The following is a 144,179-nucleotide window of genomic DNA, read 5'->3' on the forward strand; positions in this document are numbered from 1 at the left end:
TATTCATTTAAATAACTGAAGCATAGCATTTTCTAACATAAAATTCTAAAATTGTGATTTTTTATGGTATATGGATATATATATAGTATATATATATATATATATGAATATTCTGGTGTATATACATATATACACATGTACATATATATATATATATGTTGAACACCTGCATAACACTTCCTGTGTACTTACTAAATCTTTGGGAGAAGACACTTGATTGATGGGTTTCATAGCTTTTGTCAGAACAAAACTGTCATCAAAACTGTTGTTCTAATATTAAGGAAGCTCTAAAGGCTTACTGTCTTCAGTATGAAATTAATAAGCTCCAACGTATGACATTTAAGTATATTCCTTTTAGGAATATTTCCTAAAAAGGGAGGCTTTCCTGAACTGAGGCCTTAGAATAGCATCAAAGTTCTTTAAATTTAATTGTATATTAAATGTTAATATACCTAATGTATAGTAACATACTTTTTTTTTTTTTTAATCATCACTTAGCAAAACCTGTTAAGAGACTCAGAATAGAACAAGTATGAAGTTCTGAACATTCATTCTTCCTAGTTGTCCTTCATCACTCACTCTTAATCCTTCTGGAGCGCAATGTCTAATTACACTTTTTTTTTTTTTTCCTTTAAACTTTGCAGATATGCAAAGCTCAAAACACTGGTTTGGCAGAATATAAAACTATCTTTCCTTTTGGAGAATCCAAGGAGCAACAGGGCAGTGTTATGCTGTTGCTTGTTGTACCATTACACAACCTGTCAAATGCCATCAGTACAGGAGCAGCAGGCATGTGATTCCTAGTGCTGGGCAGCACATTTGTTAGTGAGCCTTCTAATTGCTTTTCCTATTTACATCTCTGGGTATATGTGTTCTTGGTTTGCATATTTTTGATAGCAGAACATGCTATTTTCTGGATGTCTCCCAGGGTCTGCCTTCTTGGAGGATCAGAAAATCTAATTTACACATTTGTTGTATTCTTGACAGAAGGGATATCCTACTTCAATCCAGGGTGTGGACTGCCTAAAGAAAAGGCAGTTTTAACTTCCCTTTAACTGTCTGTGAACAGGGAAGATGAGTTTGAAGCATATTCAACACCGTTAACACTTCATAAGCATTTTTTTTTTCATTTTCAAAACTCTGAACAGTATTTTGGAAGAAACACAACGTGAGCTATATTTCCATAAAGATTTCCAAATTGCCATCCACTTGGTTGCTTAACTTGGAGTTACACCTACATCTTTATCTAGGTATGTAACTAAAAATTCTGCGGGCAAAACTCTACATGTAGGTAACATTTTTATGAAGACACTTGGCATAGTTGGAGGAAAAACAAAACAAAACAAAACAAATAAATGGGCCATCAAGATCTTCTTCAACTCCTAAACAAAAGCTTAAATATCAAACTAAATGTCTCCTGTTCTTGCTTTATTATGTTTAAAATGGCTGAACAAATCAAAAGAAGGCTGTAGGAGCAGAAGGGGACAATTGCCAGGGACAAGGTGACAATGTATGAGCACCTGTAAGCCACAGAAGAAACGCCTGGAAAAATTTTGCCTGTGGAAAACTGAAGGGCTACCTTGGATGGAAACTATGAAGTTTCCATGATGGCCTTCACCTAGCCAATAACCTTTGGTATCAAGCAGAGTTATGTATTCCATTTCTCAGATTTCTCTGCCATGAGGGTCAGGATCAGAAGAAAATAAGAGTGACAGTTTGCTTCCCCTCTGGACTGCTTCCAAACCTTTTAATTTCAACCCTACTAATATACACACAGGTCTGGCCTCAGTTTTTGCACACTTGACTGTGGGATCTATCTGGGATGCACAGGAGTCTAGATCGGTGTTGTGAAGAGAACCAGTATGGGCTGTTGGCGAGGTGCGGTACCACCTTAACCCAGCCTTGTGCCTTTTTGTACCGTCTTGCCAGATTGTTTTGACTGAGTGGTAAATGCAGCAATGTGTTCTCTCTTGAGATATTAACATTTCTGGACTCGTGGCATGATTTGACAGGATCCAGGTGCCAAATATGTATTTTTTCCAGTGCCATTGCCTTCAGGCATATCAGGCTCCAGATTTTTAAGGTGTAGCAGGGAAGCTAAGTAACGTTCTCTGTCGAGCCAAAATTTGGAAACTGGAGTTTGGGAAGCTGGGGAAAAAATGACTGGCAAGATCTGGAAGGATTCAGGATTCGAAGCCAGATTTTCAGAACATCCTGGTGTTGTTTCTTACGGTCACAACTGACAGATCCACGCTGGTTCTTTATCCAGGCGTTGTGCTTCAGGTGCCTGACATCAAAAAGTTACTCAGGCTCTAAATGCCTGCACTGCTCTCGCCTGCACGAGCGGAAGGAAGAGTTGGGTAGCGTTTTGAACACCTACTTCTCTTTTTTTACAAACCTATATGCGGACAAGAAAAACACCTAAGCCGCAGCCCAGCCACCCCTCACCATCGCGGCTCCTGGCTGCCTGCCGCAGGGCACTCCCAGGCCACCGGCACGGCTGCCGCGGGGCTGCGGAGACACCTGGGGGGGGGGAGCTCACCGCGGCCCCCGCCGCCCTCGCAGCCCCGGGGCCCCCCGCCGAGGCGCCCCGCGGAAGCGCGGCCGTGCCGGGGCTGTGCCGGGGCTGCGCCGGGGGCTTTCCCGCGAGCATCCCCCGAGCATCCCCGCGGCCGGCGGGCGGGCGGGCGGCGGGGCCGTGCCGAGCCGTGCCGAGCCGTGCCGTGCCGTTCCGTGACTCACCCGCCGGGGCCAAGCGGGGAAACTCCCGCTTCGGTGGCAGAGCGCATGTGCCGAGGCTCCCAGCCTCCGCTCCTCGCACCCTCCCCTCGCTGCCTCCCTGCCTCCCGCCCTTCCTCCCTGCTCTGCCTCCTTCCCTCCTTCCCTCCCCGCCCGCCTGCCCGCCGCCGTCTCCTCTCCCTGCCGGCTGGGTGCTGAAGTTGGGCGGATGGCAGCAGCCCAGCTCCGCTAGGACGAGCCGCCGCAGCCCTTCCCGGGATCGCTCAGCGCCAACCGCACGCAGCCGGGCGGGGGTGGGTAAGGCGCTCCGCTGGGGTTTCAGCCTGAACCGTGCGGAACGGCAGCAAAATGTCTGCTTCGGACCGATGCGCGGGGTGGGGGGAGTGGGGAGGGGGGGAGAAAAAATGAAAAAAAAAATAAAAGAAAGGGGAGGGGGGGAGGAAGAGAGGAGGGAGGTGAGAGGGAGGATGGATGGAGGGCGGTGGAGTGAGGCTGAAAATGGGGGGACCGGCTGTGTGTGTGTCAGTGTGTGTGTGTTACAACGGGCGGCTGCGGCGCCGAGGCTGCAAGGTGGTGTTTCTGTGTGTGTGTGTGTGTGTGTGTGTGTGTATGCGCGCGTGTGTGTGTGTGTATGTGTGCGCGCGGCTCCGTGCCCGCGATGCACAAAGGGGTGGAGAGAGGTGCCGCCGGGCTCTGCCCGCGCCCTCCCCCGCCGCCCCCCCGGTTCGTGCCCGGGGTGCCGTCGGGCATCCGCCGAGCCGGGCGATGCTGCCCAGCCCGGGGCGGGGACGTGGAAAAGGGGGGGACACGGGAAGTGGGGGGGGACCGTGCCGCCCCCGGGGAAGCCGGGGGCATGGGCTGGCGGTGTGACAGCCGCCGGCTCGCAGCTGAGGCAGCGCTCCTCCTGCCTCCCTTCCCTCCTGACCTTCCCCCGCGTATCGCGGCTCTGCTTGGCGGGCGGCGGGCAGCAATTAGCATTATTATCGCTACTACCGTTTTCATCCGAGGAGCCGGCGTAAGGTGCGGGCGAACACCCGAGTCGTTGCTCCGAAGCCGAGAGTTGCTTCCCGCTCCCCCGTTCCCCTACCCCAAGCCCCCGTCTCGGCCGCCCCCAGCGGGCCGGGGAGCCCCCGGGGGCCGCCCCCGCCGTGCTGCCCTGCGGCACCGCCAGCCTCCTGCCCCGGCCTCCATCCCGGTATATGCCGGCGGCGGCAGCACGGCGGCGGGGGGAGCGGGTGGCGGGACTGGGGCTGCTCCCGGTGCGACCCCCGGCCCCGGTCCCCGCACGGCGGCGTGGCCCCGGGCGGCGCGGGGCTTCCCCGAGCCCGGGGAAACCCCGGCTGCTGCCGCTGCCGGTGCGGCGGGGGGATGCTGCAATCCCCGGCAGCCTCCCAAAGCCGCCGTGCGCTGCGGTTCCTCACCTCTCCCCGGGATGAACCCGCCCGCGGTTTTAAGCAGGCTGAGGTCGTCTCTCTTGCTCGGCTGTCAAGCCCGCGTTGCACAATTTATAGCTGATTCTTGTTGATTCATCAGGGGACCTTACCCGCGCCGTCAGGCTTAGCATCGGCAGGGGTAAAATTTAGGATTTTCGGCATTCGGTTTCCTCATTTCCGTATGTGGATTTTCACCGATATGTGTCTCAGGTTTGCAGCCAGATGCTTTCGCAAAATGGATGAAATCTCAAATACCCTGCTAGGTAAATGTAAGTTACATATTGTCTGGCAATAGTATTATGGGTAACAGGTGATAAATAGCTTTCAACAAATGTAATATACACACGCTGCAAATTTGGGGAGTTGTATCAAGGAAGTTAATCCTTATTCAAATCAGTGGATGGTAGTGGCATCATCCTTACGTAAATCACTAGGGAATTTTCCCGTGGCCCAAGTCGTTTAGGCAAACAAATTATTTCACCGTTATAAAGACACAGTGTTACACGCTGTTATCACTGTTATCAAATATGTATTTTCATTTGATTCCGTACTCAGAATAAGCAAAGTCCTAACAAAAGATGTGTGTGCCCCACCCCAGTAAGTTTACTGCCTCAGAACTGCAGGCCATGATAGATGCAAGTATTTACCTCCCTAAAATACGTGAGAGTCAGACATTGAAATGCCTTTCTCAATCAGGGCCTTAGATCCTTCTAAGTAGCCGAAATGGGAACATAATTTGATTAAAAGCATACGATCAAAAGAATTGCTATAGTGAGTTGGACATCTAGTCCAATATCCTGGCTCTGACTGTAGTCATTAGCAGATGCTGAAGGGAGAAAAATGTAAGAAACAGGACTGGTATACAGTGTTTTTTTCCTGGCATATCCTTTCAAGTTCAAGCAAACCGTAGTACAGGGATTTCTTAACCTGGAGTTTGCTTCCAGGCCATCATGTGTAATAAGCCCCTGACTTTCTGTGCTCCTTTTTTTTAATCCATTTATACTTTGGTCTCAACCACATTCTGTGGCAATGAGCGCCACAATTTAATTATGATTTGTGTGAAAAAGTACTTCCTTTTGTTTGCTATGAACCTGCTGCCTGATAATTTCATTTAGTGTGTGACAAAGAGCGCACACTGTGCCTGCACAAGTTGCTAGCAGTGTCCTCTCACTCCAGAGCAGGTACAGCACTGGCAGTACAAGTCCCGTCATTTCATCTAACACTGAGTTAGGAGGTCTGCCTAGGAGTGTAAAGCCATATTAAGCTCTCAGTCTTCCTGTTGAAATCTACAGATAAGAATAGTCGTTCTTTTTCTTGTTATTCAACATGGGTACTTGTGCACAAAAAATTGCCGTGAACCCATGAACTCATTTCAAAAAGGCTACTGAAAAGCTGTCTGCTGAAAATTAACTCTCTGCACTATTGATTTGAATCAAAGTCTGACTGACAGCTTGGTGAAAAAAAAAATCCTGTTCTAATCTGGTTTTCTACTTATCCTAAGCAGAAGATAAAATGTTTTATTTTCAAACTGCATTTTTTTTTTCAAGAAGTATACTAAATGCAAAATGGAATCTACATACATCTATGAACTCGGCACATTTGTGTAACTTCTCTGCTAATTAATTCATCTGTGTAAAGCTTATTATAAGGAATGTGCATATTGAACGATGCACACGGTTTCATCAGTAAAGTTTAAATGTCCCATAAAATCTAAGTGATTTGGAAGGACTTGTGACACGAGGTCTTCTCCCCACGAGTGCTACTGAGTTTGAATCATCCTTAAGAAGCAGAATCCTTGGTCAGATTAACATGGCAGAAAGCTTCCCTGATCTCACTGTTAGGCCCTCTTTGAGTTCGTCACAAGAGTAATAAAAGAATAAGAGCCCAGAGAGCTACAAAAGCACCACATGGACCCAAAGATCCAGAAGTTCCTACTGTTTGAAATCAGGTGCAGACACAACTTAGAACAACACAATCCACAGCAAATTGTGGGCCCATGGAGAACCGTAGGAGCTCATGTAAGCTGAGAAATCCTTCACAAAAGATAAAATATTGGCAACCTCAGATGCTGTAATCCTCACCTCCCAACAGACTAAAAGAAGAGACCAAGTGGTATGATTATGAAGACAGGATATAAGGGATGTCAGTCAGTCTCAGACATAAGCCAGTCTCAAACTAGTATGTATAGGTATACATATATGTGGCAAACATACGAATATAAGCTTTCCATCATCAAAAATGCATGTGTGAAAAAAATATAATCCTACTATCTTTTAAATAAGATTAAACTTTTTTTCTGCTTCTATAATGAGCAAATGAAACAACATTCTTACTTGTATGCTTCACATGCATGCCTTTAAATATAAAACAGGGGGAGATTTCTATGAGTACTCAAGAAGTGTACTAAATGAAACAGTGTTAGCTCTTACAGAGATGTTGGTCGCAGTTCCATTAGCTCCCTTCTTATAACATCTCAATGATTTCACGTATGGATTTATTTTGCACTTGTACCCAATGTCTCAACTTCAGCATTTTTGATGAAAAATATATCCTCACCATACTTGTAGTGCTTGTTCTGGGAATGTGTAATGAGTTTTCTAAGAACATAAAATTAATGTGCTAATTAGCGTCAGTTAAAATTAGTTAAATTGAAATCATTCAAGAAATTTAGCATTTCTATTGACCTCTTGTTTGTCCTAAGTAGTCTTTGTAATGAAATAATGCAATCAAACTTTCCATATTGTTAATTAAAAGCTTGTGCATAGGGTATAAAAACAAATGAATAGAATAAGTTGTAATTAAGTTTACCTATTCCTGGCTATAGCTAATGGCTATAACCATACAGGCTGTAAGTAGGCTTGTGTGAGTAGCTTTGCTGGCTCTTGGGGGGCTACTGCACCCCCTGAAGGAACGGAGCCTTTCAGCTCAGCACCCTGGCAGGTCCTGGCTACAGCAGGACTGAGGCAGGGGGGATTCATGCCTGTGTCACGCGGTCCCACTAGGAAGTTTGCTGCTTCAGAGACCTCCTGTCTGAAAAAAAATAATAATTGTGCCTCTACCCGAAGCTGGGTGTCTGCTCTCAGAAGGTTTCCCTTGGCACAGCTGCTGCCTCTAACGTGCACAAAGGAAGCAGCCATGCAGTGTAACTATGGCAGGAACCTGTGGGAACACTTAAAGCACACAAACCAATGAACTCAGGGTCTGCACTGCTGCTCCTGCCCAGCCACCATGCAACCTGGGCCATGGCTAAATGTGGGTCCTCCAAAGTAGGGGCTGGGTTCACATGCTTCAGCAGTTCTGCACTGCTCTGGTGATGCAAAATAGATGTAAACTCAATTTAAATGACTGCTGTGCTTTGAATGATTTGTGCTGTTCTGGTATATTAATGAATCTGGGCTTAAATTAAAAAAAAAGAATAAAGCAAAGTAATGCAAACTGATTTAATACTGAATCTATCATATCTTAATGTTTTGAGTGATAGCTTTGTCTTTGGGTTCCTTGTTTATAAAATATGAACGAAATGTTTCTTACCTTTCATACAATCACAATTTTCATAAATTATTTATTGTGTAATCAAATGGCATTAAGTTCTTAGAAATTGGTAGATTTCTAGCCAAAAATCTTAAATCTTAAAGCCAAGCATTACATATTGCACTTAAAGACACTTAGACATCTTCAACACTACAACTGCTCTGCATAATCCTTCTCCATACAAAAATACAAAATAACTAGCCTAGTTTCATCAGTGAGAAAGGGAGTAAATTAGTGAGTGATGCATTAACATAGCTATGCAGCTTCTGCTACCAAAGCAGCTTCATTTAAAGCATCTTGGCTCTTCTTCCAGTGATGCCAGCTCTGTGCTTGCTGAAATATGAGAGAGAGATCACAAGCTGGATGACTCTATATAGACCTAACTCTATATGTGCTGCCCATCAGAGAGTATAACTGAGAAAATGCTGCCTTTAAAGGGAGTCACTCTATCATGGCTTCCTGCTGTAAAAGTCAATTGAATATGTCACTTTGGTCTGTAATTTTGGTTCAGTGCAAGTCCAAGCAAGACTTGCTGGTAGTCTGTTTTAGGAAGGTTGAATATGGTTTGGGCTGTTTTGCTGTGTTATGTTTTGCTATGTTATATTTTGCTGTGCTGTGGTGTGCTGTAACAATGTCTTCATTTATCAGCGACTCGTGACAGCTGCAGTAAAATAACCCCATGTGTTCAAAGATAAAGCAATTAGACCACAGGAATCATGGATGAAGGCTGTCAGGGCATCCTTAGCACAACACTTTTATGCCTATTGCAGTTCAGACAGCTTTCAGATGAGAGGGCTCAAAATGCAGGGCACTCCAAGAGGCAAGTGTTCAACCAGCCCTAGACACGCTGCAGCTAAGGGAAGGAGCTTAAGGAAGTCCTTACATTTCTCACGCTACCAACTAGTGTCACCGTATACACGCTGATCTCCTAAAAGCCTAAATAAGAGGAAAACACGCAGTACATGTTTAATAGTGTGGTTACTATTTATCCTTTATGCAATGAGAGTGACTTTGTGAAATTAGGAGTTTCTTAGTCAATCCACCTTATTAGGGTGCTCTTACCCAGCCCTGCAGGCAGCACCCAGTCTCCAGCATTCATATTGCACCACACCTTTGGGTGGTGTAGATGTGGCTTTCTCAATTGTTTGCATCAAATGAAAAACAAGAGCAGTGAGTAATAACTTCCTTTACAAGGGCTTCACAAGGAGCCCGGGTTTAATGAATGTAGGTGGGAAGTGTGGTCCTAATTACTTTGTGTCCAAAAGGTAGTTTTACTTCCAAGTCTTAATATCTTCAGAAATGAAAAATCTCTAAAATATTAATCAGAAAATTTTCACAGCTTTCAAGATGAGTTTGGGAAGAGAGGATTGAGATGTGTAACCTGTTTTTATTGTTCGTTTACAATGGTTCAAAAGTACACCCAAAAATTATTTTCACGCTTAACTCTGAACTAGTTTGTTGGAATGCAGTTGTCATATAATGATCTGATAATCTAACTCATTCAGCTTGATATATCTCATAATCTTGTAACAAAAGTTTAGTTTGTCCTGTTTTTTTTCACTGTTATATTTATTATGTATTCAAAGGTCTCTACAAACACTTTTTGACCCAGACAATGTGGAAAAATAAAAAAAAAAAAGATAATAGTAATCAGAGTCTTAGCTGCATGGTAAGCATCATGCTGACCAGAATAGACAAGGATATTTTCAAATTCAATATCTGATTATTTCATATGTAAAACCAAGTCATAGAGCTACTGAAAAAAGTCAAGACAGTACTCGTGTGGTGAGGACATAGAAAAGCAGAGAGGGAACACCTCTACCCAGTAAATGCAGCAACTTCATAAATTATGAAGTCATGAAAATGGCATCTTTGAATGGTACAGTCATGTACAACTGGGCATTGGTCAGCGACTGAGTATACAAAGATTCACTATAGAGAAATATGACTGTTTATGGGGTTTGTCCTGAGTTCTGTTTGCAGAAGAACCATCCCATATCAAATATCTGTCTCAAAGAGCATGTCTTAACTGCAAATTGCAATGTATGGTAGAGAGACCTGACATAAGTTGAACACTGGAAAAAATCTAGTTAAAGCAGCACTGTACCCTGTGGAAGAAAATGACCTTATTTTACCTCTACTATCTGTATGCCATCTTGCACCCTGCAATATAGGCTACTCAGAAACTGAGAAATCCACTCCTGATTTTTTTCTGTTTTTTAAACTAAATGTCTTCTGAGGGCATTTACCATGAAATATGTTCCATACTCCTTCAGCTGATGTCTTAGCCGTTCTTAAACCTGCTTCAATTGATCAATATCCCTCTTCATCTACGGACTTCCCAACTGTATTTCAATAGCAGTCAGTGAAAAATACAGAATTAACACAGCTTTCACATGGCTGTGTTTTCAGTTTTATGTAGCTAAGGGAGGACAGCTCTTCTAGGTGCAGTATTGCACTGAGCACTTCTTTTACTTGCTGTGACTCAGTTCCTGTTAGATTCCCAGGTTATGTCCTGTAAAACAACAGAAGCCTGAGCTTGTGCACCAGAACCTGACCATCTGCATATAGCATTGTTAGAGTGGTCCCAGCCCTGGCTAGAAAACTAGCGCAGTCCAGGGAGAATTCCCAATAAAATGCCTGCATGAAGCAGTCCTGTTATTCAGAGCAGGGCAGTCTAATTATAGGAATATAACTAAATTGGCCGTTTGGCCTCAGAGCCAGAGAAGAAGTCCTGGAATTGCTTAGCTTTCTAATATAGATATGTCACATCTTTTCAGGATGGAGCTTCCAGCCTCTGGCTTTGGCCTGCATCTTTTCTCCTTTGCTATGTGATGTTAGATTCAACCAAAGTAAATCCCTGTTTGCTGTGACTTAGTTACCGATGGATCCAGATCACCTTAAGTCAGTGATTTGCCCTTGTTAGCCTATGTTGTTCCCTCAGTATTCGCCTACTACAAACATTAGCATTAGCAATTTTTATGGTTCCTTCTGTTTCGTTCATAGTAGAGGGAAGGTTGTCAAGCTGAATAAAATAACATATTCCTGAAAGACCCAATTAGAAACACACCTGCTTAAAAGTTATTCCCTATTTTTAATTTCAGACCAAGATTTATCAGGTTTTAATACATTTAATGTTTACCAAGTTCATTTTTATCATATTTATTTTACAATCACAATGTTATATGTACTAACAGAAGTCAACGTATTTACATTGGCAATATAGCCACCAAATTCAGCCATCAAATTGATAACCTTATGTAAAATATATAGCCATATAGTTTTAATTTTTTATTTACCATAACTCATATGGAATGCCTTTAATTATTATTAAGTTCACTCAAGTCTTTCATATGATTATTACTAATAATATTCTATCAAATCTGTTGGATGTGGTGGTGGTGTTTTTATGTTTAATATTCATTTCTTTCACACATAACAGCATAGAGGAGAATTATTCAAACATTTAGCAAGAAAGTGTAAAGTTTAGAAAAGGGGTGTGGCTCATATCTGTATGTGCATGATATAATAGGAAAATTATATACCTTGTGTGACTTGACTTCTACTGAGCATTTTTCTTGGCCAGGCATATAATGCTGTGACAAACACCGTGACCTGGTTTCATACAGGGTGTAAAAGCTGGTGACATTTCAGGAACTTTTAAGAAAACAGAGAGTCCAGAAAGCTCCAAACTGTAAAAGAGGAGGGTACGATTTTTCATATTATAACAATCTTGAGAATCTAGACAATTTAGTAAGCACTGAGAATGAATACAGAGCACATTATGAAAAGGCTGTCCTTATTAATACTGTTTTTCCAGATTTCTGGGTTTCAGACCTAGGAAGTCTTTTAAGATAATTGTCCCATCATGCCATTTTTGCTACAAGCTCATTTTTCAAAGAATCACATCACCTCTGTGTTCTAGGACATAGTAAACAGCACTGCTATTTCATGGAAAAGAAATACAGATACCCATTAATTAAGTGATTTCCCAGGATCACACAGTAAAGTACTGGCAGATGCATAAATTGAATATAAAGGGCAGGAATCAAATTTCTTGTTGAAAAGACGTTCAAGAGTCAGAATTTAACATCAAGAATCTTGACTCACACTCAACTTAACAGCTTTCTTTTTTACCAAAGTAATGATCAGATGTAAAATATCAGTGAGAGCTTAAGATACAGGACAAAAATGGGAATTTGCATTTGACTCAGAAGTCAGTCTTTCTGTTCAAATGTTCTTAGCCATTCTAAAAATGACCAGAGCAAAGCCCACATGTTTTCATCCAATATAATTACACTGATGCCTTGAATATGTAACCTGAATATCAATATTAAAAGTATTAGTTATGGCCCTGTTAGAAAAATATCCCTCAATAGGAAGAAAGAAACTTCGAAAACATGGTAGCTTTGGATAATCGAGCAATGTAACCATAAATTTTGTAAACTGGAAGAAGAGAATGGAAACATAGTTGGTGGCATGATACCTTCTGCATATATCTACTGATATTTGGCTCATCAGTTCTTTAAAAAAATCTGTTGGGTTTGTTTAGTTTAGTTTTTTTTGTTGTTTGTTTTTGTGTGTGTGTGTTAGTGTGTGTGTGTTTTCTTTCTTGTATGTGTGTGCATGATTCATTAAACCATTACCTATAGATCTGTCTATACAATTCCCAATACAGTAAAGTCAGTCGGATAACACTTGTTCTAGCTTTACTAAATTAAAAATACAATACAATACAATACAATACAATAATTTTCTGCATATGTTTTGTTTATCTTTCTTTTTTTGTGTGTGTGACAAAAGATCCTATGAGATCACAGCTATAACACAATTTTTTATTTTTTTTTTTACTGCTAGCAACAGGAGGACTAAGAGTGGACTAACAAGTCAACACGTCTAATTCTGCTAATGAGTACACAATGCATTTTCTAACCCCAAATTACTCTGAATGATAACAACACTATACATTCTTTGGCTTAATCAGAGCTTGGCCTAGGGGAAGTGTTTTCATCAGCCTACATCAGCATATACTTTATATATGCATATTATATGGATATTTATTTTTAATGCAGTCTAAGATATTTTGAATAAATTGCCTTGTGTGTAGCACGGTGACAGAATACATCCACGGGCTGCAGCATAAGTTACTCCCAGTCAACTTCTCCAGTATATTTGCCCTGAAGTACACTGATGGCCCAAGTAAATGTAATGTAGGTTTTTTCTTAGTGAAAAGAAGTCACTCCATGTCCCTTTAAAGATAGGGGGAAAGGTCTCTTTGAATTCAGGTAAATATGGTTTAAAAGAACTTTAATGTAAGAAGACTAAATTTGTCTGAAAGTGTAAGTTATTGCAGACTGAGTTGTAGCTGGAATTCAGATGGTTTAAGGTTCACAGGGGTTTTAACTGTCCAAATAATTCAATTGCTATTAACGTATAAGGCATTTTTCCATTAACTTCAACGGACTTCTATGGCAGAAACTATTCTTACATGCAATGCCACCAGTCATATTTCAAACATGTGATTGTGAGAGCTCTATTTAGGCTGTTAAATAGAAACTATTCTGCTGGACAGTGAGATCATATGCAGCAAAGGGACTGAATGCCAGAGACACCCTGACTTGGACTGCACCCTGTGCAGTGAGATACTAATGGGAACCACCTAAAGACAGTATTTTTTGTTTTAAGCTGAACAATATTCATGCAGCAGATTTATTTATTTATTTATTTATTTTTCAGTCTGTAACAAACCTCAATCCACATAGGTGAGAGACTACTTTAAATTGTGCTAGTCTTATCCTCAGAGGTACAGAGTGTATGCAGCAGGGTGCCAAGCAAATCAACTGCTATCGAACCAGGCTGGCAGCATGTACTCAGCAGCTCTCTGGATTAGGCTGCTTTTTATTAGTATGGCCAATTCCAGCAGGTGGCTCAGGAGTAGTTTTAGGAACACTGGAAAATAAGAACATAGACTGGAGGGAACACCCTGGCTAATTGCATCCAAATCCCCAGCTGTTTCCAACCATCAGTTCTTACTTTTCCTTCCTATTCTGGATCGATTTAATATTAGAAGCAGGAAGGGTCTTACATCTATTCTTATTCAAAGGGTGTTCCAGAGCTCCTGCTGAAAACCTTTTTTTTCTCATTTCCATATGCATTTATTGAAAACTAGCTTATTCTCCATTTGTTCCTATGCAATAATCCATATTAAATTGTTTTCCCTTCCTTTTATTTGTCCATCTGACATATTCATCTCGCTCCCGTTTAAATATTTGTCCCCATATTGCTCCTTAGATCAAACAGACCTCAGAAGATGGAGGGAATCCTCAGAATGCAAAATCTCCATATCTTGGGAGGAAAGAAGGCTCAAATGCCATGGCAACAGCACTCCTTCCATTCATGAAAAACCTCCTCCAGCCCTTTCTCTTCATAACTTGATCTGTGGAGTTCACTGTAGTAGGAATGCAATAGGCTGCATGACTACTACACAGTCATCCTCTCACTCCCATTTATTTAAAGGTGATTCCATGCTAAGATGCACCTAACACCTTAAGAAAGCATAGAGTTGTGTTGCTTGAGTTTCAGTGCTGTGACACAGAGCCTTCCTTGCTGTAAATAATGTCATCAAAACTCTTAAAGTCGTCTGTGTAAGAAAAGACTCAGTTACATAAACTTCTACAATCTGGACCTAACTGAAAGATGTATCTTGATACTCATTTCTGATGAAGCTGCAACCTGTGAGGCCTGCTGATAATGATTCACCACTGGTGAGGTGAACAAGTGACTGGTTGTCAGAAGGAAAGGTGATAGCTGACCCATAGCCACTTCTATTCTAATTTATACAATGTGAAAGAAAAAGAAAAAACATTTCAGGTGAAATAGTAGTTAGTAAAAAAAATAAATAAATTACATGAACTCCTGCATGCATTTTCCCTACCTTAAATTTAATATTTGTATCTATCTTTCTATCTATATGTATTAGAATGAAAATAAACAAGAAACAAGACGAGAGAAAAAAAATAGGAAGATATATCAATATATCTCAGGAAAAAAAAATTAATTAGTATATTAGTATTAAAGATATATTTAACTTCAGAAAGCTTTTCTGACTTCATGTAACTTTAATGGATGTAATTTCTTTAAAAGTTGATAAAGTTGCTTTTGGAATTATTTCAAACCTAATAAATAAAGGAAGAAACAAAACAAGGTCTTGCTAACTTAATAGCCAAAAAATCTGGTATAATAGAATTCTCATTCACTCTCCCAAAAGAAACCAAATTTATTCTTGTTTACTACTAGGTTTAGAGGTGCCTGAAAGTTGTTTGTTTTTGTTTGTTTGTTTTTCTTGTTCTTGTTGTTTGTTTGTTTGTTTTTCTATCACCAAATTACCTTTCCACATTGATCTGGATACGGGAAAGCTTAAGCATTAATATACTTTCTCTTGTCAGACAAAATTGCTTTTTCAGGAAATTTCTGTAGTTACTTATAAGTGCTTCTCAATTTTGGCATCTTGTAGAACTAGATAAACTAACAAAATATGAACATAGATACTAAGATGTTAGTCTAGAAGAACAGTGTTCCAACAATGACAACTGTCTGATGCAATTGCTTTGGTTCCCCCATATGATATTTCACAGGACAAAAAAAGAATGTCATCCACTTTGATTTGTTGCTTCTTGTTCAGAAGAAAAGTCAAATCACAGGATAAATTAATCATTTGTCAAGGTAATGAAGAATCTGGGCCATTTGAATGAATTGGCTCATGATTATTCTTAAAGTTGAATTGTGTTATGAACTAGGTAATGTTGACCCACTTGCAGACTTGAATGGAAACAGACCATGTGGATTTATAAAGTTTTCACTCTCACGTCTCAAAAGTTGTCTTTACACCCAAGCAAAGGTTTGAACTGACAGTAAGCATGACATATATTTTATTCCCCTTGCTATCCTAGCTGTTAACATGCAATAAGGAAAATACTCAACCCTATATCAGGGCAGGGACCTAACTGGGAAATGAAATTTGGCCAAGCCCAAACTTACGATAGCTGAATGATGTCCAAATGTCTGATGTGATTAACAGGCAGCAATGCCCCCGGAAAATGCAATTATAACACGACTTCAGTTTATTCTTTAATAGTAAAAAAAAAAATGTATTGTTCAAACAAACATTAAAGCCTTTCAGAAACCATCTAAATTTGGCTTCAGACTGTTTCAGACTTTGAATGCTTTTCACTGTTTCTGAGTGATGTGCGAGGTTGGTGCAATTAGCACATTGAAAACACATCTCCTTCTTAAGATGTTGCATGGGTGCCATACCAGAGGCCAACATGTGTCATGAGTATTATCTACATGTGTCAGAGGAGAGTCCCCTAATCAAAAAAGCAGCTACCTTGAGGTTGTAGATATGCACATGCTATTTGTTAAAGGACATTCTGGAGCTCAGGTACCCAAAAAAAAATATGTGGAGACAGTACTGAGTTGGTCTCTGTGCCCAAGCAATGAACACTTACCTTTTGGGCGTCCAGTGGCTGTTTACTCCATGAAGCACTCCACATCCCACCAACATCCCAGTGTCTGAGCCTGTCTCATTCTCTTATCATACTTCCACACACAGACACAAGAAATCTTGTCTTGTTCACAAGACAGCGATGTAGATGGGGCATGGGAACCTCCCACACATCCAGCTGGCTAGAACATACGATTTTGGTCCCCCTGTAAGCAAAGCTTCTTAAAGTAGATAGAAAGTATACACAACACGTGTTTATTATGGCTAGGACTCTGAACTAATCTGCAACTCCACAAAATCAGAATTTCAGATGTGGACTTACACAGAACACTGTTAGCAAGCATATCTAATCTTTGTCAGTCTCCAGAAGTCATCAGTCATAGCAAAATTACAACGATGATGTCGTAAATTAGGATAAAGCCAAAGAAACTAAATTCAAGAAGTTTTCTGATTGTCTTTGAGAAGTGCCCAAAGTAGTAGTAATGGGAATGGGAAGGTTAGAAGTTGATCTTTAGTGGTATAGATGGTTAGTGGCCAGGGGTGACTTCTGACAATAAGAGCGGAAATATACTTTCTTAGGGTGCTCCTGCATCCTAAAGGATGAAATCAAAAATATTCTCCATGAAAGTATCATAGTACTTGCCCACAAGTCAATGCCAGTGAGAAAACATGTCAGTTCAAATCAAGAACTGCAATGCAAAACTACCAACGTTTCCACACATGGAATGATGAACACGAATACAGGCCTCCACCCTACCAGAAAAATCTGCTTAATCTTACTTTATGACAAAACATGCAGACAGCTCAATTTCACTCTGACTAGTTCTTTCCACAAAACTACAAAAATTTCCTTGCCTGAGCAGGAAGTGCTTGAGTCAGCTCCACAGAACAGAAGTCTATCCATTCATTAAGTGGGATGAATCTTCTATTGAGATGCTAAATATTGTTTCATTGCCTGGCATACAGCCCTTCTATATGATCTGAAGAACTTTTTATTCCACAGTCATATATTCAGTGTGAGCCTTTTGCCCCTGGCTCTCCACCTGCTTTTCTGCTTACATTCTGAGGCAAGAACTGCTGAACTTGGGGAGCAGGAAAACTGAATTATTGACAGAGACAGTCTACAGAAAGATTTAGATTATGTGTACATCTCAGAACTGTTTATCCAGATCTTTCAGGAAAAGAAACAATTCTGCAAGAGCAGAAGTAATAACCAGCAAAGACTGAGGCATCAAGGAGATGTTAATGGGGCATTCAAAATGTAGGAATGCAAGATACAGGCATATCAGGCATTGAGACTGTAATGGTAGACAGTAATGATGGGTACTGAAGTGAGAACATGAGCCTGGATATTAGTGAAGAAAAGAGGAATTTAGTGATGGCTACAGTGATACAAACCTGGAAGTATGAAATAGGAGGGTAAAGTAGTAAAAGTAAAAAGAGTAAAGCTGAAAAATAAATGTGAGAGGGAGGAAGGAGGCTTTTTGCTGTGGAGATGGGAAGGAGAGAGGGATTTTAGAGCTCAGAAAAATGAATGACAGTATTTCAACAGATGAGATGATAAATGAGAGAGGAGTCAATGGTGACTGAAGTTTAAAAGGTTGGGAACAAAGTGGTTTGAAAGATTTTTGGTGCAGAACAGAGTGGAATATGTAGAGAGGTAAGAAAGACTGTTTCTCTTTCTATCCAATGAATTTAACTTGCCAGTGCAACATCAAGAAGAAGAAAGCCATTCGCTAGTTGATAAGAGGCTGAACAGAGCAAGATCTCACCAACAGTAAGCTGACTACACAGATAACAGTTTAGACATAAGGCAGTAGAGGAACATGTTGCAGGAAAAAGAAAACTAATGTTAAAGTACTAGAAAAAAAGCAGTAAATGCTGAAGAGTTTTATAGTGAGGACTGAGGGGAATGGAAGAAATGTACTATAATCACTTTTCAACATAACAGCTGATTATTTCTAATATATTTTGATTATTAGAAGATGTTTGTAACATTTGAGGAATCCAGTCCTTATAACAAGATGTTTGTTCAGCCTGAACATTAGCTAAGATTTTATTCAAGTCCTGCTTTAAAAAGTAGTTTAAAACTTAAAGAGTTAATTTAACTGCATTAAAATATGACACATGGACAACACCAGAACCAACCAAAGAAACAAAAATGTTAAATTTTCCCTAAACTAAAATTTCTTCCTGAGGCACTCAAAACTATGTACCATTCAACTAGGTCAGAACTAACAAACAGATAACAATTTTATATTCTCTCTTTTTTTCTGATCCTATCCTACACTCAACTTAAGACACCTTTGAATAAGTAAGAGCAAATGTATTCTTCTTGAATGGAAAGATTAACTTTTCCAAAGCTGTGCTTCCTTTGCAACTGGAGATCCATGAAGAGAAAGAATGCAGACAACTTTTGATGGCAGTAAATATTCATACCATTCCTAAATTTGCTTTATGTGGGGATTCTACTGGAGACCAACTGCAAGTCTCCCAAAGATTTTATTGCTGGGTTTATTTGTTTCTTTAGAGATAATTCAAAATTTCATTGTATCCTATTCAATACTCTTAACATTTCAAAATAGATGTTGTTTCATTGTTCTACAAAACAAAACCAAAACCAAAAACAAACAAACAAACAAAAACCACTTTCCACCATCCAAAATTTCCACAATATTTTTTCTCATCAAATCTGTTTATGGAAGATGCATAAATATTATGTTATAATATAGCTATTGGTGACATTGTTTTCCAACATACCAGTGCTTTGGTAAATAGAAAGGGGGGAGACAGGCATGACTAACTGTCTTTTTATGAAAAAAAATATATATATTAAGCAATCTCATGTAATTGAAATGTTTCCTAGACCACCATTTGCATTCAGCCTTCCTCGTAGGATGAGGTATATGTGCACAGGTTGAATTGGCATAGCATAGAAATAGGCAAGGAAGAGTTTATCTTTATTTAATCTGCGATGGCAGTATCTGCTGCATGTACCTTGGCCTCAGTCTTCCATAGACATTAGGAATCCAAACTAGGATTTATTTAATTGGCTTTCAGTCCTCTGTATCCAAGAATTCTCAACATCCCATTCCTCCCACAACGTCAGGTACCCAAATTTCCCAAGTCAACTACCTTGAGTGCCTATTACTCTCCTAACAGTTATGCCTGAAACTTCTTCCAGCTAAGTAAGCCACAACCAGCTCTTATCAGGACAAGTTTTCAGCCTGAGATCCCAGAGGAGGCTGGTCCAAGGGACACACTGAGAGTGTACTTCTCATTTTCTAAAACAGCTGAGCTCATCACAAAACACAGGTCACAAATCAACTGTCATTCTAAAACACAGCCAGAGATGAAGCCTGGCCAGAAGTAGTTTTTGTGGTTGTTTAACAGCCCCCCCACCCTCATAAAAACTGTTAAAATTTATTTCATTTTTTTTTTTTTTCATAAAACTATGCAAGATGGACAGCTCCAGCCGGGATGTGAGTTCCACAGGATGCCTCAGTTCCACATCATGTGAATCTCAGGAGTTCAGACCTCCCCTTTGCAATCAAAAGAAGCCTGCCTTAATCACCAGTATTGTGTCCTGAAGATATTTAAAGTCCCTTTCCACTATTTCTGTTGACACTATATTGTTTTTCAAAACCAAACCCAAAACAAACAAACAAAAAACTAAAACCCGTCAAACAATTAAACAGTCCTTAGCCAGAGAGGCAGCAGAGTACCCACCTCTACAGTGTTCACCTGGGAGCAGGAACACCTTGATTTTTGCCCTAAGTGCCAAAGAGAGTATTGGAGCTACATTCTTTAATCTTCATGATATTGAATAAAAGCAAGAAAGCACATCTATCATTTCCTTTTTTCAAAGCATAACCTGCCCCTTAATGCGTTTTTAAAACAGATGACTCAGAGTCCTAAATCTAGGACAGGTCCTTGGCCAAAAATCTCAGTCATTCTGCAATTCAGGCGGGGTTTCTCAGTTCCAGGAAGGGACAGGTTAAAGTACTCTCTTGGTCACCTATCTTCCACTCATGGTTGTGCCCCAGCTTAATCCAGTCCAGACCAGAACTGCTGCTTCTGTCTCCCTGCCACATGTGAATCAGTGTAGAGAACCATTCCAGCTGATGACTGTAGAGTTAGTTTCTTGCCACAACAGCTACTTGATTTGGCTTACCACATGGTAGAAACACATTAGCAGAAATCAGGAGTTTGAGGACTGGCAGCTCAGACTTCAGCCAGCCAAAGATGCCACAGAGGCTTCTGCTTGGTGTGCTGCCTTCGGCAATTCAATCTGAAATGTCTAACCCTGTCAATGTATTGCAGATGCCCAGTATTTCACATAAGGAGGCAAAAACACCTCCAAAAGCTAGGTGCTAGTTGTGTTTTTGCAGCCAGAGTTCTCTGGTCTGGTATTTTCAAGCCAGATGAGCAGATCAGCTCTGGGGGACCCAGTATTGCCACAGTGCTCTAGAAGCAGAGGGAGGCATTCGTTTGGTTTTATCATTTCCTTATCTTGGTAAAAATGCCAATATGCACTGTGTGATTTTTTAATTATTATTTTATTTATTTATTTATTCATTTATTTATTTTCTGCTTGCATTGTAGTTCTAATGGGCCCCAGTTTTAACTTTTGAAATTAAGTTTGTTTGATTTTTTTTTTAACTCATTGTATAGCTAAAAAAAGTTGTTTAAATTGTATCTCAAAAACAAACAAAAACAAACCAAAAAAAAACATTAAAAGTAACAAAATCTGTGTACCTGCCTGGGACAAAGACTAAACCTACAGTAAATGTTGCATGCAGCAAATACCCTGACAAGTTCTCTTCAAATACCTGCAGTTATTATTAAGTGGATGTTCACCCTGACCAGACACCGTAAAAGATATTTATCTGTACATAGATGTTCTGCACATATGTGGTTATCCTAAACCCTTAAATAGAAAATTAATTTCTTCCTCTAAATACAAGTTTCTTCCTTTTTCTTTTCTATTTATACTATAATCAAGTCTTGTGATAGTTCGTCTGGGTGAAGATATTCACCAAACATGGATGGGGAATGCACTGAATGCCTTTTCTAAGAATTTTTGCAGATATACCATTTGTTGTAGATGAGGAGATGAACTCTTCTGGGAGTTGTATCAGACAATTTTGAGATTGTTTCTTTCTGAAAAGAGAACACTTTTTTTTTTTTTTAACCTTTCATGTATGTTCCCCTACTCTGTGAAATTATTAGTTTGACAGGAGTCATATACGGGAGCTCAAAACTGAGATCTTGTGATCGTAAGACTGACACAATAATGTACAACACCATTTGTAATTCCAGCCAGGACTTAAATGAAGACAGGTCCACTATTATGGCCTCACACAATAGCTTATTTAAACACTAATCACAAATTTGTGTAAGTTAAAGTTTTTCTTGGGTGTTTTGTTTTAGCCCTAGAAGGCAGCTCAGCACCACTACTAAGTGAGCCACTCACTCACTCTCCCCAGCTGGGATGGAGGAGGGAGAATCAGAAAGGTAAAGTGCAAGAACTAGGGGGTTGAGATACAGACAGTTTACCTGGTTAAAAAAAAAAAAAAAAAAAGCCATGCACACAAGAAAGGCAAAACAAGGAATCCATTTGCTGCTTCCCATCGGTAGGCATGTGTTTTGTCAATCCCAGGACAGCAGGGCTCATCATGCATAATGGTTTCTTGGAAAGACAAACACCATCACTCCCAACATTCTCCGCCCCCCCCCCCCTTCTTCTTTCCCTTCCATTTTTACTGCTGAACATGACACCACATGGTATGGGATATCTCTTTGGTTATTCTGAGTTGGGTGTCCTGGCCATGTCCCCTGCCAGCTCCTGGTGCACCCCCAGCCTCCTCACTGGCACGGCAGCACGAGGAACCAAAGAGTCCATGGCTCTGTGAGAGCACGGCTCTGCAGCAACTAAACATTGGTGTGTTGTCAGCATTATTCTCATCAAAAATCCAAAACACAGCACTGTGTGAGCCTCTACAAAGAAGATTAACTCTATCCCAGCCAAAACCATGACATCTGGTTGTCTGCACATCTTATGTCATTCTTATGTCTCTCGTTGTCCAAGTCAGAATCTCAAAACAGTGTCTGGAGTCTGAGCTAGACTATTTGGTCAAAAAGAAACGACTCCTTTCTGCTCACCCAATAGTCAATCACATGTTCTTACACCTGTATGTAGAAAGCAAGGTTTAAGGCCAAGCTGAGCTGAAAAGGGAATTACATCTGCATCTCTTGCATCCTCTAGCTATATAACTGCAAACAGTTACATACACTTCAATGAGATCAGCACAAAAGTAAGAAGTCTGGAGTCATTTGATTCAAAACTGGAAAGATTTTAAAATCACAGATTTGTTTCATAAAGTCAAAATATATATATATATTTTATACAGGAAGAACTGCAATACATCATTTCACAACCTACAGTCGCCAACTCCTATTGAAAGAAATAACTTGATAGAATTTGGACAGTAAGCAACAAATTTAGCCAGGCTTCTAAATTTTAGGATAGTCCTCACCTACTGGCTTGTGCTTTCTCTCCAGTTTATTGGCTGTTTCTGATCAGTTGGGTATGGTGGCTGACTTGGACACAAGTGGAACCTCCATTAGTAATCATGTATTAAAGCTGTGGTGAATGGCTGTTGTAGAAAGTTTAAAGGTTATGTTCTTTTATGGAATCTGAACACTTTTAAAATCCCTTGGGCTCCTCTACTGACACACTGCCAGATGTGAATCACAGCAGGATTGCGTGCTGCCTTCTGTGTAAAGTTGGACACACTGAACAGATTTTCTAACTAGTCAATATAAACATAAATCCTGTATGGCTGTTTTTTCCTGAAAGGAATTTTTTGCTCATACACTGTCAGATTTTAGGATATGAGAGAGCAGAGAACATGAACACTGGATGAGAAATCAAATTAAGAATCTGTGTGGTCTGTGAGAGCAATACAATGGCTTACTGTAAAGGACCACTGTAAAAACCAAAATGCAATAAGAGATAGGTTTTCATGATTAATTATACTTCAATTATCTGGATTGCACCTGGAGCACAGAACTCATTTCTTCAGTTCAAAAACATGCAAATGTCTTTGTGTGAGACTAGCAGACTGACCACCTTCTTTAAGCCTCCCATGAAAGCGACACAAATGCACAAAACTAAGAGTAAATGAATAAATGGGGAAGCAACATTCCTATCCATTGCTTCAGTAACTTAGATGAAAAAAGACACACCATTAAAAGAGAAAGGGCGATAAAAGCGTATCACTAGACCACTAAGTTTGCCTTGTACTTTGCTGTAAAAGCTAGGAATCATCAAGCTGAGTGTTCTGAAAGCTTCTCCATTCAGCAGGATACAAAAAAAACAATTCCTACATTTTGTTATGAGTCAAGCCAGCAAGACGTTTTTAATGGGCTTTCAGGCTTGATTTTGGAAATATCATAGTGTCACTTATGGTAAAACTAGAACAAATAATAGCATCTGTCTTGAATATAGCCATCTCAACCCCATTACACCATAGCAATGCCATTAGAAGCAAACTGGCTTTCCTGTACTCTCTCTCTATTAAGTTATCTTCCAAAGTGATAGCATTCTTACCATAAAAATTTGCCAAGCATGTCTTGAATGATTACCTGTTTATATATAATTTCAATTTTTCCATCTAGTACAGTTTCTGATTTTTTGTTTGGGGGGGGTATCACATCAACTTATTGGCCCCATTTGATAGAAAAAAAAATCCTGCTTATCTGAAGGAGGAATATCTTCAGTCTGTATCCAGGTTAGTATAATGGCCATTTTTAGTTGGAAGATCATATATTGGCTACCCAGAACAGGAAAAAAAAAAAAAAAAAAAAAAAAACCAAACCAGTTTTTCAAAAAGCTGTGGTATGTGAGGCTTGGTGTTGGTTTGAGGTTTGGATTTTTCTGGGGTGTGTGAGGAGTTTGAAAACATTGTCTTGCTACCTTTTCTAAAGCAAGCGTGCCAAAGCAATCCATGTAAACTGCAAGTGTGCTCACAGGATGACTAATGTCAGCTGTCACTGAAGAAAATGTGCTAGGGAGTAACAGTGTACACCATTTAGCATGGAACAGAAAAAAATGAGTCTCTTTTATATCATTTAGGTGATAGAATCTGACTTGGTGCTGAAGACCAAGGTATTACTCTCTTGGCTGCAGCTTAGTTTCCGTAAAGTCACTTGAGCTAGTAGACTTTCAGAGCTAAGCTACTAGAAAGGCATGGCTACAGCAGGAAGCCAGACTGAGATAATTCTTGAAATCTGAGGTGGTCAGTCTGTTAAAACTGCACTGCTTTTCAATGACTCGAATTGCAGTTTCCTGGCATGATGATAAAGCATAACCCATCTTTCTTTTTGCCAAGTGGCTACGAACTGCCAATAGAGTGCTAGAGTAGACATCTCTGTGGCTGAAGCATAAGCACCTACTGATTTGCAATGAAACAGCATAAGGAAGGATGGAGCATAGAGAAAGGGAGCAAAAAGTGCTGAGACAGCTGACAGAACCACCTCTGAAAAGGAAAACAAGGTGAACACCTGCAAACTCCTCCATCATGTCATATGCCATCCTCTTGAGGAAGCAGTAGGACACAAACTGTACTCTGCATTTGCTCAGGAGTAATCCTGACTCCTTTAGGAAGCACAGTGTATCCAAGCTTGAGTTTTTATAGAAATAATCACTTTAACAGTTTGACATCTCAGTACTGAGTTTCCTGACTATCAGGTGAATAAGGTATGTCTGCATTCTATTCTATTCCCTTATCCTTCATAGGAGTAAATAAATAAATAAATAAATAAATAAATAAATACATTTTCACATTATCTAGAATCAAATGTATGTAATCCTAACTGGAGAAATTTGAGCAATTCAAGAATCTTGTGCTCTACATCCTTACTGAGTACTTTTATGTATACTCAAAAAAAAAAAATACACTGAAAAAACACCTTCTATGCTTGCTTTTTACATTTGGTCAGGTATAGGAAACCAAAACTCATCTTGCTTTTAGGGTTATTTGGAAACCTGGTTAATATCTTGGCCCAGGGAGGTTAATGAAAGTTCTGTGCAAGTGCAAAGTGATGATGTGTAGTGAAGAAAGCTGTTTTCTCACCTAAAAAATGGTGGCTTTATAATACCTGGAGTTAACTCAGAAATAGACCTAGGCATCTTTATCGTTTCACTGGTCAAAATGATTACCCTTTGATGTACACTATAGCTGCTTTTTAAATTGCACTTCTTCTCCAACAGCTCATGTAAAGTTTACAGCTCATTAGTCATTTTTCATTTTATAACACCAGTTTATACAGTTTTTCTGGTATAAGAGTAAAGGGATGTTGAATAGTGATTAGTAATTCCTAGATATATTTATTCAACGCCCCTAGAAAAAATGTACACAAATAATAGATACCTGTCTCATGAAATAAGTTTTTGGGAAATTTCTCAATCTTTGAAACAGCACTTTTCAGGCAGCAGTCATTGTATATCACTCAATTTTGCAACCCTGACCCATTCAGTTATCTAGAAAGGACTCCTTCCAGACAATTCATGTGCTGAGATGTAATCAGGACTAAATAACTAATTATAATATTCAGTAAACTTGACTGTGGTTACTCTTCTGTAGCCATGGACAGGAGTAATTATATGGCAATTTATGGTTCTCATGTAGAAGATTTCTTCAGTCAGAGGGTATTGAGGCACTGGCACAGGTTGCCTAGAGATGTCCCATCCCTGGAGGTGTTCAAGGCCAGGTTGGATGATGCCCTAAGCAACATGATCTAGTGGGAGGTGTCCCTGCCCATGGCAGGGGGGTTGGAACTAAGTGGTCTTTAAGGTCCCTTCCAACCCAAAGCATTCTATGGTTCTATAAGATTGTTTTTTTTTGCACAGGTTTACCTGAAACTTCGGACAAGTAAATACCTGAAGAATTTTAAAAGAAAAAAAAAAAAAGACAAACCAATAAAAAGTGAAATCTTATAGATGATTGGCCAAAATCACTGGAAAATGACTCTCAGCATAGTCTTGACATTAAAGCAGAGCTAGGTATAACAAATTGTATCAGTTTTGGAGTTAACATTACTGTCTCTGACATACAGGCATATATGCCTAATATATGCTGATACTAACTGCTGACTTGCTGTTAGTCAGTAAATCTCATATCTTGTGGCCTCCCTTACTTCTAGGCATTAAGTGCATATCCTAAGCAAGTCTGATCTCATACAAAGCCAATAGCAATATGATAGTCAAATGTATTTCCTGTTAATATCTGATTTATTCATCATTTTCTTCGTAAAAATTAAAATTGAAATCAGCAGTAACTGCTATACCTGCCAGTTCATTTTGTATGGTAGTTCCTCTAGACAGCTACAGAATTTCATGCCTGACCACGGGCAAAAACAAACAGTGATCTGCCTTCCTCCAGATTTTCTAGGACACCTTTTTGACCTGGAAGACTCTTTCAAATGCAAACTCAAGACTGTCATTGCCATATTTGCCACTTTGAGCTCTGCCTAGGTGAATGAAACAGTCATGAAAGGAGAACAGAAAGCATATTTTAATAAGTAGGGTGCATATTATCCATTCTCTTCATGGGAGGTAAAGACAGAAGAAAAGTTATAACATCCTCTGTCATGCTGCTCCTCTCCCACAAGATAATGGCACTTCAGTAGCATTATAATTCTCTGTATACTCCTTGATTATTTGACAATGCTTGACTGTGCAAAGCTCTGGCCTTTCATCCCCATTTTTCCCAGAGAATCCCATTTCTTCAGTTCAATCATACTTGCCTGCTGGTGTACTCAAAGGGGGATGAGCTAATCCAGAGAGGTAGTCTAGACGACTGTAACAGCAGACATTAGATGTTTGAATATCTAAATATTCTTTTTCTTCTTATTATTGTGAGATACATAGAATAACTAAGTTGCTTCCTAGCTAATATGTATTTTCTGTAGAGGAAAGAATAAACCCAGTGCCTTTGTGACTACTGTTTGCCATTCAATTTATTAAGTGGAAAAGCTTTGGTAAGCTAAAAAGCTTTCTTTAACATTTATTTTAAGTTACATTCATAACTTTCCATGAGGGAACACTGTTTTCTGCTCTAAAATAATGAGGTATACACCACTGAATAAGTAATAATCTGTTAATTAGAGCTGAATTTAAGGTATTTGTTCACATTGTTAAAAAATAAAAATAAAAATGATTTGGGTACAAGAAGCACTCTAAATTTATTCTCTAAATATTAGTTTGTTGTTTGTTTGTTTGTTTTTCCCCAACTACTTACAAATTCTATAACTTGAGCTCTGATTTCTCTGCTCAATTGTTTTCCCATTTTTAATCATGCCAGCAGTTTTCTCTATTCATGTGGAAGCACTCAGGGTTTTTTCAGCACAACTGCTTGAAAACAAGACAAATTGGAATCCAGAGGATCATACAACTTTTAAATCTAGAAAATTAGTGGTTTAGAGGCAATTTGGAAATCGATATTATCATAAAAGGATTGTATTCCACTTCTAACTCTCCAGAGTCTGTAGGAACTAGTTGACACAAAGTCCTGAACAGCTCCAGTCTAGAGGCGAAGACAGGAGCATTTTTTTCATACGTTGAGAATCTTTAACATTTTCCAAAATATTTCTGTCCTAAATAGCGAAAAAACTGTCTCAGATATAATAACCCTTCCTAAGTAGAAAATGTGGAAATTAATTTGGATTAATGAAAACATTGATTTTTTAGAATACTTTTATTTCAATTTCCAACATAAATTGATTAATTTCAAAGCAAAAGTTTCCCTTTGAAAAGCTGGCCTTAATTTAGGGGAAAAAAAAAAAAAGTAGAAGAAAAAAAACAACAGTAAAACAAAGCAAAACAAAAAACATTTCAGTGAGATACTTTGGCAACTTCCAAACTTTCTTTCAAATAAATGTTTTTTTAAGAGGACATCTGTCATAAACAGTTGCTTCAGCAGTCAGTTTTGGTTTTGCCAAACATGGTCTTTTCTAATTTATACTTAATTGAAAAATTCCTGACCAGGCCTATTCCAGATTGACATGGGAATTGACTGGCAGTTGGACACTATGCAAAAGAAATGATATTTACATGGCAAGCTAAGGACCGCGGGCATAAAATTAAGGTGATGTTATATAAGGCAGCTCCTTTCCCAGAGAAATCTCATAGGGAGCATAAAGCGGTACTGATTTTGTTTGCTGTGACAGCATGGGGAACTAGCATAGCCAAACTGGGATTGCTTCATGCCCTGACTATGGAAAGCATCTGCTCTTATTAATATGTCCTCTGCAGGACATAGCAGTAGTATATCTACATCCACAATGCCAGTGGCTAAAAAGTTGAAATTTTACAAGAAAAATCAGTCATCAGTATCTCATTCTCATGAATATATATATGAATATATATATATATAAATAATGTAGAAACCTTTAGTAAAGGGAAACCTTTACTCCATTGAATAGCCTTAGTGATGGTGATGACCATTGAACAGCTTATGTTCTGCTAATTGCAGGGCTACAGAAAACTACGTAAGTGCACAGTCACAGATCTTCCTGTTCCTCTTGTAATATTTTACCAGAATAATTACTTTGCCAATTACAAATTAACCTTGCTTATGAAGCATCTCCACATTTTTAGGCTAAATTTTCACGAAAATATCAGGGTGCTCTTTGCTGCTGCTGTACCTCCCACCACCTTTGTTGCTGCTGCTGCTACCACAGCTGCTTTGCTAGCAGAAAAGGTGGAAATGTGCACAGAGACAACAGCAGTACTTGCAGCAGGAGCTCTACCTGTGGAGGTGAAGAAGGTACAGTGATAAGAACAGTAACAAAAGGGTCTGGTACATATAGGATGAATGGGAATTTCTGCATTCTTAGGGGGAGAAAATGTCATGCTGGAGAGATTTCAAAACCTTTTTATACCTCCAAACCAAATTCCTTTTATTATTTTTATTTTTATTTTATTTATTTATTTATTTTTCTCCTAATGTGCAAGAGGACAATAGTGATTTCAGTCTCCCTGTGCAATTCCAGCTTTCCAGCCACAAACGTTTTTAGGGCAGATATAATTAATTTTTTCCTTGTGCACTTGAGATTGCATTGGGATTCTCTCCAAGTCTCATCTTCAGCAGACACCTTTGCTCCCTGGGGGGGGATTTATTCACTGCTACAAATCACTCACTTTGAACACCCAAATCAATATGTTTCAAGAGAGTTTGAATAAATTATGTTTGGAAGCTGTCGTGAATATTTCTTTATTTAACAGAAATCAAACTATCCTTGAGAGGGAATCCGCCGTGTATAATTCTGAAGCAGAACTGACAAAATGGACAGAGCTCCCCTAGATATTTAACTCATTAAAGCAGACCAATCTCTGGAGGGAATTTTAAGGACCAGTAAAACAAAAACATAGTAGATGCTCAGGTTTTTATCATGTCGGAAGTTTTTCTTTCAGCTGTAACAGTAATAGTTTATTTTGCTTGGGTGTCACTGACATTAAAGCTCTAGACTTACCAAGAGGACAATAGATCACTGTCACAGACTCAAAAGGTAAATGAGAATACTTTTCTGACTTGAGGGCAGAAAGAGGACATGAATGCCACTGCTACAGGAATCCCTTGTAACTCCCATAAATTGATTATAATAATTCTTTGCTTCATCTTGTTTGTACATGTGCCAGTAGGAATGGGGAGGGGAAGAGAAGGAAAAGGAAGAACATGGAGACAGTAGTGGCTATAAATGACTTGACACAGCTCCAGCATGATTCACTGAAGCCTTCCAAAAGGCTGAGTGAAACAGAGACTGCAGCCTTAAACAGATGAACAAAGTAGGCACTGAGGAAGGTTCTTTAGAAGTGCACAGGTGCCTGTACAGAGTGGCTGACCTTCTTAATTTGTGGAGGAAAACCTAGGCCCACTGACACTGCTGCAGAGGAAGAACACCTGCAAGAGAGTCAACAGAGTGGTTGTGTTTACCACTGAACAGGGAGCTCTGAATTTGGCCTGTTGTTACTAAAATGGCAATTGAGGAATACAAAAAAAAAAAAGTTTGAATACAGGAAATTAAAATAATAAGTAATGTGAGTAGAAAAGGACCCACTCCAGCAAAATTACTCTTCTGGATTAATTTGAATTTGAAAAGACCACACAGCTGATAGAAGTGCCAATGAAATTTTTCAGCCCCTCTTCTGGCTCTAAAACAGATTAACTTGGGCAAAAAATGAGACTACACATCCAATGCAGAACTGCCTTACTTAAATAATTCTGTCTTGAATGCCTGAAGTAGCCACAAAACTTCTGAACTTGGATTTCGGAATAACAAGGCATCATTTGAACATCTCTGGCCAAAGTATTTCAGGCATTAGTTGCAGAATGGCACCTTTCTATCGCATCAAGATCTTCTCTACCCACTGTTTCCCATATGATGCACTTGCAGTATTGAGACTGCAGTGACACAGTATGTGATTTAGGCAGCAAGGGGAAAACGGTTCATGATGGGAGATAAATCTAGCAAATGCTCCCAACATTTGGGAAACTGATGAATCATGGCATCAGTGGCAGCAACAGCCTAATGTTGAACTGAACAAGTCTGAAAGGGGGGAGGGTTCCCCCATCCAGAAATTTAGAGCATAACTAGCAAAATCTTTCCACCACCACCACACCCCCTAGGAACCTGTAATGTTGCAAAAATGCCATTTTCCAACAGTCACAGGGAAATTCTGATTAGTCCTTGGCAGAATCAGATTAAATGTTGTTCAGTAACTTACAGCAAGACACAACTCATTGTTTCTGCAGCATTTTTTGCATTTTCTAAACTATGGAACTTGAAAATACCCGTGAAGAGATTTGTCTACTATCTGCTATCATCATCAGCATTTAATTTGTGTCTATTTTTCTGGGGAAAAAAAATGCAAACACAGTTGTGAATATTATCAAGTCATTCACAAACATTTTAGGCTAGTGCAGGTTATTTGGAAGTTTTGTTTACGGATAAGCCTGTAGGATACCTGATGACTTCATGCAAGACAGAATGACAATGGCCAGCTATATCACCTACATAATTTTTCATGTCATTTATTTTTGTACATCTGAATTAGCTTTTGTGTTGGAGCAAATAGTATCAAAGGAGTACTCAACTTCTGAGTTCTCGTCACTTTCATTAGCTGCATTCAGATTATCTGTAATGATTAATCAACTTGAATAAATTGCCTGGAAACATTCCTTTAACCACTTCCTGTTTGTGTCTCATTAAAAACACTGTCTTTACATGGTAGGGAAGGGTGGCAGATGTATTTACATGCAAATAGAAAAAACAAATCTCCCTCGTGTTGCCATGTGCCTCCTGCAGTAAGAATTGCTTATGGAGTTATCTCAGCCCTTGCAGGGGAAGCTTATTCCCAACGGTTTCACTGGAGGCCCCTCGCACGTTCAGCTCTAGTGGGAGTTCATGCAGTGGCTTTATGGGGGATGTTGATTGCATCCAGATGCTGGTTCAGAGCAGCCAAAGTAGCAATGGAAACAATGACCCCAGCTTCAGAGGAAGAAAGGGGCAGATCATCCTCCACTGGGAACTGAAACACTGGAAATGGGGAAGGCTGATGAAGAAGTTTCAGACATGCCTTCATTTTGGCAGGAACCGGAGCTATCAGAAAAAGAAGTCAAGCAGAAGCATTCATATTTCTGAAAGTAGACGATACTCAAGAATGTCACATTTTTCATTATTTTTGCTTACTCAAGTAGAGATGGTTAAACATAAGACTGTTCAAAGTATGGAAAATACACAGAAAAGAGCCTCAGAAACAATGTGTTTTTGAGCAAGACATTACATATGCAAGTGAAATGGAGCTATTGACTGGTTTAATTTTTAAAGGTAATTTTGGGAAAGTTTCTGATGCAAAAGCAAACTAGGACTGCAATTTGAGGCAAGGTGCTCGGCCTGATGAAAGATCCAGAATTAACTTAGCAATATGATTATTAATGGATAAATGAAGTGCCCCTGCCTGAAATTTTGAATGTAAAGCAGAAATTTGATAGAGTGAACAGCGAGGAAAATTATAAAATACATTTTAAAAACAGGCTTGAAGTACAACAACATTCAGAACTAATATACAGCAGCCTGCAAACAACACAAGTGTGGTTGTCCAGCATGGAAATAATGAAGGAGCTGAGCTGGAATATGCCATTAGGAAGACTGTGCAAACTTCAGGAAAAGCTGATGAACATAAATTGATGATCTGACCAAATGCACAGAAGAATGCTTCCTAGCAGTTCTAGACAGCACTGGAATAGAAAAATGACCAGATTATTAGTTGCAAATATGTGGAATCTCAGCTGTTAGTTGCATGCTCGTGCACAAGTCAGTTGAAAAGAAGAGAAAGGCAACAGATAGTAATACGCAAACTGAACTTTCCTCCATTAAAGAACAGCTAAACAACAAATGGAAAAGATAACACCCACAATATCACTGAGGGGAGTGTTCCTGTAAGGGCTAATATCTGTTATATCTTTTCTTTTTTATCAGCTGTCCACCCTTCAGAATAGATACGTCCAGAGACCTCTGCCTCCACTGCTCTGAGGGTGCTGCCCATGCCGGCCACATCATGTGGCCTCATTTGTTTCCACATCTGTGAGCTCCTCTGGGCACCACTTCTCCTCTGGGCAATGTTTCTCCACAAGTTGTCTCCAAACATAGCTGAGTAACTTTGTTGGGATTTTCCATTCTTGTCTATAATGTGGAATAAAGCCACTTCAAGAGATGTTTATTAGAACATGCAAGGACTAGCGAACTGGCATTAGGCCTGCTGACATGTGTCAAGTGTGTTGGGAAGAAATGCTGAGTTTTGCTTTTCCAGTTGTGCATTTACTGAATATGCCAAAACTTTGCAAGAGGCATGAGTCAAATATAAAACATAACATGAAAGCATCATTTAGTCTGAGAGTTCTTGAAACAAAACAGTGGTCTTTTTTATTGAGAAATACTGTGCTCAATGTCTCTCTGGGAAGCCTCTGTTCTTAGTTATTACTGCATTTAATTGCGCACCTCCTAACAAGTAGAGATCTGAGGATGCACAGCTGTGTTAAATGATCATCTTTTGCCTCAAAGAATTGTCTTATTTATTTATCTGGACTAAACTAAATATATATATATATTTTCTTAGTGAAAGAGTTACAATATCAGAGGAATCTAATTCACATCATGCAGCCTTAGAAAACATCCTCCTGAAGCAGCAACTTTGTCTAATACTTAAAACACAGATAGTTTTCCAGTAAATAAAATTAATTGCAGAGCTCTTGCACATATCTTTTAAATAATGAAAATGGTACCTTGTCCTCTAATTGTTGTAAATATAATTTTCTAAAATTGAGCCAGAAAACTACTTAAGCATATTTCACTGTCTAGAGGGAACAGTTCTTTATGCAAAGATTTTTGCTCTTTTTTTTTTAACAATATGTAATACTGGAAAAAAGGGTGCTGATGAACTTCTGTCATGGAACCTATAACCTCTGTGGCAGTAAACATGAGAGGACATCAAACACACTACACTGCCAGCGAGGAGGATTTTGATAGGGAGAGAGGTGATATAGCAGGCATTCACATCAAGCTCTGTTCAGAGATCTGTGAAGACAGGGTTCCAAGAAGTCTCGCCTGCTGATAGATCTTTGGGGATCTATTTATCTAAATTAAATCGTTTCACTCTATCCCATTGCATACTCAAGCAGAAGAGCTACTTGAAAGCCTTGCTGCACAGTAATACAGCTGATAATTGTAAATCTGTTCTAATGCCCAGCATAAGATTAGAGAGATTGTAAATATACAGATCTGGCTAGACATGACACTTTCATACCAAAAATTGCGTGTTCCCAGAAATTTCAAAGGTTTCAAGTTTCCATAGCATGTTTTCTGTCCCTTGTGTTAGATTTTTTTAATACCAGTACAATGAGTAGACTTGGATTATGATAAATCGTGGAAGTTATACCACGGCAGAGTAGTTTCAAGTTCCAGCCTTTAAACTTTATAAAAATAAGGCATTAAAAATAAACATTTTATGTAACCTGTTTTTGTAATTCCCTTATAAGAGGTTTTCAAAAGGTTTTCCTGCCTTTGGATGTATTTTGCTCTTTTCTGGGCAGCAATTGATTTGCAATTCTTTCTCTCTTTTTAAGCTTTGAAACAAATTCACTAGCACTACAGCCTTCCCTGAGCACACACTGCTTCAAGAACAACATCATACAAAGAAAGAGGAGAAAAAATAACTTATGGAGCATTACTTACTCTTGGTGCATGTTTCCCAAGTTCAAATATTCTTTTCCCAAGAAGAAAAATTATAATTTTTTTTTAGAAAAAAAAAAAGATTGTATTTAGCATTGTATTTGTGCAAAAGCTAAAAGAGTTTTTATTGCAATGATTTATCAAGAATGTATTTCTTAAGAGTAAATTAGTGACATGTTTCATAGGTTAAAAAAAAAAAAGGAAGAAAAACTTCTATATCATTTTTTTTGTTTGTTTGTTTCCATTCTGAAGGAATATGCAAGTCTTCCATAGTTCAATAGCTATCAGATCCTGCAGGAAGACATAATTTATTCTTTTCTGTTGGCGAATATGAAAGAACACATGGGCGGCTTACTACAAAACTTTGTTTACTGGAATGGTTGTGAATCTGTATTTTTAAAACTGACATTAAAAGAATGACCATGGGAAGATAAAGGAGGGAAGAAATCATACTTGCTTTTGTTTCCATTCTCTGTACATCCTCATATCCCTCCCAACACACAGCATGTTAACTCGCTTTAGGGACTTCCCATACTCACTTCAGAATGTCTCAAACTCCCTGCCTCAGTCTGGCATTTGGAGAATCTCTATGAACCTAGAGAAACCTGTATGATTGTTAGCCCCTCTCTGTATGATTTGGACATTTATGCTGTATCCTTGCATCATATCTACGTGTTTAGGGAGAGAGATTGTGCTAAAAGTGTCCACCACCTGATGTTATAAAGTACCAGCAGCCACATCAGTTTGTGGCGGTAGAAAAGTGTAGCTCCTGAAAAGCCTTCCAAGCAAGATAATAAGCCTGAAGCTACTGAGGATTCAGTCAGCTGAGGCAGATACTCAAGTGATGAGGCACGCAAAGGAGCTTGCCGCTTTACACATGGGAATCCTTCCAGCAAGGGAAGGGATAAAACAAGGGCAAGGGAGAGGAAAGAAAGCCTGCTTATTCTCACAAAAAAGGTAGTGAATAAGTTCTAGACAGCTCTTGTAATAGCGAGGGGCTTCACCTGGAAGTATGCTTTCTCTTTTTTTCCCACAAATCTCTTTCTGTCTCCTGTGCTGACTAGTGGCCTTGACAGATGAGCCGCAGTGAGTTTTGCTGCAGCAGAACCTGCCTGGTGTTGCTCTGTAGGCTGTCGGTGGCACAGCAGAGCTCAGAAGTGCCTCAGCAGGCTTGGGATTGGGAGGGAAGGAAGCCTTGGGAAGGGAGCTGAGCTGCCAGTCAGCAGCCAGTCCCATGAGGCTCCTTCCCTTGGCCATGCCATGAGGTTCTTTCCCTTCGTCATCGGCTGTGGGCGGCCCATGCCACCACACTGGTTTGCTGCAGGTGGATGCGGATCAAAGCTTGGAGAGCTCCACGACTGTGCAAAATGAAGTCTTGCTCTTTTCTGCTGGCAGCAAGTCTTAGAAAGGAACAACTTCAGGACCTAGACCAGTGGTTCTCACTGCCCCGAGATGTGTCAGACGTGGGGTGTGCCTCAGTTTTCCATGAGAAGTACACAGAATTTTTATGTTTCTGACCAAAGTAAATGTTGTTGGTGAAATGTTTTTTTTTGTTGATATAGATATATATATCAAGGCACCCAGAAGCTGAAAGCTCTGCGTATTTTTATATCTGCATGCAAATGCCAAAAAAGTCTCTCATTAAAATGTTGAAGCTTTACGAGACACATAGCCTGCCTGATACCCACTCCATTCCTTGCTCCAAAATGGTTCTAACCCAAGATTTAGTCAGGTAAATCCACAAATTCTCTCTTCTAGATTTTTTTTTTCATTCTCTTTCCATTTCCCTACTGCTGTCAGCTCCCCTTTTTACTTCAGGCCATCTTTTATCTTTTTTTTTTATTATTTTATTTTTTTTACTTTTTTTCTGGTGAACAAGCTGCTTGCTCATCAAAAGCAGAAAGACAGAAAAGAGCTCCTCCAAATGACTGTCCTGTGGCTGTGATAAGCAGCTCCTGCATCCCCTTGCAACAGTGAGGTCCCAACCAGCAACCAGGGACATGCAGCCTGGGGTGGAGAGGGTGAGTGCACCAGTTACAGCGATCTGGTGAAACCGTGAGGAAGCCTGGGGCCACAGTGTTCCCTGCAGCTTTGGCACCTCCACAAACTGTGCTGTTGATAAGGAAAAGGGACGCTTTCTTTTTATAAGTGGGGAATCCCCTCATGTGACCTGCATGTAAGACATGAAACTTGGAAGCAGCAGATGGTAAAGTGAGAGTCACTACGAGGGATGTGTGACTAACAGGAAAGCAGCATCCAACACAAAGCAAGCAAGTACCGGGAGACAGCGAAACTAGTGGAAATGAAGGCATTCAGACTACAAGCATTCTCCAAGCGTGGAAGCAGTAGCTGCTTCTGCAGAAAGGGATGAGGAAATGAGGGCAAAGCTTTGCTGTATTATGTGTGGGGAGGAGAAAGGGGAGATGGAAAAAGTCTGAGACATCCTTGTCAGAAATAGTGCCTGAAACACAGAAACGGCTGATACTGAGTAACAGGGGAAAAAAAAAAAAAAAAAGAGGGTTTTGGTTTTGTTTGTTTGCTTGTCTGTTTGTTTTACCTAGCATCTAGGAACACAGAGAGAACAGACATATTATAAGACAAGAAGATAATTGGCATGAGAACTTATAAGAACCATGGCAATTTTTGAAATTATGCAAGATTCCCTAATTTTAAAAACACAAAATTGGAGGAACATTTGATTACAATTTATTGCAAAGATTTGGGTAATGATGGTAGATTTCATCCTAAAGCTACAGTCTAAAAAAGTCAAGGCAGCAGAGCCATTCAGGTAAAAATCAATATATCTTCCTAAACTGAAAAATAATTACCTGTATAGCCCTGATAAAAGCATAGCAATTAAATAAGAAGAAGTGCTAAGTAAGTCGCAGCCAAGCCTGGAAGGATTCAAGAACATACCTGTATGTCTTTAATTATATGAATTACTGTTAGTTCATATCCCAAAAATGAGTTAGCAGTCTGGAAGATACACAGTCAAAACTGTGATTAGAATTTGTTCCTTGCAAAGTACTCAATGCTTTGTCCTCTTACCTCATGCAATGATACTATCGCACCCATGGCATAGCACCAGTCCTAGCATCAGTCAGCACAAATCATCTTGACCTAGACAGTCACAAAACCACAAAAAGATCTTGTCAGCAGTAAAGATAACCAAGAGATTGACAGATGATAAAGAATGGATGGGAAGGATCCCTCCTGTGTCATGCTAAATTATCCTGTGTACCTTATTGGATGCTAATTGTAGCCCTGCACAAACTGATATGCTAAGATCTGCCTATGAGAGTCAAACGTAATGAAGAGCTTGACGTGGCAGAGATTTAACTGTAGGAATGATGAGAAATAGAACTGCCACAAATCTGAATCTGTTATGCAGGTGAGCAAATGGTTACCCACACCAAGGGCTAGAGAGCAAAAGCCCAACTTACCATGGACTGTAGGTCACTTAAAGTAGTTACAGACACGGGGTGGGAGTGGAGGAGAAGGAAACAAAGGTAACTGTGGAGTGGTAATAGAAATATTACTAATAGAATAGCCTCACACAGATCCTGCAGAAACTCTTGAAATGGGGTTAACAGCTAAGGATGAAGTCAGAAAAGGCAACATAAATTTGTTGTCTGGAGGTGGTAGGAAGGTAAATGAATGAAAAACAAGCAAGGTGGAAGCAAGAACCATGCGAATAGCACTGTGCAGTAGAAAGAGTCAAGGCTTTAACTGCTATGGATCCAAATGCCAGCATGGTGGGAAAGAGCGTGTCCTCTGGCCGAGCTGCCGAGCCGCTTTCCATCATTTATCGGCAGTCCTGGCTATCGGGGGAGGTCCCAGTTGACTGGCGGCTAGCCAACGTGACGCCCATCTATAAGAAGGGCCGGAGGGCAGACCCGGGTAACTATAGGCCTGTCAGTTTGACCTCAGTGCCAGGAAAGCTCATGGAGCAGATTATCTTGAGGGTCATCACGCGGCACTTGCAGGGCGAGCAGGCGATCAGGCCCAGTCAGCATGGGTTTATGAAAGGCAGGTCCTGCTTGACGAACCTGATCTCCTTCTATGACAAAGTGACGCGCTTGGTGGATGAGGGAAGGGCTGTGGATGTGGTTTACCTTGACCTCAGTAAGGCTTTTGACACCGTTCCCCACAACATTCTCCTCAAGAAACTGGCTGCTCGGGGCTTGGACTGGCGTACGCTTCGCTGGGTTAGAAACTGGCTGGATAGCCGGGCCCAGAGAGTTGTGGTGAATGGAGTCAAATCTGGTTGGAGGCTGGTCACAAGTGGTGTCCCCCAGGGCTCGGTACTGGGGCCGGTCCTCTTTAATATCTTTATCGATGATCTGGATGAGGGCGTCCAGTGCACCCTCAGTAAGTTTGCAGATGACACCAAGCTAAGTGCGTGTGTCGATCTGCTCGAGGGCAGGAAGGCTCTGCAGGAGGATCTGGATAGGCTGGAGCGATGGGCTGAGGTCAACTGTATGAAGTTCAACAAGGCCAAGTGCCGGGTCCTGCACCTGGGGCGCAACAACCCCAAGCAGAGCTACAGGCTGGGAGATGAGTGGTTGGAAAGCTGCCTGGCCAAGAAGGACCTGGGAGTATTGGTTGATAGTCGGCTGAATATGAGCCAGCAGTGTGCTCAGGTGGCCAAGAAGGCCAACAGCATCCTGGCCTGTATAAGAAGCAGTGTGGCCAGCAGGTCTAGGGAGGTGATTGTCCCCCTGTACTCGGCTCTGGTGAGGCCGCACCTTGAGTACTGTGTTCAGTTTTGGGCCCCTCGCTACAGGAAGGACATGGACGTGCTTGAGCGAGTCCAGAGAAGGGCGACCAAGCTGGTGAGGGGTCTGGAGAACAAGTCTTACGAGGAGCGGCTGAGGGAGCTGGGCTTGTTCAGCCTGGAGAAGAGGAGGCTCAGGGGCGACCTTATCGCTCTCTACAGTTACCTTAAAGGAAGCTGTAGTGAGGTGGGGGTTGGTCTGTTCTCCCACGTGCCTGGTGACAGGACGAGGGGGAATGGGCGAAAGTTGCGACAGGGGAGTTTTAGGTTGGATGTTAGGAAGTACTTCTTTACCGAAAGGGTTATTAAGCATTGGAACGGGCTGCCCAGGGAGGTGGTGGAGTCGCCATCCCTGGAGGTCTTTAAAAGACGTTTAGATGTAGAGCTTAGTGATATGGTTTAGTGAAGTACTTAGTGTTAGGTCGGAGGTTGGACTCGATGATCTTGAGGTCTCTTCCAACCTAGAAATCTGTGTCTGTGTCTGTGTCTGTGTCTCTGCACCAAGTAGAAGCTAGTCTCCTCTCTCTTCCTCAAGTTAGCAAACATTAGCACCAACTGGAGGACCAGACATACCAGGAGCTTGCTACAAGTTCAACAGAAGTAGCATAGATTGGAGGGAAGTGGGGATGCTAACTGCACCAGAAAGAGGCACAGGAGCTGAAGTGTATGCACACAGCCTGAGCACTACCTGTCGAGGGTAAATATGTCCTTAGTTCTGTGGTCGTGAAGTTCACGGGTACTATGATGTATGGAGAGCATGAGGATAATCTGCCCCTGCCTCTTACTGGCAGCTACTTGCTGCAGCTGGCTCCCATCAAGCCTATCCATAGGGTGTGCTTGTATTAACCTTCTCCCACTATTCCAAGCCATCCAGCACAATGCTACATGCCTAAACTTGTTTCTCCCTCATGCCACCTTCTGTTCCTTTCCCTCTATTTTATTTTTATTTCTTTGCTATGTTAACCAAATACCTTCTCCCTGTCACACTTATCTCTCATTTATTTATTTATTTATTTTTGTTATTTTGAGGGTGTCTGAGGGAAGGAGGGCTGAAGCACACAAAGATCCTGTCAGAGAAGTCAGTCAGTGAACCTAAAGTCAGCATAATGAGCAAATCTCATTATTTCAAAAGACCTATGCTACAGAAGTCTTTTGGAGGCTACTTCTGTCTAAAGCTGCAACTTCCATTTCTGAAGATAATTTAAAATAATAATAATAATAATAATAAAGGTGATTAAGAAGTAGAGAGCACAAGTGTTCATTCTACAGTGAAGAATGTACAATTTTTTCACCTCAGAGACTAGGACCATGTCCAAAGTTATTTCATGAAATCTGTTTTCACCCTAAAACCATTTTCCTAATGCCTTCTTTGTTTTTCAGCCTGTATTAGCACATGCACCCTAAATGAAAGTTTTGTGCATTTATTTGATTAAATGCCATAGTCATTTATGCAAAGTTGCTGCCATTTCTGCCTATGGAAATCTAGAAAAAGACCAGAATGGTCTTATGTGCAGAAAATGTAGTCAACCAACATTAAAGCTTGTTGGATACTTGCCTTGCACATGCAAATATTTTTCCCCTACATTTGGTACAAAGGCTTGTACTGGTCCTATGATTTTTCTTAAATTTCTGCTGAAGATTGTAGAGAATCTATGCAGTTCACATATCCCCAAAAATTACTTCTGTTTTTTCACACAGAAAACTGGCTTTAAGCATAGATAAACTTATTTGGAAATTACAACCGTAATGCTTGCAGTAAAGCTGTATGTGTTCTCAAGTGTCTTCTTAGTGTCCCCTTTATGGGGAATGTCATGGACTTCAACAGAACACTTCTTTAATTATTTAGCTGTATGTCAAGATCTGTATTTCCTTCCTGTGAGGAGAATATCTTTTCAGTTTTCAGAAGTGTAGTGGCTTGATGTGTCCAAATCAGCAGCAACCATGATAGCCACAAACAATAGGTATATATATATAGCATAAAATGAGATTCTCAGATGTTTCTCAAACACACATAAATAAAAGCAATATGCTTAAAAAAGATAAAAGGTTTCCTGGTGAGTGTTACATTTTGCTTTTTATAAAAATGTTCCTGAAGGCTGTAGAGTGCTCTTGATCATAATTTTAGAACAGTTCCTTAAAAACCACATGCAGGCATCTCAAACTTTTCAATAATGCATTACTGTCAGGCTTAATGTTTTGTTTCTTAGCAGTAACCTCTGATTCAAAAGTACAAATGCATATCTACTTGATGAGATTGTAGAGATTTAAGCTGGGCTTCCTAAGGATACTAAGTTCACCATAAAATAATAAAAAGAAATCTCAGACATCCTTTATGAGCACACAAGCTGTCTGGAAAAGTCATAAAAAGAATATTACTGTACACAAGGCAAAGATTTTATAATGTTCAGCCAAATTGCACAGTTTCCGGTTAAATGAACACTCACAGAGCAGTGTTGTATTCTAATAAAACACATAATGTCCGAACATTTTCTGCCAAGTGTTCACACAATTTCTTTTTCTTCTCCTTCCATCATTGGACAGAATGTCCAGTTTGTGATCTTCTAAAAGACTTTAGAAAGAGTCAAACATTGCCAGAGCAGGAGAAAGATAACTGCACAGAAAAAAGGTACAGGTCTCGAAGCTTCTTGTTAAGTTGCAGTAACTGATAGAAGAGCAAGATATTTTGCTGTAGGCACTTGGGTCTTCAATTCTCCTCCCCTTGGTTTGATCTTTCCTTCCAAAAAATTAGCATTCTTAACAATACAAGCATTTCAAACTTTCCATACTGCTGGAATTAATTGGCATTTTCCATGTATGCTATATTCAAAGAAATTAAAGTTCCATTTTTACCAATAACTTCTAATTGTCCTTTAATAGACTACAAATACATTGAAATAAGTAAATGGAGCCCACGGTAATTCAATTACACTTCTCCTTCTGGTAAGCTTATCCTTCTCTATTACTTTACATTCATTTATTTGTGAAATATTGAGTGGTTATCATGACCCAGTAGCAAAATAGAGAATGTATTCATGTCAAGGTTTCTCTTGGGTAGAGTATGATTGCCATTGCTCTACAAAGATTGTTTATGTGGTGAGGAGCACTTCAAAGGATGCCCATGTCTCTTATGTCTTGACTTCACTATTCATCCAATATTGCCAAGGGTGTACGGAAAACCTTATAGTTCACAGACACTCAATAAAATCTTCCAGTTTATCTTCATTTAGCTTGTGGCACCCTGAAGACACTCTAGAATGAAGACAGCACAAATAAAAGGCTGTTGCTGTATGGTGGCTGTCCTTGCATCTCAGGAACAGCACAAGCATCTGTGAGCATCAGTAGAGTTGCATCTGGGGCTAGTATAAACTGATATAAAGTTTAAATTTATGCAAGCTATGCAGCTGAGGTTTTGGTGCTTTATTGTCAAAGTTAAAAGAAGCAAAGCAATGCAGAAGAGTTGATGTGCTAGATCACCCAAATAAAGTATTTTAATGGCTAGGTTTCTTGCCTGCAGAGTAAATCACCTTCAATATCCTTAAGTCTGCTTCTTTCTGATGAAACATGATTTTTTTCTCTTCCATTGCAGAAGTTTGACAAAAGACAGATTGCTCTAACTGATTCTGCTCCAATTCTGTCCTGAAAGCTAAGTCATTATGTGTCCTACCTGCAACAAAAGACATAATACCACTTGCCTGCTGTAGAAAATGATGGTGTGTGTTTATCTGCACCCTTATATGATATCTCTTTTTCCAAACAGACATTAGGGAATGGCTCAAGAAGATATGATCAAAAATTATCTGTCCCTAATGGAGTTTCAAGATGCTTCTATGACTTCCCAGCATCTGAACTGCTCCATGGTATGCCCTCTCAATCCTGAGAGTAGAAGTGCTTACAGGAGGGTCATATGCAGGGGAAAGCTACAACACAAGCAGAGAAGGCTGGTCTTGTCAGTGCCAAAAGTAAAGTTCAGATAATTTTCAGGGTACTAATGTCAGGCTTTTGAGGTCAGAGAAGAAAAAAAAAAAAGAAAAAAAAAGTTCTTGTTTCATCAGAAAATAGACCACTACAGCTACTGAAATGATGTAGCTTGTGTTCTGTGCTGTGTTGAACACCTTGGGACTTTCTGGGGAAACCATTCTAAAAGCTTAGCACAAGTTCTACAGAAGATGGAGGAATAGGGTGGTTGAAACATTCAGAAATTGCCTTCTTTTCATCTTCAAGAAGCACTGTGTGGAGTTTGAAATTACTGCAGTCAGTATTCAATAGAACTGCCCAGGTATAAATGTAATAAACCAAATGTTCTGTCAGCTAATCCTTTTTGAGCTCTCTTCCCAAGATACTCTTCTGTGCACAAGGGAATATGTCGAATAATTACTCCCGAGTACCCAGTGGAATAAGTAGTAATTACACCATATGAACAGAAATAGATCCTTGTGCCAACGGTTCCACAACTCACAGGAAGCCTTACTCCAAACTTAAAATTTCTAAGGGTTTTTAGTTTTCATATTCCTCTTGCACCGCAGCATTGATGATGTTCACAGGGCTGTAGAAATGTTCTTGCTTTGCAGTTTATATGAACTACCTGTCTGTAACAAGTATAATAAACAGTTGCTATACCCTGGGGTTCTTTTCCTCAGCTGCAAGGTAGGGGCAGCAGATGTGCAAAATTAAATCCTCCATGATTACGGTACTGCTCAGAGGGCCATAATACCTACCCACCCCCAAGAGAATGAGTCAGTCAAGCAAAATAGAATACTATTCTGATTTCTGATCAGCACAAATGTAAATCATAACAATGCTAGTAAACCATGCCATGAAGTGGAGGCAAAGAATCAGATGTAAAACTGGCAGAGGAAACTTTAACCTGTGTTATGATGGTCTGAGAGATATTACAGAGTATCATGGAAAAATAATACTTCTACTGGACAAAGGTCCACCTTCATGACCAGGTATTATTGTCAAGCTAGAGAAGAATGAAAATGTTGAAAAACCTAAAAGGCAAAAGTCTTGGAGATAGTAGATACAATTTGTACTACTATCCTAGAAGGTCTGCTCAATATCATCTCACAGTATTCTACTCCTTCGTAGTTATGCACTAACTTTCACGCTTGGTTTCAGAAAAACAATTTATCTCACTAGACTTAATTGCTGAATTAAAGATTCTAAATTCCTTTTTCATACCTTGGACCAAGGCGCCAAATATAAATCCGCTGTCTATGGTTCAGTCTGTCAATACAGCCAAGAATTAGGATGTTCCTGTTTCTGAATCCTAAGTAATCTAACAGAATCAATTACAGTTTTCCTGTCCTAGATGACATCCGGTATTCACAAATACAACCTGAAACATTAAAATAAAATCAGCATGAAACTAAAGTTTCCACCCATCCTCGTTCATCCTCAGTAAACATATTATTGTTTTGCATGGCAGGGTGGATTTCTCATATTTCTTATAGACTTCAGGTTGGAGGCTGCATGGTAAGGAACAGGATGGATCATGTCCCTCCTCAAACTCCAGAGAAGAGCCAGAGCATAGTAAAGCACATTGTATCGCTCTAGTGACTGGCTAGTCTGTAGGCTATGAGCAGCCTTGATGGAAACCATGCCTCCTGAAATAGTCAGGAGTGAAGGCACATGTTTCCTCACAGCTCCTGTGTTGCTACCATATACTGCCAGAGTTGCAAACCTCTGACAAGGTTGGTCATTGCAGTCCACATCAAAACGCGAACACTGGAGCAGTTTCAATGGTAGATGTTGCTGGGCAGGGCTGGGGACATTGAACCACCCCTGTGAAATCACACTTCTGCCTCTGTCCCCAGACATGGCCAGGGTTGTGAACTGGGAATTAAAATTACAGATTTTACCTTTACGCAGATGAACATCTCCCGTCAGTTTCACCATAATTTCATGCCAGCATAAGCAAGGGCTGCCAGCAGTAGTCCCCACTCTCACCTCCCCTTCTGTATGTTTGTGCTGTACTGCTCTGTTTCCTCTCTTGCTCCACCCCAGGTGTTCACATCTTCCCAAGGTGAACAAGACTTGGACCTGAACCAAGTTAAATTTATTTTCCACCCCCTTTATATTACTTTTCAATCATGTGTACTGTTTTATCCCATTCACCAAGTGAATTTGCCTGCACAAATGCTGCTGCCTGCACAGAGAAGAGGACAGCTCAAGCAAGGGAATGAGAGGCTGTGTGCTCAGCAGAAGCAAAGGCAGAGAGAGGGTCATCTATCTTAGTAGCAGCAGCAGCTTGTGCTGTGTTAGTTATTGTGAAAGTACAACAAAGTCACAACAGTCATCACAATGTCTGCATGGCTAACCTTTATCCTGCCAACTTGTATTTATAGTGAAAGAGATTCTAGCCATTTTTTCAACAAAAGTAATAGTATATTTTATATGTGTAGCTAAAATTGTGTAAGAAATGCATGATATCAGGTATAGAGGTTGAACACATGGGCTGCTTTCATTCCAATATTACAGCCCTATAAATGCCTAAATATGGGTAATCTCACTGGTTTCTGAAACTAATACATTTTATGATTATGTAGAAATATTTTGAGAATCTCTGTTTTATAAGAATCAAATGTTCCCTGTGAAAATATCTGGCTTTAATTTCTTTACCCATAGTCATTGCACCTGCTGAAGTAAGTACTATTCACAGCATGGCACAGCTATCTATGAAATAATTTAACTACATCATGCATAGTCAGCAGAAGTTCAGCACTGTAATTTGGAGAAAGTGGCTCCATGCTGTCACTGTCTAAGCAACACATTATGCTGCAACACTTTCCTTTCCTTCCTACCTACTGTAGAAATATGGGCATTCTTTCAATTTTATCAAAGTATTCCATGTTAACAACACATTTACAATAGATTAAAAATATATATTTTTTTAAATTTTAATCTTCAAGAATTCAGCAACTATAAACCATAAGAAGTAATATCAATAGCATAAACAGGTAGTTAAATCCTGAAAGTATTCCTGAAAGTCCCTGAAGTGGTGGGACTTTAATTCCACTTAAATCAAAATCATTTTATGTGAAACAAATATAAAATGGTTGTTCATTGTTCAGTTTAACCAAAACACTGAAATGACTCAGTTTTTCAACATATACCAAAAAGTTAGCTGCACAAGACACTGAAACGAGCACCAACCCTGAGTTCTGCAGCATGGGTTCAAGCTCTGAGACTTGATGTTCTTGCTACAAGGCGTTGTGTGTAACCTATCTATGAGGACACTTTTACAGAAGAAATTCAGGAGTTTTAGAAATCATGTAAAATGCAAATTCTCAAAGCTGCTCTTTGAATGCATGTAGAGGGAGTACAGACATCTCTCCATTACCTGTGCATGACGTACCCAGGTGGCAAATTAACCGGAGCCTGACTTTCCTCAGCACTCCTGGCTGCAACAGGAGGCCTGAGGGCAAAGAGCAGAGCACGTGCTGCTCACACCAGGCCCTCTTCAATCCACATCTGTTTAACACTGGGCTGCTCTCCACACTAAAATGTTTGCACTTTTTCAGAGACAGAAGTACCAAATTTATTCTAATTTGCATTTACTTGTTATAACTCTTACTCTGGGAAAACAATAGTTGTACAAGGAAGACATGAACCATTAGAAGGACTCTGGTACCTAAACCTTCCCAAATAACATAACCTGGCAGTAAAGTTATAGCTTCTTTTGAAAACTAAGTAATGCATGGAATATTACTTCTAGCTGCATAGTGCAAGTCACTGGAAAGAAAAATATCTTGGTGGACTGACAATGAGCAAAAGAAAATCTGTCACCAGAAAATAGTCCCAAAGCTGGAAAAGTATTTTGGAAATAAATATTTATTATTCCTTTTATTTACAGAAAATAACTCTCAAGTAGCAAACCTCTCAGTTACGACACATAATAATCTTGGCTCCTTATTTACAGACAGCTATTGCTGCCCATGACTTTTACAACACTTATATCGATTTCTCTGGTCCAACATTCACCAGCGAAGTCAGTACTGGATTAAAAAATAAAGATCACTTTCCAGCTCATGTTTGAAGTATATAACCATTTTGCCATATTTTTAGTACAATGGAAAAAGCTGTGATAGACATATGGTAATGAACGACTCAGTTTCTACCAAGTGCTATCCAAGCTGTGTAGCTTGGTGTTCAGCAGGGTAATAACAGTCCTGTTAGTCCAGTCAAAGTGATAATAGATGTGATTTGAAAGCACAGTAGCATAAACTTGTCACCAAAACGTGGTCTTCTGGAAACTGCTTTTATCACAGGAGAACTATGACTTGGCCACCACGGTTGATGGCCACGTGCTTTCATTGCCACAAGCTGTGAGAATCAGTAGAATTAGAGGTTATTGTAGAAATGTGAATGTACGTTATGATGGTCTGTAGTAATTCTGTACATCTCTTATGTCTGTGTTCTTATAGCCACTTGGGCACTGAAGTAGCTGAAATGAGAAAGAGGCAGCAGTCACAAAATGAAGGAACATCAGCTGTGTCTCAAGCACCTGGAAACCAAAGGCCCAACAACACATGTTGCTTTTGTTGGTGCTGTTGCTGCAGCTGTTCATGGTATGTCCTGTAGTATATTTGGTTCCATATCCACCACAGGTAAACAATGAGAATGGAAAGAGCCAAGTACTGGGAACATGCAAACTTCTGGGAGAGGATTGCTGCCAAGAGGCACAATTTAAACATTTCGCATGCAAAAATAAATAAATAAATAAATAAATAAAAATAAAAAAATAAAAAAAAAATAATTCCCTGATTTGGTTGGACATCTTGTGAGGGGGAAAGGGGGAAGAGGAAAGAATAGTAAATTCAAGATATATTTACCCTATCAAAATCATAACTAAATGAGAAAATTTCACCCCTGAAACTTATATGTGAGAGACTTCATGCTGAATATTTTATATTTTGTGTTCAAAGTGTCGGGACTTTTTCTGCTTGTATTTTGATATTGCAGTTCTTTGCATTCAGGAAGAAAAAAGGGAGACTTGTATTACTTCTTAGTTGTTAAATAATATATATTCTGTAAATCTGAAATCATAAGCCTTGAATTCTACTTTACCTTTTAACTGGTGTGTCAAAATTTTGATGGAAAAAAAGGCTTAGTAATTGTGGTTGCCTGTCTGTTCCTGAACAACGTGTTGGCTTGGAAAGTCAAAGAATTAAAGACAGTTTCAGAAATAGCTTAAAATTTTCAGTGTCTTGAAAAACATTAAGTCTTTACTTCTTATTTTCATGAACACAGTCAGTGTTGAAAGAAAAAGAAATTGACCTGCAGTGTTCAGAGCCTATGCATCCTGTTACATACAGAGTTCAGCCTCTTTGGAGTGACCATTCATCTGTGTATCTGTGTTATTTTCACTTGAACCAGCCCTCTAGCCCCAATCTAAAATCAGAGGCTATTTGCCCCCAGTACATTTAAAAATACATGCAAGTGGATATTTGGAGCAAAGATGAAGGAGTGCTCATGCTTTTATAAAGATACTTTGCAATGTGTTCATTCCATACAGCAAAGGGGCAGAAGTGCCTTTAATGGAAAGAAACAGAAGGATGTTTTGCTGCTGTTTTCTTCTGCTGGTGACAAAGGCACAATATAAGATTTGCTACACTATTACAAACCACAGGTCCATTTAGTTCAGCATCCTACCTCAGGATGCTGTAGTGGATGCTAGAAGGAAAGGATAAAAGAAGTGAACATCCACATCCTCATGCTTACCCCAACAAAAGTCACAACTTCTGGTAATCTGCAGTTTAGGGACTTCCTGGCCCAGAGGTTATATCTATGGTTTTTGTAGCCCTTGATGGAATTTTCTTTCATTAATTTGTCATACGGTTTTCTGAAGTAACTTCTGTAACTCACCTAAATTTTTGGCATCTAGTTTCCCATAGAAATAGATTCTACAGCAGACCTGTGTTCTGCGTAAATTATTAACCCCTCTTATTTGTTTTAACCTGCTACAGAATAATTTCATTTGATGCCTCCTTGCTCCTATGATTATGAGGAACAGTGAATAATTGTACTCAGGATGATCATTTTTTAGAAAGGCTCTGTCGTATCTCCCTTCATGTGTCTTTTCTTACATAGTCTCCTCTATAATCTCTGTGATACAGAAATTGACCCAGACCTTAGTTTATCCCCTTCTATTGATCCACCTACTTGTGTCTCTCTCTATATCTTTCCTTTTCTACTATCCCCCGTCTGAGTTGTGTGACCAGAACTGTTGCAGTAGTCAAGACATAGCTGTACCACGGCTGCACTCTGTTGCAATGCTGTCATGAGCTCTGTGCCCCTTGAACTTCCTCCACACCTTAGAATGCAATACCATTATATATTTGCTTTAAATTGTAGGATATCCTCCCAAATGCTTTAGTAACTGTTTTTGCTGTTGATATACTGTCTTTTTTGGGGAAAAAAGGGAATGTTGAATGGTAGGGTTTGGGTGCTTTGTTTGTTTGTTTGTTTGTTTTTGATAATGTAGATTACACTGAACATGCAGAAATTCTGTCAATTTAAGCTAATTTTCTGAATTAAGGCAAAATACGCAATCAAAGGAGGTAGTGACATCCCTTGTACTTTCTAAAATCAAAGAGATAAAATAGATGATAAAATAAGCCTTTTCCAGCTCTATCTTCTGTGATTCTACAGTGGAAACCCCAAAAGAGAAGAGATGGGACAAATTTTGAAAAAGACAGCATGAAATGCTTCTGAATCTGAGTTAAAATGAAGTAATTGGTTCTGGTGACAAATTTGTTTGGTGAATTTGAGCTGTCCAGGTGGAGTACAAATTACTGTTCTTGCACCAGTTACTTACCCTAAAGAGAAAAAAAAAAAGAAAAAAAAAAAAACTTTGCTAGTCACTCATTATATAGATGATTATAGGTAGGTAATTCTCTAGGGTCATGTAACAGGAAGGCTTAATCAATCACTGTAACAGGTTCTCTGGACCTAATGTAATTACATGCTTTCCCTAGTTCCACAGGTATTTGAGTAACATGAATTTCTCAAGAGATACCAGTCTGGAAACGTAGCTGGTTTTATTAATGGTGATAATAATGCTTTAGCTGTCAATATCAAGATAAGAAGGCTTTTCTTCTGTTTTTCCACCAGCTTATGTAACTAAGGGACAGCTCTTATATCACTATCATTTAGTGCCACAACTTCCTCACTATTCATAGAAAAGGGGGGAGGGAGGAGGGCAGCTTTTAGCATAAAGCTTTCACTTGTGTCTATGTGAAGAGCTAGTTCAATAGTTCGTATCTCCACACAAATCATTCCAATTCTAAAAATATGTTTTGTGAATCATGTGATGTTTGTTTCCTTTTGTTCTACCCTGTGTTAAAATCAGAATAGGCATTAAGTCTTCTGTTTGCATAACAGCATAGGCAAATATTCACACCTTTGTTTGGAGAATTAATACTTTGCCTAACAGAGACTTGTTAGCAGCAACAGGTTGAATCCCAAAATTACCCAGTACATATTTTTACAAGCTTTTTTTTTTTCTCTAATAATTCCTTCTTAAAGGTAATAAACTTCCAGAGCACATTTCTGTTATTGTGAGTTAATCCCAGAAGGCATCTGAGCCCCACCCAGCCCTCCCTCCCAGCTGGCTGGGGAGAGAACTGGAAAGGTGAAAGGCATAAAATTTGTGGGTTGACATGAAGACAGCTTAATAAGTAAAACAAGGCTGCATGCACAAGCAAATCAAAGCAAGGAATTCATTCACTGCTTCCCATGGGCTGACAGATGTTCAGCCATTTCCAGGAAAGCAGGGCTCATCATATGTAACAGTTACTTAGAAAGGCAAACACCATAATGACGAATGTCCTCCCTTCGTCCTTCTTTCCCTCAGTTTTATTGTTTAACATGATGTCATAAGGTATGGGATATTACTTTGGTGATTTTGGGTCAGCAGTTCTGACTGTGTCCCCTCCCAGCTTCCTGTGCACCCCCAGCTAACTTGCTGGTGGGGCAGTGTAAGAAACAGAACCTTGACTCTGTGTAATCACTGTTCAGCACTTGGTGTGTTATCAACACTGTTTTCTCCACAAATCCAAAACATAGCACTATACAATCTACTGTGAAGACAATTAACTCCATCCCAACCAAACCCAGTATGTCCATTGGTACAGATCATGGAATCATAGAATCATTAAGGTTGGAAAAGACCTCCAAGATCATCTGGTCCAACCATCCCCCTACCACCAATATCACCCACTAAACCATGACCCTAATCACCATGTTCAACTTTTCCTTAAACACCCCCAGGGAAGGTGACTCCACCACCTCCCTGGGCAACCGATTCCAATGCCTAACTACACTTTCTGAGAAGAAATTTCTCCTGATTTCCAACCTGAAATTTTAGATAATTGTCATGACAGTAAATTGCTTAGTTTAAATGGACAGAGCAGGGTTTGCCCAGATTGCCAAGATGGAAATAAATGGACTCCTTAAGATGGCATTTTATTTTGATAGGTATGGTCAGTAGGATGCTCAACTATTTTAAGCCTTTAAGTGGTAGTTCCTGAGCATGACTAGCTAATTATGAGTGGTTCCTCCTTAGTGGGGAAAATACATTACTACTGAAATCCTCAACAGCAAAAGTTTGTCCATTTACTTCAGAGGCAAATAATATATGCCTCTGAAGGTCTTCTATAAAACCTTCTTCTCTCCGTTGACCAGATATAAGCCTTAGGTGCTTACTTTGGAAGGACTGCCTCACTGAAGTGTCTAGTATATAAGTACAAGTTAGGTACCTAAGGTGCTAAACTGAATCTCACCCTGTGTCTTAAGCCACCACAAAATACCATTCCCATAGAGGAGAGAAGAAGAGGCTTCCTCACGAAGTATAACTTCAATGATTCAAGTAGCCATAACTGTCCTAGAATGACTATCTGTGATTTCCTCAATTTCACTGCTCTTCAGAGAGCTGCACTAGTGTTTAGTGCTATGGCTTTAGTGCTTTGAGCTCAGCCTGGCAAGGTAAAGGCGGAGAAAGACCTTTATTTCACTTTCTTTAACAGTCCACTAATTCAACTTCCTGAGCAGACATCAGTCTAGTGGCTCTCATGCAAACATTTGTAAATCATATTCTTCAAAATAATCTCAAGATGCAAACACGGAGATATTGGCTATTTGCCATTTTTACTTTGCTTCCTTTTTTTTTCTCCCACCCAGAGAAGTCACAGTTTTTTATCCTCTCTTCCTTTTATAAGGTGCTCAGTGAATTTCAAAGCTCTTGGACACCCTGATGCCTAATAAGACCTCTCTTATTTCACCATACACAGAAGGTTCAGAGGACATCCAACATCAGCCCTGCAAGACCTTTTCTGTATGGGACCGTGGGGGACATGAAGAGGCTTCCTCGGGATGAGTGAAGCTGATCACACAACCATACCTACTTCTGTAGCTTGATTCAAGTATCTGAGCTGGATGGCCTTTTCCTTAAAGGGAACCTTAACGAGACCTGCAGCAGTTGCTGAAGAACTTGTGGAAGAGGGAGAGGTGCTCACAAGTCCAGCAGCATGACCCATACAAAATCTGTGCCCGCCATTTGATTTCTTGTGACCTTTCTGTGACTAGTTTCCCACACCCAAGAGATCTCAAGGAAGATAGGGTATTTGCCAGCTTGGCAGTAAACAAGAGTTGTGTTGGAAAGAAACCTCTCCCTTCTAGCTCTAATAACTTGCCCATGCCTGCTGTGAGTTAAGTCTGAAACTTCTTCCTGATGACATTGTTACACAAATATTTTTCTTTATTAAAGGGCTCATTTTCCTTGCCTGGGTTTAGGAGCTGACCTGGGACTACAGGAAGATACTTCTGTCACTTGTGCCTTGAATATGAGATGACAGATATAGTTCTAAGATGTGATTTCAAATTATATTAATATTTTTTTCCTCTATGGGGTTCAATGTTCTCCTCCTCCTAACTACTAGATAGCATGAATAGTACTCTAAATTAAAAAATAAAAATAAAAATCTGTACTTCCAACCTCTAGTACTTTGAGATGAATACTTGTTTTCTAGCATATTCGGTATTTGCCACTGAAAAATTGTGTCTAAGCTTTGCATGACTCTACACAAGGCAATTGCTGGGGATTATAGTCAGGGCTGCTTTATCTTTTTTAACTATGGAGGAAAGTTTGGAGGGGAAAGAAAAGAATGGAAACAAAAACAAACAAACAAAAGAACCCCAGCAATTTAATGCAATAAATTATAGCCACATTTTCTGAAATGTGTGCAGAAACTAAAATCTATATTCTACTTCCCAAGCATGTCTGCAGCAGAACTCTTATGCTGGGAGTAGACTATAGAGGGGAACTGGTACAAATAGAGACACCCAGGCTCTGGCATTTTGTTAAAGTTTTTAGCAAGAAAATATCTTTATTCTCAAAGCAAAGGCACTCACACATTTTGAAAAACATTTTTGGCTTTTTTTTTTTTTTATGAACCTAATATTTTAATTCTTCTTTTTCTCCCTCAGTGAGAACATATCTCAAACAGATGTACCCAACTCTCTATGTTGTATTTTTTCAAAATGTCAGACCTGAGAAAAGCAAATGTGTAAAAGTGCACTGGGAATTATTGTGCTGTAGTGTAGAATATGGAAGCATAGACAATTGCACTCTAATATACTGAAATAGAAGGTGATATTCTAAAAAAAATTATATATATATATATCAGGAAAAGATGTTCAATTCTGAATCTTTTTATACTTTCAAACATCACAGAACTTCCTTCAGTTTTTATCATTTGTGGTTACAGAGGTCAAAGATGAAAACATTCCCTCTCATTCCTGCAGAATAATTTATCCTGAGGGGTAGTGGGCTTAGCTAGCACAGGAGCTTGTGCTATATGCTTCTGTGAGACAGCCTCACTTGCTTTGCCTCGGGTTATCACATTGCAAGGGGCAGCACTGGTGCTTCCTGAGAAAAAAAAGCACTAGTTTTCCTGACAGGTAGAATTTAACGCTGTGCAAAATCCATTACATAACCTGTCACACATGCTACTGAAAGTGATATTTTAGAAAACTAGTTTTAAATCACCTTGTCGTTAAGTCCACCAATCCTGAGTGCTGAGGCCATGACAGAAAGCAGCCTGGCAGGCATTCCTTTTGTCCCAGGAACGCACCATGGCGTGAGCTTGGGGTGAAGACTTAAATGCTTAGTCCTCAGAAGTGGGCCTCTCAAGGAACCCTGAGCTACTTAAAATAAGAAATTTAAATTCTCAGCATTTGGAAAAACAAGCAGAAGACACTCTAAAAATGAATAGCTTGTCAAGTATTCTTTTCATACTTTCATAAACTGTGTTAATACTTGAGAGGTAAAGCATTTCTTTTCCCTTTAAAGCAAATGAAAGGGATGATCTCTGAAGTTAAAAAATCAGAGAAGTGAATCCTGTCTTTCTAATGGGTATGATATTTAATGGGCTCTCTCTGCTTTGTAATTCAAACGGGCAAGTGTTTTTTCAGGAGTTTTATGGATGCTTCGTTCCTAAGGGCAGGTGGGGGACAGGTGGCTCTGTATGTGCTTGTTTACACAGCTCTCCCAGGGCATCACAGTCTGACCTGCCAACCTCTGAGCTTGCACCCTTCAGTGACACTGTGCCAGATTGTCAGTTTTAGCCTAATAATTCCCAGAAGTCTGCTCTCCCCTTGAGGCGGAACACAAATTTATCTCAGATGTGATTTGGGGCAGGTCCAATCCCAGAGATCCAGAGGTAGTGAGCAGAGAAAGATTTTGACCATTTCCTGCACCTCTCTGTGAAGCAGATGTGAAATGCTACTGTTTGAAAGAAGGGAGCACATTTCATCTACATAAATAATGCCACTAAGTGTGAACACATGACAGATTTGGTTTCAGGTATGCTAACTGCAGCAAACTTCACAATTTTTCCTTTATCTGCTTCTAGAGAGCAAGAGGCCATGGCAGGAAATCAAAATGCTAACAGCAAACTGAAAGGACTACAGAAATAAAAATTACAAAAAGCAGAATTTAATGTAAAATCAACTAAAGAAAGCTTAAAATTAACCTGTTAAATCTCATGTGAAAGCCTGCCTCAGTCACTGTGGAGCCCTGCTCTAGAATGCTAATCTGATCTTCTCTAGTCAGAAAGCAGCCCAGAAATCACTATTTCCAACTCCATCCATCACCTTTTGTCTTCCTATCTTCCCCCTGTCTTCTTCTCAGCCTCCTGCCACCTACCTCCAAAGCCCATTGCTGAAGGTATTGTGCAGCCTTGGACCACACACTGACTCCCGCAGCAGGAATGAGTCTCCACAGGCCATTTGCCACACAGAAGTGGCCTTGGTGCAGGTCATTGCCCCACTGGGACATGTAAAGTAGATCAAAATCCTGCATTTCTCTAGAATCAAGCAGCAAGCCACACACTGCATATTATTTCTGCCAGTGTCTGCAAAGGGGTTGTCACTAACGTGCTGCTGGGCTACCATGAAATCGTAGTGGAAGCACAAAGATACAAAAGATACCACGTGTTCAGCTTATACACATCATTTTAAATGTATTTTTAGCCAAAAGCTCTGGTTTGGAAAAAAAACGTACCACCATAAATTCAGTCTAACTCCATGTAAACTGACAGATGTTTCTATTTTCAAAGGTATGAGATAACTTTGTTCCTCCCCACCGTAAAATAGAAGACTAATGTGAGGAATGGAGCAATAGCTTATCATGCAGCCAGGCTGTTAACTTTGCTCCCAAGCTAGTGGTAGAATCTTCATTAACATCAAAAGCAGCACTGTGTTCTCTTGGTCAAGCTTTCAAGATTAGGTCCTTGATATCTTAAACTATGAAGTTCATTTCGTATTGAGAAATAAATGAAAGATCATGTATTTACATATACATACAATTGCAGTAAAAAAAATACAAATAAATAAATAATAAAATACAGTAAAAAATAAATTAATAATGTAGTGACATTTCTACCCATCTGTGATAACACAAGCAGGTTAGAGGATGGTAGAACATAAACATAACATATTAGCAAATTTTTAATAAATGTTTCTGAAGCTTCATAAACCAAATGCATAGATTCTTATGCGTATAATACTGCTGAGATAAGAAACACCTATCAGTCAAAAAGCAGAGTTTAACTGCAGAAAATAGTCCTGTTTCAAGCAAATGATTCTGCAAAGGAATTGGAATTAAAGAAAAAAAATCAGAACAACAATCCTCCTAAATTGAAGAATAAATACATGTTCAGAGGGGATTTGGGATTACAGAAGGCTTATTCTAATTCAGCCATACATAAGATTCTGACAGTAGCTCCTTAGAAGGAAAAAGCAGACTAAATCTAGTTAACTTTAGAAAATGATGTTGATTCTGTCCTGGCACAGCATGCAGGGTGTATTCAGGGACAGCTGCTCTTGAGGAGACTAGAGGAGGAGAAAGTGAAGGCAGAATCACCTCCACTGGGGTACAGCAGCTTGAGGCTGGAGGCCTCCTTGGAGGCTGTTTAAGAGATGGATAGCTTCAGAGCATCAGCATCTTGGCTCTCCCTCACCACTCATGCCCGTTTCCCACCTGCCTGTGCCAAAATACTGTTCAGCCTGATGTCTGCAGAATGGTGTCTGAAGGAAGATTCATAATGTCAGGACAGATTTTCTGTCACTAGCACACAGCTTGACTGTTGCTGTGGAAAAAAAGAAAGAAAAAAAAACACAAAAACAATAAAAACGAGTGCTGAGGATGCCTGAGTCCAGTTTGTGCTACAGTTTCAGTGATCTTCAGTTGTTAGGAGTATGAAGCTTTTGAAATCTCCCCAGATTTTTTGTTTATTATTATTATTTTTTTTCCTTATTGAAAATTTGTCAATTATATATTTACACAGGGATGCATTAACTTAGGAGTCTGTGGAAAAACACAGAAATGCAGATGTGAAAGATCAAAATGGGTCAGAGATCAAAATAGAAGCTCAACTAAGGTTTGTTACAGACGGTGTCATTTTAAAGGAGAAAAAGTGACATTGCAAATACTCAGAGCTTTATTCATCATGCAGTGTAAGAAGGGCTTAAATATTTAAATGCAAAAACAAAGCCAACAAAATCTTACTCAAATTAAACACATTCGCTGCATCTATATTAGCAAACTAAACAGGTCCAGGGGCCAATATGGGCTCAAGCAATCAGTCATACTGTTAAATTGTTAGCAGTTGGTACCTCCCTGTCAGTTTTGGCACAGTTTCAGACAGTGACCTATTGCATGTGCAGAACCCACCCCTGTTTTGGATATGGTATTTATGGATTTGAGCTATGGGCTGTCCGTAAGCCTCAGCGCCAGAGAACTCTCCCAACCCCTGCAAGAATAAATGCAGCCTGCAGTTCTGAGCTGAAAGGGGAAAAATATTAGGCTACTTAAATCTGTTAGCAGCAAAATTTCCATCTTATGATGGCTTATTTTTTAACCATGTATCATTCCAAATCGGTTTAAAATGTCAGTTAAAACAGGAATAAATGCCTAGTGCTTTTAAGAGAAAAAATGAGAAAAAGTATCATGGAAATGAGTCTGCACCTCTAGTAGATAACACTTATGTGATGGAGATCCTCGCACTTGAAAGTGGGTCAGATATTCATTATGGGACGCAGAAAGGCAAAGAAGATGAGAATCTTGTCTAGTCACTCTTAATAATTTCATAGCACACTTATTGGTCTAGGTGGTAATTCTGGCTCTTCCAAAGTAGCTGATTTAGGCCTGATACTGGCAGATACTGAGCACCCATTATGGAGCAATGGATATTCCTTTTGCTCTTTACAGTCCCTTTTGGTATTTGTTGAAAGTGCTTGTCAGCTCAGCAACTTGTTTAACAATATCTGGAACCCAGAAGTTGGCATCCATCATAACAGAAGCTTGTCTGTATTAAATACAGACTGGCATGACAGTTGTAATTCCAGCTTGTTAGGTGGACAAATGTTAAGTGGAAGATCCCCATCATATACGATTGTAGTGTGGATAAGTGTAAACTAGTTTGGCCCATGTTAATTTCATAAATAAAATAATCTATTCATAAGCATCATGGTAGGTATTACACTTTACAAATGCATAAAGCCCTTTATAATTGAAGAATTTTAAAACACTTTATGAAAAATTATGAATTTAGTATGAATGCTGCAATTCACCTTCTTCCATTTAGAAACAGCCACTAAATCTACAGAAGCAAAGGAGTGACCCTAGTCAGAGTGAATTCTTTACTGCTGCTGCTATCTTCATCCCTTTAAACCAAGAATAATCAAAAACACTATGGAAATCGAGACTAGACTCATTTATCTGAATAAACTGAGACCATTAGGCTTGCTTACTAACGAATTGGAGGGCTTTTATTCATCCAGTTACCCTCGCATAATTTCTATTTCTTTGAACACTAGACAACTGCCACTTTTAATTGTGTCAAGTATATGAAGGAATTGCTTGCAAAATAGCTGTAGCCAGGAGTAAGGACACTACAGATTGTCTAGTAATTAGACGTATCCATTGTACAAAACAGGATATGAATGGTAATCTTATTCGGAAGGAAGGAATGAAGTTGACAGCCAGACTAGTGAGCTGTTGGGTGACCTGACAAGAGAAATACACCCTTAAGTTGAATCTTGCCTAAAGCAGAAACCAACCCTACTGTAACAAAACAAAGCCAGAGCAATTATATTAAGAATCAGTGGCAAGGGAACTTAGTCAAATTGCATCAATGGATTTCTTATGTATACAAACGTTACATTCCATATGTGAGACCAAAAATGTCAATAATTTATCCTAGAGGAGACTCAAAGTTCCCAAAAGATGTAATAGCTTCTGGTGTGGCTATCATTATGTAAAAGTAATATAATCTCCTTGCAGTAGAATCCATCAGAAAACATATTTTTCTTAAAGATTTTAAGAAGAACAAAATACTTCTGAGAAAAAAAAGGAGAGTTTAGGAAGTCACCATTTTTTTCTTCTTTTGCACAGTTGCAACTTTTGTTCAGTACTAGTCTAACTTTGAGGAAGATACTGTCCTTTATTTCAGAAGTTCAAGTACAGTGCACACTGGTAGTTTCCATCTGCCTCTGGATGCCTGCTGAGCTGCAATATCTGTAGCTAGGTAGATTAAATCAGTCACACAAGAAGAGAGGAGAAAAGCAAGTTCAGCAAGCCTTGGCTTTCTGAAAGACTGTCCATAAAAAGGACAAGACTGCTTTCAGATACTCTTTAGCCTGAATTTACTGTCATTGATCTTGGGAATATCTCCCTCTTTCACTGAGAAAAAAATATATATATATTCTGAAATGTAAATATTTTTACTCTTTTTTTATCAATGTGTGCAAAGACCTGAAGGGAAGGTGCAATGAAGACAGAGCCAGGCTCTTTTCAGTGTTGCCCAGACCCAGAACAAGAGGATTCATAACAAGAAATGGACACAAGAGGTTCCCTCTGAACATCAGGCAGCACTTCTGTACTGTGCAGGTGACCAAGCACTGGCACAGGTTGCCCAGAGAGGTTGTGGGGTTGTGGGGCTCTTTGTAGCTCTTCAGATGCCACCTGGACATGGTGCTGGGCAGCCTTCTCTGGGTGTCCCTGCTTGAGTTGGACTTGGACTAGACGGCCTCCAGAGATCCCTGCCAACCTCAGCCATGATGTGGTTCTGTGATTCTGTGTTTGACTGGGGAAAGACTAAACTCAGATCTTGAATGTTTGCAAAACTTTTGTTGTTGTGGATATATTTGTGGGTATCTTAGGAATATGCCTCTTCTGTCAGGAGTTTTTGCAGCAGGTTAGCTTCTCCTCTATCAAACTGCTTCTGAACATTTTCCACAAGAAGAAAGAGTTGGTTGAAAAATTGCATCAAAGATCAAACTGCAAATATCAATCTTTGTCAGAAGACATATCAACACTTGAATTTTTAATTCTACAAGGCCTTGCTTTCAAATTCTTTGTGGGCTCCAATAGGAAAATGCAGAGTTTGGACAAATTTGAAAGCTTTGTCTGCCGAATTTATACTGATTTCTACTTTCATGGAAAATACAGCAGGATGATATAGCTCACGGCTTTAAAAAGAGACTGTTAGTTCAACTGTCCCTTATGAACAGAAAAAGTTATCAGATTTTAGATCTGTTACATTTTAAATTATTAAATATACTGGAAAAGGAATGAAGTGGAGCGCTGTAGATTTGCTCAAACCTTTTTAGGTACTGATTTTGCTGAGCCGTTATGACTTTAGCTTAGCATTCATTTTTCATAAAGATGATTTACCTTCACAGTGGCATGTGGGATGCAATTTATATTGTATCCTTATATAATGACCTTATATAATGATCTTACATAAACTCTAAAATCTTGTCCAAGACTTCCCATTAACAAAGAGATGATTATACTCTCAAGCAGTAGATCACTTGGTTTCAATTCCGCTTTTACTCAAGCTAAGGAGTAGCACAGCAAAGGTAAGAGCATCAGAACAGAGCTAGATGCCTTAACTGACCAGACCTTAATAGACTGAGATGATGCAGATAACTGAAACGTTAATTTTTACTGATCTCTTTTTTCTTTTATGGTTTGTAGTTGCATCTGTAATGACTTTGACCAATTACCCTGAATCCAGCACAGTATTAAGGAAGCACTGCTATTGAAAAGCCTGCTCTCCCCCACCTTCAAAGCACGCCAGAAACATACAATCTCAGATAAACTGAGAAATTTCTTATTTTTCAGGGGGAAGTTCATGCTTCTGAATTAAAATAGGGTTGGCCTTATGATAATCCTTTTAAGAAAAGCATTCACACACCTTAGTTCAAAATTTCATGAGGAAGAAAGGTAGGACTCCCCTCCTCTTCATCTACAGTGTTTTAAGTGTATATCATTCTAAACTCTCAAATTTCTTGCAGAACTAGCAGCTAGCTCTTCACACAGAAAAGTGCAAAGAGCACTTCAAAAGCAGCACGAACAAAGACAGGTTAATTGTCAGCAATTCCTTAGTCACGTCTGGATTGCTGCTGCATTGTAGGTATTAGAAATACTGCAGCAAACAGGCCAAGATACTTGTGTGTAGGCACAAAATTTTTTGGCCACAGATCATCAAAGAATCATAGAATGCTTTGGGTTGGAAGGGACCTTAAAGACCATCTCGTTCCAATCCCCCTGCCATGGGCAGGGACACCTCCCAGTAGACCAGGTTGCTCAAAGCCCCATCCAGCCTGGCCTTGAACACTTCCAGGGACAGGGCATACACAGCTTCTCTGGGCAATCTGTTCCACCCGCATAGTAAATAATTTCTTCCTAACATCTAATCTAAACCTACCCTTTTATACTTTAAAACCATTACTCCTTGTCCTGTCACTACACTCCCTGAGAGAGTTCTTCTTCTGCTTTCTTGTAGGCCCCCTTTAGGTATTGGAAGGATGCAGATAACTCTTCACTCCTGTCTTCACACACTTCACAGCCACTTGTCTAGGAATCTCATGACTGATTTAGGGAAGCAAGGATACTTCAAAATAACACACAAAACAAATGCAGTTTTTGTTGTGTTTTGGGATTTTGATTCTTTCAGGCATTGCTCTTCAAACTTCTCTCAATAATGCTTAGCACAAACATGACTCTAATGGAAGGTGAAAAAGTATTAGCAGGACTCTGAGAGATAAACTAGTAGGCTCCAGGTATCATGAAATTAAGAGTTACAGCCTTTGGATTTTCTTGTTAACTGCTTTCTTATTAGAAAATCTCTTTTCTAATTATCAGAGAGATTACTGGGGGAAAAAAAATCTGCTACGACAATGTAACTTTTTAAAGAGCTTTTTAAAGTCAAGCACTTTAATAAATCTAAACACAATAATTCATTTAAATGTATTTTTGATTATATTAGCTGGAAATAAATTTAAATGACTAGTTTGTTGTTAGTAACTAGCAGTTTGTCATAGTAACTAGCACCTACTAGCAGTGAATGAAACCAAAACTACAGATTATTTTACTGTATAATTGAAGAAAAATGATTTTAAGAGTATCAAAACAAATTATGAAATTTCATGAATCTGAAACTTACTTTTTCAGAAATGCTGTTTTGTGGAAAATGAAGTGTTTAAAATCCAACTCAGAAGTAAATTATCTTCAACTGTCAATTTGTACCCAATACAAACTCAGTTTCAGTCAGCTGTATTCCCTACTACACCACAGTACAAAGGGCTGTGAAACAACTTCTGTACCCATTAGTGAAAATCTGACCAGAAAATTTCCACCTTGAGTTTCCCATTGGCCCCCAGGATTTACGGTATGCCGAAAGATGCATATGGGAGCCAGAAGTCTGCCTGCCTTTACTATTACTGGATCTTGAGCAGGCACTAAGCTTTTTAGTTGAAAGCTCATTCACAGCACACACAAGTGCCCAACTGTCTGTTACATACCGTATCTCAGCTGTATGCTCTTCAAACAAAGAGATGGAAAAAGAGGAAAAATCTGAAGTACACCACACTACAACATACCAATATGAATCAAACAGAAAAAATACCACCAAGAAAAATTGGAAAGGGAGAAATTTAATGTGTTCTAGCCATTGGAAGAAAGAAAGTGTCTGTTTTATCATCTGGTTCATTTTTATTTTACCTTTTGTGACCTATGAGAAGGAAAAAAAAAAGAAAAAAAAAAGCCAGTTATCAGTTATCACCTAGTTATCATTGTGGCTTTTATGGTTACATGTCAGAATGTTGCGATCATGGTGCAAGCTGAACTAAACTGAACACATGAACTTGGAAGTTTGTGACTGCACATTCCTTTCCCTCACTGAAGCTTTGAAATATTAGAGTTTTTTTAGCTGCAATATAAAATCTCCAGGATGAGAGAACCTTTGAACCTTGCAAATACTTGTGTTATTTAAAAACAAAACTAAACAAAATTATTGCTTTTTTTTTTTTTTCTTATATGAGGTAAGCTTGCAGAATCGGACCTCAAGTTCTCTTTGCAAACACTTTTTTTTCACTCTAAAATAGCTGAGTCCAAGGTAGAGTGTAGGTTTGTTTTGATTATTATTATTCTATTTTTTTAAGAAACAATTTGTATCATACATATCTCTTGCGCCATCTTTTCATTTAAGGCAAATGTAACTCTGGCACTCAGGAAACTTAGCACCACAGGTACCTGGACTTTTTGAAAGGAGTTTATAGTTTCAGTGGACACTGCCAAGTAGGCTGATTATAGCCTTATGGTAATTGTTGGCTTTTCCCCAACAGGCTTCTTTCCTGTGGCAGTCTACTAAACACAATCTCCCTCATTTAGTTTAAAGCATGAGACAATTCAAGGCCTCAAAGAAGGATGTAGCTATTTTTTCTCTAAGATCCTAACATGTATTCAACATAAAATTTTACATCCTACATTTCTTCACTGAATTCAATGAAGATCTGTAAATTTTATTTCATTAAAGAACTAGGAAGGACACTAATTCTAAAATAAATTCCTTCACATTTTTTTTTTCTGCTTTACCTTTCGACAAAGATGATCGTGTTCTGCTGCCTTAGTTAAGACCTGTAATCATTCTGTAAATGATTCCCAAGGCTCTTGACCACCGCTTCCACTTCAGTTTCTTGCAGACAATCAATGTATATATATATATTGAAATAACAAATAAGCACTTTAAACTGATTTATGTCTTTCTGTGGGCTAGATGTACATCACTTATGCTGGCTTTGTCACCAGGGTTTTTTTCTCTGGAGCCTCTGCTCCAGAATTCATTTAGTGCTACTAATTTGGCTGAAGGTTGCTCTGCATTTCTATGCTTTGCATATATTGGTATTACAACAATCTAAATGCTTTAGCCTGTCTTGCAATTCTTACTGACAAGGATATAAATTCTCAGAGGTCAGAGATAAGAGATCATAACACATGGCTTTTATGTCTCATGCATCCCCTATGAAAATATCTAGTGGAGGGCATCACTTCTTGACAAAAATCATTACTCTAGTTAAGTGTTTCTCAAACTAATTATTCTAAATTTTTTCACTTACTGTATCAAAAATCAACCCTTCCTAACTTTTTCTCAGCTCTCATCTTTTTCTCAGCTACCAAAAAAAAAAAAAAAAAAAAAGCTCTTTTAAAAATCCTTTTGACAAATACCTATTTTTGCAACATTAAATGGGAGATAGAAGATAGCATTACTACACTAGGCTCTGCCTAAATTATGAGATTAACATAGCTTTATTGTTCTTTACAAACGGATCACAAATATATTGCAGCTATTTTTCATTATTTTTGATTTATTCAATATAGTAAAATCATCATACTCCTCTGGTCATAAACACAGCCCTGCATAGTTTTCACTGCCTTCAAGCTTCACTATTCCATCTGTCAGAAGAAAGGAGTTGTCAGAAGATAATTTTACCCTTTGTTTCATGAAGAAATTAAAGGGTGCCAGTATAGTTGTCTGTTTTAGTGCCATACAGCATCACGAGACCACATCCATCTTTGACTTCTACCAGAGCCTGCCTCAGCAGCTGAACAAAGCTGTGCAAATATGCTGATTTTTCAATGACTGACTGTTGAATTAAACTTTTGAAAAAAGTCTGATCAGATTGATGCACAATCAAAAATGGCAGGAGATACCAGCATGCACTTTTTCTGCATCCAAATTAAACCCAGGAAAAATATATTTCTGTTCATATGGCATGTTTTACATCAGACATTTATTAAAAAATAAATAAAAATAAAAATAAAATGAAGGAATCAAAGAGCTTGGAGACAGGAAGGGGCACTAACATTTTATACTGAAGAGTGAAGGTATTTAGCCAGCTGGGCAGAGATCTAGGATTACTGCCCATCTTTGTCTCAGAGTACTCAAAAACACATTTTCCTCTTTTCAGGAAAATTCAGTGATCATATGTTCTTGTTTTCAGGCTCTCCCCTCAATGGTATAAAAATATTGTACTTCATATAAAATATAATTATTCATTATGCAATGTTTTGCCATTAAGAGTCTCTTATTTCCACCTCATATAACCTCTTACTTTTACCAAGTGGAATAATTTCAGCAGAACATCTTGAAAGACCCCACAGCAGTCCCACAGTGAGGGTGTTTCAAACCATTCAATGAATCTACTAACCTCCTGGTTTAGCAAAGGGCTTCTCCTCCTCCAGATCACCCTGAAAAAAACATTTAATGGCTGAATCTGTTTGGCAAATTTGACCTGAGTTTCTCAACATTTTCAGGTAAAGGGCCACATTATATTGTCTGCCAGTGGAATTTTGAAATCCCAAATATATCTTGATCTCATTCTTTTTTCTTTTCTTTTCTTTTCTTTTCTTTTCTTTTCTTTTCTTTTCTTTTCTTTTCTTTTCTTTTCTTTTCTTTTCTTTTCTTTTCTTTTCCTTTTTTCTCTTTATTCTTTCCTTTCCCTTCCCTTCCCTTCCCTTCCCTTCCCTTCCCTTCCCTTCCCTTCCCTTCCCTTCCCTTCCTTTCCTTTCCTTTCCTTTCCTTTCCTTTCCTTTCCTTTCCTTTCCTTTCCTTTCCTTTCCTTTCCTTTCCTTTCCTTTCCTTTCCTTTCCTTTCCTTTCCTTTCCTTTCCTTTCCTTTCCAAGAAAAAAAAAACTTTCCATTTAATCTACACCTACTAAATCACTATTATTTAAGTTATGTTAGTCCTGCACATAGTTTGCTTAAACTGGAAGCTGGATTCAAGCGTCAAAACAATCCTTCCTGGGTCTTGCACCTAAGACCTAAAAATATTTTGTCTTTTGATCCAATGATAACAAAATTTCCTAGGAGTAGGATAGGTGAAAAGTAGTGTCAGCAAGCTGTACTCTTTCAGAGGGTAAACCTGTGAAAGAAACATGTCAGAACATTCATCTGTTATCCAGAGGCCCTGAAATGAATATTGATTTTTACCTGGAAACCAAATTCTGCCTTCAGATTATATGTGTGCAACTGACTTATGTGGCCTTTTGGCTGAAGTAAAAAATGCAGTTGTGTTACAGCAGTGGCTAAAAGGATTGTGGCCCTACTGCATTACACACACAGATTCAGGCCAAAATACAGTCATCAGCAATGAAGTAGAAACTGAGCACTGATCTCCTGAATGGCAACCCAATAGCCTACCAAATAAGTGTACAATGTCCCCGTTTGATTTCTACTCCTTATCTTCATGGCAACACAATAAATGCCACTAAGAGGACAGGTTTTAATTGTCAGTCTTCAATGCCAGATATAATTGCAAAACACTGGGATGATATACTGCATATGATGCATATAACCCAGAAAATACCTGAGTAAATAGTAACTAGTGGTAGCCATGCACTGGCAGAGTATTGGTCTTAGCACCTGTCACCATGGCAATTTTCTTGCCATAACAGTAATTTCATTGATTCACCAGATTTAGGCTACTGGTATATAAGGATCTGATGTTTGGGAAACAGTGAAAGACTACTCATGTACATATACGTGTATATATGTATATATACATAGAATGAAAGATTAGGTCCAAGCTCTAACTAATTTTCAGTTTCTTAGTGGCAGTATAGGTGAGTGCAGCAGCAGAGAAATTAACCAGCTTTTTAAAAAGGCTAAAACCATTGGCAGGAAACACCTTGAAGGACAGGCAGTGAGGTCCTTGCTCTTCAATGACTCCAACTCTCTTGATGATTCTATCCAATTAGCTTGCCTTTTTTACCTCACCGTGCACCAGTGGGCTGCAATATATTTTTATTAAAGTAATTACTCAACAGAACAACTATTTAATTTCTGAACATGGATATTAACAGGTGATTAATAGTAGCTAAATAAATAAATGTTGGTCTTCTGAATCCCAGTATTTTCTCCAAAAACACATCAGCTAGGAACCCAGACCAGTTTAACCTTGTATATGGTAATATTTTCAATTTGTATACATCTTCATGTAATCCCTGGACATTAACATTTTTACTTATAAGGTTCCTGAAGTAGCAAAATAGAATTGTACTGACTTCAAATATAAATTACTCATAATAATACTGTTGCAGTAGTTAAAGTAACTATTACTTTTATAAGTGTCAAGAACCCAAGATATATTTGAAAGCAACATCAAGGTCAAGTACTTGGGCTTACTGAAGTACTTACACTTATTTATACTTATAAATAAAGTCAGCACAAATATGGGTAGAACAAACCTTCCAAAAGAACAGAAAACAAACCACTGCTTGTGCTTTGCACTTAACTCTTCCATTAGGCAGCCCAAACTCTCTCTTTTTAATCCCTTAGTAGTTTTGTTGCAGTTTTATTATAGATAATTTGTGTCTCTAAATTTTAAAGATCTCTGTTGGATATATTCTAATTAATACATAATAATGGGTGCCATATATGTTAATTTCTATCAGATGTCTCCCTAGAACACCTCTCTTTTATTTAACTACTTTTTATTTTTTTTATAAGGCTTCTCAGCAATTTCCTTTTTCTCAAAGCCTTAAATATGTAAGGCCATTTGTTGATCATCCTGTTGCTTTTAGTTAGTTTAGTTTTACACTAAATAATTCTTCTGCCATAATCAGCTAGCTTCCATGATGGAGTAGTGTATGAAGGATACGCTTGAATTCCACAGAGAAATGTGAGCAGATAGGGTATTTTCAAATGAAGATAGCGACTTAGCAAATAACAATGTAGTGTTGTCATTTTGATGTAAAAGGTAGCAGTCTGTTATTGTGATCAGTGTTATTTAAAGACTGCTTTTAAATTAGCTTTACAGTCACAAATGTGTAAATATTTAATGTATTTTTTTCTAACTTAACACGAACCAGTTCCTTGACTGAAAACAGAACATGTCTGAATTGAATGTACTTCTGTATAAAAATGATGGTTTCTTTCACAGGAAAAACATAGCAAAAATAATGTATCCGATGGAACTCCAGTCTTGACAGATGTAGATAAATAAAAGTTGAAATGTAGGGCTAGTTGTTGTCACTAGAAACATAATGTAGAATTTAGGCCAAGATATATTATAAATTTAGCATAGTTTTGAATACAGTACCCAAACTTGAGAAATTGGTCCAACCACATCTAACACCTCTTTTAGAGTCTTCCCTGTTTTGTAGTGCTGACTAACTTCAGCCATTGAACTTCAGCTATGACTGCTGAGATGAAGGAATCAGGGCCAAGTGTGCCCTTCGCACTATCACACTGGTATAAATACCAGAAAACTGTACGTTGCATTCTGGGCCCACAATCCAAACTTTTTACCAACATGTAGTCTTGCAGAAAATCAAAATGCATAGGGCCTATCCATTACTCCTCTGATAAAAACGTGCAATGAGGTCAACATGGATTTCTCGTCCATTTCTCTATTTCTCTTTCTTATTCCCTACTCACTACTTGTATTCCCCTTTCATCAACCCATATTGGTTTTCTCAAGTTCAGCACAGATTTTGCATGAGCACAACCATCAATATCTGACCCCAGACATCAAATTAAAGTAGCAGGGCAGATTAGCTGCTCTCAGATCAGTCACCTTCCACTTCCAGTAAGACTCTGCATCCAAACCTTGCAATAAGTCTACTGTCCAATAAGTAAATTATCTCAGTATGGTTTAGCTACTGCTCATGTGATAGAAGAAAGAAAAGGGCAGCCTTTTTTTGAAGGACTCAGGTGAACACCCTGCTGCATTCCCAGCTGACGCAAGCTGTTTCCTGCTTCTGCTGTGTCACACCCCCATGGCCCAAAGGACAGTCAGTTCTCTGAACCCAGCGGAGAACACGAATGAATGCTGTTCTAGTGGAGGACTGCAAAGGCAGGGAGGGAGAGCAGCTTTGTGCCTCCCCTGCTTCTCCTTCGCCCTCACTTTGTGCTCCAACCAGATGCAAAGTAAACCCTAAGCAGTTACATGTGCGGACTTAAAGATTACAAGACAGAAAGTGGATGGTCCCTTTTTTTTCTCCTTCTATATATGGAACTCCCATCGGTTTTCATGGGTGCTCCCTCTATAGACTGACAAGCAACAGGTCAGAGGAGATGGAAGGGCTTTTTACCTGCCAACCCCAGAGTTCAGGATGTGTTGTTTCTCCTGCAGCAGTTGATGACACCCTAACACCTTAGCAGCACTGGAGCTGCATTCCTACGCTGTAACAGGGAAAGCAGGATCAAGGGCCTGAACTAAGGTCTTGGCAGGTAAGTGAAGGAGCAACCAGTATCAAACAGCTTTGTTTGAAAGTGTACGTCTTTGTAATGTTTAAGTCTTAATATGTGCTCTGCTTTACATGCAAGTTTAAACTGCCAATTTTCAGAAGAGTAGTTGAGATCCCCTATTCACTCTGCCAAATGCTTGAGAACATGTTGATGAAACTCATCAATGCAGAAGGGCTAAGAAGAAAGTCTCAAAGTTGGGATTTCTTCTTAGAACTGAGTGGAAGTTACTACAGTTGCGGGGGGGGGGGAGGGGACACTTATGTTATCAACGTATTTTTGCATATCTCCACTTGGAATGATTGAGAGCATCATTGTATGATGAATACTAAATATTCAAAATATGAGTTTTGTTGGGACTAAGAGGGGAGAATTTTTTGCTTGGTTGCTTGTTTTCCCTCAGTTGAATATGCGGGGAACACCCACTGAAGGAAAATCTCCATTTTCTCTGTTTCACTTCTTAAGCTTAATTATTGGAACCAGCTTTCTAATATGAATACTGATGTTATTCAAAATGCACTTTATTTCAGTAGTTATCAGGGACTGTGTTTTTGCTGGCAATACCATGGTCCAGAACACTCATAGAGAGCACACACAGGGGAAGCCACTACCACTGAACCAAATCCAATTAAAAAGACATTTACAGAAAAGTAAGTGATGCAAGTTACCAGCTTGAAAGAGAAGCCAAAAATTAAAATAATAATAATAATAATAATAATAATAAAAATAATCCAAAATTTCCCAAGTGAAATTACTCCAACAGTGATCTCTAAGTTCTTCTCAATTTTTCAGTGGATAAACTGTCAGCTTGTAAATAAATAAATAAATAAAAATCACATATGTTAATACCAACTGTTAATTAACATTCATCATTATTACAGGAAAAAAAAATGTTATAAAACATTTCTCTCCAAATGTAAATTTTGATTTGGGTGTAAATTTTAGGGGCAAGAGTGAAAAATGACACTTTACATACATTTATATCTTTTGAAAGTTTGCGTTTCTGTAGTCATTGTTTTAAATTAACTTTCTCTAGACAAAATAAAGTGTTGTACTACATTGCAGCCTCACTGTTAGGAATGAAGATAGAGGAGACAATGCAGGAAGACCAACACATACGACCAAAATGGAGAGCATCCAAGTCATAGAAGAATGGTAAGTTGGTCAAACTGTTGTCCAGTAAATGCTTTTTAATTTGCCTGTAACTAACTTGTTTTGGTTTTGTAGGCTTCTGAAATATTCTTTTAATGACTTTTCCTCCTAAAATTTCTAGACAAAAGGAAGCAAAATGAGGCCTGATATGAAATGCCAACAGGGACATTCAGGCTTACTTACAGTTTCACATTTGTTGGTAAAGAATGATGGGAAGAAATGGGAGGTGCAAGAATGGTTCCACTGATCTATGGGACTCTATAGGAAGTGTATGCTATTTGTGGGATCATTTTCTTCTGCTTACCCAAACAAGAAGAAAAACTGACTTGGGCAAAAGTGTACTTTATAGTCAGATTTTTAACATGGCTACTTTTTGTAGAACAGCTTGGACTATGGTTTCATCTGAATTAACCAAGGAAACACATACTCTGAAAGCTGGGCAAATTAAAAGTCTGAGCTTCTGTTTCTGTCTGAAGGTTGGGCCCGTATTTATTCTGTTGGGAAATATGCTAAACTATCAGTGGTCTTGACTTCTCTAATCCCATAAAAAGTAAATTAAAATTTAACTCTAACTTAACTCTAACTCTATGATCGATTTTAAAAGCAATCCAATCACCTCAGCCTATCCATTGCTACTCACAGTCATTTTTGAGAGGTCAAAATCAAAAATTTCCACAAGATATAAGTAGCATAGACTTTTTTTTGTTGTTGTTCTTACTGACAAAGAACATCTAGTGAACTGATTTGACAGATCTTTTTTAGGTTTTAGGAGTATGGTTTAACTATTTATTTCCTTCAGTTATATTATGCTGAGCACCCCAGAATTCAAGTTACTTGCAAAGAACTTACAGGAGCTCTCTGTCACAACATATCTATGGTACTTTGTGACATTTCCATCTAGGATTATATGTTTCATGGGCTTTAACACTCAGCCTTGTAGCTTTGCCATGCAAAGGAAGAACAGAGTTTAGTCAGGGAGCTCAGCCTGCATGGCTGAGATCCTGTTCTCAACGTCATTGTCTGTGGTAGGCAGAGGGACAGGAAGCCTGAAAGGTCTGTCAGAGGAATATTAACAGAAAGTAAGGACGTGGCTTCACAAGACAAAGATGTGGTTAATTCAAAGCTGTGACTTAACAGCTCCTTGCCTTTTGGGAGGAGGAGGTTTGCCACCCATGACATATCTCTGCTCCCTCCTCTTTTGCCTCCAGTTCTGCTCCCCCACCACAAACTACACTGAATTGGTATTCATCTGAGGTTCTTCAACTCAAGGAAAATGTGCAGAGGTAGCAGGTAAAGAGATTACTTAGTTAAATATTAATTCCAAATTTTTTTTAATTCAGCTCAACCATGATATAAAACTGCATCCTACATAACTTAAGATCCTTCTGTAATCCAATGGAGATCAATAACTCCAGACCATACTCAGAGCACCTGAATTTAGGCCATGGCAAAACCTACATTTTTGCATCCACTGCTAGTGAAACTTATGTCAGGTAACATCCATCAGCTAAAGTTAGTATCTTAGTTTGTCTGAACTTGTCAAATTTACAGGACAAGGTACTCGGTGAATCAAACTTCATTGCATGAGCTCATTAGGTAAAAAACAAATGATCTCAGTAGCCTTTTAAGAGACTAACTTATTAAGATTCTGATTCACAACTTCATTTATTCATGAATTCATTAATTCACAAATTCACCAACTTTGCAAGTTCATCAACTCATGCATGACTGAGCAAAATAGTTACTTGGCTGATGGGGAGGGTGCTCACCTTTCCTGCTTCTTCCTAGGCACATCCTAGTCTTAGCAGTTCAGTTGCTGACAGATCCATTCATTTGAAAGGCTTGTTGGGTGAACTGATGAGTTTAGACCTCTTTCAGTCTACACCACCCCCTAAATTACTGGATTCTGCAGAAACTGCCAGACAGTTGCTGTTGCAAAAATGCAGGAGATGAGAGCCAAAGGTCACAATGGCTGCAGGATGGCCCGTGTCTCACTCTGTCCATAGTGTCCCACACACATGATACTCACATTTTAACCTAATGGTGCTGCTCCCAGCATATATCAGGCCTCATCATGTGCTGTATGTTAGGGCTACACCCAAACAGGAGGTGAGTGAACATCCAGAGGTTCAAATATTCCATGTAAGTATCTACCTCTTCTTTCCTGGGAACAAGGAACATTCAGACACTGCCCCACTGCAGTGTTTTGGCTGGTTTCAATGTCTACTAAATTCAAGGCTTCAAAAAGGGAGTTGTTCTTCTATTTCCCAACATCAGGATGAGTTATTTAAACAAAAATGAGCCTTAGTTTATCAAACTGGAGATTCTGCATGTGATTCTTTCCTTAAACTGATATAGTGGTATAGCACAAGAGTATTCTTCACAAATCTCGTCAGGAAACTAGCATTTTGGAGAGGGAACAGGAAAGCAGTTTTTAATGAAATGACATACCTTACAGTGGAAAAAAAAATATCTTTATAAGTGAAACCTTATCAAAATGGCCTTATTCTGTACTTTTCTTCATATTGTTTTTACTTTCATCCAACTGTAGTAAAGATGCCTTCCAAACACAGGTTGCTTGTCAGCTCCATCTACTTCAGCAGGTTTGCTTCATTCTCCTCAGAGAGAGGACTTTTTACCTTTAAATCTGTATGTTTATAATTTTTGCTTCAGATTACAACTGTTTTGCTGGATAGTTTCAATGTTAAACACTTTCTCATTTATTAGATCTTTTGGTCTGCCAAAAAACTATCATGAATAGCTTCCTGTCATCCAGTCTGCCTTGCATGCAGACTAGGAGTTGACAAATGGACTTGAAATCGTATGGACAAATGTCACTTATTGTGCAATATGATTGCACAGACACTGTTAACAACATCCAGTAAAACTCTTGCATTGTATCCTATCAGGAAGGGGAGGATGAGCACTCAGAGTTAAGGGTGAAACCACATTTAATTGTTTTTTAAGTAACTTGGAGTATGACCTTCTCAGGCTGTTGATTTGTACATTAGTGGATTAGCGACCCGAATTAGTCTTCTGTTCACTTATCCCATGCATCCGCTCTTACAAGCTGCAAATAGCTTCTTTCAGAAAATGGGAATGGGGATTTTTTCCCATTTCTTCTCTCTTCAGTTTTGCCAGAAACATCCATCACATCCCATGCCAATAGATCATCATTCAGGTCAATAGCACCAAACAGAGAGAAGCTTAGCAACCCTTAGGTACAAGCACAGAGAAATATGCTAATTTAAAAGCTCTCTGAATTACTATTTTGTTGGGCCTCATTAGTATGCTCTTGGCTGCCAAGAGCCTTTTGTTTTTCTTGTCCTTGCTGAACCAAATCGTGTGGCAGGCAGTGATTGGCCAAACCCTATCAGAAGCAGGCAGGGACATCAGGTGTCTTCCAAGCCCATCATGAAAAAGAACCTATTGTCAGCTGCCTCAATTCACATCTCCTTTAAATGCAGAAGCAGGAATTCAGTCCTGTTGCTGGAAATTTCTCTGAGTCTGATGGTGAACAATACCAGTAGAAACCTTGCAGAAAGCCAAGTGCACGTCTCTTAATATTAAACATAGTTTAGTGGGCTGTTGAGATAATGAATGCACAAGTGAAGAGTGAACAAAATTCTCGTGTCACTGCTGAAGCCTTATTGCTTCCAGTTTTCACTCTGGACTAAAGTGCAATTGAAAGGAGAATTTTGGATGAATGTATGAAAACACTGTTACAAAAATAGAAGCATATTTGTAATGATATTTTGCTTTTGCAGCCAAAACCCTACTGCAGATGAAATTTTGTCTTGGGCTCAGAATTTTGACAAGATGATGAAAACACCAGCTGGGAGGAACCTTTTTAGAGAGTTTCTTCGAACAGAGTATAGTGAAGAGAACCTGCTTTTCTGGCTTGCATGTGAAGATCTAAAGAAGGAACAGAACAAGAAAGTTATTGAAGAAAAAGCAAGACTTATTTATGAAGATTACATTTCTATACTTTCACCAAAAGAGGTAAAGCTGTAAATGTTAGATTTGCATTTTCTGATATTCCAGAGCAGATATGCTATACCCTGGATTGCCAGAGGGGGGTCAGAAACTCTGCCTGATCTATCAGATGAGAGCAATACTTATTATGGAAGTTTAGATCACAAAGCAAGGGATAGAACAAGTGCTGACACAGGTGCTAAGCCATTTAGTATCACTGCCCACAACTCCTCAAAGCTCTCTATAAGAGAGGAATAAAAGGGAAATTCCAGAAACAGAAGGATGAGAAATGGGAATACTACCTTAGCAATGCAGTGTGCCTGCCAAAAACAAGAAATACGTCATAGAAATGGATTTATGGAGAAATGGCACCAAAATTTTCAGCATCATATGACAAATAAAATACTCAATATTTAACAGGAAACAAATCAATCATGAAACAGATTCACAGTTTGTGTCTTGTACAACATAAAGGAATTTAAATCATAATCAGCACAGATTTATCTGCTGCAACATCTGGCTGGGAAAAAAAAAAGTAAAACTTGCTCTGGTTATTCCTATGTGGGATCAGCTAGTCTAAGTTGATCTCTAAGAAGTGAGATCACATTTTCTCTAATGAAAGGTATGATAACATCTAGGAAATTATATATAACTTCCTCCAATCCTAAAACTGAAATGATCTTCAGCTGAAGTTGAGTAAAAGCATCCCCTGTCAAATCACAGTTTGGAATAAACAAATAAATATAAAGACATTGTAGAAGAGTTTCTCAGGCCATGTCATGTACCTTTAGCAACTCTGCCTTGTCTTGCATCTGACTTTCTCCTCAATAGCATTATGCTAATTTACGCTCACTTGTGGACTTGGCTTGCTACGTTTTACCTTTGCACTGCTTTTAGTAATAACTTGCAAATTCATTCATATGAAGGAAGACACCAGCCATTTTTAACTTCATTCCCTTCTCTTGTGACACCATGTGTGCTTTGGCTTTGGAATGAGACAACTACCAATACAGCAAGATAATAATGTGTATTCCTGATAGTATATATGTGTCTCTAGTACACATATATGTACTGAACACTCAGTTGTCTTTCTAAGCCACCATGAACCAGCAGATACAATTTAAACACTAAAGTAGTTTTGCTTGACTTAGGGTTTCAAAAAACCTGCTCACAAACTTCATGCTCTGGATGTGTGAGGATGTCGATGTCATCATCCCAATTGCTCCTGCCCCTACTGGAAACCCCATGAGGCAAAGAAGAGTTTGCAATGCTTTAGATCAGCATAGGAGCTTTAAAGTTGTTGTTCATCCCAGCATCACATTCCAGATGAAACCTTTTGACATAGGAACCGAAAGGAGGACTTTGACATAGGAACTTGCTCAGTGATGAAGTCATTGAGGCAGAAACTCCTAGTGTACTAAACAAATACCTTGTATACATCTGTTTACCAAGGAGATAACTTTAATAATTGCAACTACTCTTGCCATCTGGCTCTAGTGAGTCACGGAAAAACTACAATGTGAATTAACAGATCCCTAATTAATTTTTGTTTCACTCTATAACTGCAATTAACTTTTACAATATTCAATGGCAAAACGACACCGCCGTTCTGCCAAATTTGAGCTTTTTTGTCCCAGCCCTTTTATTTGATAATGAGGAGTCAATTAGCTAGCTGCATAAACTGGTCTTGCTAAAATAAGTGCCTGTGTATGCGCATGTGTGTGTGTCATGGGGGGAGCAATTGCTTCAATCTTAGCATGTCATTTCCATGCTACAGATAGGCAGTGGTCTAGGATTTAAAATTATTTTAATAAACTCCTAAGACAAGGCTGCAACACTGCTGCTCAAAACTATGTAAGCTACACCCCTGCATGCTGTTGTGTCTCAAAGCATTTAATCACCATCAGAGTAACCCCTCCAGCTTGTTAAGCTTGGCCACACAGCCCAGCATGCTTGCCCAGCTAAGTCAGTTAGGCACTGAAGTCAATCTGAACAATAGCTGGGTCAGAAATAGCCTGGAAGACAACGTGTCACCTTCAGAAGCTAAAACTGAAGCTTGCTAACAACTTCAATATGGACACATGATATCCTGAAAGTATAAATTGCCAGATGTTAACAGATCTTGAAGAGAAAAATGAATCAGAAATATTCAGTATTAATGGGGAGATTAGCACAACAAAAACAACTAAAAACTCTGGGTAATTTGTAAGTAACAAGTTTAATGCCTGGAAAAAAAAAAAAAACAAAAAACAAAAAACAACTTCTTGTAGGACAGCCAGATAAGAATGCTGAATAGGAAATTTCTAAAGATTCAACCACAAATTATAAGGGGGAAAAAAAAAGCCTTTGTGAGAAATATTTCTAAATATGTAAAAAGATAAAACATTTTAAGATATAATAACATATTTGGGGAGATCCAGGTTACTGCAGAGCTTTATTTAGCAGCACTGTATTTATTCTGTTAAAGAGAGGAATTTAATTTTACAGCTCTTAATATGGATGAAAAGAACAGGTCAAAACTGAAATTGAGTTAGTTGTCTGACTTTGTAATTGTGTGTGGTCATTTTAGAATGCTGGCTGTGAAAGACAAACAGCATAACTTGAATAAACTATGAAATTGATAAGCTCTAGGTATTCTGTGGAGCCCTATGCAATGATGAGATGTATACATCCTTTCCAGCATTATTGTTTAATATCAGTCTATTCTCATCTCCTTCAGGTTAGTCTTGATTCCCGGGTGAGAGAAGTGATCAACAGAAACTTGCTGGATCCCAGTCCTCATATGTATGAAGATGCCCAACTCCAGATATACACCCTAATGCACAGAGACTCTTTTCCAAGGTTTTTGAACTCTCAAATTTATAAGTCTCTTGTTGAAAGTATTACAGGCTCTACGTCTGAAACTTAGTTTTAATTTTCAAATAAAATAACTTGATTTTTTTTGGGTGGGCGGGATGGAAGAAAAGTAGTTTAATAACATCTGGAGCTGGGTTCCTGGAGAACTACAGTTTAGCTCTACTCAGGCTACTGTGAAGAAACAAATACATATTATGGTCTATGTCTACATTTTTACCAAGGTCCTCCTTGCTTGAGATGGCATGGGAGGGGAACAATGGATTTGCCAAAATACATTTGTTTCACACTCCTTTCACCCAACTGCAGTCAAGATTGCAATGATGTATTTGTAGTTTTATGAACAGTCTCCTTGTGTATCCTCACACTGCATGTGCAAGGTAAAACTGCTTCACTTACCACTTAGTTGTTGCAATATTTAATCCAATAACATAAATTATATCTGTATTTAAGAACATTTTTGTGCAATACAGTCTAATGGTACATAGAAACAATTGCAGCAAACCAGAAAGAGGCTTGCATTTTTTAACATCACTAACTGAAAAAAGCCAATTTTTAAGGTGTAGCATTACTCAACATGCTCTACTGAGTACAATACACTGACTTTTTGAAGCCAATATTTCTGTACAGAAAAAAAAAAAAAAGAGCTATTTATCACTGTTTATTTAAAATAAATCAAGCGGAGGATTCCTCTGGTTGTTCACTGCCAAAACTGTGGCATTTTCATTACAGAGTTTGCAATGTCAAAAAGAAAGAGAGAAAAAAAAGCACAAACCACTTAAAGGGATCCATATCTGGGTGACACAATCTATGCGCTGATATTGTTTAATTGTTAAAAGAACAAAGATTTTCAATGTACATTTCAGATGTCAGATACTGTAATTGATTTATTAAAGACTGGCTATCCAGTTCTAACACTGTTGTATAATGTTATGTACTTCAGAAAAGAAAAAAAGAAAAAAAAAAAGAAAAAGAAAAACAAACAAACAAAAGCTTGATAATTTAGTTTTTTGAATAAAGAAATTTAATAAAAGACTGCCTACATGTAGCATTTTAGAGCATTTTAGAACATTTTGATGAATTACATCTGTCCTGTAAGATTTTTTTCGAGAGCTAAATCCAGTCAAAAAAAATGTTTTTAAACAAAGTAATGTTTTACAAGGTGGCGGGTTAAAGAAGATTTATCTTAACTTCTAGCCTCATTGATTTTGAGTACTCCTTGAAAACAAGGGGTTTGGAGAGTGATATTAAACCAAACTTCAAGGGCTCCTAAATCTGCAGTCCTTACCCAAGCAAAATGCCTACCAAAACTCAATGGGTGTTTTTCCTGGGTAAAGAATCCTGTAGTGAGCCCTAAATTAGAGCTAAGGCAGCACAGTACTGAATCACTTTGCTGCCATGGTGTTTTTAATAGATGTTTGCTTGGCCTTTTTATCAAAAAATGTCCAATTTTAGGATGCATTTTGATGTTTAAAGAGACAGTGACTTGGAACTTAAAAATCCCAACATCTTCATACCTACCATATACAAGACAAATGAGCATTAGCATCCCTCACAAACTGCTAATAACATACCATGAGATTGCTTTGAATGCTTGTTAAATATATATATATGCATGTGTGGTTGTATATATATATTTAACACTGACAACTCTGGTCTTGTACTAAGACTTAAGAGGCAAAGTTCTTCTCACTTTCCTAGGCCTAAACACAGCATAACCCTACTGCTTTTGATGGGACTGAAAGGCTTTACAGTTGTGTAACTGAGTGGAATCTGGCCCCAACAAACTTGGCTCCAACCAGCAAGCTGCTTCTTGCAGGCAGCCCCTGGTGCCAGCTCTTGATGAAGCCGCTGCTACCGAGGCTGCTCTGGCTCTATACAGTAGCTGGTAGGATGCAGGTCTTAGTTTATTTCCTGGGGCTTTTTTTTTTTTTCCTTTATTTTACTACCTCTTTCTCTCTCTCTCTTTTTTTTTCTTCTTTTTCTTTTCTTTTTTTCTTTTTTCTTTTTTCTTTTTTTTTTTTTTTAATTTATTGAACATGCTTCAAATAGCAAGTCTGGGGAATTTTTTAATCATTCTTTTTACTTGAAACCTATGTGCTTTTTTTGGATATATACGAACAATTTAATGAACTGTTTCTTAAACTCATTTGGTTTTGTAATTTATATAGAATTCAGGAGATGATTAAAAGGGCTATTCTCTATTCCCTATGCAAATATTTTAACTGTTGTAGTGTTTGACAAAATGGGATCTAAAAAAAATCTGCAAAGTGGAAAACAAATCTGTTTACAGTGGCGTTGCTGACTATCCTACCATATTCAGCACTTTTAAATATTGTTATTTATGAAAATGTAGTTTAAAATGCAAGACAAAATATTTATAAATGTTTCTTTTAATAAATAACTGTTTTGTCTGAAAGTGTTATTGTGTTATGACAACTTTATTCATGTTGGTTAGCTACTTACCATTATGAATAAAATATTCAATTATTATACTGATAGAATAATAGCTACGATGTTTACAAATCCTGAGGGGGGGGAAGTCGGTGAGAAAAGACTGCCTCCTTCTACTGTGAAATACTGTTAGAAAAAAATGATTTTTTTCTGGCTTCTTTTCTTAACTGGAATTTAACTATGGTCCTACATATGTCTAGTATCATTTGATTACAGTTGTATTTACTGTGGTACTAAACATATACAGCATCATATATGTATATATGTATATAGTGTAATTTCAAGTTTGTTGGTGTTTGAGGCACAAAACATTTAGCTCACACATCTAAACAATGTGTAAGAGACAAAACTGCATGCAAAAGTCTTTACAAATGTAGACTTGAATATTCTCAATGTTACTATTTGATGGTGACCTGCTAGTCATAAGCTATCTTTATAAGATACTTCACATAGGTAGAAGTTCTTGTCAGCACAGACAAGTCATCCTTTCAAGGACATTTTTAAAGCTAACCGTGTGGGCCCTAAAATATTATCTTGATTTATAGCAAAGGATTCCAAAACCTGTATTTGGAAACTGTTTCATTATTTTGATACATATTACACCAATCTTCAGTGTAATACTGCAATGAAATCATGCTCAAATTTTCTTGTCTTAAATCCTCTAGTTGGCGGGATTTATAATTTGACCATAACTTGTATGAAGTTTCCTTCTTGAAGCAAATGCTCATATTTAAAATGGTTAATATACATTTCATCTATTAGTTTGGATTTCCCAAAATTTTATGAAAAAACGGATATAGTCCAAAAGGACAACAAATTGTGCCATAACATGATCTCATTGCCTGTCATACAGTTCTTTGAACACAAAATGTAAAACAGTCAAGTTATTAAACTGATTTACTGTGCATGCAGTGTACAATACACTTTGAAAGACTGCCTAAATACACTTATTCTATAGCCTGGAATAAAATACGTATGTATTTAACTTGTATTTCAGTTTTTCATGAAAACGTATATAGCAAGCACACTACAGAAAGCGAGTTATGTTTTTTCTCATTTTTGCCTGGTGTTTAATCTTTTCTGTCAAATAGAGCCTAATGCCAAATAGCCACAAATAAGCACTTGGGTACACTCCTGAGACTCTTAGGTTTTGAAGAAACTCAGTCTATGTTGTATTACGCATGCATTCAACTTAGCTGTTTGCAGTCAACTTTCAAATAACTGAGCTAAACGTAGTTTGGGATACCCAGGATAAAACAAAAACACAGATAAGATCAAGAATATTTAAATTAGCTTGAAGGCAAATATGGTATGGATGACAATGAAGGTATGATGGAGAAAAGAGAAGTCAGTGACGGAAGTGACTGCAGTGCCTGTCAGCCAGCCCAGCCCAGGCAGGATACCCTGGAAGTGTGGCCGTACGGCATCCAGTGCACCCAGCGGTACACAGCTCACCCGAGCACCTGCGGAATCCACGTGAGCCATCACAGGACCACCGAGAGCTGGCAGAAATCACACTTCAGCTAATAATACCCTCTCTTAAATTACAAGCACGCAACGTGTCTGCTAGTTTGTGGTCTAAACCAACAATATACGGCAGACCCACACTATAACTTAACTAAGCAGGTTTGAACCGTCACTTGATGCCAGACTCACTCCCCTTAGCATCAGATGCGAACATAAGGAGCACTTGAGCACGGAAATAGCATCTAAAAGAGGTAGGAAGCTCTTTCTGTGAGAGCAGCTTGCTGGACTGACCACACTATGAGCCCGCTAAGGAACAGGCAGTTTCCATATCCAGTGAGTGTTGCAAAAGCCATTTAGCATATGTATTGCACGGCACTGACTCAAAACCAAAGCTCATACAAGGAAGCCTCTTAACTTCAGCGGCTCCCTGCACCACCAGGAGTAAAGGTCACAGGTATACAATGCCTGTGAGCCTGCTCCTGACAGCCTTAACACAGTCTGCAGCAGCCTGAGTCCTCATCAAATCCAACAAAGCAAAGAGCTGTGGCTGCACGTACACAGCTGCAATGTCTGCCCCAAGCTGAATGGAACCAAGTCTAACTACCAACTTCAAAATGGGATTTTTCTCAACCCAAGTTGATATTTCTGGGGATATCCAAAAGTAGAGCTTTACAGCAGCCTAGGATGTGGCTGCAGTGACAAACTCCCAGCCCTGTCCACCTCTGTCCTGAACACACGTTGCAGTGACGGAACTTCATCCCCATTCACCTTGGTTCTGAATACTTCTGCCAGCAGATGTGACCTTTGCGGGATGAAAGAATGATGTGATCATGGTGCCAACATCAGATGGAAAAAGAACTTACATGAACATTGTCTGCACTTTTGGGAAACAATTACCTTAACGTCATGCCAAAAGCCAGATTTTGCCCCTTCCTTTATCCACAAACTATCACTCTCTGGAAATCCATCCTTCCAATTTAAAACAGAAATACAATAAAGATGATTCAAAGGCTGACAATCAGTCATTGACTCACAAAAGCGTTTTTTCTTCCCAGAAGCTTTACATTAAATCATTTTTTATTCTGAATTACCCAAGCTCTGTGTATTTCTCTCGCAAGCAGTGATCTCTACAGCAGTTAAAACTCTCAAGATTTCTTTCATTGTTCTCAGAATACCGAAGTATTTGGTGTATGAAAGGTATAAATTTGATCTTTTTTTTTTTACCTCTCTGAAAAGAAGGCGTCCAGGGAATGTCACAGGCAGGTGGCAGTGAGCGTAAGGGATGCTGTCAGTAAGAAAGGTTCATGAGCAGCAGTCTGTACTATTTATTGATGCCAGGCTAGCTGCAAACACTGCACATCCTCCACAGAGGTCTTCAAGTGTAATTTTACTTATAAAATATTGTTACAGCATAATTTGTCAGAGCCTTACTCAAAGCAGTGCATTTGCATCATAGGAAAACATTTTTATCCCACCATTTATTTTAATGTTTGACATTCCAAATAACAAGCATTTGTGTTGTCCATATTGCTTTGGGATGCCTGCAGTGGAACAAAACTCCCAGGCTTTCATTTCTGACTACTGGAACCACTTGGGTGCACAAGCACTACCCCTACTTTTGATATTGCACCATTGGTACTATCTCATGAAGATAACAATTTGCTGATTTAACATACTGAAGTTGCTGTTATTCTATCAGTGTAACTTAGCTGTAAAGTCTGATTGCCTCCTTCTGTTAAGACATGACCAAGAACGGGAGAGCAGCAAAAACCTGACTTTGATCCCTCCAGTGACTGTAATATAGACCGCCTAATAAACTTTTATGGATAGTTGCACATTTTTATAATAAATTATATTCTTCAAACCACGCTCTGAGTTTAGCTAAGGCTCTCATTGATGGCATTACCTAAACCAAGGTCCCCTCGGACAGCCAGCCCCAGCAGGCCGCCCCAGTCCCTCACCAGACTACCCCTCACCACCAGGCGGCCTCCACCAACCAGCCCCTCCCCCGCTTGCTGAAGCGACACCCCCTCAGCACCCCCTTGGGCTCTCTTCCCAGAAGGCCTTTTATAAAGTCGCGATACGGTGCGGGTCATTCGGCGAGGTTTTATTTTTATATTTTATTTTGTTTTGCTCAGAACGACAACCAACCGTCCCGCTCCAACCCCTCCGCCCACAAGAGCTCCTGGCACCACCCCCGCGGCTCACCGACCAATCAGAGCGCGCCCTCCCCTCCCCGAGGCTCGGCCCCGGTAGCCGAAGGGAGCCGAAGCCCTTCGGCCGTTTCCGCCAGCGGAGCGACGACGGTTGGGCTCGGGGCCGAACCACTTCGGCAGTTTCCGGAAGCCCGGAAGGGAGGCGGTCGAGCGCCTTCGGGTGTCTCCGGCAGGGCCGGGGCTGGCGAGGGAGGACGGCCGGGGTTCCCGCCCGGCGGCTCGGGGCCGGCATGCGGCTGCTGTCGCGAGCCCTCCGCGCGGCGCACGGCTGCCGGGCGGCGACGCTGCCCGCCCGGAGCTACCGAGCAGTGCCCTCCGGGGGCAGCGCGGCGGCGGGGCCGTGCCCGCCGCAGCCACGGCGCGGTCTGAGCGGCCGGCCCTGCTTAGACGGCCTGTTCGCCACCAACGCATTGAGCCGCCTCCTGGAGGCGCGGGCGAGCGGCGAGGCGGGGCCGGAGCTGGCGGCGCGGATCCAGCGGCTGCGCGACAAGGAGCAGGAGCTGCGCGACACGCGGCAGCTGGCGGGGCAAGGTGAGGCCAAGCGAGGGGAGCCCAGCGACCTGACCCGGCCCGGCCCGGCCCCGCCTCCGGGGCCGCTGCCGGGGGGGGGGGGGGGAGAAGGCGGGCTGTTGGGCCTCCTGGGCGAGCGGGGGTGATTTGCATAGCCCGAGGGGCGATTTGCATAGCCCGGCGCGATTGGCTGAGCGGCCCGCCGGCTGGGCGGGGGGGCCCGCCTGGCACCGCCTACCTCCGGCAGTGCCGGCTGCGCGTGCACGCGGAGGGCACGTCCCGGCGCGGGGGCGCGCCCCGGGGTGCGGGATGGGATCCGCGCTGGCTGCAGTTGGCAGCAGCAGAGCTCCCCAGGGACGGAGTGAGAACTTACCTGTTTTCTTGGTTATAGTGTTTTTTTTTTTTCTCCTTTAAACACAGATCTGCACGGGTTCACTTCAGAAGTAATAGAATTTATTACCTATTTGTGCTACCTCCGTAAGCATTCACCAGATTTGTTAATGCTTAACAAATGTTCAACAGAAGCGTTAACTACACTCTGTTACTATGGATGGTGGAGATGACAAACATTGTTGGAAAACAAATCGTATTTCTTATTTTCTTCCATCCCGCAGTGAAAATAGGAAATGCATCCTTTGAACAAACTAATGTTTGACCCAAACCTGTTAGTTTCCATTCCCATGAAATGGAATGAAGGATTTTTTTTTCTCCTTTCAGAACCTGCTGAAGATGCTGGTGTCATTAAAACCTGATGTAGAAATTCAGCAAGTGAAGTGAACATAAGGGTTTAGTCACTAACTATAAGAAATTCTATTGCTCATCCTTAAAAATATTTTTATTACTCTTAAATGATTTTAAAGCTTATATTGCTTTTATACCTTTAAATATGCAACTGGTATTAAATAGATTATTTCTTATTATTTAAATAATAAATATCTGGTCTGACTGTAATAGACATACAATTCCTTAATTCTTTTCCTCATTTCTGTTGGCTTTAATATCTAGCCCTTGAACAGTCAGTAAAAAAAATTAAAAGTAGATAGTTGCAGGTGATTGAGTTTGCATGTGTGAAGTGTTACAGTTAGCTGGTCAACCATACATGCCTCTTACCAGCTGTAGGTAAAGCATGCCTGTTATATAAACAACTTACACGTGCCTATTTTTTGCAGTTTCCTTCTTGCAGAGGTGATTCAGGGGAAAAAATCAGATATTAAACTTGATCTGTAAATTCAAAAAAATGTATTTTAAAATTGTGTTAGTGACTAAATGCAATTACAGTGATAAAAAGGTGTAGGTTTACAGTGACAGTGTACCTCCAGTCCTGGCTGAATTCATGTAAAAGCTCACCATGCACAAAGAAAAAATGGTTAGCATCTTTCCCTTTCTTCTGCTGCAGTTACATGTCCCTGTGTCCCCCTACCCGCTCTTTAAATATAAGTGCCATTTTCTTATTTTTGGAGTTTAGTTTTTTTCTGGGCACATGAGCTGAGTCAGTGCAGATCAGAGGCAGCTTAAGCTGAATTTTTATTTTTCCATGTGAAGCTTGATCCTGACCAGAGAGGGAAAAAAAAAAATGAGAACATTTTAATTTATTGAAACCTTGGTATAGAAAAACAAGTGTAATTCTAAAGTGTTAGTGTTGATCAGTCAAGTAAGATCTTGAAATTTCAAGTTCCTCTTATTATGTGAGGGTTCTTTCATACCTTTTTTCATCTTAGTGATAGAAGTTTTGCAGCTGCTCTGGAATTACTTGATGGAGATGGAATACTTGAAGTTACTGCTACTGACTGGAGATTTTTATATAAGGCGATAGGCTAATAGTCCTTTTAATGAAGAGTGTTAATTGTGTGGCTTTTATGCCTTTTAAATCCTTGACGTTCCTATCGCAGGGAAATACAAAAAGCAATTCCTTAGAATCTCAGAGCAGTGGAGATGGGAAGACCCTTCTGGAGATAATCTAGTCCAACCTGCCTGCCCAGAGCAAGGTCATGCACAGCGGGCTACTCAGGGTCGTATCTGGTCAGGGTTTGGCTATCTCCAAGGGCAGAGACTCCAGAACTTTTGTGCGCAACCTGCTCCAGTGTTTGACCACCTCCACCATATACAAATTTTTTCTTGTGTCTAAGTGGAACTACCTGTACTTCAGATGTTTCTGCATCTCCCACTTGAACACTACCAGAAAACTGGTACATACTGTTTATCTCCATTACAGATCATAATATTAATCTAATTTTTACATAGGTTTACTGTGTTTTTTGTTTGTTTAGTAGAGTAAGTTCTTCGTATGGTTATTTTTCAGAAGTTTTTCTGAGAGTGGCACTGATTTAAGTCTGAGGATTAACCATGCTCAAATATTCCAGATGAAAGTGAAGATTTGCGGAAGCTTGCAGAAAGGGAAATCATTTCCTGTGAAGAAGAGATAGCTGAACTGAAACACCAGGTTAGATTCCCTTTAAAAGCCTCTATTTCTTTGCCATTCTTAAACAAAGCCAAATCGTCATCATTGAAAGAAGATGTATGTGATGAACTTTTCTCTTACTCCCATCCCCACCCTCCTCCACTAACTATAATCCTTGACCAATGTCTATTATCTGCGTTTTTCATTTTTCTTAGATGGTATATAGACATATATACCATCTGCAGATGGTATATAGATGGTATATAGGCCTGTAAGTGCCTACTTAAGTCTGAAATTCTTTGAATCAATACATCTTGGTAAGTAGGTGTTATGGTTTGTCTGGTCTGGATGTGCCTTTGTGGGTGTTCAGCTTTTATCTTTTAGAAAAACTGAATTTATATGGTACCCCACACTAGTCTTTTGTAAAAAAAAAAAAAAATAGTTTAATACTACGTAACTGCTGTAGCCTGCTATCTTATGTAGATTCTACATAGTATCTATGGTATTTTGTATCAGATACGTAGATTTATGTAAACAAACTGTTACATATTCCTAATCTTACAGATGAAGTAGAAGCTGGTATTCTCATATTTTTTTATTCCTTTGACAACAATACAACAATCATCCTATATAAAAATATATATATATATATATATATACACACACACACTAAAAGGAGTAAGAGAAGGCTGAAGTAGAAAGAAACATTACCTGATGCTAGTAAAAAAAAGAATGATTGAAAAGCGTTCATAAATCATCCAGAATTTTAATCCAGTCTGCAAATTTACTATTTTTTATGGGTCAGTAAAACTTCTTTTAAATACATAAAAATGATGCAGCAGAATTACTGTTGAAGGAATGTACTCCAGAGCATCCATACCCTCTTAGTTCTGAAGTGGATGTTGGGTTAAAAGGGAGTTTGGTGGGAAGGGAAATGCTTGGTTATCTTGCAAGAATAATTGTGTATCCTATGCTGTCCAAACAGTGCAGTGTTTCTAATTTATGAAAGCTTCTAATTTATGAAAAGTTCTTTGAAGCTTTGTGGGTCTCGAAAGAAGTCTTTTGTTACTGCAAACAGACACAGCGAGCCTTTCTGCAGTGCAGCATCCTCCCCTCCCTCTTCTTGACTGTATTAGTGCAAGGGATGTCAGAAAGCACTGAGAGGCCAGCCCTCTGGAGAATCTGTGAGTTAACACAGGAGAATGCAGAGTAGATCAATTACAGACTTGCATGGCATTTTATACAATCTCAGTTCTGGATTGAAGTGCCAGAGGGAAATCTTAGATGGGTGTTTTTGCATTCACAGATAGTATTGCTTTTGATTCCTTCAGAAGAAACAGACAACAGTGATCTTGTCATGGAAGTAACCGCTGGAGTTGGAGGACAGGAAGCCATGCTGTTCACGTCAGAGATATTCGATATGTATCAACGATATGCTGCCTATAAAAAGTGGAAATTTGAAACGTTAGAATACTTTCCCAGTGAAATAGGTCAGTAACAATAAAAAAAGTGTGTAACTTTTTAATTTAAGTTGAAATGTTTATTCCTAGCCATTTGAATTTCCTAAGTGCAGGAAACTGAATTGTGTAACTTATTTTCAGAAGCAGAGGTAGAATGTCAGGGTACAATTTTCCTCAGCTTCTGTATTTGAGAGTGAAATTACATTTGAGAAGTACTGCTGAAATATGCAGGGAAAAAATGTCATTCAGTAGTTTCAAAAACATATAAATAAAACTAAGTGTTTGGAGGAAGGAAATGCAGAAAGTCAAGTAGATGTGTTTTAGCTTTATATTAATTTTACAAATACAGGTTACATATTTCTTGTGTTTATAGATCAGTTTAGAGGCAGGCTGAAAGTCCGTTTATTATTTCTTGGCAGAGAAGCAAACAGTATAATTAAAACTAGTCTTGGTGTTTAATCCAAAACATCTTGATTTTTTTGAAATGTCAACTTAGGGTTTATATAAGGAAATGGGATGTTTGGATAAAGCTTGTGAGCTAGTATAACAGCTAATGGATCTGCAAAGTGGAGGAACTGTTGAGACAGCGGAGAGCTAAGACATCTAATTATTTAAGAAAGCCTTTGAGTAAAATTTCACAAGTAGTCAAATTTAGCAGCTTAATGATGCTTGTGAAAAGATATTTTTCTCCGTCCTCTCATTTACTGTCTCTGTGCCTGTCTAAGCAATCCTACCTCCATTAAGTCCTCTTCTGATGTGCTTTCCCTTAAACTGGCAAAGACTGTGCTTTCTCAGACTAGAATTGTCTTTTGTCTAGTTTGAGTTGAGTCAAATTCTCAGCTAACATAAAATAAGGAACAGTGCATTTGAATGAGAGGAAATGGAAAACTGGTTCTTTTGGTGATGATGAGCTGTTAAGTTGGTCATCTCAGGTAGCAGTGTGTTTACAGAGATGGGATTGATAGGTTTACTTAACAAACAGAGGCAGTGATGTTTGTTTATTAATTGTAGCTTAATCCAGCTGCTGTGTAAGGTTGTTTTACAGAAATCAGGCTTCTGTCTTTGTGCTGCTGCTGACACTTCTGCACTGGCACTTTCATCTATGCAGAAAGTCTCATTACCAAGTTAATTCAATGGACAAGTAGCACACAAAAACCCAATTAATTTTCAGGTGATCCAACACAGGAGAAAAGGAAAAATGCTTATGGGGAGAATGGAAGCAGAAATGTGTGTCTGCTAGTGGTGGCAGTGAGAAATCAAGACCTTTCTGTCCAGGAGCAAGAGATTTGGTCAGCTCAACCTAACTGAAACAGCAGTCTGAAACATGGAGACGTGCCCAAGTGATGGCAGGGATTAGTGTTTTTTTTTTTTTTTTTTTTTGACTGACAAATTGCTAGCCACAGTTCTCAGAAGGCCAAATCTGCTGACTCTGTGTTAACAGATCTGCAAGCTTGCTGTCATACGTGCTGTGCTGAGTAAAGCTAGCACATTCCGGTAACCTACATCATGCTGAGTATGATCGGTAGGTGGATACTTATGCAGTTTACAACTTGTAGCTCAAAATGGCTGTGAAACTTTAACTGTGTTTGTACTTTCATCAGCATCCTTTTCTTCTTTTTTTATAATGGTGGACAGTTAATTCGTAGTTTTAATTATGCTTTTGTTCTTAACTGTTCTCTTGAATAGGTGTCAATAGAAAGTAATGGGTAAAATTAAAAGTAATCCTTTAAAAATTGGATTTCGTTGGAAAAAAAAATGAAGAAAACAGTTTGCTTGTGAAACTTTGAAGATGGGAGAAGCCAGGATGTCAGAGTATGCAACCTGTAAGAAGAACTCATCTCTTTTTAGTCAACAGTTAATTGCAGAAGTACTTTTAGCAAACTTTGAGAAACGTATAGCATCTTCCAACTCTTCTGTTCACAGAGTCCAAAATGTGTCATAAATAGTATTTTCAACTACTTTGAACCTTTTCTGTTCTTTTCATGTAGAAATTCATAAAAAATAAATATCCATGATTCTCCTAATTGAACTTCTCGTGTCAGTGAGCTACTTTGCTCTTCTAATGAGGGTCTTTCCGTGCCTTAAGACCTTTCTTGCCTAAGTACAGTTTTTGATTCACTGTTAATGTAGTGAATAGATTATAAAAATTGGTCTGCGTGGAGGAATATAGTCAGACATCATAAATTGGGAACTTGAAAGTCTAGCCACAGGCTTCATTTTGTTGTCTGTACTCATACTTCCAAAGAGGAAGGCCCATATCTTCACCTGTCAGATAATGCTGATATAATTTTTTGCGGGATTTCACTTGCATTTCTGAGTTCTTAAAATCATTAACAATTCAATTTTTAAAAGTGTTATTTTGGTAAATGTGTTCAAATGGGAACTTTTGTTTTAGAGTTCTTGAGTAACTTACTTCAAATTCAAGCTCATGAACATGAACTCAGTTTTTCTGTTTCAGAATCTCCTAGAGTGGCTACTGTTAATTCAGTTAATATACAATCTTGAATTTCATGAGACTTGAATTCAGTATTGACTATTATCTAGACATGTTGTTATTATTAATACATTTTCTTATGGTCAAGAGTCCGTTTGCACAGTTCAGGTGATGGGAGGGGCAAGAAGTTGTTGCATGTTACAGCACAGCTCGCTGCTGAAAGAGGAAAGTTCTGTTTATCCCCATTTATCCCTAGGCAAACACTTCAGCAGCAGCTCAGTCAGTTCAACCTTCTGAGCTGACAGAAATGTATTAACTTTCTTTTAAAATCAAGTTGAATCAATGTGGTGCAGGTTAGATGAGTGTAAGTGCCATGGGGAAAAGGGATAGACCTTCTCATGATGACTAGGGGACTGGAACATCTCTCTTATGAGGAAAGGCTGAAACAGTTGGCCATGTTTAGCCAGGAAAAGAGAAGGCTGAGAAGGGGATCTTATCAATGTATGTAAATATTTTAAAGGAGGGTGTCAAGGTGATGGGGCCAGACTGTTTTCAGTCATTCCCAGTGATAGGATGAGAAGCAATGGGCACAAACACATGAGGTTCCAGCTGAATATGAGAAAACGCTTCTTTATTGTGAGGGTGACAGAGCACTAGAACAGGTTGTCCAGAGAGGTTGTGGAGTCTCCTTGTCGAAACCTGCCTGGGCGTGATCCTGTGCAGTGTGCTCTAGTTGACTCTGCTTGAGCAGAAGGTTGGACCTGATGATCTCCAGGGTTCCCTTCCAACCTCAGCTATTCTGTGATTCTTCATTTTGTATGCCAAGAAGAGGATTTAAGGACAAAAAGAGATCTGTCCTTTCCAGTGAAGCAACACTTGGATCAGGTGAACACCAGCAGCCATATACAACCATCAGAGCAGTTTCGTAGCTTTAACAGGGGCAGTCCCACCTTCCATGTTCCTTCTATCTCAGCCCTCGCAGTTTTGAGACCACAGTGCTAATTGGATCAATCTGCTGATCCGGCTTGAAAGCTACCTATTGTTACAGGGTAGTTTGGTCAGGTCTGACTCAACTAACACTCCTGTGATTGCAAGAGGAAGGGAGCTGTGCTTGACTACTCTTTCGGTGAAAGCTCAGATCTTAGATATTGAACTCACACCATCAGAGACATTCTTTTTAATGCCTTATACAGTAAATCACTCATACATAAATCTAATAAATATCTAGCCATTTTTCCTTTTTGAAACTGCTAGTCTTTAATGGATATATATGTATATTTGAACTGTTTTGTCTTGCTGAGGGCTTGCCTGTGTGATGAGATTAATATTTAGGAAGGTGGGATGTAAATTTACAGAAAAATAAAGGCAGCCCTATCCTTTGTTTGCCTCTTGCAGTGCATTTTCAGATCTTGCTCATTTGTATGAACATACATCTTTCAAAGCTTGAGAGGCTGGGAATAAGTAGTAAGGTAGAAGCATTGTAGATGGCATTGCCACTACTTTCCCATATAAGTCCTCAGTTTCACTTTGTCCATGCTGTGTTGAGTAAGAACTGAGGTAAGGGTATTCGCTGGTATACCAGCGGGTTGCATCTCATCCATGCTTAATTCTTACAGACTGCATGAGCAAAAGCAAGGTCCTATGTTAAAACGTCAAGTTTACTCATTTCAAGGAGTTCCAGAATTTGACTGAAGTTTGAAAGTGAGCATATGTAAATATGGTGAATGTTAAGCAAAGCTGCAATTAAGAATTAGTCTGAATCCACTCTTAACTGACATTATTGACCTACCCCCAAGGAATGACACTGTGCAAAATAGCACATTTGAGATTTAACACATACATTAAAGCACAAACCCACATGTCATTGTTTATCCGCTGCTGCTTGCTAGTGGCATGTGGAAACGTATCAGACTTTGTCTCAGTCTGGTTATAAGGTGACGCACAAAAAATTGAGGGAGTGCAAACATGCACCCTTCTTCTGTGCACCTCACCTTTTCAGAACAGAAGGGGACACTTTCAGTTAGAGGTAAACATAGAGCTAGTAAGGGCTAGCTGTGTTCGACAGGCCTGTGCTGTTGCTGCCATATTGAAGATTTTTGGGTAAATGGTTTGCTGAATTTTCATTGGATTTGACTGTTTCATATTAAAACCTGAGTTTACCATGTGTTGGTAAATAGTTGATTTGACGCAGTACAACCTATATAAATGCCTGTCTTTCAAACCAGTTTCTCAGTCTTGCGTTAAGCCCCACGTTGCCACAGGCACACGATCATCTCCATGAACATAAACTCTCCTGAATAAGTCACGTATGCAGCTGCAGCTCAAATATACAGGTTGTACCCATGATACCCATGATAGATGTACCAATCCCAGAACAAGTGAGGGAGAAGAGACAGAACATTAGCTTTTGCAATGAACTGCTTATTACGTAATTAATGCTTGTCAGGAGTGACATAGAACTGTGGACATTCAAGTTATTTTAACTCCTGATGTGGCTTTTTTTCTTCCTCATGTGCAGAAGTTATTATGTTTTTTTAGTATTTGTTTTTATATATATCGGGGGAAGTATGTTTTGATGCTAGCATTGCAGTCAACCTCTGAATTATTTAAGGCGTTATTTTAGGTCATATATAAGATTGTTTTAGAGTAAAGAATTATTTTGTTCATTGGAGTACTGTTCACATAATCAGGATTTCACAGTACCTGTTAGAATGCACCTTTCTCCTTTAAACTGAAGACTTTGAACAGGTATTCTTATTAAATTGTGTGCTTTAAGGTCGTATTTATTGTAAACATGATGGATTTATCTTACAGAATTACTAGTAGATGATGGTTATAAATTGGGCTGCATATGTTGAACAATGCATTTGATTCAAAAATGGTACAGATTTGTACAACTGGGAGCAAAATTTTAGAAGTCACAAGGACAAGAATGAGGTGAAAGAGAAAGGAAGAGGCTGTGCAGGCTATTTTCCACAAACCTGACTGTAAAAGGAAATAATTTTTAGTAAAGTTATGAGGGAATGATACATTTCTGTAGAAAAAAAACATTTGCAAACCTCAGTAGTGGTGTAAAACCTGGCCTGTGTTCTGGCCAATGACTTTGTTCTGTGCTGTTACAGCATTATCAGATTCTTTGTTGTCTTCATCTTCCTTTTTTATAAAGCTGTTATTTTGTCCCTGTGGTAGATTTCCTTAGTCTAGAGAGAGCCTAAAATGGTGCTTCTGAGAAGCATGTGTGGGCCTCTCATTTTCATTGACTGTGGGTTCATATTGAAAGACTTCGACAGCAGTACTCTTTCAAGGTCTTCTATTTCTAATGATTCCCTTGGCACATCATTCCCTGTTCTGAGAATGGGATCTGAGAACTGATCTGGATTAAAAAACGAAGCAGGTTTCAAAGAAAAAATGAAAAAAACACATTTATTTGTAGTGTCATCAGTTCTTTAATCCTTCAAACAGTTTTACTAGCAAAATTAAAGGGATTGCACACTTTCAAACAAGAAGGAGACAGAATACCATCAGCTGGTATTGCAACAAACTTGTCTTGAAGCCATGATTATATTGGGTCGTACTTCCAAGTTCCAATTCTGATGGTTAGGTGCTAGCTTTCAGTACATTGCTGTCAAATGTTTTGCTGGGTATATGGATAAGGGGGACAGGAGCTAGAGTTCTGCTCGTTCTAGAAGATTAAAAGAGTAAAATGAAATGAAAGAGCAAGGATGGGATGTGGGTAGGATGCATGAAAAAGATGGGGGAAGAAGAAAGAGTAACATCAGTCATCACTAAGTTAAAGACTTTGGGTATTATTATTTTTTTTTTCCAGTGAATGGTGGGTTTCTCAAATACCAGTCAAAAGAATTTGATGTAGTTTCTGAAGGTAGCTTTGTGTGCATGACTCAACCTTTTTATGTGTATAAAAAATAAAATGGACTTTGTAAAAAGAACTTGACAGGCCTTTACTTGACATTTTGTGTGAGTGCGTATGTCTGGTTTTAGAGTTTTCTTACATTTTTGGTATAATTCTGCCTAAGCATTTAAATGGTAAACTCATAATTTTAAGAAACAAAGAAACAACTTAATAAATTTTAAGAAATAATAAGTCAACAATGATGCTAAATAGAAAGTCTGAAATAGAAAAGCATAGAACGAACAGTTTTTCTTAGTTTTACAACTGTTTTTCTTTTTTATTTAAGGTGGCCTAAGACGTGCGGTTGCCAGTATAGCAGGTATTGAGGCTTACAAGTACATGAAATTTGAAGGAGGAGTGCATCGCGTACAGCGCGTGCCAAAGACAGAAAAACAAGGGCGCATTCACACCAGCACAATGACTGTTGCAATATTACCCCAACCCAGTGAGGTAATGCTTTTTTAGTATAACAGACGTTACCGTAAGCAATGCCATGTTGCTGATATCTACATCTTCTCTGTCAGTCTTAACTATTCTCTCTTAATGTCTGGGGTTTTTTTGAATCTTAAAATTTTACATCGTATTTTTTTGTTTATTTTTGTCTAGGGAAATAATTTCTGTTTTTTCCTCAAAATCTTAATCTCAAAAAACTTACTGGCAGTTTACTTCACAATAACTTGAAAATTTGCTGTAACTGTGCCTTGCATGTTCAGTGGAAAATTTGACACAGTTGCAAAGGACTGAATTAGTTTAGAGAGCTCAAAGAGGTTTGTTTTAGCACTTTCTCTTCCACAATTTTATAGTATCCTCACTTTTCCCTTCCAAAATGTATGAGTGACAATTTTTTCTAACCGTATTTGCTTGGCTAAAAAAAACAAGCTAAGAATTAAAACTTTGTTTGTATCTTTGTTTCATGTTGACCTAGCAAACTGCCAAAAGATGTTATTCCCTCCTGTTCTCCCTAAGTTGTCTCGTTACTTCCTCACAGAGATCACTCCATTCCATAACCAGAAAAATCAGTGTGTTTTATCTGAAACCCATCTAGTCAAGTTCAAATATTGATTAACTTGTCTGGGAGAGGGTGCAGAGCTTTCAGAAGACAGGGAAGATTAATGCTGAGGGATGGTTGTATCTTAAACTCCCTTGTCTGATTTCCCAGCATTTAGTAAGTGGATCTGAGCTACCACTCATAAACCAGAAAAAAAGGTTTGATCTTGCCTGAGTGTGACTTATAAAATAAACCAACTATGTGTATTTGACATTTTTTTCCTCTTATGACAGATGAAACTGAAAATTAATCCGAAAGATCTGCGAATAGAAACAAAGAGAGCTAGTGGAGCTGGAGGGCAGCATGTCAATACCACAGATAGTGCTGTACGGATAGTTCATATTCCAACAGGTGCTTCACTTTTTCCTTACCGTAAGATCTACATTGTAAAACTACTATCATAATTTCCTTTGGAACAACAGTTTCAAACATGGCTAACAGTAGAGCAGAGTTTTTGTAAAGGCTTTATGTGTGCAAAAGTATCCCTAATATTGAGTTTAAAAAAAGGGGGGGGTAAAAAAAAGTCATGCGCCTACTCGTTTGTAATAGTGAAAGCTTTAGTAGGTAACTATCCATTTTGCCATTAAGCATGACACTCTTGAAGTATTCAAACCAATTTCTGTGAAAAAAGTTATATTTAAGCTTTCGACTAATGAAAAAAGACAGAGAAAAACAAATGTTAAAATCTGATGATTTGCCTTTTCTTGACTGTTCTCTGAAAGAGAGGTTGGCTCTTTTTCTTTATTAAAACATTGATTTAAGTATCATCTATTGCATTATGATGCCAGCTTCCATTTGTCTTCTGGCTCCTTTCCAATAGATTACAGGCATAATTAGGAAGTCCACCCCCAGGGCTCAGGTTAGGGAATGTAAGAGGATGGATAAGATACGCCCTCAACGACTACCTGATTTTAGCTATCATATCTTTTTTTATTGCCATTTCTAAGCTTTTTACTTCCTTTTGAGCAATCCACAACAGCTGTCTTGACTTTCATTGCTTTTTAACTTTTCCTCTTCTCTACCACAAACATTAGTCAAGTTTTACAGCCTCAGGGTAATCCTGAGCATGCTTATCTTCACATATCCAGATTTTTGCCACCCATTTCTTCATATTTATCGAAGACATAAATCCATTCTACACTTGTTGCGTCACCTCAGTAAAGTAGAAGGTAAATAGTGGAGATGGTAGAATTCCGTTTAAGATACGGTAACAAAAAGTTACTTCAGATTACAAGAGTTTTGTATTGTCTCCATGTTTGGGGAAAAAAAAAAGACCTTAGTTTTTGCTGGTGGCAGTTATTAGTTTTTGTTATATAAATCTTAAAAGATATTGCTTTTTTGTGATTATACAATAGAGATGGTTCATAAGGTTTTTTGTATTTCACCTTATTTCTTGAACTTTTCTTGTTCCATCTTTTGTATCTTTGTTCTTCTTGATCTCTCTTCCTTTACAAATGTTCTTTTCCTTCTTCTCTCATCCTAATTCTGTTTACAAGCCTTCATTTTGACCCCAAAAGTTGTTTTTAAACAACTCTTTCATATATCATATATAAATAATCTTACCAGAGTTACTTAAAATAAATCCAAATAAAAACTTAGCTTGTACTATCTTCTTCCTATATTTCTTCTCCCAACTGTTTTGTTAGGCTGTTCACTTTGTGTTTTAAGTCAAATTGTATATATATTTTGATGAGGAAAACCACGCTTTTTAAATTTCATTTTAAGAAAACTGTGCCCACTTTGGTCTGTTCTGTATACTCACTGCCTAGTGTATATTACTGCTATTTAAATCCTAAATTTCCTGGAACTGTGGCCAAAAACTACAGGTATTAAATGAATCTTATATAAGTCAGATCACATTGCGTGTCTTATTTCATGTCTACCTGTTCAAATCAAATTTCTTGTCTTCTGGCTTAAAGTTTGCACTCTTCCAAAATGTATCATTAGACACTAGTGAGCCTCGACTTTTACATTCCTAGTCCAAAATAGGTGTTGGAAGAAAAAAAATAAATGATTATTTTAATTTTTAACATAATAAAAATATTAAGATAGGGTTTTGACATTTCTAGTGTGTGTTAAGCGTTAAATCTCATGATATTTTTGGCAGGGGTCACGTCTGAATGTCAGCAAGAAAGATCTCAAATTAGAAACAAAGAGAAGGCTATGCAAATGCTTTGTGCTAAATTATACAACATTAAACTGGAAGAAGAAACCAAAAAGAGAAATAGTGTTCGAAAGATTCAAGTAAGTTTCACTTTATAAAGATAGAATTCTATATGTGCATATGTTTTGGGATGTTTTATGCTATGCTCAGCCACAAATAGTAAATGGAACTATAGAGGAACAGGAGTCCATTAAGGACTTATATGAGGGGGGAAAAAAGAAAATTACGTTCTTGTTCAGTGTAAAGGTTGTGTGTTAGCCAGACTTAACGTTTCAGTGGTATGTAAATTCTAGAGACTTAGTGAAACAAACTGGATTAGAGTGTGAAGAACTAGAATAGTATTAGAAAAAAATATAGTAAAATAGGTCTTTTACATGTTTAAGTGTAATTAGTGTGACTACTGAACTAGTCTAAGTACTATATATTTGTATTAAATATTTATGGGAGGAGAAGAAAGCTTTTCCTTTAAATGTTTAATCAACATTTCATCCTTTTTCTAAGAAGACTTTTAATCAGTTTTATAAACTGATTCTTCTTGTTTGATAGATTGGGACTAAAGGAAGATCAGAGAAGATCAGAACATACAACTTTCCACAGGACCGGATTACTGACCACAGGATAAGCAGATCAGTGCATCATATTGAGAGTTTCATGTTAGGGGAAGAAATGCTAGATGAAATGATACAAACTCTGAGGGAATATGCTGATTATGAATCTTTGATGGAAATTATTTCAGAAAATGAAAAATGAACCTTTCTCTTTGACAAGCCATTTCAATAGATGTAGATGCTCGTCTGCCAAAGGAACTTTTTGGAGTACCATCCAGAGAATAGAACTGCTTTTCAGATCATGAAAGATACCACATCTTGTTTCCTCATGACTGATAAACAGTTTTCTTACTTGCTGAGTAAAAGACTTTATTGCTGCAGCAGTACAATTAAGTAAATTTGACTGGTCCAGAAGTAACTGCAGTTTTTAACCTTCTCCGCTGAGAAGATGTTGATACACCACACCCAAAAGGTATGCATTAAAAACGAGCTATTTCTAGTTCCAGATTTCATTTAAATGGTAGTTTGAACATTGATACAGTGTCAAGTAGCTTACTTGAAATAACAAAAAATCCCTTTTTGTTTGAGTGACAGGAAGAAAGTGATAACTAAATGAAAACAATACTAATCTGAAGACATGTTAATGACTTAAAAGTGACACAGGAGAGGGAGTTCTTCAAAGTGCATCTCTTCACGTGTTCATGGCCTGTTGGCCCTTATTAATCAAGCACGAAGAATTGTTGAAGAATATTGTTCCTTGTTCCACAAGAGCTCTGGAAGCAAAATGACAAGATATGTGGAATCTTTTTGAAAAGAATGGTTCTGTTCCTGAGTCAAAATTGAAAAGAACCAAACAATTTGTAATGTTTATCTTGAAGGCTGGTATGATTTCAATCTCCCATTTCAGGAGTGCAATTTCTCCTTTGTTTTTAAATGGCTCCATTTTTTTTTGATTTTTCTGAAATTTACGTAACATGAGTGGCATCTTATTATTTTGACCTATTCAGTTTAACAACATCTTAAAACGTTTGATCTGTGAAAGCAAAATAACACTTTTTCCTTTCTAATCTACTGATAAATGTGCACGTTTATATCTGCGGGTAAATATGTTTTGCAATCCCAAATATATATATATATATATATATAGTAACAGAAAACCTCCTACCTCCATCCCATGTTATCCCATCGTGCATCATGTATGCATGTGTGTATACATGCAGAATATATTTGAACTGTAGGTACCAGTAAATAAGAAATCAGAACCTAAGGAAAGAATGTTACCATGAGTACAGATGTTTACTTTGAGAATTCTAATTAAAATTAGTGTAAGAAATCAGAGTAGGAACAAAGTAAACGCAGCACTTTGCTACAGATAGCTTATTGAAATGCATTATTGAAGGATGCTAGATAAAATTCGGGAAGGAATGCAAAAACAAAACTGGGTGTTATCAGTTTATCTTCTTTCATTATACGACTGCAGTTGGAACAAAAGCACATTTAAAAAAAATAAGTGATTCTATACTTTTTTATTAATACCTTGGTCAGCTTTATTTTCTAGGAAATACTGCACGGTAACGATGATTACATTCCAAATCTTCAAATTAAAGATGCATACGTTATTTTGAGATGTTGGAGTGCCTGTATGCATGAGGTGAGATAAATCTTGAGGCCTTTGTCTAGATTTACTGGAAGATTTACAACTCCAGCTGTTACCTAAGAAAGTGAAAATATACAGAGCGCTTGATGTGTAAAATGTTTAGGTATTGATTGGAGCAGAGTCCTGGACTGAGGTCTTCATTCCTACCAGAGCAGTGCTGCAAACGGAAAACTACAAAGCAATTGTCACACTCTTCCTGACTTAAAGCCAGGTTTGATGGAAGGAATTTGAGATTCCTTCCCTCTAGCTTCATAGTTCTGTAAGCAAATAAAGGACATTAACCTGGTCTAAGCACTGGCCTACTGCATAAAACGCAGGACTGTTTGGGTCTTTGTCACCTTAAAACCTTCCTTGATGTTCCAGCTGGTGGCCTTGCTGGCCAGATCCTACCACGCTCAGAGCCTCCCTGTTCTAGTCTGCCTCCTCAACAGCCACGAGCTGCATCATTGCCTTGCGAGTGGCCACCCTTGAATCTGTGTGAGAAAAGCCAGACATCTTGTGGTCCTGGCAGGAGGCTGGCAGAGGTGTCTGAAAATGAATGTGGAACTGACAGTGTTGTACGAGGTGGACTTCCGTACCCTGTGTCACACCTCCTTGGTCAGTCATGGCAGGCTTTGCACCATAAGGGCTGGAAGTCTCTTTTTGGCCCTGTATTCATTTTAATGCAAGACTTGTTTGTAGTCTTGGTGCAAGTGCAGCTGTGAGAGGATATTTTCAGGGTGGTAGGATCCCTTCCCTTTTACAGCCTGTTCTCCATCTGCTGCCAGCTAGCAATGTTCATCATACTTTAGAGGAAACACAGGCATTTCATTTCATTTCACCCACGTGCTAGCAGCAGCCTGTCAGCCAGGGGGAGGCAGGGAGATGTCAGCCCCGCCACCAGGCGCAATTCCCGGGGGGCGAGTTCACGCTCGGTGCGTGCAGAGCCGAAGCGAACGCCGCAAACGCGTCCCTTTGAAAATAACCATGGCTGCAGGAGGGCAGCATCGGGGAGCCTGATGCTCCCCGGGAGCGCAGAAGCCGCTTGCTCTTTGTGACCACCGGCGAGGGAGCGGTGCGGGCAGGACCGGAGCCGGGAGGCGCTCTCCTGCCTCTCCCTGCTCAAGCCGCCGGCGGGCGCTCTGCGGGGGGCGAGCCCGTGCGGGGCCGGTGGGTGCGGGTGGCGGTGGCGGTGCCCGCGCCGTGCCGGGTGCCGGGCGGGAGCCGCGGCCCGGGCGGGAGATGCCCTCGGCCCCGCCCCCGGCGCGCGCGCGCCACCGCCCCGCCACTCGGCTCGCTCCTCGCCTGCCAAGGAGGGAAAATGGGAGCGGGGCCGGCCCCGCCCGCCGCGGCTCGGATTGGCCCCCGCCTCCTGCCGGCCTTCCCCATTGGCCGCGTCGGCAGGGCCGCCGGCTCCCGATTGGCCGGCGCGGTTTTGGATACCAAATTCAAAGTTTTTAAAAGTACCCGGCGAGGGCGGCCGCGCACTCACTGCCCGCGGGACGCGGCGGCTGCAGCCCTGCAGGTGAGCGCCCGCCGGGACGCGCCGCGAGGGGCATCCCCGCCGCTGCCGGGGGCTCGGGGCTGCTGCGGGGCTCCGAGGGGTTGTACCGGGGCTGTACGGGGCTCCGGCGGGGCTGGGGGGGTCCAGGGGTCCAGGGGCGCTGGACGTGCTGCGAGGGGAGGCGGGCAGAGGGACCGCGGCTGGGCAACCCCCCGCGGGGCTGGATGGCGGCCGCCGGACCCGAGCCGCATGCGGGGCACTGCTCTCCCCACGCCGGGCCAGCAAGCGCTGATCCCGCCGGCGGGCAGCGGGCGGGCGGGGAGGGGCCGCACCGCACCGTGCTGTCTCTCCCGCGGGGCCACGCCGCCGGAGGGGGGCATCCAGCCCTACCCGGCCCGCCACCACCATTTTGAGGGGAAACCCGCCGCCAACGGGACCCCTGACGGCCCTGAGGGGGCTGCAGCAGAGCCCGCCCGGAGGGGGGTCGGGGCCGGTCTGGGAGCCCCCGGGGCTGGGCCGAGGAGGGACCATCGGCCGCACCGCGGTGGGGAGGGGGCTCCGGGGGGCTCCGCTGCCACCCGCCTCGCTCCGGGTGTACAAAGCCGTGGGCGCTTTCCGTCCTATCTTCCTCCCCTCTTCCCCCAAACGTGGGCACGAAGAAGCGGGTATTTCCCTGGAACATCATGAAACGTTTCCAGTTCTCCCCTACTTTGCCCTACGCCACTGGGAGTGCTAAAATCCCCTCCCCAAAATACCTGCTCAGACTGGGGGGGTTATTTTTCATGCCGATTGTGGAGCATATTGGCAATAATTCCCCCTTAGGGCTAAGGCGGCAGCGATGGCTTCCCTCTCCCCTCCAGCCCTCGCCCATCCCCCGCGGTCGCGAATATAGATAGCACCACGCACGGGGGGAGGGGAGCAGAGCAGGGCAAGAAGGGCTCCATTTCCTTATAGCAACTACCAGTCCCCATGCCTTCCCTTTGCACCCGCTTAAAATCCTGCTCGTAAGCAAGACCCCTGCTTCACCTTGACCATTGTCTAAGGCTCCTTGCACTCCCCTGTAACTCACCCGGGCCTGTTAGCGCACACGTTTTTCCTGTGCCACCCACCCTCCTCCTCTTTAAAAATGCCAGGTACCTGCCCTGCACCAGTAGCATTGCTTCTGGCCATGCACACAGACCGTTCAGGCAGCTCTGGCCTGGCTCTGCCCCTTGCCTGGGCACTCTGCTGTCACTCAGTGAAGGCCTTTGGACTCCCTCCCACCAGCGTCCCTTGCATGGACTGCAAATGTCCTCATCATACCATTGCATCCAGGGCAGGAAGTGGAGGCACTGGTGTGTCTGAAACCAATCTGTACTGGTGGAATGGTGGCAATGTAAATCATCCACTCACTTTGCTCATCCCAGCTATATGCAGCATCAAGGTCAAATTCTGAGAAGAGAAGATCTCAGGTAGATCTAATGTGTGGCTGATCAAATCCTTAGTTCCACTGGTTTTATGTGTTTAGCCACTAGAGGTGTCATTAGATAATAGATTAAAATTCCTACTTTCAGAAGGAAGGCATGATCACTTCTTTGAAACAAAACCAGTTTGTGCTGCAGTTTATACTATGTTGTAATAATTTCCTTACTGTCACTTGCAGGATACAAATAAAGCAATGAAATCAAATATTAGCCACTCTTTCAAAATGAAATGCGATTTTGGTTGTACATCTCTTCGCACTGGGTTCGTGCCATCAAAGACTGCTGGAAAAACAAGACTGGAAGAGTCCTGCCCCTCGAATTATGAGGAAGGTTTGTATAAAAGCTGTGCTGAAGAGCATCAGAAAATACTCCGTAGTGAATCATATCCTGCAGCCCCCAGAAATCTAGATCTTGAAGATGAAGGAAGGCCTGTACATAACAAAGAAAACAAACAAATAAACCAAAGACTTGATGAAGGGATCTATGAAGTGGAGGCACTGGAAAATAGTAAACTTAACGAGGACAGTGGTTATTCCTCTATGTTAAGTAATCAATTCAATGATGCAGTAGAACATGAAGATAGTATACCCTTGGCTGGAAATCTCTGTGGCACACCAGAGCATTGTCTCATGAAGAACCAAAACCAAGTACAGTTTTCAAAGAAGACTTTGTTGCCAGTAATCCATTATGAAAAAATGATTTGCTCAACTTTGAAAAAAAGTGGTAAAAGAAATCTCAAATCTTGGACTGCTGTAGACAGAATTGTTTTTAGGGGAAAGTCTGAATTTCACAACCTAATTGGAAAGAAAATGGGGTTAGATGGAATAGACATTCTTGCTGAACTCTTCCAAAAGAACCTGAAGCATATATTAGCAAACATCTTAAGGCATCTCAGTGACATGGACTTAATAAAGTAAGTATTTTGATCTTCAGGTATTTCATGGTGAAAGCAAACTACCTAATCAGATGGCCTAATGTTTTAGATACGTGATTTGTGACATTTTCTTAGGGGTTAGTATTATGTATTAATATACTAAAACAAGAACTGTTGATGTAATCCATAATATTTGTGGGCAATGTGTCTTTTCTCTAGAAAGTAAAGGCAATAATTGTGAACATTTCCCATTTCTGTATGAAAGAAAAAAAATGCATAAATAGTTATTCCCACTGCTAAATAACAAGTTTTCCGGCTTTCTTAAAAAGATAACTGAGATGTTTGTGTTGTCATTACAGTTTTGCCAAAGTCAGCACAACGTGGAAGAAGATTCTGCAAGAAGATAAATGGGCTTTCCAAATATATAGTAAAGCTGTGAAAAACCTTTCTGTAAGTTTTTGCACTCATAGGATATTTTAAGCCTAAACCAGCTGTGTCTCTTCCCAGCCTCACAGAAGAGATTCTTAGGTTGGGAAGAGTTAGTCACTGAGTGTCTGAGTTTGTCCTGTTAGGATGCCTTATCTCAACCGTTGCTAGTCAATTCATGATAGTTCCATAAACTGACTTTGGAGCCCAAGGAAGGTTGGCTGAGAAGATTATCCTACAAGATATAGATGTTCTTAAGAGCTTCCACATGTCCTGTTTAAAGAGGAAGAAAGGGCAGTGTCAGTTCCAGCGCTGCCCACTAAGCAAACCCTAGATCCTCTCAGCAGAGGCTTGCTTACTTCAGCATCCCCACTCATCCAGAAGGGAGAGAGACTCAAAGATACTAAGTGGTTGACTGTGAGACTCAGATTTTTTGCATATACTTTCTGTCAACAGTCTCTGAAGTCCAACATGTTGGCTACAGACATCCAAAAAGCTTTTTGCTCTGTGAGCTACTCCTAATGCTTATTCGCTGTGTGAAACAATAAATACAAGATCCAGCCACACTGGTGTTTTCACTTTACCAAGGCAGGACTCTTTCAGAACGTTAGGAGTACTTTCGTTCTTTGAGAGAGGGGAAGACAATGAAGCAAAGCTTGGCATCTGTCACAGAATGAGGTAGTTAACTAATCTGAGTTTTCGCTAGTACTTCATGATACTAGGTAGTTGTAATGAAAACAATGGATGCCACTGATATAAAAATTCATGCCATAAAGTTTGATTTTCGCCTTGCATTGTATCCCTTTTTTAACCTGAAATGCAAACATAGAAAATCAGTGGAGGGGAGGGTGGAGTTTACTTTCTAGAAATAAAATGTACAAGCATTTCTATTCTCTGTAAGGATTTAGAAATACTGCTTTGTGCTTTAAAACATTGCAGTGTGGACATTCTGCTTAAATAATTAATGAAGTGTTATTATGAAGTTAAATTGTATTAAGTAATATAAAATGGTTGCAAATGGTGGTCAGAAATAGGGGTCAATTCTATTTGTTTCTAACAGTAATGACTGAGAAAGCTAAGGTAAAATTGTTAGCATACTACCTGCTATGACACTTTATTATTGGAAACCTAGCCAGAGGAGGGATCACAAAAATAAGTTCTTAATTTTGCTAAAGAAAAAGCACTTTGTATTCTATAAACCGTTGCCAGATAAGTCTCTTCTCAAATTTTATTCTTGTTTTCTCTTTGTTAGGATGGTACTAAGACATCAGAACATGCTGCAACAAGGGAGTACGTTCTCTACCGGGCGGCTTTAGCTTCAGTTCAGAAAGCAACCCCGTCAAACAGCCTAAGTAAAAAAGGCAGCAGATCCAAAGCATCTAAGAATCACAGTAGGCTCATGGAGTTTTCAGAGGTAACTGGTGGATTTCATTCATCTTTAATTTCTCACACGTTGTCTGGCATACCATCAGCTTGTAAAGTGTATTTCTAAAAGTAGTATCTCCAATTTGAAGTGCTTGTAACTCTTAAGTATAGCTGCCAGCTTTTGCTTATTGAGTCTATTTTAACACAGTGGTAGAAACAAAGTGGAGAACATATACTGTGAAGTTGTGCATCTTTTTTCTCTGAGTGTCTAGGTAACATCAAAATAGCTTAGCGCTTTTTTTTTTTTTTGCTTAAATTTTGGCTTTCATCAGACATGAAAACTTTAAGTCATTTCCTTTTACTTCCTGTGGACTTACGATGAATCACGTGTTTTCCAGTTATACAGTCCCACAAAAACTGTCAATTTGCTTCAACACCAATGGGCAATTTCTTTTTTTTAAAAAAAAAAAAACTAAGAAATTAGTTCCTATTTTTGAAAAATGAAACATTAATAATTCTCGTGTTCATTGTGCTTCTTTTTGAACTAATTATCTGACACTGAAATTACCTTTTTAATTACACATTTGTAGCGTGTCCTGTGTTTGGAGTTTTGATTAAGATACTTACTTGGTCAACAACTGCTAACAGATTTCCCTTCACCTTACTATTTTTTATAAAACAGACAAGATATAATGGCATTGAAAAGTATGATCAAAGTGCTCTAATACTAATATACAGCACTTAGTAGCATTAGAAATCTGAAGGTACAACTGTACACTAAAGCCATCTAAATTTATTTTGCCTTGATAAGGAGATATATATGTTTATACACACTGATTATAAAAGCATTTTGTTTTCAACAATTGAGTGACATAAGCTCTAATATACATGTTGAGCTATTTTGAGTGGAGGATCTGTTTTTGTGTCAAAAACGAATTCTTTGGATAAATGTAGGAATTGTTTCCATTTGATATCTCAAGCTGAGTACCCCACAGCTGAGATATCTGGACTCAATTGTTCTCTTTGCAAATGTTGTTAATTCAGTAGAATTCAGATTGCTGTATTTTTTAAAGTTGACTAAATCACCATCTTTGGATGAGATTTGAAGGATTCAGAAGTTTGATATTGGCTATTTTTCTTATTGGTTTGCATTTAGTCTGACTGTCCTTTAAACGTAAGAATTATAAATTACTTATCTCTAATCCAGTCCAAAGTAACTGAAAACCGATAACTTCTGTTCAATCTCCATCAGAACTTGATACAACCATAACTAGGCTAAATTTGTAGTTTCTAGAGTGAGAGAAGTTATAATTTGTTTTGTGGCACATGGTTAATATCGGAGGATGTTTGCAATGTGTTTACCCTCCACTTACGACTTTCTTTGTATACTTTTTTCTGATAGGCTGCCAAGACTTTGAAAAACACTGAAAGCCTTAAAGTCTGCCATCGCTGTGGCTCACCTGCAAAGTATGACTCCTATCTGCAAAGAGCAACATGCAATCGTGAAGGCTGTGGCTTTGACTTCTGCACAAGGTGTATGTGTTGCTACCACAGCTCCAGTGACTGTGTGAGCGGCAAGCCAATAAAATCAAACTCTAAGATAGGGCCACTCCCTGGGACTAAGAAAAGCAAGCAAAATCTGCGGCGATTGTGATCCATCCTGATACACTTTGTCAGATGTGCCATAAAAGATTTCTAGGGTGTAAATTTTTCCGCAAAGAAAACAAAGCCTAAAGATGCGTTTGCATTCTGCCATTATTCTATATTAAAAAAAAAAGTTAATTTTATAATTCCGTTTAGTCATTCTCAAATTCCTAGGAATTGCCACAAATAACCATTTTAAAATGTCTTACTAATTTCCAAGTTTAAAAAAAAAAATACAGGACATGGATTCTAGTAACGTTTTAAATATTGTCTTGACAATTTTTGTCTGCCATGTTCCAGTCTCCAAAAACTTCACCACAAAAATATTGAACAAAAAGCTTTTGGCAAGTAATCTTCTTGGCAATTCTTAGATGCCAACAGGAAAAAAGCTAAGCTGTGTTTTATTTAAATGTTTGCTTTTGGTGTTCCAAAAGTCTTTTAAAAGCATTGATAATGCAAATGTCAAGAGAGGTGAATGAAGTCCCCTTTAAAATAAAATTGTATGAGACTTTAGATTTTATTGTCTTGTTTAAGATTTTGCCTTAATTTTAAAATGTGAATGTTTGTAATGCCATTTTCTCTGATGGTTTATTTGAATCTTAAATTTTGTTGTTCTTCCTTCAATCTTCATTCATTTCAGGAACTACATTTTTTCCCGGAACTGTGATGATACTCTTCCTAGCTTTTTTTTCTTTAAAAAAAAAAGAAAGTACTGTATCTTGGCAATACTGCTAAAAAAAACTGCCAATATTTTCCAAATTATAATATACATTTTTAATATTTGTATATATTTGTAAATACTTTAAATATTTTTTTGTTTGTCTTATAAATGTGAAAATAAATTACTGTTTTCAACAATCTGGTTAGTAACTCTGAACTTCCTGTTTGTTGTCTTAACAGATAACTTTATATACTCATTTCTCATCTTTGCTGGTAGTGCTGCTTAAAATTTCTGATATTTACAATGGCCAAATCTCCTGGTTTTGTGTAAAACCTTCGGAATCCATTCTCATGCTGTGTTTCTGCAGCTCACCTAATGTGTGTTAGTGTAACTGCTGGTAGTTTCTCTTCTAACACATTGTGGCAGATGTTGCCTTGACTGAATTTATGATGCTGTTGTAGAACTAGTTTACTGCCAGTAAACTAATACTTGCTATTCCACAGCAAAAGAAAAAGGCAAGCTTTCAAAAAAAGCCCTGATTATATATATATTTTTTTGGAAACAACTGTTATATGGTGGTTTTTTTATTGTTGTTTTTCAGGTAGCATTTAGACAACTGACTGGGAAGGCAGCACAGTCTACTTGTCCTACTTGAACTTCTGGGATAGTAGTTATCAAATACTGCAGGGCAACATCTTCTGCACTTTAATTTTTCTTGTGTGACAATAGTGGTAGAAACAGGCAGAATCTCTAATTTCTGCATTTACATGGTAGACTGAATCACCTGATCTAAATCTGAGACTTAAAATAAAGGGCTGACAGTTACACCAAGAACTTTCATTACATAAAGTGTCCCTTAGTTGACTTAGAATGAAAATAGAAGTCTTCCATTCCATTATATCTTATTCTAGTAATCAGGCCGTAACAGTTTCACTAGCTGGTCCTGTAGCATAGGCCAAAAAAGAATAGTGTTTTTATTGGAGGGAACACTCCTCAAACAGCAGGTATCAGTCTACAGTTTTGTTTGACATGGGGGATAGGCAATTGTCAGTGACTTGATGCTCCTGTAACCACAAAGACTGTTGGAAGGCTAAAGGCCTAGCGCTGATAGGTAAGAAATAGTGTCAGCAAAAGTTTGTTACCAAGTATTCCTCTGTCTACTGAAATTCCTGTGTCCTGAATAGCACAGACAATTCAATGTGACCTGGACAGAATTCCCTTTTTTCTGTGGCTTTTGAGAAAAGCATCACAGGTGTCTACACTTAGACTCGTGTTGCAGAATATGATACACCTTTAATTAAATGTGACTTAACTATCCTCTTTAATATCTTCATTGATGAGTTGGATGAGGGAATTGAGTGCACCCTCAGTAAGTTTGCAGATGACACCAAGTAGGGGGTAAGTGTCAGTCTGCTGGAGGGTAGGAAGGCCCTGCAGAAGGACCTGTACAGGGTGGATGAATGGGCAGAGGCCAGTGGGATGAGGTTCAACATGGCTAAATGCCAGGTCCTGCACTTTGGTCACAAGAACCCCATGCAGCGCTACAGGCCTGGGGCAGAGTGGCTGGAAAGCTGTGCAGAGGAAAAGGAGCTGGGGATGTTGGTCGACACTCACCTGAACATGAGCTGGCAGTGTGCCCAGGTGGTCTAGAAAGCCAATGGCATTCTGGCTTGTATCAGGAATAGTGTAGCCAGCAGGACCAGGGAGGTGATCGTCCCCCTGTACTCTGCTCTCGTGAGGCTACACCTTGAGTACTGTGTTCAGCTTTGGGCTCCTCACTACAAGAAGGACATCGAGGCCCTGGAGCGTGTCCAGAGAAGGGCTATGAAGCTGGTGAAGGGCCTGAAACACAAGTCCTATGAGGAGTGGCTGAGGGAACTGGGGTTGTTTAGTCTGGGGAACAGGAGGCTCAGGGGAGACCTCATTGCTCTCTACAACTACCTGAAAGGAAGTTGTGGGGAGCTGGAGGTCAGCCTCTTCTCACAGATAACTAGTGATAGGACTAGAGGGAATGGCCTCAAGTTGTGCCAGGGGAGGTTCAGGTTGGGAATTAGGAGACATTTCTTCTCAGAAAGAGTGGTCAGGCATTGGAACAGGTTGCCCAGGGAGGTGGTGGAGTCACCATCCCTGGGGATGTTAAAGGAAAGTTTGCCCGTGGCGCTTAGGGACATGGTTTAGTGGGTGACTTTGGTGTTAAGGTGATGGTTGGACCGGATGATCTTGGATGTTTTTTCCAAACATGATTTGATTCTATGATTCCAAAGTTTGTCTGTTTTGAAGCTGATTGTGGATGGTACAAACTTAATAGCTTTACTTTTTCAGGTTTTGAACTTACTAATGTAAGCTGTATCTACTCTCCAATAAGCCTAATAATTTGTATACAGAGAAAGTGAAGGACAGCTTCGTTTTCTTTTTCCCTCCTGTAGAAATTTATCTGTTTAAGCATTCTGCTTGCTTGTGCAGAATTTTGAGGAAAATTCCTCATTACTTGCAGCAAAGGGGAAGGAATTGGACTACGTGGCTTCAGTGATCATGGGGATATGAATAATATGAAGAAACAGACATTTTTCACTAACTTCAGGGTGGGGTGGGGGGATAGTCTACTGGAAAAAAAAGAAAAAAAAAAAAAGGAAGTATGAATCCTATGATGAATCTATGAAAAGCATGAAACTATGAATCCTAAGCCAAAAGCATAAACTGATGATCTGGAAAGCAATGCGTAAACTGCTTCTAATAACAATCTGTGTTTGTAAATAAATGAAATGCAAAGTGTGATTGGTGATACCATACCTCAAATATTGTGTACACTTTTGGGCCCCTCAGTACTCCAAAGATATTGAATATCTGGATTCAGTTCAGAGAAGAGCAAGAAAACTGATGAAAGGACTAGAAAACAAGGTATTTAGGGACAGCTGAGGGAACTGGGACTGTTTAGTTTGAAGAAGAGAAGGCTGAGGGGAGACCTCATAACACTCTACAGCTACCTGAAAGGAAATGGCAGCAAGGAGGGTGTTGGTCCCTTTTCTCAGGTGACAAGTGGTAGTATGCAAGGAAACAGCCTCAAGTTGTGCCAGAAGAGGTTTAGATTGGATGTCAAGAAGAATTTCTTTAAAGAGAGGGTGGATAGGCACTGGAACAGGTTGCCCAGGGAACTGGTGGAGTCCCCATCCCTGAAGGTACTTCAGTGTTGTGTGGATATGGCACTTAGGACATGATTCAGTGATGGGACTCAGTATGTCAGGTTAACAGTTGGACTTGATAATCCTAAGGGTCTTTTCCAACCTGTGGGTTCTGTGACTCCTAGCCCTTTTTTAGAAACTAGGAAAATCTTATAGGAAGTTCATGGACAGTACAGGAAACGCAGGGCCATGTCCAAGCAGCTTTAGAAGATCTCTAAGGAGGGAGTCTCCACAACATCTATGAGCAACCTGTGACAGTGCTCCATCGTCCTCACAGTAAAGAATTGACTTTTGATGTCCAAAGGGAACTTCTTGTACTCCAGTGAGTGCCCATTGCCACTTGTCCTGTCTGTCACTGGGTACCACTGGAAGGAGCCTGGTTCTATCTTCACTGCATCTTCAGGTATTTATACACACTGATGAGAGTCCCTTTAACCAGCAGTCTTAACCACTGTTCTGGATTCATGACTTCGCTCTCTACTTGTCACTACATGGGCACAAGGTGAGCAAAAGAAACTTTATGTTTTAGTGCAGCCAATCACTGCTTGAAGAAGGAATTTTTATTTAGTAGATTTTATAGAAAGCACCTGTATTTGTTTAAGTGTAGCAAGCAAATATGTGTTCTTAGAAACTAGGAAAACCTTAGCATAAATTACTTTCTGGTAAGAGCAGGGAACTTCATAACCCAGAAGAGTCCCTTTGTGATAACTCCTCAAGGATCTGGACCTGTTACCAATGCTTGTAATTTCCCTGTGGAATTTTTTTAAGCAGAAGCACGGGGATCTATGGTGGCCACACTGCTATTTCTTTCTTTATGATAATCTCGCCCAACGGTTGAAATCTTTCCCAATGATGCATAGCATTGGAACCATATGAAAACCATATACATCTTCCTGAATGCCACATAATTGTTGGTCTCCTCACAAATAGCTCCAGTGAATGGTGTACAGCAGAAAACAGTCAAACAAACAAACAAAAAACAACAACAACAAAACAGAGTGGACAGTAAATATCCATCCCCATACCAACGTCTACCACTGAGTAAGAAAGCTGCTATTTTTAGAGGCACTACACATTAGTACTAACTTGTGCCCCCACGAATGCTGAAGATTTAAGTGCCAAAAGTGGGAACACAGTAGCATATGCAGATTATTCTTAATGTCTGTGCTGAGCCCTTCTTAAACCTGGCTTTGATATCTAATCAACATAAGATTAATAACTAACATAGGAGAATGGCATGACAGTTGCCAAACAGAGATGAATGATGCCCAATTACTACAGTTGTGTTTTTAAAAATGCTTTCAGACTTGCCATCTCGTGGCCCTAGTGGTATGGCAGGAGCAAGGTAAGCAAGGTAAGCTTCTTAGCCAGAGTACTTGCACCATTCAGATCTACTAAGGGTGATAAATACCTGGTTGATGGTTGGACTTGATAATCTCAAGAGTCTTTTCCAACCTAAATGATTCTGTGATTCCTGGAAACTTGGAAAATTTTACAGGAAATTCGAGGACTTCTATGAAATTCAAGGACTTCTATGAACAGCACAGGAAACCCATAATACATGGGTTACCAGTGCAGGATGACGGAGTTCCCTGGATGGTTGGTGCAATGCAAATTACTCCCAGTTACTTGCTTATCTCTTGGCATGGCTCTACATGGAAAGGAAGGGCAGGACATTTCTCTGCTTTGTAAATTACCCCAGCTAGTAGCCATTCCCCAAGCCTGAAAAGCTTTGATACCAGAATGGTTCTTACCTTCACCCTGATTGCCTCTCCCTGTGAGGGAGGTAGAGGAAGGGATTTAGGACTTCTTGTAAATCAACAGTAAGTATCCACATTTGGCAACTCTTCTGTCCCGTACTGATGATGCTAATCTGAAGAACCCAAGGAGGTCATCTGTTGCTATTGAGCAGTTCAAAGAGGTGCTTACTTCTTTTTGGAAAACATTAAAGACATTCTCAGCTGTCCCACCACAGCAACCAGAAAAACTAGAGAAATGTCAAATGTTGATTAAACTGATGATATAATCACTTTTAAAAATAAGGATGACTTTGCATGCACCTATCAGTGTAATTTACCTTCCAGCAGCAGGTTTTGTGCCATGAGGACCATGAGACATGGAAGAACCAAACCAAAAAAAAAAAAAGAAAGCTTACTTCAACCATGCAACTGTTGGCACCTTAATTTAGTACACAATCTCTCTGTTTTCCTGGGAGACTCTGTTTTCCTGAGTCTAGCCCATGGCAAAACTGCTGGTATTCTGTCACTAGCTGAATGCTCCACTACAAACAAGCTACCTTTTATAATGCTGAATGTTTTGTTTGATTAAATGTTTAAAACTTAAAGTTCTGGCAGCAACCACTATCAAAAAAAAAAAAGAAAAAACAAAACAAAACAAAACAAAACCTTAGAATATTTAATAGTAAAGACTAAAAATAGTAAAATAGTGTAGTCTTCCCTGACTCACAGAGTTTAAAAAAAAAAAAAAAAGGATCTAGATTAAGACGGCAATAAGAATTGCCTCATCAACTCCCAGAACATATACTCCTAAGGCCAAGGGCTGACATCTCTATTGAGGAAATTGTGGTGTAGTATAGAGATTTAAAAAATATAAAATATGTTCTGGAAAGGGAAAACCACAAGATGGTGCTCTTGAAACACTGCATGAGGCCAGATTCATTGACTTCCTTCTTGCTCACTTCAGAATATATTTCCTCCATTTCCGCTGACAATAGCTACCTATCCAGTTACTCTGGTCTAGGGTGAACTATACCAGTTACTCTGGTCTAGGATGATTACATTAAATCTGTGATTAAAAGAACAAATCCTAAACCTTGAATTCATTTACTTATTTTGACACTTGTTTGAAAAATATTTATCAGAATACGTATTTGTTTGTTACACTTAAACAAATATATGCACTTTCTATAAAAGCTTTATCCTGCTGCTATGTATTGTTTATTTACACATCTTCTTCAAGCAGTGATTGTCTGACCTAAAACATAGAGTTTATTTTGTCGACCTTGTGCCCATGTAGTGACAAGCAGAGAGCAAAGCCATGACTCCAAAGCAGTGGTTAAGAGCCATCCTACCAGTGTGGGTCTGAACAAAGTTGTCAGTAATGTGCCTTTGCTGCTGAGAAGGCTAATGGTATTCTTGCTGCACTGGACAAAGTGCTTGCAGCAGGTCGAGGGAGGTGATTCTTCACCTCTACTCATCATTGGTGTGGCCACACCTGGAGCGTTGTGTCCAGTTCTGAGCTCCCTTGTAAAAAAGAGATGTGGACATTCAGGAAAAGGTCCAGCAAAGAGCCACAAAGATGTTGAAGGGGCTGGAGCACCTCTCCTGTGAGGAAAGACTGAGAGAGCTGGGACTGTTCAGCCTGGGGAAGAGAAAGGGGTTTGATGTCTGGTTTCTGAACAACTTAAGCATCAGCTGTATGACTGCTATAGAGTGACTTGGACTTGTCTTCTAGCAGAAGCTAACGCTGCCAACTTGCAAAATATCTAAAAGGCTTAGTGGGAATACATAAGACAACTTCCCAGACAGTGCCTCTCCTGTGTTTTGGAGGAGCTGGTGTCTTGAGCTGAAACGCCATTACCGGAAATCAAAGGATGGACTGGGCAACTTCTGTGATACATGCTTGATTTTGGAATACACTTCCCATGACAGAAAAGGTTATCCCTCTAATGCATTTAATCTTTGGAACAGAGGATGAGGATTTACAGAGTTGGGGAACTGCTGGAGTGGAAGTCTTTACCTGAGAATGAACAAATTGTCATGTCAGGTCCACTTGATGCTAATATTACCTTGTTGGAGTTGTTTCTCCCCTGAAGAAGTCCAGGGGCAGACAAGGAGAGGTGGAAAACAAAGTGTTGATATTTCTAACATAAAACAAAAGCTACAAGGGTCTCCTTGAACTTGCAGGTATATACAGAAATACTCACAAGGTTCAAATGAAAGAATACATGTTGTAATGGCCACTGAGATGGTTCAGCAGCTGCGGGTTTGTCCCCTAAGATTTAGTCTTGCTCCACACTTTTTGTTCAGAAGTGTGTTCACTGTACTTCAGTACTATACTCACACAAACCAAGGCTTGGGAGGTATTTTGAGAAATTAAGATGTAAAAATTAAAAACAAAACCCATCAACAAATAAAAAAACACAGTTCCTTATGTCTGCTGATTACTCTGCAGGTGTCTGTTTGGTGCTGGGGAGGGATACAAGCCAAGCTGAGCTCTCAGCCAGCTGTAGCGGCAGAACCAGCCTGTGGCCTCACAAATGGATGTCCTCTCGCTGAGCAGGGGCCTTACTGAGGACAGAGAGGGAACCCTGGACACCCTCTGCTCCATTTCCCACTTCCTAAGTGCTGCTGGACTGGTTTTGGGGAGGTGCCAGGAGTGCTGCTGACCTTGGTCAACGCAGCTGTGCATGGCAAGGGGAAAAGGAGGAGGCTGATGTGGGACTTGGGGCAGGGGAAAAGCATGGCCACGGAGCAGGACTAAGGGTAGGGGTGGGAGCCATGGAGCAAGGGGGCATAGCTGGAGCAAGGGCCACTCTGGGGCACAGTGAGAAACAGAGGAAAGGTTTCCAGATGTTTGTGGTACCTTATAGCCAAACCTGGCTGGTAGTTTTGGATGCTGATGCTCTAAATGGCCTAGTTACACCAAATTCCTCACAAACGAATCACCCACACCCAGAGCATCCTGAAGGTCAGCGTTGGCTCTAACCAAAAGTATTTAACCAAAAGTATGTGCAGTGGGCACATAAGGTTCAGGCAGCCTTCATCTGCTCTTCACAGTAGCCCTCTATATGCTGCGATGCTTGGCCCCTGTGAGACCTGGAGGAGGTGTGGGGATGGGCCCATGCCGGCACCACTGGCCGAGAAGAGCACTGCAAAAGGAAGCTGCTCAGAAGCTCCTGGGTGTTTCAGCACAGTAACGCACAGTGACTACAGCTTCACGAGAGACTTAATATGGATCCAGCTATGGTTCTGGTGCTTCAACATTTACTGCCTCCTGAAACGCTTGCTTTCTGCCTCTATCTCCTGTATTTCCACCAGGGTGCGCAGTGCACCTTCTCAAAAGTGGTGAAAGCTGCTTCAAAGGGCTTAGGTGGTAGCTTGCTCAGGCATGAATCATAATGCAAACACGATGACACAAGACCTCTGAGACTTACCTCTCATATTTAGTGTCATTTTATGAGGGTCTACCTCGGTTCAGTTAATTACATTGTGCAACAAATTTTCGTTAGTCATATGTAGATCTAATTTTCAAGATTGTCCCTGGGTACCAAATTAGCAGAGAAGACATCAATTGCAATTTGCTTACAAACATACTTTAAACACCAGCTGCTTGTAAAAATACACATAATGTTTTTAAATTAAAAAGCTCTGTGTTGCCAAAAGCAAAAAAAAAAAAAAAAATCTCACAACAGGCAGCACAATAGCATTTAGTCTCTGCAATGCATTTACTTATGTACTGCTAGATTAAAATGAAATGAAATGAAAATAAAATAAAATAAAATAAAATAAAATAAAATAAAATAAAATAAATAAATAATAAAAATATATATGCCAGAATAAAACCCAGGAAGTCTGTGGCTTGCTCACATGTCCTTATAATTCTTTGTGGCACATCACGATTATGTGATAAGTAATGAGAAGCTGTAGTGGGAAAAGCCTGTTGAAGCAGGGTAAAAAGCCATGTAAGATATCATATATTAAACAAATAAATCAGAAAAAAAATACTGAAGGACTTCCAGACTCATAGAATACATTTTATCAGGAGTTTTGAAAAGCCAGGCAGTTCATATTTTTTCTGGTCTTTTTACCTCTATTAAATAGCTATTATATTTTCTGTATTTATATTTGTATATTAGTATATAAAATATATAATACATTATAAATTATTAAGATGTCTTAGTGCCCTACACCACTACCATTGTCCTCCCACTCTGCTATGAAATAGACATGAAATATGTAAGGAGTGCACTTCTTACATATTTCTATTTATACTGTCAGTATGTTAATAGTCAGAGTACTTATTTTCTTGTCAGAAATTGTAATGTTCTGCAGTGTTCTTGGTACTCTTGTAAACAGATTAAAATCTGAATGGTGTTTTGCTCAAAGGAATGAAAACAACTCTGCTGTATATCAGATATCACGACAGAATAAAGGCTCTCTTCCATTGTAGCTTCAATCAAGAGCAAGATTTTCATTGTTCATACAGAGCAGCTCACTATAGTTAGGTTTTCCCAAATTTCTGGCATTGACAGTAATTTAGCATGTTGGGTTTTGTTTACATGCTAGTTTTGAATATGATTAATGTTAAAAAAAATTCAATGTCCTATCTATACATATTGACACTGAAGCAAAATAGATCTCAGTATTTACTCTTTTGCATATTAATTTCATAAATCCTGGTGACCAAAATCAAAGGTGCTGGTTGTGTACATTTAAAAAAGTTAGATCATATGCCCTCCTTACTCAGGAAATACTCTAGGAGAAAAAAAATAGAAAGTACTCAATAATATTAATAATAATGAAAAATATTAACTTGTAAGGCAGGTAATGAGAAGTGAACAAGAAGTGTTGCAGTAAGAGCAACTTGATTTTGAGAGATGTGTCTCAGTTTCATTCTTTGCCTATGTGTGATGTGAGAAAAATAACACTCAAGGACTCTAATTCCTTTCTTGAAAGTGATAGATCTTAATGAAACATTTTCTTCCTGAACGTTCATACTAAGCAAAGCAAATCCATGACCAACAACAGTTTCAGAAATAGTTTTTTGAATGATCCTGGCTTATTTGAACATAAATCAAGGATAGAATAAGACATAACCACACCTAAATCACATGTAATTTCCTTATGTGTAACTTGCAAAGAACTTCACAAGTGAGATGAATGTTGTTATTCTATTTTAAATGTAAAGAATCCGAGAGGTATGAAATGCTTAGTCCATGATCATGAAGGGTTTCAGCTACAAATACATCCTGGAATTTCTGACTCCAAATTCTGGGGCTATATCTTCTCCTATCCAAACTGCTTTTCATAGTAATTAAAGTAGAAAATCAAAGGAGCATTTTCTATTTTATGGTACACAGTGCCCAAACAAGCAATGAAGCTTTTAGGAAACATGAATGTGGAGAAAGATTTCTGGTTTAAATTGGTTATATTTTAAAGTGGTTAACTTATATCAACAACAACAACAATAATACCAATAATAATAAAAGGTACAAAAAAACAAATTGTCCGAAACGATAAAACCAGGCTCAGCTCATGCCTCAGACAGTTTTAAGACGAGGTGAAGATCAGAAGTAGCAAAATCTTAGTGTTTCTTTCTGATGTAGGATTCACCCTTTGATGTAACTTCTTATTGCAGGTGAGTGATGTACACATGTACAGCCCACTTAAGTCTACATCACCTATTTATTGCTCATGTGACTGATAGAAACACAAATTTATGCTCTTGTAAAAATACAGGATTAACTTTTAGCACTGCTAACTAGGCAGAAATGGTTTTGTTATTTTATAGTATGTAAGTGTAACTCACTGTGAAAAAAAAAAAAAATCAGTGGAAGAAATGCCTGTGACTTGAGCCTCCAGAGGTATGAAGAATAGTCAGAACTGTTAGCATCACTGATAAGCACCAGCCTTGGGCAAAGGGGAGTTTAGCAGCTTGCTCCTGTTAATCTCTTATGCAATCTTTGTGGATGGAGGCCTGCAAGTTTGGTATGAGAGGCTGCCGAAGGCAGGAATCTTGTGGTGGCAGGACAGCCCAGTTCTGGTGGCAGAAGAGTCTTGAAGGTCATAGTGCCCAGAGTGAAAACTTTTGCTTCATTATTTGTTAAATAAATATTAAAATGAACATCCTTGAATATGATAATGAGCTTAATGAAGTACATGCTAAACATATATGACATATATGACTTAACAGTACTTAACTCTTCACCCAAATCATGCTAAACATCACCCCAGAGGGGGAAAAGATAAGGTTAGGATATAAAAGGGTGTTAGGAGTTAGTGTTAAGAAAGTTTGTGTTAGGAAAAAAAAAAAGTAAAAAAAAAAGTGAGGAAAAAGAAAAGCAGGGGGAAGAAAGAAGAAATTGGAAACCTAGGAAAGGCAGTTAATGGGCTGTGCTCCTTCTCCTCCACTGAGACAGGGAGGCCTCCCTGGTAAGCTCTGTGCCTTCACCCTTTGGTGAGAAATACCTGGGATAACATTTTTGCTAGCACTATTACCATATATTACCGCTACTGCATTAAGTGTATTTATCAATGCCTATTCTCTTGCCTTACTAATTACTTTAAATTCTGTGAAGCTGTCTCAGTGAAACCATTAGGAGGGCTCTTAAACAGGCTAATGTTGGACTATGGTAAATTTCCTTTAACATGACAAGAGGGTAAAAAATATTAATTGTGGAGAGGATGGTAGAGGGTTACTGTAGCTTTTCCTCATCTATCTGAACAAATTAAATATAGCTTACTATGGGTTTGCAAGGATTATACACTGGAAAGAAAAAGCCATCACTTACATTATTACTTATTACTGTTGCTTTGTTTTGACCTTAATAGATTTATCTTTCAAAGAAATCAACACATCACTCAATAAAATTGTAAAGTTCCAAAATATTTCTGAAAGTTCTCATTGTCACATTTACATAAATTCTTTGCTATAAACCAGCTAAATTTGTACTCAGCAAATAAGGTTTAAGAATACTTCTATTCCATGGTTTTCTGTATATGTATTTATTGTATTTATCTATAGTTAATTTACCTAATCTTAATGCAAAGTATGTTAGACATAAAATACGAGTTTTTATTCTCTACAACTATTGTGTCAGGAGCTAGCTAAAAGTAGGGAGGTCGTATAAAAATTTCTGAAGTTGTTAATTTATTTTGGATTTACAGAGTTTTAAATTCCTTTCCCAAATTCCAATTTGTATTACGTATTCATAAAATATAAAATATTTATAATCTATAACGTTATTAAAATACTTTCAACTTGTCACAGGCAGTGCCCAAGAAGCTGAACCACCACAGTGCTTTGCCATACTGGCCACTTTCTCCCAGGTGGCAAGGGATATACCATTACACCTTCACACATTAAACCCACGTACTGAGGCAGCTGGAGGCCACTTTCTTGAAAGGCTTGATATTTTAAAATAGTGTACATACAATCTTTTCTACTTAATATATATTTTATATATATATATATATATCAGTCAGCACTTAGCCACCAGGGCAGAGAGACAAAGCTGTCTTCTTACCTGCTCTGCAAAGGTTTTTCAGACAGCAGTTTTGTTCATGCACATATGGTTCTTGATCTTGGGCCAGGGCAGTTTGAACGCAGTGATTTCAGAGTATGCCTGTGCAGATCTCCCTTGATACAACCCTCACTGATACAACCTTTCAGAAACAGTCACACTCATGCAGTGATTCTGGATATTTTTTATTCCTGCTGCTGGGTTTGCTGTAATGAACATCAGAGTTCTTGTCATGGGTGCCACCTCACATTCAGAGTACTAAACTTGGCCCTGATTTCAAGTTTGCTATCATATTAATTTAATCATCCAACTTTTGGCTAGCTTTATATTGATGTTCTTTTCTTTGCACTGCTATAAATGTGTATAAAATCATATCTAATCTCAGTAACTCTGACAGTTCCCATGATGCCAGCAACAATACCAGTACCCACGCATGCATCTAAAGTAAGGGTCCTCTGCTAAAGCAGAGAAGGCAAAGAGATCTTGAAATAAAGTAAGTACCGAAGATTTTTACCTTTCATCAGATATTTGTCATGCATAAAGATTTTAAATCCTATTTGCACTAAATTCCAGCACAGTGCTCCTATGTTATCAATTTCCAAAAGTAATTTGAGAAAGATGTCAGAGCTCAAGATGAGAAAACATAATTGAATTTATCTTTTTATTGATGTATTAACCAGTGCATTTTCAAACTTACATATTTCTTAAACTACCTTGTTTTATCACTGTTAGTTTTAAATATTACTGCACTGAAAATATTTTTGAGTCTTTCAGTTTACAGTTATTCTTCTCTTAATAAGAATGTAAAGCTATTGCCCAGTATATAAGCTTGTAAGCATCATCATGTGGATTCAAAGTTAATAAATCTTCCTCTTAATTTTAATAAAGGAATGAATAAAGCTATGACCTTCTCCTCCCACCGTGTTAAATTACAACGAGGTTGGGGGTGGTTTAATCTATTGAAGCAGTTGTCCATGATGACATTGCTGTATTATTGATTGAAGACAGACTACATGTGCACACTCATCCCTTTACTTGAAAAAGAAATGGTTTTAAAGCTTTATGTAACAGGCACATGTCCTTAGCTTTCAGCCATTTCAGCTCTGGCATTCTAACCAGTGTATGTGCTTATTTTTTCTTCATGAAATAATAATCACCGTAGTAGTAATATATATTATGCTTTAAGGTATCCATAATGTGGGCTACAGTTTTAGACATCAAATGTTTGAGTGTGTTACAGCGGGTTAAGAAAGTATTGGTTATCTGCTGAGTGTGGCAACAGTTCCTGGACTCAATATTTGTCCTAGTTTTCATGCAAATGATTTATTTTATCTTAAAGTCCATCCAGTAGTGTTTAGGGTAAATTCTGCTTTGCAATAAGCTAATGCGCTAAGAGTATACACAGTTTTAAGCCATGCTTAAGATGGCAAAATGAAAATGTCCAGGAACATTCATAGTAATTGAGGCTTACAGCCAATGTCTATGCTGACAAACCCTCTCAGCCTCCCTAAGAGTTGGACTGTGTGCACATGACCCATTGAAGGTGATCTCCACCAACTGTAATAACTTTTGAACAGTACACAGCAATTATTTGGGAAAAAGCTAGTCAGCACAGGCTAATGGCTCTAACACTAGAGGATAAGGTATTTCAGTGCCCAGGAGTCTACTAATGTAACTTGTAATTTGTTTATGTAGAGGTAGCCACAGTGAACTGGCTAAGCTGCTCTAACACCACCGGTTGAACTTTTAGTAGAGAATGATCTTTACTGAAAATACAGCATTTAAAACATGGTTAAAGTTTGGCCCACAATCTTAATTACCTTTATGGCAATGAGAATTTATTGGGTACCATTCGGTTCACATTCAGATCTCTAACCAAAGAAGTAAAGCTAAGGGAAATCACCGGAGGCTACACAATACAACAGAGATAGTCCCAGATGGTGGTGTCAAGACACCTCTGGGCACTCTGTGGTGAACTGCCTCATCTTATTCCTGTCTACAGTGACTGAAGGCTGTTTGAGAGAGAAGTAAAAATGCATTATTCACATTCCAAATGTTTTAAGCAATGTAAGCAATTTCTGTAGTTGCTCAAGGGATAGTATACCTACTTTCTAGATAGATGGATTGTAGGAACTTAAAAAGTAATTATAGTGAATAAATTACCATATATTTATAGATCTGACCCATCTCTCAGGAAAGATGCACATCCCTAAAAATACCCAGGAAGAAAAGCACTGGAATGACAGACATCCTCTGATAACTGAGCTGAGTGTCCTGCTTTGTCCCAAGCACATGGAAAGAAAGAGTTTTGTACTTCCAAGGTACTTTGGAAGGAAGAAACAGAGAGATTAAAAGGGTTGTGCACCATGACAGAAAGCCAGGGGTAAAGGCTTGCAGACATGAGCAATGCCATGGAGGTGGAAAGAAAGTCTCGTTTTGAAATCCCTGCTGCAGGTTGGGAAGGAAAGGGAAGAGCTGAGAGCACGGCTCTGGTTATTGAACTTGTCCATGCATTACTTACACATGAATATAATGTGTGCTATTCAGCAACTAAAGATTTTGACTGATAATACACAGACTCAACACATTGAAACAGAACATAGATTCTATATCGGCTGAAGCTTCCCAGGGATTTTTCTCTCAGATGAAACCTATAATTTATATTTGGTGGGACAGATTTTTCAGCTGCTGTAAATCAAAGCACCAATATGATTTACAGAGTACGAGGATCAGTCCAAACTGTGTGTACATAATTTCTGGGCTATAAGAATGATTTTGAGGCCTGATTTTCCTGTGGTTTTCATTAGCATAATTTTGCAATAATTTCAATGAACATAGAAGTATTTGATCATTGGGTGAAAGGCATATTAGCTCCAACATCTGCATTGCAAAGGTGTAGATGTCAGTTTATGTCATGTTTCTTGCTATCACTGGCAAGTTTAAAACCCAGCAGTCACATATTTAAGTCCATGATAGTCATGTTAAATTGAGCCTATCATGTTGATCATCACACAATAGATTTGTGGCTAAAGAACAATAAATTATGTTGATTCTATCTTCTTAATGCTCTTCCAGGGAAAATATTGATTATTCAATTGAATTGATGATACTGAAATATTGAAAGTAACATCATTTTTCAAGCAGAAAAGTAGATGAACATATAATATTCTAAAAAAATTATATTGAGATGCTATTGCTTTTGATAATTCAGTGAGGAATTATCATCAGATCACCAAGATATTATAATTAGATGGTTCCTTAATAACAATGTGTTTAGAACAGGTGTTCCTCTGCAGAGTATTTTTTGCAACTACCATACTGTTAACAGCTAGTTTTTTCTGGCTGTACAAGGGGAAGCATTTTCTACAACAGCACAGTCCAGCAGGTGACATATAAAATGGATTTAGACTCTGGGATACTCCTGCCTGGCACTTCAGCCTCTCCTCAGAAGTGTGGCTATTTGAGTAATGCAAATAGTCCTAGCAATCCACCCAGCAGCGCACCAGCACAGCAGAGGACAAGCCTCTGCCACATGTTTATGTGGGAGGGCAGGTAGGAATGAGGGCACGTCCTGCACTTCCATGCGCTCCACCATGTCGACCAGCTTCTAAAGCAAGGCAGCCCAGAGAGAAATACCTCAGCTAGGATGTGGCCCTGGTGCTGGTGAATTTCAGGCTGTTAGGTTGGAAATTCAATTCCCTTTAATATGTATAACTGAGTCTGGGAGGTTACTCTTTGAAGGTTGACTTTAAAGATGGTTATGAAGTGTTGACATGAGAAACCAGATCCAATAAAAAGAAGAAAGGTGAAAATAAAAGTTATAGCCACTTAGTCATTTGTGGAAGGCATTGGTCATCCTGTTCGTTAAGTGGTGACAATGATGACTGATGACTCAGAACTGACCCTTAGAAGACTGCAGCCAGCTGACGTACTTTCATCCATCACCTTCCCCTCAGCTCCTGGTAGGTGCTCGGTGAAGAAGCAGTGGATTTGCCCATTCTACCCAAAATAGAAGCCTGGAGGCTAGGGAAGAAAAGCAGGATGTCAAGACTGTCTTTTTATTTTATTCCCCTCTTCCCTCACAGAAGCAACTTCCTCAGGTGATTGGAGGAGAAAAGGTGGCATGGAGGTTTCTATGGGAGGCGATTTTTGGCAGCAGATCCTTGCCTGGAGCACTTCTAGAAAATGCTTGCCCATCCATCACCCACTATGGGGCAGCTGATAACTCGAGGGTGAAGGGCCTGAGTTGCTCATTCTTCCTCAACAGGCATACCGAAGAAGTCTCAATAACTTCAGACACTTATGACCAACCGCACAGTCTGGTGGCCTAGGATCATATCAGTGGCTGTTATTCAACACAAGATGAGGTCTGTTTTAAAATATGACAGGCAGATCTTTCAACACACGTGGAGGTGGAAGGTGGGGGAGTACAGGATAGGCATCATCCTTCAACAGGTAAAGAGAGAGAGTAGGGAGGTTCGTGACACTGAATCATACGTGCACTTCTTACAGTGAAAAACAGATCAAATAGAGGCTCTGGTCCTGACACAGGCCTTCTGCCAGATGGTATCTGCAGCTGCTTAGAGCCCACAAAATCACTTCACATAGGTTGCTGCACCTAGGGTCTTCATGTGGAGCTCTTCTTGCTAGGTACGTCTGTGTTGCTTTTTTATTTGTTTATTTATTTCTGTTTTAGAAACTGAGGTCAGTGAAGAGCAGCTGCACTTAATAGGCCTGTAGTGTACATGGTTGCCACGGGACTTTGACGTGCAGCATCTCTTTGTGGCATTGGGTAGAGAACAGCACTCTTCTGCATATATATACTAATATTTTCTGATTTGGTCACATTTCCATCCTGCATGTTTCTTTTCTGCAGAAATAGTTGTACGCTAGCTCAAAGTTACCCATCAGACTGCTAACAGTGTTGTAGGTACTCACCATCATGTTTCTGTCCTCATGCACCCTCCACAGCTTTCACTTAGCTGTTGCTGTAGGTGTTGTTCATAGGTTAGATTAGCTGCTGCTGAGCTTGTATCATCCTCTGGGCTAAAGCTGGGTCTTTCAGCACATTTTGGGGTGCTGGAGAAAAATCATGAACTTCATTTTGTGAGTTGATCTATTTGCTAAAAGGACTGATAGTTTTCTTCCAGTCACACAGCCAGTTCCAGCAGAGGATGGTATGCATTCATACTTTTTACAACATATTGATAAATGCCACTGGCCTTTGCAAAGACACAACTCTTCCTCTTGATTGTATTTAGCACTACACTGATATTCTTATTGCTATCATTTCATTCAGGGGGATCTTTACATTTTCAGAGCTAATAATTTGGCACAGCAATCTTCAATTAAACAAACAAACAAACAGACACAAACCCCACTCCCCAAAAAAGCATTATGTATATTGCGGACTAATGTAAACTCACATAATGAAAAGGATATTTCAGTGAAGTACTGCAGCCACTAGTTTGGGAATGATGACAATTGAGCTCAAACTGCATACGAAATTATACTGTAAAGACTGTGTTATTCGAGAGAACAGCTCTCACTGCAGATGTCTTGGATGTTGCCTATTAAACCTCTGTAACCGCCTGGGGAAAGCCTACAATGCAGTGTAGGCAGGCAGATTCTCTTGCAAAATGTAATCCAGGAGATACTACAAGGGACCAGAAATCCTGCTGGATGGTGCTCTGGTTGATGTGGACATGGATAATCTGAAAGGGTTTGCAGGGCCAGGAGGGTACAATTACCTTACTGAAATTAAAATAGACAGCTTTTCCTCAGGAGCTCTGCACTGGAAGAAATGAAAACATTAATGCCACCTAAATCCTCCCCTTCCTAGATCTTGCCTGTGCAATTACCTTTCCCGTTCCATTCTTTAATGGATATGTCATCTGCTTAAATTCACTTTATGCTTTAAAGCACTGTACAATCACACTAATTCTCATAAACCTATAATCTATTTACATTTCACAAATGAAAAATCGGAAGTAAGAACTTGTATCTAGCTGAAAGTTCACTTCAAAATGTTTCAGAGCCAAGATTACAATGCAGGGGTGCTTGACTTCCACCCTCATTTTTGCTCATTATAAATCTCCACTCCCTTTATGTTTCTGTCTCCCATTTCTAGAGTCTAAACACTATTTCATAAAGGCTCCAAAAATTTACATACCTTTAAGCCCTTACAAAGCTTCAATCAGACATTAACGAACAAAATAACTTCCGATAGTGGAAGAGAGCTCTTCTCCCTCCCCAGTAACTCTGGAAAATGTTTCATTCATTTTAATGACTTAAAGGTTTAAAAATTACTCAGCTAATCTATTTTGGATTTTTAGTAAGAAAGAAGACAATCTATAAGACATGAGATCATTTCCTACTTTGAAACCTTCTGTTTCTGACTTGCTTTACTGACTCTGCTTCAGATTTCCTGAGGAAAGTTTTATCCATTACATAAGACAACATTTCAGGTAGAAAAGTTTGGCTACAGAAAGCTTATTTATATCTGTTTTACAAGAGGACTAGAATGATGCACTTGTGAATAATAAAGAATATTCATAACAATATTAAAAATCAACCAACTTTTGTTTGAAGTGATAAAATGTAAATTTTTTTTCCTCCACCAGATCAATTCTGCTGACCTCAGTGGAATTATTATAATCCACAATTATAAAAAAGTTTTAAAAAGTAGAAAGAACCAGACCTCTGATTTCCCTTTTTAATTATTGATTCTTTCTCTTCTAATACTTGATTATCACATTATTTTTCATTGTGAATTGAGTACGAAGGAGTTCTGTTGCAGTGTTTGAGAAATTCTTCCCAACCTCTGCTGTTTGTCTGGAGCTTGTTGTGTACAGCTCTGCAATGTCAAACATCTTTGATTGGATTTAGACTGGACCAGATGTCAACAAATTGAAATTTAATGTTGTTGAGACAGATGACAACGTAGGAAGCATAAAGGGATTCATTACAAATTAGAATTAAAGAAAACATTCAGATGCAGTTGTGCAATTTTTATTCACCACAAGTTAGATCAATTAGGGGAAAAAAAAAAAAAGAAAAAAAAGAAAACTATTTTTCTCTCATTCCTTACAAAGAAGTAAATAGGAATTTAGGGCTTTATCATAATGCACCAGTATGCATTTTTTTTTTTCTTTTTCCCCTCTGGACTGGTATTTTTCAAAGATCAGTTTGTGGTATGTATTGTGACATTCTTCCCTGGCCCTCCAATCTGCCTGGCTGAAGATTAGACAGAAACTCTACAAATGACCAGTGTTAAGGGGCAAAAAACCCACCTTCTTAGAGTTTATCTGCAGAAGTAATAGGTATATAAAGCTGGTAGGGCTTTTTGCCTTCTTGGTGTTGACAACAGCAAATTTGCAAGCAATGACATTTTACCTTCACAGTTAATTGTAGAGCAGGTTTTATAGTAAAAAGAAAAAAAAAAAAGCACAGAAAATTACTCCTAAAGCTGCCTGTGTGCTCATTTGCCTAAGAAGTGTTTGCAAATTCATCTGGTCAGTAAGCAAAACAAGCTGTCACAAACTCACTGGCCCAGTAAGCAGTGTGGGTCAGATGGTGATTAACTGTTGCCTATCTATCTAGCAGAAAATGCCAATGAATAAGACACTCAAAGACATGGCCCTCTGAGCAGAAGATGACAAAACAGAGGAGGTCAAGACTGAGGTGCTCAACACCACATCCAGCTTTTCTTTTGGAGCCTCTCCTGGTTGCCTGGCCAGCGACTGTCTCTCTCCTGCCCCTGGATCTTCTCTGCTGCCATCTGCCAGGATTGCAGTAGGATAACTTCCTCTGTAGCACAGGATCTGCATCCCTGAGGGACAAAGTCCTTTTTCTCCAGGAACTCAGTGGTAGTGCTTTTTCTCCAGGAACTCAGTGGTAGTGCAGACGTTTCTTTTTCCCACCTTGGCTTATCGGTACACCTAGCTGTGACCTCAGAGATGCCTTAGCTTTTGTGTCGGAAAGTAGGCCATTTGGGTTCCAAGGGAATGATTGCAGTGGTTTGTGGTAATGACTGGTAAAGCTTGGGAAATTCAGAGGAGTCAGAAAGTGAATGGGAGCAGTTTTCCTCAGTTCTGAGTAAAGACAGATCCCTTTCCCAATGCAGGCAGCATGGTGGAAATTGGCAGGTCCGTATGGAGAGAGGAAAAGCCCCACAGGTGTATAATCTCCCTTTAGGTAGAACTCAGGTGGAAGCTATGTGAAAAAAATAATTAAAAAAGATGGATCTGGTTCCACCTAACCCTGACTTCTATCCTGGACATATCTGATTGTGGTGGTTTTAACCAGCTGGGCAGCTGAGCTCCGCCACAACCACAGCCACTCTTGCTCTCCCACTTCTCAGAGGGAAAGGGGGAGAAAATACGATGAAAAGGACTCAAGGGTTGAGATAAGGACAGGGAGATCACTCAACAATTATCATCACAGGCAAAACAGACTCAGTATAGGGAGATTAATATAATTTATTACCTATTACTAACAAGCTAGAGCAGTAAGAAACTAAAATCAAACTAAAAACACCTTTCCCCCATCCACCCTTTTCTACCTCCTCCCCCCGAGCAGCACAGGGGAATGACGAATGGGGGTTGTCGTAGTCCCTAATGCTTTGTCTCCTCTGCTCCTTCACGGTCACTCTCTGCCCCTGCTCCACGTCGGGTCCCTCCCATGGGATGCCGTCCTTCCCAAACTGAGCCTGCGGGGGCTGCCCACAGGCAGCAGCTCTTCAGGAACTGCTCCCACATGGCTCCGTACCACAGGGTCCATCCATCCCCCACGAGTAAACTGCTCCAGCATGGGTCCCCCACGGGCGGCAGCTCCCCCCAGACCCCCTGCTCCTGCGTGGGCTCCTCTCCACAGGCTGCAGCTCTGGCCCGGGGCCTGCTCCTGCAGGGGCTCTCCATGGGCCGCAGCCTCCTCTAGGCCACATCCACCTGCTCCACCGGGGGCTCCTCCACGGGCTGCAGCGTGGAGATCTGCTCCGTGTGGGACCCATGGGCTGCAGGGGGACAGCCTGCTCCACCAGGGGCCTCTCTTCAGGCCGCAGGGGAACTGCTGCTGCATGCCTGGAGCACCTCCTGCCCTCCTTCTGCACTGACCTTGGGGTCTGCAGGGCTGGTTCTCACTCCTCTCTCCCAGCTGCTGTTATGCAGCAGGTTTTTTTCCCCCCCTTTCTTCAATCTGCTCTCCCAGGGGCCCACCCAGCGTCTCTCCCTGGCTCAGCTCTGGCCAGCAGCGGGTCCCTTTGGAGCCAACTGGAGCTGGCCCTTATCTAACATGGGGCAGCTTCTAGACTCTTCTCACAGAGGCCACCCCTGCAAACCCCCACTACCAAAACCTCACCATGTACCTCATCCAGTACACTGATTAAGATCAATATGGGCTCACTTGGGTCATACAAAAATCTGAGGTTTTGTCCTGGTTCTAGACATGAGGGTGTGGCAGCCTTTTTTTTAAAATAAAGATTGATTGAACGAAACCTTAGTAGCAGCTGAAGGTTTGACTTGAGGCTTAACTGAAAGATTTTCATTCAACACATAGCAGAGAATTGCAGCTGAGGTTGCCTTAGGTTGTTCAGCCCAGACCAGAAGAGGCTGAGGGGAGGCCTCATGGCGGCCTGCAGCTCCCTCACGAGGGGAGCGGAGGGGCAGGCGCTGAGCTCTGCTCTCTGGGGACAGCGACAGGACCCAAAGGAACGGCATGGAGCTGGGACAGGGGAGGGTCAGGCTGGGTGTTAGGGAAAGGTTCTGCACCCAGAGGGTGGTTGGGCACTGGGACAGGCTCCTCAGGGCAGTAGTCATGGCACCGAGCCCACCAAGTACGAGAAGTGTTTGGATAATGCTCTCAAACACATAGTCTGATTTTTGGGTGTGCCTGTGTGGAGTCAGAAGTTGGACTTGAGAATCCTTGTGGGTCCCTTCCAGCTCATGGTATTCTATGATTCTGCGATTTACTTCTCTCCACCCCCCATCCCCTGTCATGGAGGAGAAGGCATTTGTCTTTTATGGACATTTTCTTTATAGGTACTGAAATACCATGAAGAGGTTCATCACTTTTTCTGTCTTGATACAGCACGTCCTTCAATGAAAAACTATGATTCTTTCTCTGAGCAATGCTATTTGAATAATATACAGTGTACATAATACAATTTATATAAAAATCCACATTAACCGTTGCAGAATAGGGATTCCATATAGAAAGCGGTTTAAAAAAAATTATGGTAATAGTGTAAAATGACTAATTGTTCTATTATTTTTTTCTTTTTCTATCTTTTCCACTTTTGCAATGCATATGAAATTTGTCTTTCTTAGTCCTTTCTGCAAAATGATGTTCCTTATTTTTATTTAGGTTTTATACTATTTATTAATTTAAATCTTAGTTATATCCCACTTTCATATAACAAAATATTTCCAGAGGTGGGTTTTTTTGTTTTGTTTTTTTGTTTTGTTTTCATAAGGATGCATACAACTCAGATTGTGTTAGCTCTGGGCACTGTGTTAAATGTCCAAGGATCAAAATGTATTTTCTAGCCTTAGAAAAATCAAAAATTCATAGAATTATCCACTCTGTTCCCCATTGTAACTGATCAAGGTAGTAAGATATATTCCTTGTTTTAGAGAGCTCTCTGTAGGGATACTTCCTACCATGTCTTCAAGAAGATTATGTTGCTGAAATAGAACTTAACTCTTTCCCTATTTTCTTTTAGATGACTGAAAAAAAAGACATCAGTTGATTATGTTTCTATTGTTCTTAACTCACCTTCTAGTTTTAACTAAAGGCTGCAAAGCAATCAATAAACTCATTAAGATTTTTTCCAAGAACACAAACTATGTCCAAGAGTGGTGTCCACTAAGTTTTTGCATGAAGTGAAGGATAAGATTACAAATTCAGTACAAATCTACCATATTTTCTTAGAGTGCCCACTTAGCAAGTTTTTTTTTGTTTGTTTGTTTGTTTTGTTTGTTTTTTTCTTCTCTACAGTCATTCTATCTAGCTCTTCTGCTATCTAGAAATAGAAATCTGATTTGAGAATGATCGTAAATGTTCATTAGACTAGTAAAAGCAGCTATTGAATGTTTCTGCTCTTGTGAAATCCAATAAAGATTGACTTCACATCAGATGGAAGTGATAAAATCAGCATTTTTTAGATCAAACCTGTTGAAGCACATGATTTTATTTAGTGACTGTAATCCTGATCCTAGGATCTGCAGTGCTTGCACTTGATTTTTCAAGAAAGAATAATGCCTCTAATGATCCACAGCTATTTTTCTTCCTCATTGTTTTTTGATTTTATGTAGTGTATAACAGAAGTGTTTATCTTGACTTAATTGATTTTCTGGACATTTTTGAAATTACTTAAAGCATATTCTGTCAGTACCAAGGTACGGCAGCATGATAACTTTCCTTGCCAAGAAAAAAAAAAAAAAACAAAGCTTAAATTCTCCTCTTTTTCAGGCTCCTTTTCCTCTTCCCCCTTATCCCAATGCATGTATTTTAGGGTAAAATAAATGCTTTTATTGTTATTGTTACTGTCTCAAGTGTCTGGAGGAGCAGACAGAATAGACAATATCAGAAAGAGAACACAGATAAAGAGAAACAAGCAATAAATGAGGCTTTATAAATACTGCAGAATAGGGTATGGCTAAATAATATTTAAAAGGGGGAACACGTGGCTGTTGAATCTATTGCTAGAATTTAAGGTTATTCCTACTCGTGATTCAAGAAGAGGGCAAACTATTGGTTTCTTTTCTGCAGGAGTCTCATATGCATTTGAAGACAGGAGTCATCCCCACCATTCCATTTCCTTCTTAATTAAACAGCCTAACGTTCTTTTGTGTAGCCAGTTTTCTACAACACTGATCATTCTTACTGCCCTGTGCCTAATCTTTGTCTTTTGCAGAATGTGTTCTTCAAAGTCAGATATTATGCTCAACTTTTGCAGGGTCAAGAAGCTGGTAGTTTTGCCTGAAGTTGAAACCATGCTCCAGCTCAGGAAGTACCAATAGTACAAGAAAGCAGAAAGATTATTTTAGTCTTGCAAATCTGCTCCTCTTTATACATCCCAGGATGATATTTGCTGCTTTGGCAACAGCAATACATTGTTGACTCGTGTTGAGCTGTGATCCTCTCTACTATTTGGCTTTTTTCTGGGAACAGGTAGGGTCATAGGATAAATCAGGCTGGAAGAGACATCAAGAGGTGTCTAGAACAACCTCCAGCTCAAGGCAGGGTCAGTTGTGTGCTCAAACCAAGTTGCTCAGGCTTATCTCTGGCCGTTATTTCTCTTGCTCCTGTCATGCCTTTCTTTGAAGAGCCTGGATCCATCTTCTTGCTGACCTCCCCTATAGGTGCTGAGGGGCTGCTGCTAGGTGCCAAAAAAGGCATCTCTGCCCTAGGCTGAACCAACCCTAGTACCTCAGCACCTCCTCACAGGGTGAGTGCTCCAGCCTCTGACCATCCTGGTGGCCCTCCACTAACTCCACTCCAGTTTATTTCCTTTCCTTGGGAGTCCAAAACTGAACATGATACTCTAGGTATAGTCCCATGAGTGGTGACTAAAGGGGAATGATCACTTTGCTCCATTTCTGGTTGTGTTCCTTGCCACGTAGTTTGGGATGTTGTTGGCTGTCTCTTTGCTGCCAGGGCACACTGCTGGCTCATGCTCAACTCTCTGTCTGCCAGCACCCTCAGCACTTTTTCAGCAAAAGTGCTTCCCCCAGTCAAGCCCGAGCTTGACTTCACTCCTGTAGGAGGGTCTTTCATGTGAGATGCAGGACTTTACATCAACGGGGCTTTAATATGTACTAAATGCCAGGGTGTTTATAAACCACATCTGCATCACTCAGGAAGCAGAACATCCTCCAGACCATAGAGATTTCGTAAAACTGGTTTGTTCAAAGGATTTTCCAATTGGGCGACACACCTTTTCTTTATTCTCTCTAAGGAGAAAAAGCCTATTATGTGTTTGGAGAAACTGAAATGCATAAATGGTCATGTATCCTTCAAGTAACAGAGCAAATCCCTCTCTGCTCTTCTCCTCAGTCACGGCAGTCAGAATCTTCAAAGGAACTAAGGTTAAATTTTAGAAATATGGTTCTCAATTCAGATGTTTTTTTCTTTCTGTGATTGATTTAAAAAAATATTATGTTAACTTTTCCCATGTAGCAGTCTACTATTACAAAGGAATGTTCATATTCCGAATCTAAGCATTGTCTACAATCACAGCTTAGAAACGGGATCTTGCAAAAAGACAGGACAAACCCACTAGAGAGTCTTTCCTCTGACTTTAAAATACAATGCAAGTCTTTAGGGCTTTACTGAAGCATAAATTCAGTTCGCTGACGGATGCATGACTTCCTTAACAGCACTTTATAGTTACTCACTAACTGTTACCTTGTAATAATGTGAGCTTCCTTTAGGAAATTCCTCTTTGCACACTCACGTGTATGATTTTGCTGAGGTTTGGAAAGTGAAATTTACCAAATTGTCTGATTTATTAATTTCTTTGTACCATGTTCATCACCATGATATCTACATATTTCTCTAATTATTGAAGCTTTATTGTGTTTCACCAGTGTATGATAAGAAGGAAACGAGTTATTTGTTATTATCCAAGCTTTAATCTTCAAACAGGATATTAAAAAAGGCTAACTGCCTATAAGAACTATAAAATGGTACTTCAGCTCTTGCACCTTTATGCAGTGTAATTATAATTGTATTACTGGAACCTGCACAAGTGCATGCTAACCTACTCAAGGTAACGAAAGCTTTAATCTTCAATTATTACTTCCTGTGCTTGTTGTCTTCATGTTCCTTCTGCAGAGTACATTGGATCATTCCAGCACAAAATTAATATCTTGTAGAAAATAAATCACCCTTTTCTTTCTAGTTAAAATATGTCCTCGCTTTGCTATTCATAAACACACTCTTTTAAAGAGGTATATTTTTGTAGAATGGATGTGTCGTGGACACTTTCAAATAACTGCCCATTATTCAGATATGTTGAAGTAAAGCTGTTTTTGCTGGGCCTGCTTTGAATAAGAAGTTGGACTAGATGAGCTCTTGAGGTACCTTCTAACCTACACAATTCTGTCCTTGCTTCAAGTGATCTCAACTTTCCCCTACATTTGGAGATTTCATTGTATTTTCAACATCCGTAGAAAAATAAATCTCTGCAATAATAGAGGAATAATTTTGATTCCAAGGGTTCAAAATTCATGTTGGAAAATGCAAATGTAGAAAAGTGGATGAACTTGTTCCACAGTGCAGCAGAAGTAGTTTTTAGTTGATCTTTCTATAGTAGGATTGACTACATTATACCAGCTCAAAAAATGTGAAACAGCTGGGAATCAGAGCCATTATTACACTCTTTGATATAGAATGTCTGGAAGAGAGAATTGTGAACATATACTGAAGGACTAACGGTGCTTTGGAGCCATGTCTGTCTTACAAACACAATACAAAATGGGCACCTATGACTCAGCTTTGAAATTGTGGACCCATGCTGAGACATGCTTAATCAAGCTTTTGCTACTAGAAGTGGCCCAGAAACCTCCTTACACAGATAAATTCTAGAGAATCCTCCTCAAGGTTGTTGTTGTTGTTGTTGTTGTTGTTATATTATTATTATTATTATTATTATTATTATTATTATTATTATTATAAAAAAGGACTTCTGGTGGATTGTGTATATTGTCCTCTCAAGTGAGCACACTGTCACTAGGAAAATACACTTGGATATGGAACAACACAGACATGAAATGTTGCCTTTTATTGATTTAAAATTGGATTTATTTAAAAAGTAAAAGATCAGTTTTTTATGATCAGTTTTTAGTTTTTCAGAATCTGCTCCTCGCTAAGTTTTAAGTTTGTGAAGGCTTCAGAAGAGTTTCTGAGATGACTGGAAAACATTTGAAAAAGAAGGTAGGAAAAAGGAAATCTAGGAGTCAAAATTTCTTTTTTGAGTCTATATTTTCAAAGTACTTAAGTCATAATTGTTATTTCTTCTGACTCATAAAAGAGTGAAAATGTAAATGAATAAAGGCCTTCAGGTTTGTTCTTTTCTGGACTTTCAGATATTTATTTGTTTCACACTTTTTTGTCAGATAGGTCATTATGGAAAAAAACACCAACAGTTTTTTATGTCCTGTTTTTAATAAGTAGTACCTTAATAAAGAATTCTAAATGAGGTCAATGGAAGCTCAGTGTGAATGATCTCTGCTTCTTTGCTTTTATTTTGGAAACTATGGGAATCCAAAAGCTATTATGTTGAAGATTTTCCTGTTAATTAAAAAAAAAAAGTTTTATTAAAAAAGAAAAAAAAAAAAAGCTTTCCAGTCTTTGTGGATAGTTTCTGGGAATAAATAGATTTTTAAATCTTGATTTAAAATGCAAAAGAAAGATAAAACATTAATATTTAATGTTAGTGGGTCAAATCTGTGTTAACCTTAGTACTTAGCAGACCTATAAGTTCAAATGTTATTGCAACAAAAAGAGAAAATTTCATATATTTGTCTCAAACTAAGTCCCTCTCACCTTTCCTCATCTCTCCTCTGACTAGCAGACAGAATAGGATTCCGAATACTGATAAGTACACCAGTTCATAAAGTATTTAGTTTGCTCCCAAAATTGCAGATGAAGTTTTTTTCTTATTATTTTCTTTGCACCTTATGTTTGCTCCAGTATACCCGTAGTGTTGTAAAACAAAGCTACACATTCTTTGAAGTACAATTTATTGTGAGTTTGCAGAGGTCGTTTTAATAGAGCATGATCTCAAAATGTGTTACACGCAGTAGGTATCAAGCAGCATTTTACATCTCCATTCTTGCTTTAAACACAAGGAGCTCAATTCATTTCTTTGGCTGTAAGCAAACAACTTGTCAGGCTCCAGGGTATCTCACACAGGACTTCAAGGAAACCCACATCTCATGTGGTGGCCAGAGGCTGGGAGGATGCCAGGCCATGCCAAAGGCTGCTGCTGATCACCACAAGAGTTCAGACACCGAGGGTGCGACATGGTTCCCCGTGAGATGCTGTCCATATCCAGAAGGGCACAGATCCATGAGAGAGATATGCCTCTCTGTTTGCAGCAACTAGGCAAAAAGCAGGGTATTGTGGAATGGCTGAGAAGGCACTAAATTGATGAAAGAGCAACTGAATCCTGCCCCTAGTGCACATGCAGAGATATAAACCCTGCTCATTAGTTCAGTCTGCTCTTTAATGAAGAAAAACCTGTAGAAAACACTGATTATACCTCTATGTTAACTTGGGATACCCATCAACTAATTTTGGTTCTGAGAAATGAGATGTTTTTTGATAATGACTTTTTGCCATGTGGAATTATAACAAATCAGGCTACAGAAACTCACCTGGTTTGTTTCCTTGTCCCCAAAGCAAACTCACCTGTACTTAAACTGCTCCTGACAGACATTTGTTCTTGTACTCCTTTAAATGATGGGGATGCTGCAGTTCCCATAGACTACTCATTCTATTAGAAAGCTAAATCTCTCCTGCTACAATTTAAGCCCATTTCTTATGCTATTCACAGCAAACACAGAAAACAATTTTTTCCTTTCTTCTTTAAAACAACAGTCTAAATACTTGAAAATCTTTCCTCATAGATAGCATCTTCCAGATGTTTGATTCTCTTCATCTGGCCACATCTTTCAATACAGGAAAAAAAACATTTGCTGCACAAAAGCTTTTCTCCCCTAATCCCCTATCACACTAAAGAGAAAGAGCTTTATGATAGTGATGCATTCATCACTGATCATCTACATTTGAGATTTATGCTCCCTGTGTGCCTTTGCTGTTGAGGAACGTTCACTGATATTCATTTGTGAGCCCCCTTCAAACTTCTCACAGAAATATTTTCAGGTATGCTGGGCCTTGGTTGTCTGAGAGGCCATCTTTTTCCTTGGGGGGATAATGGTGCAGTCAGAGTTTTCAAGTTTCTGCCTTGTGATTTGACTTGGACTGAGTGATATTTGATTTGAAACTATTCCTTCTGGAGGCACTCTAAGTCATAGTGTAGTAAGAGAGCAGTGGACTGTAACACAAGACCTTTGTAAGTGTTAAGTAGGTCACTAGCAATTTACTAGGTTTAACCCAGCTCTCTTCAGAGTATATAAAAGATAACTAGACTTGCCAATGCTATTGTTAGACAGCAAGTGATTTAGAAATTTAATAAAAATACTCTTCAAATTAAACAGAGACCTGATCAAATTCAGAAGTATGCCAGTTAACCACCAATGTATGATCCACAAAAATACAAGACAGTGAGGGAGCTCAGAAGTCAAATACTGCTGCATTTTGTCTGGGTCATCAATTTTTTAAAAAATTTTTTTTTCTATGTGTGCTTCACTGGAGGTAGGAGACAAAAGAGCTTTATCATGGAAGAGTTTTAATAAAGTACTGTAGCTTCATCCTGAAAAAGACTGGGTCACTCTCTCGATAACAAGATAAGCTACCCTAGTTTAGTGGGACATACATCACAGTGACTCACACCAGCCATTGACCTGTCTCTTGGTGCCCAGAAAAACATTTTGGAGAATTATGCAAAACCTTTCTTAGTTATATAGTTTATATATATATGTATTATATCTCTTTCTCTTTCAGTCAGCGGAGCATAATGCAGTGAGTAGAAGGAAATCATGGTAGAACATGACTTTAAGAGCACAAAAATTGGGGGGATCTTGTCTGCAGGAATATGTCACTATTTTTAAGGTGATGAGATATTTCTAAACTGACTGGATTTCAGATTATGGTGTCAGTTAAACAACAAAAAAAAAGTGATTGGTGATTGGGTGAAGATAATGAATATGTTTGGTAAACAAAAAAAGAAGAGATTGGTGATTGGGTGAAGATAATGAATATGTTTGGTAAGCCTGGAATATATAAATTACAAGGAAATAGACACTTAAAAATAGTTTGTCAAATTATGGATGAAGATCAGATGAAAGAAATAAAAAATAGAAACAGAACAGCCTTTGGGACGTCAGTGGAATCCATCAAAGTCTATTCATTATACAGCTCTGGCATTTTCCTTCAGTGTAGGGGGTGCCCCAAGCACTTCTGGTTGGTGGCTTGCTGAGTAAATGTCAGTTTAACACAGTTTTCCTGTTTTTGCAAAAAATTCCTGTAGGGTCTCTCATCAGCTAACCAATTTTATTACGTCCTCACTGCCTCTAGTCAAGCATAAATGTTAGGTCTCCATGTATAGCTGCTTTCTTATCTTGTTTCTTCTTGCTCAGTGACGTCAGGGTTTTTAGCCATTTGAGGTCTAAGACCAGCTATTTCTGAACCATGAACTACTCGTATCTTTGATGCTTCTTGCAAATTGTATCCCTGGGTACATGTCACCGAATTCATTACAGGCAGCAGACATGCACACAGTTATGACAGTTGTTTTAAAATTATTAGTTCCACTTTAAATGTGATCCATGGATAATACATCCCAGTGAGTGCACAGAAAATCAGTTCAGTTCTGTTTCTTTGTCATAAGCACTAAGATCAAGCAAAAAACTCGTGAGTGTTGAGAGAGCACTTGTCACTTTTCTTTTTAGTTTTCAGGGTGCGTGTCTGACCATGATTGTATGCTATGCTTTAAGCTCATCTCCTCACTTAAAAACACTTCACACAAAATAGAGGAAAAATGTTAGGTGTATTAGATACCTTAGAAAAATATTATCACCTAATAATAGAGACATGCTGTTCTTTATTCTGACCTAAACACTGGAAGCGTCCATAGTAACTTACAACGTGCTGTACAAAGAACATAATCCCTGCATCATAGGGACATCACAGTCTAAGTACGTGAGTGGGCATAGTATAGTGAACATTCCTTGTATGTTCATTTAATTGCTCTTTAATTACCAATTTATTTATAAAGTAAAATATATGCATTTTGAATAAGTAATTCCATTGGAATTCATCAAAGCTGGGAGAGAGGGGCCTCATTTACTGACCTTCCTATAAAATTATTGTTTCATTTGGGGTCAGAATGGGAAAATTTTAATAGGGTAGAGCAACTTTGTCTGAGATATGGCATAAAGATTGAAAAAAGTTTTAGTAATGTTGACAGATCTATTTGGAGAAGTTAAGGGCTGTTTTAAATTATCATTACTTTTATTATTATTATTATTTTATTTTTGCAAAGGACCTTGCTAAGGTGAGGTGCAGATGTAGCCATTATCTAGCTCATACGACTATCTTCATTGTAGCTCCACTAACTGGGAAAGGTTGAACTGCAAAGCTCCAGAGCTGCGTCCATCTGTGAGACACAGCAGGAGCAGAAACTCTCTTTTATAGACAAATAGCAAGTTAGAATTTCGTTTATCTATCTGTCTATTTATTTATTTATTTATTTACTTATTTATTTATTTTTCACAGGAGATCCACTCACATAGTTCTGCTAATAGTCAGCAGAAGCTAAGGTAAAGTTGCCATAAAATCTGTCCCAATGCCAAAGAGTGAATCTGTGGTCTTGTGACGGAGCAGCCTTGTGTTTTAATTTGCAGCCCTGTGCTCTCACCTGTAAATAACACTTTCTTAGCATAAGAGAGTAAGTTTTAGAGGAAATGAGAAGGCCACATTTCTTTGAGTAACTTTGATTTAGTGAAAGTCAGATTCTTATAATTTTTTTATGATGGGGTTTTTGCACATAAAATATAAATGAAAGCAACTGTTAAGATTCTGCCTTTTTTTCTGCATCATAAAATGATGCTATTTTTAAATAATCATCCCTTAATGCATCACATGGTTCATTTTCATTAAATAAACATTTTAAATGTGTAAAAGCCATATTCATTAGGTTGTTGTTTTTTTTTAATCTAGCCCAATGGATGTGGCTCCCTATGAATAATTGATATTTGTTTTATCTTCTGTTTCATACAAAGAATTAGTTAAATTAAAATGACATTTTTTCTCATTTGTTTAATTTTTCTTCTCTTTTAATCTTCCATTAGTGTTCAAGTAATTCAAATATATTTAGTCGTTGTCCCATTCCCTCTGTTTCTTCTTGGCTGTAAGGCTCTAGCCCCAAAAGGCCAGCAAGCCACAACCATCTACATAAGCCTTGCTTCAGTCACCACTCACAGGACATCCCACGTGCAGCTTTCCCTATTATACCTCCTCTGGACTTTTCTTTCTTTATGATAACAAATTTCAGCAAGCCTGGACTACATCATCTGTGGTTCTGTAAAACCTGCTCATAGGTAGCATGCTGCCCATGGGTCTGAGCCAGATACCACTGTACTTATTGGAAAGGCAATCGGATTTGTATGAAATCCCTCTGAGTTAGGCTTTACACATTTGTTTTTGCTATGTTGCTAGACACCCATCAGTCCTCACTGTGCACAACTCCTTTCACTAGCTTTATGCCCATTTCAGAGTCATTCCACTTCTGAGTTATTTCAGCTTTATGCCCATTTCAGACATTTCACCCCTTGACATTTGTTTCTGAACTCTACATTACTGAAATTCCAGGAAATTTTGCTCATCTTCAGTTTGCTTCCTTTTCTTGGCTGCTATTGTGTATAACTGATGGTTTGTAAATCACTCCTTGTTTGTCCTTAGATCCCACCTTGCTATCAAGAGAAGTGTGCTCTTTTCTAGTTGGCCTGTGACCCCAGTCCTCTCTGCAATATAATAATCGAATCCTATTCTCTAAATTTCATCATTTTTCTACATTCAGTTATTCTACATGAAATCAATCCATTCTAATAGCATCCAGCTTTGAAATGATTTATTGTGCGTTTCTTATGTTGTACATGCATAGGCTTTAATCAGCTCTTGTCTGTTAATAAATTCTATTCCAGACATGGAAAGAGAGAATATTTTGTTCAGAATATATATGATTTATTAATCAGAAGAGGTGAACTTTCATTCTGGATGGACTAGAAATATGCCTTTTTTTATCAAGCCAAAGGTGAGTCTACTAACGAATAGCTCTGTCATTCATTTAGCTGGAATTGTAGATATGTTTGTGCCTCTGAACTTAAAACAAAACAACAACAACAAAAGTGAAACAACAACAACAACAATTTAGTTTTTTTTTAGAAATAGCAGCAGTCTGAGATGTTCTTTCTCTATGTGCTTCAGCTTAGTTTCTGTAAAAGTAAATCAGTCTTTTCAAACTGCTTAAAATTTGCAAGGAGGAACAGCCTCTTAAGGACAAAACACTTGTACTAGCTTTTCCAACCATCGTCTTGGTAACATAGTTATGTTTTCCCTACCACCCTCAGTGAATGAAATCACTTTAATCTCTCTTCCCACCTGTTTGCTCTTCAGAGCTGGTGTACCAGAGGAACGATGCATGACAGCAAGCTGCAGCCTGTGTTTTGCTTGAATCCCAATGTAATTAAATCCAAATGAAAAAAATAGAGTAAGTACAGAGGTATCATTTGTGATACAACATAACCAACAGAAATACTGCTCCTGGACTGCAGAGCTTTTAGTGCAGTACTGATTATTTCAGTAGTGACAGGAAGTAGGACAGGAGAGGAGAGGAAGTTTTCAATCTCAGGCAAAGATTTGCGTATATTTCTTTTCTAAAGCAAGTATATTTCTTTCCTAAAAATAATATATTTATATTGCATATGTAAAAGAACAAGATGGTAAATATAGAATCCCATTTTTGAAATTCCTGTGTTGAAATGTATGAACCACTATAGCTTGTTTTTACTTTTGTCTTCCACCCACCATTATCTTCTTCGCAGGAAAAATTTTCCTCAGCCCACACAGGCGCATCAGTGACTGACATCAGCAAATGGTGCTTCTTCAGAGGAGGAACAGGCTAGAAGATCTGAGTTTCCAAAACAGAGGGTTTGGGGTTTTGGTGACTGTGGAGCTAAATTTCAGCTGAGAAATGTCACATAATCTCTAGTGTTCAACACCTCACTGTGTTAAATGACTTACAACAGGAACTTTGCAGAATCAGCTCATGAGGAAAGAGGGTGCTAGGTGCTCTTCCAGAGAATGCCTCTTAGTGGACTTCTTGAACTCAAGGTCCTGCTGTGTGGTGTTGCCTTTGCTGGAAGGTAATGCCGTAAAACCACCACATGCCAGAGACAAAGGTATGAGATAGTCTTCGTAGCACACATATATGAAGCAGAAGCCCATTATTTGAGTTTGATATTCAGCACATGAGATGTCAGATATAGTGGTTTATATCTTGTATAAAAATCCAAGCTGATCATATGTATATATAAATGGCTATTTAACCTGCTTTGTAGCAGAGATAAGGTAACGTCTCTTTTTTCCTTTCCCCTCATCAAACCAAGCTTCTGAGCAGCCTGGCAGGCTCAGATTCTGCCCCACTTAAATGTTACTCACTGGGAATGGTTTGCTGTGATGTACTTTTTATATGCATGTCTGTATTTGTCCTCTAGGGTAATATGGTCTGACTTCAGTCAGGGATTTAGCTATTAATTGAGCCTTGCCTCTTCTATACACCAACCTTTCATCTTTCCTCTGACAATTTGACACAAATTGTCAAAAGTTGTTGCCTCATTAAAGTAAATGCCTAAATCACCAGAGATCATCACAATCACTTTCCATAATCATTTTCTTCAAATGAGCTATGTTTATTAAGTGGTTTCTTTTACAAAGAATTACAGAATACCTGAGGTATGAAGGTGTCCTGGTTTCAGGTAGGACAGAGTTAATTTTCCTCCTAGTAGCTGGCAGGGTGCTATGTTTTGGATTAGAATGAGAAGAGCGCTGATAACATGCTGATGTTTTAATTGTTGTAGAGCAGTGCTTACACCAAGCCAAGGACTTTTCAGCTTCTCGCTCTGTCCTGCTAGCGAGCAGGCTAGGGATGCAGCAGGAGCTGGGAGGGGACAGACCCAGGACAGCTGACCCAAACTGGCCAAAGGGGTATTCCATACCATCTGACGTCATGCTGAACAATATATAGGGGTGGCTAGCCAGGGTGGAGGTGGGGGCCGGCTGCTTGGGGATAGGCTGGGCATCGGTCAACGGGTGGTGAGCAATTGCATTGTGCATCACTTATTTCGTACACATTATTACTATTAATACTATTATTATTATTATTATTGTTATTATTTTTCCTGTCTTAATAAACTGTCTTTATCTCAACTCACAGGCTTCACTTTCCCGTTTCTCTCCCCCATCCCGGAGAGGGAGGGGGGAGGGTGAGCGAACGGCTGTGTGGTGTTTGGCTGCCAGCCGGGCTAAACCACAACAGAAGGTTCCTCTGCAGATTGTCCAGTTCAATCCTCTGCTCAAGCAGTATCACCTACACCAGGTTGTTCAGGGTTGTATCCAGTCTAGATTTGAATATCTCCAAGGATGGAAACTTCACAGCCAATATTGGCAACCTGTCTGTGCCTCTGTTTGACTACCATCACAGTAGCAAAAACTTTTTTCACATGCTTAGACAGAATTTCTTGTTGTTCAGTTTGTACTCATTGCTCCTTGTCCTGTCGCTGGGCACCACTTTGTATGCATTGGCTCCTTGATGACCTGGTTGCCTGTATACTCCCTCAGGCTAATGCAGGTGAAGATCAGTAGATATGCAAAAAGAAGGTGGATTTTCAGTGTCAGGAAACCTCAGTTCTTATCTTAGTCCCATAATGTTTTCTTAAGCATGTTTCTTGTCTGTTCTAGATTTCAAGGGTACCATCTACATAACGAAAATTATAAATGTGAACAGCATTCTTTGGAGTTTTCCTGCAAAATTCTTTTTATAAAAATAACTGTTTGATTTTCACTTACTTTCTTGATATTTTATATTCCTTTAACATTTTTCTGCTTTGGAAACCAAAACTAATAGAGATTCTTTCTATTGTTCTGTATTTTATCAATAACAGAAGAAAAGGGAGGCAGAGGAAGGAAAGTTCAAGGAGCCGACTTCACATCAATATTGAGTTTGACTTTTTTTTAAAGCTAAATTTAGAAGAAACATTTATTTTAATATTTCTCTCCTCAGTTCAGTTCTGGTATTTGTCTTCCCTTGTGATGTACAGTTGGAAATCACCAAATCACAGATAAATAGGGTGCAGATACAGGAAGAAATGCAACTTCGTGTTATTCTGTATCCTTGCAATAAACAAGTAAGACTATTTTAAAAGGCAGAATAAACACCATTGTATGTAGTTCAGTAAAGTTGTACGTAGATCTTGTAAATATCAGTGACAGACCATGACAGAACTCTGTGTC

At 39.3% G+C, this 144,179-nt stretch overlaps 3 protein-coding genes across 10 annotated transcripts; all 3 read left to right on the plus strand.

Annotated features, from left to right (window-relative positions):
• The first annotated feature begins 2,867 nt into the window (after positions 1–2,867).
• RGS17 (regulator of G protein signaling 17) lies at positions 2,868–78,220 on the plus strand. 4 transcript variants are annotated; one of them, XM_035538846.2, is made up of 6 exons: positions 2,868–3,032; positions 43,035–43,134; positions 47,704–47,847; positions 70,441–70,530; positions 74,295–74,529; positions 77,222–78,220. In XM_035538846.2, the coding sequence occupies exons 3-6, from the start codon at positions 47,729–47,731 to the stop codon at positions 77,408–77,410; spliced, it is 633 nt and encodes a 210-aa protein (XP_035394739.1). In that variant the 5' UTR covers positions 2,868–3,032; positions 43,035–43,134; positions 47,704–47,728; the 3' UTR covers positions 77,411–78,220. The 4 variants fall into 4 exon arrangements, with proteins under 4 accessions (XP_035394739.1, XP_035394740.1, XP_035394741.1 ...); XM_035538847.2 differs by lacking the exon at positions 43,035–43,134 and having other exon boundaries at positions 2,868–3,036; XM_035538848.2 differs by lacking the exon at positions 43,035–43,134 and having other exon boundaries at positions 70,453–70,530.
• A 5,259-nt stretch (positions 78,221–83,479) lies between these two features.
• MTRF1L (mitochondrial translation release factor 1 like) lies at positions 83,480–99,589 on the plus strand. Of its 3 annotated transcripts, none has more exons than XM_035538852.2 (7): positions 83,480–84,023; positions 86,363–86,442; positions 87,707–87,890; positions 94,491–94,654; positions 95,486–95,603; positions 97,360–97,496; positions 97,963–99,589. In XM_035538852.2, exons 1-7 carry the CDS (start codon positions 83,723–83,725, stop codon positions 98,164–98,166), a joined length of 1,188 nt encoding a protein of 395 aa, XP_035394745.1. In that variant the 5' UTR covers positions 83,480–83,722; the 3' UTR covers positions 98,167–99,589. The 3 variants fall into 3 exon arrangements, with proteins under 3 accessions (XP_035394745.1, XP_035394746.1, XP_035394748.1); XM_035538853.2 differs by having other exon boundaries at positions 83,874–84,023; positions 86,302–86,442; XM_035538855.2 differs by having other exon boundaries at positions 83,973–84,023; positions 87,732–87,890.
• FBXO5 (F-box protein 5) lies at positions 98,352–107,729 on the plus strand. 3 transcript variants are annotated; one of them, XM_035538850.2, is made up of 5 exons: positions 98,352–98,436; positions 102,747–103,480; positions 103,801–103,891; positions 105,120–105,281; positions 106,635–107,654. In XM_035538850.2, exons 1-5 carry the CDS (start codon positions 98,413–98,415, stop codon positions 106,884–106,886), a joined length of 1,263 nt encoding a protein of 420 aa, XP_035394743.1. In that variant the 5' UTR covers positions 98,352–98,412; the 3' UTR covers positions 106,887–107,654. The 3 variants fall into 3 exon arrangements, with proteins under 3 accessions (XP_035394743.1, XP_035394744.1, XP_050565988.1); XM_035538851.2 differs by lacking the exon at positions 98,352–98,436 and adding an exon at positions 99,492–99,615; XM_050710031.1 differs by lacking the exon at positions 98,352–98,436 and adding an exon at positions 100,857–101,125 and having other exon boundaries at positions 106,635–107,729.
• The last annotated feature ends 36,450 nt before the right edge of the window (positions 107,730–144,179 follow it).

The sequence above is a fragment of the Cygnus atratus genome, chromosome 3 (assembly GCF_013377495.2).
Source record: "Cygnus atratus isolate AKBS03 ecotype Queensland, Australia chromosome 3, CAtr_DNAZoo_HiC_assembly, whole genome shotgun sequence".
Classification (NCBI taxonomy): domain Eukaryota; kingdom Metazoa; phylum Chordata; class Aves; order Anseriformes; family Anatidae; genus Cygnus; species Cygnus atratus.

Bases quoted from the DNA above. Each gene is read 5' to 3' on its own strand.
- RGS17 (XM_035538847.2), top strand. From the start codon at position 47,729: ATGAGAAAGAGGCAGCAGTCACAAAATGAAGGAACATCAGCTGTGTCT. The intron at 70,531-74,294 runs GTAAGTTGGTCA...TTGCTTTTGCAG, and splicing joins ATCCAAGTCATAGAAGAATG to CCAAAACCCTACTGCAGATG. The intron at 74,530-77,221 runs GTAAAGCTGTAA...CATCTCCTTCAG, and splicing joins CTATACTTTCACCAAAAGAG to GTTAGTCTTGATTCCCGGGT.
- MTRF1L (XM_035538852.2), top strand. From the start codon at position 83,723: ATGCGGCTGCTGTCGCGAGCCCTCCGCGCGGCGCACGGCTGCCGGGCG. The intron at 87,891-94,490 runs GTCAGTAACAAT...TTTTTATTTAAG, and splicing joins ATACTTTCCCAGTGAAATAG to GTGGCCTAAGACGTGCGGTT. The intron at 94,655-95,485 runs GTAATGCTTTTT...CTCTTATGACAG, and splicing joins TATTACCCCAACCCAGTGAG to ATGAAACTGAAAATTAATCC.
- FBXO5 (XM_050710031.1), top strand. From the start codon at position 100,922: ATGGGAGCGGGGCCGGCCCCGCCCGCCGCGGCTCGGATTGGCCCCCGC. The intron at 103,481-103,800 runs GTAAGTATTTTG...TTGTCATTACAG, and splicing joins AGTGACATGGACTTAATAAA to TTTTGCCAAAGTCAGCACAA. The intron at 103,892-105,119 runs GTAAGTTTTTGC...TCTCTTTGTTAG, and splicing joins AAGCTGTGAAAAACCTTTCT to GATGGTACTAAGACATCAGA.